This window comes from Acipenser ruthenus, chromosome 53 (genome assembly GCF_902713425.1).
Source record: "Acipenser ruthenus chromosome 53, fAciRut3.2 maternal haplotype, whole genome shotgun sequence".
Classification (NCBI taxonomy): Eukaryota; Metazoa; Chordata; class Actinopteri; order Acipenseriformes; family Acipenseridae; genus Acipenser; species Acipenser ruthenus.
The window spans coordinates 3,370,602-3,514,780 of record NC_081241.1 but is presented as its reverse complement, the minus strand read 5'-3'; the positions used below and the strand labels follow the sequence as shown (position 1 = coordinate 3,514,780).

Sequence of the window (144,179 nt, the reverse complement as noted above, 5' to 3'; positions counted from 1 at the left end):
AGGGGTGAGATGTGTGATAGAGAGAGAAAGGATCAATGTTGCAAATCTCCCTCCCAACCAGAAAGGGCGCTGTGTAAGGGTGATCGTATGCTGCCTCCTAGATGGGCCACCTTGACGGTAGGTGGAAACCGGAAGGTGACCATTTTAGGGGGAGCATGTAGCTGCAAGTACTCAGGACGACTCCATTGCAATCAGCTGCAGGGGCGGCCCTCTATTGGAGAAACCATGGCGACGAGTTGATTGCAGGGAGGAGTTTTGTGGGTACAAAGGGGAAGCAGCTACGTCAGTGCCTCCCCTTGCGCTGAGAGAATGAGTGACCAGCTGGAACTGTTCTTGTTGTCTTGTTTTGTATTACGTGCTGTTTGTTTTGTGTTTTGTGTAGAGGAGGAGTAGGAGCAGGAGGCTGTAGCCGCAGAGCCAGCACAAACCCCGGAGAACATCCCTCACAGAACAACACAGCACAGCACACTCACCACGATCCCTGGACGAAAGGAGCACAGTTTTGTGCACATGGAGGATTGTGGTCAAGGAGTGTTTTTCATTTGTTTATTCAGAGACTGAAACCTGTCATTTTTTACCCCGATATCATAGTTGGTAGAGGGGTGGATTATTATTATTATTATTATTATTATTATTATTATTATTATTATTATTATTATTATTATTATTTGTTTTCAAAATAAACCACTGACTTTGTTGGGAGAATCCTGTTTGGACATTATACTTCATTTCACTGCACTACTCGTATCCTGTCACAAAGGCTCAAAGGAAGAGAGCTATAACAACACAATGTATTGACTGCTTAATTTTATAGAATTAATCCACATGGGCAATGTCAAATTGAACAATTCCTTCACTAATCACCTTTAAGTCCACTTCAGACAGACAGAGCTCTGTATGTGCTGTGTGGGGGTCCAGTGTGAGCTGACAGGAATCTGATTGAAGAGAAGAGGATGGTTAGAGGAGAGACGGTTATAAGTCAAATTCCTTAACACTAGAACTTCCACCTGCAGTCATTATGAAGGTTACATTTTAAACAACCTCAGAAGTAAAATGAAAGACAAACTATTGGATACAACTCAAAAGTTTTATTCAAGCACATCGTATCAGACATCTGCACAGCCAAAACGCTGTATTTAAATGAGCAGTTAAACATATAAGGATTTATTTTCTAACTTGACACATATAAAGCACTACTTCAAAAAATGAAAAAACTATAATAAAATAAACATTTCAAAAGAAACTAGTGTGTAAACAGATGTATACAGGTACATAAACTGCAAAAACTAAATTATTTTAAAAAGTAACATAAAAAAAGAAAATAACGAAATTCCCATTATGTAACGTGAATGCGCTTTCAAAGTAACACCCTAAGTAACACAATCCACACAGATGTAGCATTTGTCAACTTTTCCTGTGCATTTACCACAAACTGCTCTTTCACATTGGGCACAGATATCAGAAGTTTTATTTTTATTGTATTTAGCTACCTGGCATTGTTTTCTCTTGCATGTGTCACTCTGTGCAGCACTGAATCCAGTTTGATCAGCAGCAGCCTGCTGCTTTGCAGTTTTCTGATTGAAATGTTTCTGCCAAAGCGCTGTTGCTAGCTTCAAGATGAAATCTCTCCTACTGATATTTTTCCCCGGTGCATTCCTTGTGCAAAACGAAGGAATTGATGGCTGCCAGGTCCAGTACATTGTAAAACACAGCAACTGTCCACCAGTGAGAACGGCTTTCACAGAGTACTGACGTGCCATCTGGTCTAAAATGTCCACTCCGTACTTTGTGTCATTGTAGAAATGTATGCCAATTGCAGTTGTAGCTACAGTACAGTGTAAATGAAAAGCCCAGAGAGTGCTACTGTATGTGTTTTGCAAACTCTTCTGTGCCTGGGGAGCCCTCTCTGTGGTCATGGCACTTCAGTGGCATCATCCTGGCTTTCACTGGAGGAACTGTATGTTTCATAAATCCGTGATTCATCGCTGTCGTGATCACTCACATTCCCTGCATCAGAATTATTTGTGGACGAAGGGGTAGGCATATCAATCGCTTTTTCAGTGGTAAAAGGTCTTTGAGACATTTTGTGTTTCAGCCTAGTCTCTGGCAGTGTACCTGTGAGTAAAATAACAGCTTGATACTATAGGGAGGGTGTGCGGTCCAGTGGTTAAAGAAAAGGACTAGTAACCAGGAGGTTTAAATCCCGGGTTCAAATCCCGGCTCAGCCACTGACTCATTGTGTGACCCTGAGCAAGTCACTTAACCACCTTGTGCTCCGTCTTTCAGGTGGGACCTAATTAAGTGACTCTGCAGTTGATGCATAGTTCACAAACCCTATTCTCTGCAAGTCACCTTGGATAAAGGCTTCTGCTAAATAAACAAATAATAATAAGACAGCAGACTATATGTAAGGGATACTCATGTAGCCAGCCAGATGCCAGTTCTCAAAATAATTGATAGTATTACAATAGATCTTTAGATAACACATGTCTAGACTTCAAGAGCCATATTCAAAGAAGAAGACTACTGCTGTAAGCTCAGTGGAGGTAGACTTGTTTTTAACCTTGTTTATTTTGTGTTAACTCAACCTTTTGTTATGTAAGTTTTGGAAAATAAATGTGCTCTAGTTTGTGCTGCGGCTGTGTACTGTATGCAGTTGTTTGTGTCACCCAAACCTCTCCTCCTTAGAATTCTATCCATTCTCAAATCACTACACAGAGAAATCTGTTTCACACCAACCTGTTGTGGTTATTTTGACTAATTTCTGCTTGCAGTCCTCAATATGGCCTTTAAGTTCAGTTACAGCTTTCCTCACTGCCACAAAAGAGATGTCTGTATTGACAGTAAAGCTGGGTAAGTCTCCAGCTTCAGGAGGGGCACAGAGAGACTGGATATTCTACAGCAGGAAAGTGGAGAAAAGGAGTTTTCAGTGAAACAGAATGGGGTCCAAAACATTCCTGGGGATTAATTCAATTGGAGAGGTCTGTCTGAAACCGTCCCAGTTATGTACTTGAGATTTTCTAACAAGCAGTGATGTTACCTGTAGAAAGTGGATGTGATCCTCTGTCTCTGAAAGCTGTTTCAGCTCAGTGTTTCTCCTCCTTAGCTCAACAGTCTCCTGCTCCAGTTTCTTCATGAGTGCTTTAGCCTGATTCAGCCCAGTAACCTCAGTCTGGATATTGCCAATGGATTGGATCAGCTCATTAGAGATCTTCTCACTTTTCTCCATTTCTTTCTGTGCAGAGCTCTGCGTGAAAAAAACACAGTCACTAAGTCATGTTTAGAATCTATAACAAAATATGTTTAGATAGTGTCCTTCTGATGAGTCAAAGGGTTTTGGTCTGTAATTCAGCCTCCCGACAGTAGAAGGCAGCAAACCAACTCAGGACTTCCCTTACCAAGGTCTCGTGACCGTGGCGAAAGTCATCTTTATGAGGGGCGTCACCTTGGTGAGGGGCAGAAGTGCGAGTATGTAAATTCTGGGTGGAAACTTTACTAATATTTTCTTTTCTGTTTTATCCCCTTTTTTATGTCCGGGGACACTGTGAAGAAGACTAAGGACGTTTCCTCTTCCCTTCTTTTGACCATTACTCCAGCACCCCCTCCCTGATGCCATTCTTTCTTTTTGTTGTTTTGTTTACTTGTGTTGTGTAGCGAATAATAGTAATAAAACTTTTTATTTTGTTACATGCAAATTACTGTCCATTGTTCCATTGTTACTCACGTGCCTCACAGTCCTATTGTAACAAGCAGCCTTTAACACCTGTGGACAAGTGGGTAAGTGAGTGCAGGTGACCCGTCCGGGTCACTGGGCTTGGGTACCGTAGCTCCTCCCTTTTCTAGATGGCTGACTTCCACCTAACTCAAGGAATAAATTGTCATGCCATTTAGTTCAGGGTACTCTGCTTCTTTTACACAGCGCCCTCACAGGTCGGGAGGGAGGTCTAACACCAAGACTCATTTTGATCTCTGTCACATATCCCACTGCTCAGAGTGGAGCCGAAGGAACACTCGGCTAAATCTACCTTTCCCATTACTCCCCCCTCCCGTGAAAAATAATCCACATTTTGGTGGTCTTTCTGGTGTGTCAACTAAGGGATTAACCAATTACAGTCCAATATCAGACCTGGTCTGACACTGCAATTTTCCGACATCATCAAAAAGAACAGGTCTCTAGTCGTTTTTTGTCCAGAAAAAGCCGAGAAAGCCATTTAATGGCCGAGTGAGACCGATAGGAGCCAAGAGAAGCTGAAAAAAAGGGGCGTATCTCATGAATACAGATTGCCCCGGCACCACATAGATAACACGGACATAAACAAACAAGATAGCTGCTTCTGCATCCAATGCTCAAAGAATATCACCGACATTTGCAGAGCTTCTTTTAGATGTTATAGTATTAAAAAAATGACTTGGATCACATTATTGAGGAGTTTGGTGATAAAACGAGTGATCAGGAGATGATTTACGGTATGCACTACTATAAAGAGGTATGTGAAAAATACAGCGAACTAGGGGTGGGGCGGGGCTGGAGATGCAGTACTGAGTGTCCTGCTGATATGCAGTGCCTTTTAAACCTGTTTTACTGTGAAAAAATACTTTGTGTCTAAAATAAACTGCACGTGTGAAAATAAATTGGACCTGATGCGCCTGAGACACGCTGAATAAATGGACCGCTAAGGATTAACCACTGTGGCATACTCTGGGATAAAGTGGCGGTAATAACAGGCTAACCCCAGTAGAGACCTCACCTGAGCCTCACCTCACCTGACCACACCAAAACCTGGACCTTGGTGACAACAGGTTTCACCCTGTCATCCCCCCATTATGAATCCCAAATATTATGTCTCTTTCTTGGCAACTGCAAGTTAGCTGTCAGCCAGGCTGCCGTTAGAGACTGAAGGATGGCTGTGATCCTAGCCAAATGCTCTCACCACATCAACGATATACACTGCCACATATTCACGATGTGGATGTAAAACCTGGTCCATCAGTCTCTGAAAGGCAGCGGGCACACCATGAAGCCCAAACAGAATGGTTGTGAAATGAAACAGCCCCTCTCGTGTTGAAAATATGTTTTTCTCTCTGGAACTGCAGGTTAACGGGATCTGCCAATATCCCTTCGTCAGGTCCAAAGTGAAAATAAACCTTGCGGTCCCCAGTCTATCTAGAAGCTTATCGACCCGAGGCATAGGAAATGCATCAAACTTGGCAATAGTGTTTACCTTACGGAAATCAACACAGAAGCGGTTGGTGTCGTCCTTTTTGGTCACTATCACAATTGGACGGCACCACTCACTCCTGGAAGGCTCAATCACCCCAAGTTCAAGCATCGCCCATACCTCTTTGTGAACGCCACTTCGTTGAATTTCTGGGAACCGATAAGGTCTCTCTCGCACTGGGGGAGAGACAATGGCATAATTAACAAGGTTAGTTCTACCAGGCACTTCAGAAAAACATTGTTGAACTCCTCAATTAACATAGGCAGCTCATGTTGCTGATCAGGAAGTAACTGTGCCCCCATCAAAATGTCTTTTGTGCTAGAGATCCTAAATCATCCTTTACATTGTCTGGGGCTATAAATAAGGCCTCCCTTGCCTGCAAGGGCTTTAATAAATTTATATGATAAATTTATTTTTCATTACAGCGATCGGGCTATCTAATTTCGTAATTCACTTTTCCTATAGCCTGAATCACTATGGCCCCTGCCATTTGGCACATAGTTTTAATTCAGAGGAGGGAAGCAGCAGCATTACCTTATCTCTAGGTCAAAAGTTTCAAATTAATGCATTTTGATTGTAATGTTGCTGTTGCTGGTGATGAGCCAATTTGAGATTGTCCTGGGCCAAACGACCGACCACATCTAGTCGATCTCCAAGTAGGAGCACATGCTGCACTACATTTCTGGACGAACCTTTGTGCTCCTCCCACCCCTCTCTCAACAGATCAAGAATTCCTGCGAGGCTGTTGGCCGTACAAGAGCTTGAACGGGGGGAAACCTGTCGAACTCTGCGGCACCTCTCTCACTGCAAAAAGGAGGTAGGGAAGAAGTGATGCTCAATGTTTTTGCTCCTGATTTACAAATCGTCTCAGCATCTGCTTCAAAGTCTGACTAAATCGTTCCACCAAACCATCCGTCTGTGTATAATAAACAGATGTCATTTTTTTGTATACTTGCTGTAACGTATAAGACAAGAAGAAGAAGTTCCGTGATCAGTCACGATCTCCTTGGGGATCCCTACTCTAGCCACAATCTGCACTAGCTCTTTGGCTATCGCAGCGGCACAAACGGACCTCAAAGGAACTGAGGTATCGTGTTGTGTAATCTACCACCACTAATATATGCGTATACTCTGAGTCAGAAGGTAGCAAAGGGCCCACTATGTCCATTGCAATGCGTTCAAAGGGGGTGGAAATAATCAGCAGTGGAACCAAAGGGGCGGGGCGCACTCAACCCTGCGCTACTCGCTGGCAGTCTGGGCATGTGGCTACATATTTCAGCACATTATTATGAAGTCCTCACCAATAAAATTGAGCCAATATTTACTCCCTTGTCTTGTCAGCTCCGAGGTGCCCCGCAAAAGGGATATCATGCGCCAGCCTCATGACCTCCAGCCGACAAGACAGGGAACCAATAATTTTGTTACATGCTGTCCTGTGCCCGTGGCAAGGTTTGCCCTATACAGAAATTGCCCCTTGTTAATGAAATGTGGAAATACTAGCGCCCCAGCGCCTTCAACATCCTTACCTTCAATAGACTGGACCTGTCCCCAAGTGTGCACTAGTGAGGGGTGGTTATTCTGATAACCCAAATTCACATATATAGAAATTCTACAACAACAAAACTGCTTGACAGTGTAGTAAGCATAGGTAGGTTTGGTTCTGATACCTTCCAAAAATGCATTCACTTTAGTACTTTGTGAGTATTATATTTACCTTCAGCAATTTTATTATCAAACTCATTACATGTACCAAAAGAACCATAAAAATCATAAAGGACTTTGAAACATTGTTTTATATTTATAGTTTCCACCTCAATACCAAACACCACCCCAGTGGGCACACGATATTATAGTGACGTTGTGTATTGGTTGTATTTGAGATGGAACGTCGGGCAACCAAAATATAACCAATGCGTCTTTTTGACGACATCGAGGCAGCAGCTACACAGACAGACAGATGCAAAACACATACTGACAGTGAACACAGCATACAACTATTTACAAGCAATCACACCCCCCCCCCCCCCCCAGCAGTTCAATGCAGCACCAAAACGTCCCATTCATAAGTCCTGCAGGACCTGATGCTACATTATATTAAACCAAAACAATAACAATAATAACGATACGGTTCACTTGCCTTTTTCAATGAATATAATATAATTAATAGAGAATAAATACATACTAAGTTAACAACTACCTAGCCTAAGTTTAATTAATCATTATTGTAATCTACCAGCGGCTTCTGTTGCATACACATCGCTGATAATAGTGCAAACCGTGGGTCAAACCAATGTTCGTGCTGGGGTTTTTCATCTATGTCTTCCTTCTGGAGTGCCCCTGAATGCTTTTTAATTTGTTTGTTTTTTAAACCATTTAAATGCAAAACCATAACAAAACATGTATACAGGCTTTTTTCAATTTTTAATTATTTGTCCTGCGGTTGCCTTTAATTAATTTCTCTGCACGCGCTACTACTTTGTATATATGTAATATGTGATTGTAAACATCAAACACTAGTACGTACAATACTCTTTCAAATAAATGTGTTATGCTTTTGAATGTGCACTTCTTTGGGTCGGTACCAGGGTTGCCAGATCTCTGTGAGAAAAAAAGCCAACTGGACTTGAAAAAGAAGCCCAAAAGAAGCCCAACCACCCCTGTGCATCATTTCCAGTCACATGAACATTAAATTGTCTTTATCATGTTATTCAACTTGTCTATGGCTTTAAAAAAATACTGGGGTCAGCGTGGCATGCAGGATGCGCACTCTAGCCTGGAGATCTCAGGTTTGAATTCAGGCTATGTCACAGCCGACTGTGACCGGGGGTTCCTAGGGGGGCGGCGCACAATTGGCCGAGGGCCGCCCGGGTAGGGAGGGTGTACGTTGGCAGGGGAATCCACGCGTACTAAGTTAGCCTTATACTTCATAGTACTAAGTTAGTCCACCTGAACAGGATCATCTGACGTCCGATTTGGTATGATGCTGCAATCAGGATCTTGTTTAGTCTGATGTAGAGGATGCTCCATCTGTGGTGGATTAACAAGTGTACTAACTTTAGTCCAAGTAAGTGGACTAAACCTGCTTGATGCACTAGTTAGACGCGTCAAGTGGACTAACTTTGGTACGCTGCAATCGACCCCCTATGTCTTACAGAGAAAACAAAAACCTGGTAGATAATGTGTTTTGCTTTTGTATACAAAAATGATATTTAATTGAACAGACTTTTGCAGTGTTAACCATTTTCAACATAAACGACCAAGCATGAAAAGAAGCCTAAAATATAGTAAAAAGCTGCAAGGTAAAATTGTAAGCGACTCTGTGGAAATAGAAGACTAATTCCATGTTTTTAAAGCGGAACTGGCAACCCTGGTCGGTATTATTGTCATTGCTTGCGCCCCGGCACCTCTTTCTTTACAAATTAGGCGCTGCGTGCATGTGTTAGGTCTTGTTTCAGATTGCACGAGAACAGTCTGTTGTTGCCATGAAAACAATCTGTTGATTGACAGGTTTGAAAGTTGCACTCGCGCAATCTCTTTGGCTGTGTGAAAGGGTTATGACGGTATTACACCGTGCAATTGCATGCTGTGTGACGGGGTATTTTACACACTCGTTAAAACGTTTCAGAGATGACACAGTAGGTGCATTTCTGTGTGAAAATGGTGTTAGACGTCATTTTAAGGTTATTTTAGGTTGCGGTATGTCTGTTTAAAAAAATGTCCTGTTAGGCCAGTTTTATTGTAACCTTTTTGTGTTAAGAAGGAGCACGATTTTCTTTATCTATACGTCATTATTATTAATAATAATAATAATAATAATAATAATAATAATAATAATAATAATAATAATAATAATAATAATAATCATCATCATCTTCAATCCATGGTTGTATTTAACATGACGTGAATTCAATTAAATTATATATTTTTTAAAACATATGCTTCCGATTATAAAATACAAAATATGCACGAGAGCAGGAGTCAACAAGATGCGGCTTGGTGAGAGACTGAGCCGTGTTGCATTCGTGTTAAATCCACAAACAACGACAGTTATGCAGAAACAGACTCTTCCACATTTCAAGGTAAGGATCAGTATGAACATAAGAACATAAGAAAGTTTACAAACAAGAGGAGGCCATTCGGCCCATCTTGCTCGTTTGGTTGTTAGTAGCTTATTGATCCCAGAATCTCATCAAGCAGCTTCTTGAAGGATCCCAGGGTGTCAGCTTAAACAACATTACTGGGGAGTTGGTTCCAGACCCTCACAATTCTCTGTGTAAAAAAGTGCCTCCTATTTTCTGTTCTGAAAACCTTTTATTTGTTATTATTTAATAAAAGTACTGCTACGGCAGTTTAGCCCTGTACCTTTTGTTTTTGCTTCCTGGTCCGTGACGTCACCACACCTGCACACTGCTACCACTTTGCCACAGTGTTTATGAAACTTTAGGAACAAAACTGCATTATACAGTGTTGGAATGAACCAGGGCACATAAAATGTGTCTAATTTGATTTCTACATGGCGATGATTACATATATAATTATTATTATTATTATTTGTTTACTTAGCAGACACCTTTATCCAAGGCGTCTTACAGAGACTGGGGTGTGTGAACTGTGCATTAGCTGCAGAGTCACTTACAACAACGTCTCACCCAAAAGACAGAGCACAAGGAGTTTAAGTGACTTGCTCAGGGTCACACAATGAGTCAGTGGCTGAGGTGGGATTTGAACCGGGGACCTCCTGGTTACAAGCCCCTTTCTTTAACCACTGGACCACACAGCCTCCTCTATATAATAGTAGAAGTGCCGGATTTATTATAATAATAATAAAAGAAAGAAAAGAAAAGAAAAATGGAGCAGAAGGAAAGCTCGGATGAGCAGCAATGCTGGTTGGAGGCAGAAGAGGCTCCTATGTGAGGGTCATTGGGGACTTTGGGCATGGCTTCAGTGAATGCCCATGGTGAGACCACCTCCTCTCCTTCAAGGAGGCCTTCTTTCAGGATGAGGTGGAGACGTGTGGGGAATGGCTCTGCTTGAAGGCTCTCCAAATGCAGGCTTGAGTGCCGAAGAAAGGGAGGTGAGTGAAGAGGCCGGAGACAGTTCCAGAGCCACAGAGGGAGGAGCCACCGCAACCACTGCGGGAAGATCCCACACCCCTGCCAGCTACGTGGGAGGAGGACAGCAGGGACACTTACAGTAGCGCTCTCAAGGCCTCAAGCTGGTGCCTCATCTGCAGGCAGTAGGGGCACTTTGTGCTCAACTACCCCCTCCCAGAGGAGGTGGAGGAGGAACAGCTGCCGTCCCCAAAGAGGAAGAAGGGGAGGAGCTGCCGCCCCTGAGGCTAGCCAAGGAGCCGGTACCATCTCCATCCCCAAAAAGGGAGAGCAGCTGGGACACCTATCGCAGCGCTGTTAGTGTCTCCTGTTTATGTCCCGCGCTGAGGTCAGCATTGCCAAAGCCAGCACCACTGCCACGTCAGGGACTGCTACTGCTGGAGTGTCCTGCGCTGAGGCCAGCATTGCCATGGCTGCAGTACACAGCACCGCTGTCAGCATTTCTGCCATCAACATTGTCGTTGCCAGTAGTGCTATAGGTCCAGAGGAGCCACTGTTGACGTTGCTGTTGCCGGAGTGCCCCGTACAGCTGCCAGCCATGCCACTAGCAACATTTTCGCCCTCCTGTCAGTGGTGGGAACACCCCCGCAGAAGAAGGAGGAGGTGAGGAGACCTCCACCACAGCCCGATCACCAACCCACCCACAAGGATCCACATGGTGAAAGACAGACATGAGGGGAGGGGGGTTGTGTTTTAGAGGGGAGGTGACCGATGGCGGCCATGTGTGCTGTGCACATAGGGGGGTGGTATGTGGCAGAGTGGCAGGGCGAAAGCCATGTGTGTATGTGTTGGTGTGGGGAATAATGGGTTGACAGGGAGGGGATTAAATTTCTCTCTGTCAAAACACATGGGAATGTGGCTGGAGCTGTGAATTGAATACATGATTAATCACTCGCACATTAAAACAGCTGAAACTGCAACTTCTGTGTCTGAGTCTCCCTTCCTGGTGGAAACAGCTTTCCAGTGATGCTGTCCTGTCACATGTTCACATAGTTTTGTTTTTTAATTATGTCTCCACCTAACATTCTAAGTGATGCAAAATCTTTGGCCATATGTGGCGGGGCAGAAGGAAAGCCCTGCACAAGATGAGAGGGGGCAGAGCAAAGCCCTGCATGTAAATTAAATATGTTGCATTTAATGTATGATGATTTCAAACTTATTGTGTTGTGCAGTATTATTATTTAAAATGAAATATATTGTTTGGGAACTGGTGGTGCTGTAGTGTTATGATTTAAATATATTTAGTGTTTATTTAAAATGCAAGGTTTTGTTTGTTATTATTGATTTGAATGTGGTCTGGAGAGGTAGTGTTAGCAGCTCGTCTCTGCCAGACAGCTCGTGTGAATGCATGGTCTGTGATTATTGACTGTCGACCATGCAAACTAAAACCCTGTGCAAAACGTGACCGTCTCCAGATTAATTAATTGATTTATTGCTAGTCTGGAGATGGTCACCAGTATAAAAACCAGCAGCTTTTGTTGTTCAGGGTGGGTGTTTAAAGAGGATGAACGTGTGTGTATAGAGACGGGAAAAAAGAAACCAAAAGTAAAAAGTAAGAAAGCAAGCAATTGCTACTCATGCTGGGCTGACCAGCACAGTACTTGTTTGTGGGATTAGTGTGCAAGATTTGTTTTTGTTTTGTGTGTCACAGCATTAATGCGCTGTGTGCTTCTAAATACTCCCTCAATAACCAGGAGCTGCTACTTAAATAGTCCATATATTAATATTGGCTTGTCTTGTCAATACCTACTTTCAGTGACTCCATATCCCCCTTCAGCTCCTCCAGCTTGTGTAGTCCCTCATGGATTTTCTGTTGTATTTCTGTATGTGTCTCTCCCAGCTGCTTCTGTGTAGAAAAACAGTGACACATGGATATTGAAAACTGACAATGTAAAACTGTGAGATAGCGGGTTGTGAGAGACAGCAGGGAGGGGGTTAAAACCTCCCTGCGAGAGAAACATGTGCGGAATGTACCTTTTTGTTTGATTGTTTCTGCTTTTTCAGTTAATCAGTTTTGTTAATTGTCTTATTGTTTAGTTTAACTGTTTTATTATTTAATTATCCCCTGCACCTGGGCAGTAATTGAGAATTGGGACCAGGTGCAGGGTATTTAAGAGGAGCAGTTAGACTGCTAATGGCTGCTGAGTAGAAGGAGGCAGATGAGGTGCTCTGCTTCCGAGCAATCAGAGAGTGTAAGTGCTGTGAAACCTGTGTGTTTAAGTTTGTGGTTTGTGGCAGGTAAGCCGTCCTGCAAGTTAGTCAGGTAAATAACTGTTCAGTAAGTGCTCCAAACGGAGTTAGGTGTTTGTTTGTATTTTGTTTTATTTTTGTGTTTATTAAAATATAGCGCGTCAGCGCTTGAAAACGCCATTTCTGTGTGCTGGGTCGTATTTTAAAGGGGCACGAACCCGAGTGAGTGCAGCTGGTTCACAAAAACCTTTGCATTTTGGATGGTCAGAAATAACACAGATACAGTGGGCTCCCGAGTGGTGCATCCAGAAAAAGGCACTCTGCCCGGAGTGCAGGATGCGCCCTATAGCTTGGAGATCGCAGGTTCGAGTCCAATCCAGTTTGACTGTGGCCGGGAGTTCCCAGGGGGCGGCACACGATTGGCGAAACACTGCTCAGGCAGGGGAGGATTTAGGTTGGCCGAGGAGTCCTTGGCTCACCACACACCAGTGACCCCTGTGGCTGGCCTGGTGCCTGCAGACCTGCCTGTGTGGAATTCAAAACTGCGTGGTCTTCCGACACTGTAGTTCTGTAATGGCTGCAGGGCGAAAAAAAGCGGAGCGAGTGCTCGTCTTCGTCTCTCCCGAGTTAGTGTAGTGCAGCGGTGAGTCGGGTTGAATAATTGGGCATTCCAAATTGGGAGAAAATCGGGGGTAAAATAATTGATAATTCCAGATTAAATAAATAACACAGATACAGTTGCCTGAGGACCTCATTCAATTTCCTATTAGCATTTTTCAAATTAAAAATGATCATTTCATAGAACACACCATGACAAATTCATCAGTGAGACCCCTGCTGAAAAACCTTGAGAATGATAAAAAAAAACCTTAACCTAGACCACTAGATTATGCTTTGGGGGTGGGGGGGGTGCTGGTGACTGATCAAAATTTTTGCACATGGCTGACAGCTACGCCATTTACCTAGACTTAAAGGGCTATGCACACCGGGGAACAAAGCAAACAACACGAATACAGCATGAGTACATAAAAAAAAACACAACTGTAGCTTGTCATGAAAATACTGTTTTTGTCTGTTAATAGTCTGTTTTTGCTCCTTTTGTGGAGACGAAATAAAATAAATAAAACAAATAGTCTGGGTACACCACACACTCAGAAAAATGACTTAAATGTAAATTATTCCAAAAGAATACATCTACACATTTCTTTGTAAATACTGAGAACATGAGTTTCATAAAATACACTTTTATTGATTTTCAGTTTTAATGCAATCTTCTCAGTTAGTGTGTGAATGTGATTATTATTAATGGTCAACATTATTAAAACAAAGAAGCATCATTTTACAGAAATTCGAAACTACTGTGTGGCGCCCCCATCACTTTGACTACAATTAAGGTGAAATAAAGAGAGATAGACATACCATCAATTTCCAATTGTTCTGTTATTTCTTACCATATGGCGTCTTTCTTTGTATTGTCTTTATAACCACTGACACTGACATCATAAAGAACATTATATTTTTCGACTTTAATAATTAAATTGTCATCGATTTCTCTTTTATTTCTGTGGTAATTTCTGCATGAACGAGACAGAGTCTGACAACCTCTCCTTCGACTCTCTCCGAGTAAAGACGTGTTGTGTACAGAAACACAGAAGGCTCGCGCAGACAAAACGTCAGTTTAAGACAACAAGGCAATTCTATTTTTGGAGTAAGGGGGGAGTTTGCGTAGCAGCTACAGGAATATGTAAGAAATAACCCACGACAGGGTGTGCGGTAAGACTATTCCTACCGCACGCCCTGGGTGCGTTGTGAGGCACGGCGGTAGGCCGAGTCCCTTCAACCATCCAAGAAGTCCTGTAAGAATTGTCTTACTGCACCCCCTGGAATGGGTTATTTCGCATATAAAAGGGCAACACTTTTTTTAAAAAATAATTACACAAATTAGCTTTTTTAAGGAAAAAAATTAGAAATATATTAGTATCCTTCCACTGAGAAAAACTAGTCCCTGAAGACTGTTTGATTATAACATATATTTTGTACTTTTTTATTTGCCATAAACATTACATTGAACATTGCCATTTATAGTAACATTTTGGAGATTAAATGCCATTTGTGAATTGTAAGCAGACTGATTTCCCACATCTGAGGGAGGATTCATGGAACAGCCAAACATGGGAGGGGCTCTCGAGTGTTTTTTTTTTTTTCTTAAATAAGAAAATAAGAACATAAGAAAGCTTACAAACAAGAGGAGGCCATTCAGCCCATCTTGCTCGTTTGGTTGTTAGTAGCTTATTGATCCCAGAATCTCATCAAGCAGCTTCTTGAAGGATCCCAGGGTGTCAGCTTCAACAACATTACTGGGGAGTTGGTTCCAGACCCTCACAATTCTCTGTGTAAAAAAGTGCCTCCTATTTTCTGTTCTGAATGCCCCTTTATCTAATCTCCATTTGTGACCCCTGGTCCTTGTTTCTTTTTTCAGGTCAAAGAAGTCCCCTGGGTCGACATTGTCTATACCTTTTAGGATTTTGAATGTTTGAATCAGATCGCCGTGTAGTCTTCTTTGTTCAAGACTGAATAGATTCAATTCTTTTAGCCTGTCTGCATACAACATGCCTTTTAAACCCGGGATAATTCTGGTTGCTCTAATTTGCACTCTTTCTAGAGCAGCAATATCCTTTTTGTAACAAGATGACCAGAACTGTACACAATATTCTAGGTGAGGTCTTACTAATGCATTGTAAGGTTTTAACATTACTTCCCTTGATTTAAATTCAACACTTCTCACAATATATCTGAGCATCTTGTTGGCCTTTTTTATAGCTTCCCCACATTGTCTAGATGAAGACATTTCTGAGTCAACATAAACTCCTAGGTCTTTTTCATAGTTCCCTTCTTCTTCAATTTCAGTATCTCCCATGTGATATTTATAATGCACATTTTTATTGCCTGCATGCAATACTACACTTTTCTCGATTAAATTTCATTTGCCATGTGTCTGCCCAGTTCTGAATGCTATAGTTTCCATAAGTTTACATATAATAAAAGTCAGGCTTATTGGTCTGTAGGTTTGTTGGTTTTGTCTCCCTTTTTGTGGATCGGTATTACGTTTGCTATTTTCCAGTCTGTTGGTACAACCCGTGCCAAGAGACTGTTGCATGATCTTGGTTAGCGGTTTGTAAATAACTTCTTTCATTTCACTGATTACTATTGGGAGGATCTCATCTGGCCCAGGGGATTTGTTTATTTTAAGAGCTCCTAGTCCTTTTAACACGTCTGCCTCTGTTATGCTAAAGTTATTTAAAATTGGATAGGAACAGGTCGACATGTGGGGCATGTTGTCCGTGTCCTCCTTTGTAAAAACCTGTGAAAAGTAATCATTTAATATATTTGCTATTTTTTTTCTTCATCTATGATTTTGCCTTTTGTGTTTCTTAGGCATTTAACCTCCTGTTCTCTTGCTGTTATAATATTGGAAAAACATTTTGGAATTGGTTTTAGCCCCCTTAGCAATATTGATTTCTATCTTCTCTTGGCCTCTCTAACTTCCTTTTTGACTTGTGTTTGCAGTTCCAAGTACTCTTTCTGCGTACTTTGTTTTTGGTCCCTTTGTTTAGTGCCTTTTTCGCTGAGTATTTTTTTTGAATTGATCTATTAAACCATTTTGGCCATTTTGTTTTAGATTTAGATTTGTCTACTTTTGGGATGTAATTGTTTTGTGCCTCTAGTACTACATTTTTAAAAAACAGCCATCCTTTTTCTGTGGATGTTTTCTCCATTTTACTCCAATCTGTTAGTCTCTGTTTCATTCCTTCCTAGTTTGCTTTTCTAAAATTGTAAACCTTAGCTTTAGTCATTACTTTTGGGGTTTTAAAAAACACTTCAAATGAGACCATGTTGTGGTCTGAGTTTGCCAATGGCGCTCTGACCTCTGTTTTAGTTATTCTCTCTTCATTATTTGAAAAGATTAAATCAAGGCATGCCTCCCCTCTAGTCGGTGCCTTGACAAATTGCGTTAGGAAGCAGTCATTTGTCATTTCCACCATTTCAATTTCGTCCATCGTGATCCCCAACGGGTTCTCCTATTTTATACAGGGGAAGTTGAAATCCCCCATTAGTATGGCTTCTCCTTTTCTACATGCATTTCGAATGTCATTGTATAACAGATTATTTTGCTCAGCGTCTGAATTTGGTGGTCTATAGCATTATTATTATTATTTATTTCTTAGCAGACGCCCTTATCCAGGGCGACTTACAATTGTTACAAGAAATCACATTATTTTTACACACAATTACCCATTTATACAGTTGGGTTTTTACTGGAGCAATCTTGGTAAAGTACCTTGCTCAAGGGTACAGGAGCAGTGTCCCCCACCTGGGATTGAACCCACGACCCTCCGGTCAAGAGTCCAGAGTCCACAGCCCTAACCACTATGCCAATACTTCAAACTTTTGTCCATTATTCTGACCCATATTGATTCTGCATTGTTTTCTTTGTCCTGATTTAACACCTGGGCTTCAAGGCTATTTCTTATGTATAGTGCTATCCCTCCGCCTCTTCTGTCCTGCCTGTCTTTCCTATATAGTGTGTACCCACTAATATTATATTCGTCTCCATCACTCTCAGACCACCAAGTTTCTGTAACACCTATCACATCGTAGTTACTTTTAGTGCAGTAGCTTCAAGTTCTAACATTTGTTTCTGAGACTTCTAGCATTAAGATAAATACATTTAATAGTTGTCTTACTTGAGTTGTTGCTCTTGTTTTGATGTGGTCTCCCTTCTGTTTTTTTGTTTCTTCCCCCTTTCCTTTCTAGTTTAAATGCTTCTGGACCTCCTCAAGAATCCTTTCTTCTTCTTCTTCTTATTTATTTCTTAGCAGACACCCTTATCCAGGGCGACTTACAATTGTTACCAGATATCACATTATACATTATTTCACATTATACAGATATCACATTATTTTTACATACAATTACCCATTTACAGCTTGTTTCCTTATGACCGCCCCTATGTGATGCCAGGGGCAAGTATGACTATTCATGAGATACGCCTTTTTATTTATTTTTTTATCAGCTTGTCTCGGCTCCTGTCGCTCCCACTCGGCCATTGAATGGTTTTCTCGGCTTTTTCCAGAGAAAAAATGACTAGAAACCCATTTTTTGCGTTTTTTTGATGATGTCGGACAGGGTCCGACAATGGACCGGATAGGAATAATTTCTTTCCTAGCTCTCTGAATTTGTTTTGCAGGGATCTTGGTCTGTCTCTTCCAATGTTGTTTATACCGATGTGGACAACTACTGACGGGTCGTCTCCTGTTCGTTCTTGGAGCCTGTCCACGTTCTCAGTGATGTGCTTGACAGAGGCTCCTGGAAGGCAGCACACTGTTGTAGTAAGGGGGTCCAAACTGCGAACTGAACTTGCTGTGTTTCTCAATATGGAGTCCCCAACAATCATAACCTCCCTTCTTTTTGCTGCCTGGTCAGCACTGTTCATAGGGTCTAAAGGGACTAGGAGCTCTTAAAATAAACAAATCCCCTGGGCTGGATGAGATCCTCCCAATAGTACTCAAAGAAATGAAAACCACTAACCAAGATCATGCAACAGTCTCTTGACACAGGGGTTGTACCGACAAACTGGAGAATTGAAAACGTAATACCGATCCACAAAAAGGGAGACAAAACCGAACCACATAACTACAGACCAATCAGCCTGACTTCTGTTATATGTAAACTTATGGAAACTATAACAAGATCCAAAATGGAAAATTGCCTATATGGTAACAGTGTGGGACATATTCCCTGAATATGATAATAATACATGAATGTGTATTAGAAATGTAACTGGATTAATTAATGAAACTGTGTGTCTTGAGAAACAGGGCAAACTGCTGTGTCTTGAGAAGGGGACCCAAGAAGAGGAAGCAAGCTGCAAGCGAGTCACTACCACAAGCAACGAGACTGAGGCCCGGCTGGAAGACTGCCGTAAAACTTACAGAGACTGTTATCAGACAAACTAGTCTAGGCCTGCTGTACACCTAAAACCACAGTATCCAAAAGAAACGGTGCCCTGCTGCCTGCATAGCTAAAAGATTCAACGAAGAGGTCAGAGCAGACGTGCACTGTTTTGGATCCTATACTGAGGACTGAAGACGTGGTTGCAGCTGTTGTTGATTCTGTCGAGAATTGAAAGCTTTTTGTTGCCGAGTTTGATGCAATGTAGGATTGAAGACTTCGTTGCTGAGAGGAGAGTTTTTGTACTGGACACTTCAACAGATTGAGTTTCTAAGCCAGCAGACCAAAAGTCTTAGCTTCAACGAACTGGTGAGTATAATTCCAGTTGCATTTTCCTTTCATGGAACTAAATTAATTCATTGTAACACAGTCACATAGAATTGAACTGTTAATTATTTAGTTTGAACACTTTGCGTGTGAAATAACTTTTAGTGAAACTTGGTGAAGTAACTATAAGTAATCTACCTCATATTGTTGTATGAAGAATTTCTTAAAAAGTAAACTTGCCATATCCTTAATCTATATACCATTAATAAGCTTAATGTGATATATTCTAAGATTGTCTGCATCGTCTCAGTTGAGGCTGTGCTCGTATGTGGGCATGTGTGACCCTGTGAGCGAGTGTCTAGCTATGAGGGTGTGTGTGTGTGTGTGAGCAAAGTACTAGCTATGAGGGTGTGTGTGTGTGTGTGAGCAAAGTACTAGCTACGTCACAGCCTGCTTGCTGTTGAAGCTGATGTTTGTATGTGTGGATACAGGTGGTGTCATATTTCAATTGCCTGCTTGCCAGCATGAGAGGTTTGAATTGTGTTTTGTGCTTAGAGACTAAGAGATTTACTTTCTGACTGACTTCCTGATTTCTGTTTATTATTTGTGTACTTAATAAAATACTACTATTGATGAACCATTTCCTTGTGTCTGTGCGTGTATGTGTGTTCTTAATAAATCCTCGATCTTAGTAACACATCAATTAAATATTATTAATAAGAGAACTAATCAACCCAGATAAACATTAAATTATCAATTATTGACTTGTTCCTACAACAGTATCCTGGGAGACAGTCAACATGGTTTTAGAAAAGGGAGATCGTGTCTAACTAACCTGCTTGACTTTTTTGAGGATGCAACATTGACAATGGATAATTGCAAAGCATACGACATTGTTTATTTAGATTTCCAGAAAGCTTTTGACAAAGTCCCGCATAAAAGATTAATTCTCCAACTGAATGCAGTACAGATTCAAAGAAATTCATGCACATGGATCAGGGACTGGTTAACATGTAGAAAACAGAAAGTACTGATTAGAGGAGAAACCTCAAAATGGAGCGAGGTAGCCAGTGGTGTACCACAGGGATCAGTATTAGGTCCTCTGCTATTCCTAATCTACATTAATGACTTAGATTCTGGTAAAGTAAGCAAACTTGTTAAACTTGCAGATGACACAAAAATAGGAGTGGCAAACACTGATGCAGCAGCAAAGATCATCCAAAATGATCTAGACAGCATTCAGAACTGGGCAGACACATGGCAAATTACATTTAATAGAGAAAAGTGTAAGGTACTGCATGCAGGCAATAAAAATGAGTATTATAAATACCATATGGGAGACACTGAAATTGAAGAAGGAATCTATGAAAAAGACTAGGAGTTTATGTTGACTCAGAAATGTCTTCATCTAGACAATGTGGGGAAGCTATAAAAAGGCCAACAAGATGCTCGGATATATTGTGAAAAGTGTTGAATTTAAATCAAGGGAAGTAATGTTAAAACTTTACAATACATTAGTAAGACCTCACCTAGAATATTGTGTTCAGTTCTGGTCACCTCGTTACAAAAAGGATATTGCTGCTCTAGAAAGAGTGCAAAGAAGAGCAACCAGAATTATCCCGGGTTTAAAAGGCATGTTGTATGCAGACAGGCTAAAAGAATTGAATCTATTCAGTCTTGAACAAAGAAGACTCGTTTGTAAACTTCCTTATGTTCTTATCGAAAAATTGTATTACTTTGTAATAGCTACACACCCTTACCTGTTGAATAGTCCTTTCTGTCTCAACTGAGACTGCATCATGGCTCTTGTGTTTCTTGACAGTACATAATACACAAATACACTTCTGATCGGTTCTACAGAAGAGCTCCACAACCTTTTGATGTTCAGTACAAAGCTTCTGCTCCAGATTTCCAATTGCATTGATCAGTTTGTGCCACTTGAAAGCAGCCCCCTCATAGTGTGGCTTGACGTGTATTCCACAGTAAGAGGCCAGGCACGTCAAACAGGATTTCACAGCTTTGAACTTTGAACTCCCACTGCAGACATCACACGGCACATCTCCAAGTCCAGCATAACTTTGAGCAGGAGGAGGACTGAGCCTTCTCTTCTTGGATTCTCTAAATCTAGCCTGCATGGTGTTTCTGCACTGATCAATCCTTGGAAAGGTTGCTCTGCACTGGGGGCAGCTGTATACGCCTCTATGATGTCTGATCCCAGCAGTTCTTAATACAGCTCATACAGTAAATGTGTCCACATGGAATAGTGACTGGGTCCTTCATTCTGTCCCGAAAAATTGGACTACCAGAATATTCGTTTCTGCCTTTCTTGCTGCAGTCAGAGAGAGAATGTGACCATTCCACAACAAACAATACGTACCTGTTAATAAGCTCTAAGAGGTGGGGTTTTGGAATGAGGCCAGGTTTCGATAAGCAGGCTGAGCAGAATAGTAAGTGTAGGTACTGCTAAAAGATTCTAATGGGGCAGAATTTATAATGGGATGTCAGTGTCTAGGATGTACAGTAATTCAAACTATTGAAATAGTCAATACCCAAGATTCCCCATGAAGTTTCATCCTGGGCTGGAATCAGAATATGTGCTTTTGCTATTTCTGTTGAGATGATACCGAGACAGGGATGGGTTTCACAAGAAACGAAACTTACCTGTGTTTCTGAATTCCAGGTGTTGTGTAAAGCTCAAAGAGGTGGGGTTATGGACTGAAGCCAGGTTTAGACAAGCAGGCTGAGCAAAAACTGCTGAAACAGTGTGAGAGGGCTGGGGGAGGAGGAGAAAGTGGGACAGGAGTTTGAGAATGGCACCCTCTGTCACAGCGCTCTTTCAAGACTGAAGCTTATACTTTAAAAAGATTTTCTATAATTGACATGATCTGGTGCTTATTGTGTAGTGAATTAATTGCTTAAATCCTCAATTTAACTGAGTAACATATACACAAATGTTCGATATTGTTTTACACATAGCTTTATTTTACAGCTTTTTTCAGCCATTTTGACTCATCTGCTGTCACTCTTCCATCCCACAATGCAACACTCAGTGCCAAGAGGATGTAAGTGTGCTAGTTACACCCTCCTGGCACGAAGTTTACCTAGATTTTGCAGTTGTGTCTTTATTACTTTCTCGCTTTATTCAATGCAGTTTGTGATATAAGTTTGGTCCTTTTGGCACTAGATAGATCTCATCAAGAGCTTTAATTTGGAGGCTGTGTGGTCCAGTGGTTAAAGAAACGGCCTTATAACCACGAGGTCCCCGGTTCAAATCTCACCTCAACCACTGACTCATTGTGTGACCCTGAGCAAGTCACTTAACCTCCTTGTGCTCCATCTTTCGGGTGAGACGTAGTTGTAAGTGACTCTGCAGCTGATGCATAGTTCACACACCCTAGTCTCTGTAAGTCGCCTTGGATAAAGGTGTCTGCTAAATAAACTAATAATAATAATTTGATATATAATATGCCATTTTGACAAAAATGTCACTTACTACACCCCTCTGGTTCTGAGTCCTTGAAATTCGATGCTACTGATATTACAAAAGGTAGCCACGCCCATGAAATAAAAGAAAAAACGTCAATGATTATTATTTATAGACATTGGAGTATTTATACTTCTAAAAATTGAGAAAGATTGTGCTTCACTGATACAAGTTGAAAGCAGCAAAGTTCATGAGCAGTAGAGCGTGCTCTGCATTAGTAGAATCGCCAGACGTCTGCTTCACCCACCAATAATATATATATATATATATATATATATATATATATATATATATATATATATATATATATATATATCAGATTGTCCACTCAATCAAATCATGCATTCGTACAAGTGGAAAGTGCAGACATGATAGATTCTACTTTTTTTTCAACTGCGGTTCACTTTGAGTTGCTAGACAAAAATGAAATATTTATTCACAGTGGTTTAGAGATAACATATACTACTGTTAAAAAAATAAATTCAAAATCATTATTTATTTTACTTACATTTTTATTTGTGCATTTCTGAGTCATCCTGCATACCCTCTATGACCCTTAGAAGTACCACCATGGTACGCGTCCCCCAGTTGAAAACCCCTGTGTTAGAATATTTTGTTATTGAGATCTACACCCTCTGTGAAATAATAAGTGTAGATAGTGCTAAAAGGATCTAATGAGGGCAGGATTTATAATGGGATGTTTGAGTGTCTAGTTATGTACATGAATTCAAACTATTGGAATAGTCAATACCCAGAATTCCCCATGAAGTTTGGTCCTGGGCCGGAATCAGAATATTGTGTTGCTGTGCTGTGCTGTGCTGTGCTGTGCTGTGGCTGTGTGGACCAGTGGTTAAAGAAAAGGTCTTGTAACCAGGAGGTCCCCGGTTCAAATCCCACCTCAGCCACTGAGTCATTGTGTGACCCTGAGCAAGTCACTTAACCTCCTTGTGCTCCATCTTTCAGGTGAGACGTAATTAAGTGACTCTGCAGCTGATGCATAGTTCACACACCCTAGACTATGTAAGTCACCTTGGAAAAAGGCGTCTGCTAAATAAACTAATAATAATAATAATAAAAGAATATGTGCTTCTGCTATTTCTGTTGAAATGATACAGAGACAGGGATGGGTTTCACATGAAACGAAACTTACCTGTGTTTCTGAATTCCAGGAGTTATATAAAGCTCTTAGAGGTGGGGTTTTGGAGTGAAGCCATGGTTAGACAAGCAGGCTGAGCAGAGACTGCTGAAACGGAATGGGAGGGGCAGGGAAGGAGGAGAGTTGGACAGGAGTTTGTGAATGGCACCCTCTGATGTCACAGCGCTCCTTCAGGACTAAAACTTTCTCCCAATGGGACAGGCCCATTCCCAGTTAAGACTTGTTTGAGTCATTTAAATAATTCCACCCCACTTTCCCAATCTAATTTCTACATAAATATCAGGATAGACAATGGATATGAATATCTGACTATATACGTCTACAGTGAGGCAAAGCTGGATGTCATTTTAGGCTATTGGATGTTTTACTTGTGATGAAACTGTAGATTAAGCCTTTGCAGTCCTGTGGTCAGGTGCAGTGAGTAAATCAGGTCCAAACAATGTTTTCTCCCAAAACAGTCTGCGTGTTTTAATAATAAAACAATAATAACAATAACAAAAATAAGTCCTCCCCTTTACCAGCGATGGTATTGGAGTGTACACGGCAGTTCTCTTAATTAAACACAAAATAAACAAAAACGGGACTTTGTCCATCCCCCACGTTCTCTGTGCACGCAGTGCGCTCTGTCCTGAGAAGGGTGGTGCCGTGAGTGGTGCGGTGTGGTGCTGTGCTGTGCTGTGCAGGGACGTGCTATATATATTTTGCCGGTCCGCGGCTCAATCCTCCTCTGCTGACTCTGTAGTTACAGCTCTGCGGTGCTCACTCCTCCTCTGCTGGCTCTGTAGTTACAGCTCTGCGGTGCTCACTCCTCCTCTGCAACACAAAACACACGTAATAAAACGTTTGTCAGCGCAAGGCAGAGTATTGACATAGCTGCTTCCCCTTTGTACCCACAAAGCCCTCCCAGCAATCAATCCGTTGCCATGGTTTCTCCAATAGAGGGCCGTCCTGCAGCTGATTGCAACGGAGTCTTTCGGGTACATGTAACTACGTGCTCCCCCTAATATGGTAACCTTCCGGTTTCCGCCTACCGTCCAGGCAATCCATCTAGGATGCAGCGTACCACCGTCCTTACACAGCATCCTTTCCGATCGGGAGTGAGATTTACAATATCGACTCTTTCTCCCTTTATCACAGGTCCCTAGTCATTTTTTCTCCAGGAAAAGCTGAGAATAGCTTTCAATGGCCAAGAGAGGCCGATAGAAGCCGAGAGGAGCCGAATAAAAAGCAGTACTGATCTGAGCAATACGCATATCTCTTCACCACAGACGTAACACGGACATAAACAAACAAGATAGCTGCTTCCGCATCCAGCGCTAAAAGAAAATTGCGGACATTTGCCAAGCTTTTTGAGATGTTATAGTAATAAAATAATGACTTGGATTATTGAGGAGTTTGGTGATAAAACGAGTGATAAGGAGATGATTTGTCAGTATGCACTACTATGAAGAGATATGTGGTAAATACAGCGAACAAAGAGTGGGGCAGGGCTGGAGAGGCAGTACTGAGTGTCCTGTTGATATGCAGTGCCCTTTAAACCTATTTTACTGTGAATAACATTACTTTTAAACAGCGCACGTAAAATAAACAGCTCTTGTGAAAATAAATTGGACCTGACGTGCCTGACAGGCGCTGAATAATGGACCGCAAAGGGTTCAACGAGATTTCGATGTCGATGTTTGATCGGAATTAAGTTATCCAAACCGTGTTTGGGGCGTGTTGAATTGTGACGTTGATGCAAACTTAGTGTAAAGTGGATGGCGATTAGCTTTCTATTGCCCTCTAACTAGGGGGCGTGTGTGTGAGACTTGTGGTGACCTGCATACATGTCCGTCTTTACAAAGGAGGACACGGACAACATGCCCCAGATGTCGACCTCCTATCCACTTTTAAATAACTTTAGCATAACAGAGGCAGATGTGTTAAAGGGACTAGGAGCTCTTAAAATAAACAAATCCCCTGGGTCAGATGAGATCCTCCCAATAGTACTCAAAGAAATGAGAGCAGTTATTTACAAACCGTTAACCAAGATCATTCAACAGTCTCTTGACACAGGGGTTGTACTGACAGACGGGAAAATTGCAAACGTAATACCAATACACAAAAAGGGAGACAAAACCGAACCAAGTAACTACAGACCAATAAGCCTGACTTCTATGATATGTAAACTTATGGAAACTATAATAAGATCTAAAATGGAAAATTACCTATATGGTAACAATATCCTGGGAGACAGTCAGCATGGTTTTAGGAAAGGGAGATTGTGTCTAACTAACCTGCTTTGATATTTTTGAGGATGCAACATCGACAATGGATAATTGCAAAGCATACGACATGGTTTATTTAGATTTTCAGAAAGCTTTTTACGAAGTCCCGCATAAAAGATTAATTCTCAAACTGAACACAGTAGGGATTCAAGGAAATGCATGCACATGGATTAGGGAGTGGTTAACATGTAGAAAACATAAAGTACTGATTAGAGGAGAAACCTCAAAGTGGAGCATTCAAAATCCTAAAAGGTATAGACAATGTCGACCTAGGGGACTTTTTTGACCTGAAAAAAGAAACAAGGACCAGGGGTCACAAATGGAGATTAGATAAAGGGGCATTCAGAACAGAAAATAGGAGGCACTTTTTTTACACAGAGAATTGTGAGGGGCTGGAACCAACTCCCCAGTAATGTTGTTGAAGCCGACACCCTGGGATCCTTCAAGAAGCTGCTTGATGAGATTCTGGGATCAATAAGCTACTAACAACCAAACGAGCAAGATGGGCCGAATGGTCTCCTCTCATTTGTAAACTTTCTTATATTGAGAGCTATAGCCCTGCAATTCTTTTTTTGAGAGCATAATCTGCAAACACATGTGGTATCTGCTTCTTCCTCTGGCTGGAATTCGCATTGCTGTTTGAATCTGCATTGAAATAGGTAAGTGGATTGTAGTTTATTTGTTAGAATCTTTGCTTGCTTAGGTAAGCAGCCTGCACTTAAATAAAAAAATAAAAAAAGGAATTAAGTTATCCAAACTATGTTTAGGGCGTGTTGAATTGTGAGGCTGATGCAAATTTAGTATTAAGTATACGGCTCCTGGCCGACAGGATAGTACAAATTGGCAATCAGTGTCTTAGAACGTTAGCCATTCTAAGCACCAGCCAGTCTAAGGGCCACAAGTCCAAGGGCAGTCTGAGCTGTGGCAGTCAGAGCGAGGACAATGGCTACTAGAGGCCTCATTCCAACCTTGACACCTAACGTCTGGATCCCCTGGACAAAGCGGGCTCACTAGTTCTCCACTCTCAGAATGAACACTGGTAAGTACCTGCTGCACATACCCGTATTAACTGCTTCTCCCCCTATGCTGCCTGCTACAAACTTGAAAATCTCCTTTTTCAATTGTTGATCTCTGACTAACAAATCTCTGCTTCTCAGCAAATTTATAACCGATACCAATCTTCTCTGTCTAGCTGAAACCTTGCACTCTGTAAACGACATGCACTCACTGCATCTAGCCACTCCAAAGGGCTATTCCCTCTTTGACAAACCTCGCCTCACTGGTCGAGGTGGGGGCACTATTGTTATTGCAAATTCTATGCTCGCTTCCTCAGTTCTTTCTTTGTCTGCCTTTTCTTCATTTGAGCATCTCACCATCAATCTCCCCTCTCCCATGTCCGTCACCCTTGCTGTTATCTACTGTCCACCTAAGAACAACTCTGCTTTAATTGCCGAGTTCTCAGAATTCCTCTCCCTCATCTGTACTACTGACAAAATCCTACTCCTATGTGACTTCAACATTCACGTTGACTTGCCTTCCTCCCCCTTAGTGACCGACTTCAACACGCTTCTGGACTGTCTTGGACTTTCTCAATCTGTCAACGTCCCCACTCACAACCGAGGACACACCCTGGATCTGCTCATCATCAAGCGCCTTGATGTCTCCAATCTCTCCTTCTCAGATGTCTCTCTTTCTGACCATTTCTTAATCCCTGCTAATATTAATCTCCCTGCTCCTTCCTCTGCTACTGATACTGTTGTCTCCTTCCATCCCAAGAATTTGCTGAATCCTCTGAAACTCTCAGAATGTGTCTCTCCATCCCCTCTAACTGGTACTCTCCCGTCCTCAGTTGATGATGCGGTGACCCTCTACAACGCCACCCTTACTAATATCATTGACTCTGTTGCTTCGACTAATTAAATCTGCCTGCCGCAAGCTCGAGCGCAAGTGGAGGTCGTCTGGACTAACGGTTCACAGAGAGACCTGGACCGTCCATCTCATGAGCTACAGGCGTGCCCTGGTCCTGGCCAGGGTGAAATACTTCTCTGAAATCATAACTATAGGACATGGCAAATCCAATGTTCTCTTTAACCCTTTCTGGTCCTATGTCGGATCAGGTCCAACATTACAATTTTCCCTTTCCGGTCTGATGTCGGACTCTGTCCAACATCATCAAAAAGACGTCAATCACAGGTCACTAGTCGTTTTTTCTCCGGAAAAAGCTGAAAAAAACTTTCAATGGCCGATAAGAGATCGATAGGAGCCGAGAGAAGCCGAAAAAAGGGGCTGGATTTGAGCAATACACTGAGTGTCCTGTTGATATGCAGTGCCTTTTAAACCTGCTTTACTGTGAAAAAAAACACTTTTAAACAGCGTGTGTAAAATAAACAGTGTGTGTGAAAATAAATTGGACCTGACGCGCCTGAGACGCGCTGAATAAATGGACCGCAAAGGGTTAATGATTTAGCTTCTGGTATAGTAAGGCTCTGAATAAATAGACCGTAAAGACCATTGACCAAATCCTACATCCAGCCACCGACAGATCCAACTCCTGTCCATCCTCCTCTCTTACCTGTCATGATTTCTCCTCTTTCTTTTGGAACAAAATTAACAACATCTATTTACGCTCGCCCACCACAAACCCAGTTTACTACTTGACCACCTTGATGCTCCTCCGGTTGCCCCTCCAGCCCTCTCCTCCTTCTCTCCTCTCTTCATTGCTGATGTTTCCAGCTTACTGTTGAAATCAACTACTGCCATGTTCCCCCTGGGCCCCTGGCCGACTAACCTTATTCATCTTTGTGCTTCTGATCTTGCTCCTTCCATTATGCACATTCTCAACCTGTCCCTAGACTCTGGCTCGGTTCCTGCTGCCCTTAAGCTTGCCTGAGTTATGCCGATACGCAAAAAACCCTCCCTTGACTTATCTAATTTCCATCCCATCTCCAATCTCCCTTCTCTCAAAAACTCTAGAAAGGGCTGTAGCCAGTCAGCTGATGAAACATCTCACGGACAACAATCTGCTTGAATCTCAGTACTTTCACAGTACTGAAACTGCTCTGCTCCGGATTGTGAATGATCTCCTGCTCAATTCTGATGCTGGTGCTCCCTCTGTGTTTGTCCTCCTTGACCTAACAGCTGCTTTTGACACCATAGATCATGACATTCTTCTTGACCGCCTTCAGAAGTATGCTGGGATCTCTAGAACCTGTCTCTCCTGAATGTCCTCTTACCTATCCGGACGCATGCAGTCTGTTTTCCATGACACAAACCTGTCTAATTGTGAACTTAATCTTGAGGCAAAAATGTCAATATGTGGGGTTTGAGAAATGTTCTGAAATACATATTTAGCTAGCATTCATTATGTCCTGTCATTGAATTCTCTAGATTTTCTATCAGCTATAGGGTTTAATACACAGGTAAGTGTGTGTCAGATAACCATATACAGTGCCGTGAAAAAGTATTTGCCCCTTCTGATTTTCTGCATTTTTGCACATTTTTTGCATTGTATTTGGTCAGATTTTTTGTGGGTTGTAGTAGTACATAGCGGGAGTCTGAGAAAAAAAAATTACACCAAAGTTTGGTGCTTCTTTCATTTGTTTGGTGTGGAAGGTAATCAAACATGCAATCTTCAGGTGTGAAAAAGTTATTGCCCCCCAGTTAACTCAACCCAATTAAAGGGATAATTAGGATCTGCTGTTTGAGTACTTTGGTTAACAACTAGGCCTGATTTGGGCCAGCCCTGCCCAATATAAATCTGACTAACTTTGGCCCTTACCATCAGAGTGAAGTTGTCAGCACACAGGTTCTAGAGGCACATCATACCACGAACAAAAGAAATTCCTGAAGACCTCCGGAAAAATTTGTTGATGCCTATCAGTCTGGAAAGGGTTACAAAGACATTTCTAAGGCTCTGGGGATCCACCGAACCACAGTCAGAGCCATATGGTCCAAATGGAGAAAGTTTGGGACAGTAGTGAATCTTCCTGGAGTGGCCGTCCTGCCAAAATCTTTCCAAGAGCAAGGTGTAAAATCGTCCAGGAAGTCACAAAGAACCCTAGAACAACATCCAGGGATCTGCAGGCCTCTCTCGCCTCGCCTAAGGTCAGTGTTCATGACTCCACCATCAGAAAGAAAATGGGCAAAAATGGGCAAGGCGGAAACCATTGCTCACTAAGATGAACATGAATGCTCGTCTCAAGTTTACCAAAAAGCACCTGGATGATCCTCAAGAGTTCTGGAACAATGTTCTATGGACAGATGAGTCAAAAGTGGAACTTTTTGGCCGACATGGGCCCCGTTATCTCTGATGAAAACCAAACACTGCATTCCACAGTAAGAACCTCATACCAACGGTCAAGCATGGTGGTGGTAGTGTCAAGGTTTGGGAATGCTTTGCTACATCAGGACCTGGACGCCTCACCATCATTGAAGGAACCATGAATTCTGCTCTGTATCAGAGAATTCTACAGGAAGCAGTAGAAAAAAGAAACAAGGACCAGGGGTCACAAATGGAGATTAGATAAAGAGGCATTCAGAACAGAAAATAGGAGGCACTTTTTTACACAGAGAGTTGTGAGGGTCTGGAACCAACTCCCCAGTAATGTTTTTGAAGCTGAGACCCTGGGATCCTTCAAGAAGCTGATTGATGAGATTCTGGGATCAATAAGCTACTAACAACCAAAATGAGCAAGATGGGCCGAATGGCCTCCTCTCGTTTGTAAACTTTCTTATGTTCTTATGTTCTTCTTTAAAGGATTCTGCATAGACAATGTTTAATACATTGTACTAAGATTGCAATCAGCTTTTTAACCTTGGGTAATTATCCATTATTAGATGGGCAGTATCAGGCCAGTCCTGGTAGATTGGCAGTACTGTAGTGTTTTGTTTTTTGTCCAGACCTTACATATATAAGTTCCACCTCTGGGAAAGAAATAAAGAATGGGGAGAGATACAGAAATAGGGATTGGGGAGATAACAACATACTTTATTGATCTTCCAGATTGACTGCTTGAATTTACACAATGAATCCACATGGACAATGTCAGATTGAACATTTCCCTTCACCTGAGGAGTGGAGAGGGCAAAAAAGTGCAATTCTGTTAGCAGAATGTTACAGTGGAATTTAGACAAACATAAAACCCAGGATATAGCGGCTCAGTGAATGTGGTTTGGAATCTGTGCAGGAGGGTCATTGTGTCAGAGACGCTATAAAATGACAGAGTACCAGCATTAAAGTCAAGATACACTCCTATTTTGGAGGAGTGGGGGGCAGTTATTTCAGTTCCAATTTCATTGTGCCAGGCAGAGTATCTAGAACCAGAGCTTTCCAAACTCCAGGACTTGTCATTGGATCCAAGGATACAGGAACAACTCTCTCCTTTCCTGCTGATTCCTTTATATGTGACACCTATATCAGCCCCATCCCCACTCCACTCAATCTCCCAGTAACGGCGAGTCCCAGACAAACCCTCTTTGCAAAGCACTTGGGAATAGGTGTCAAATCTCTCTGGGCGATCAGGATATGGCTGGATCTCACCCACCCGTGTCACCTTTCTGTTCCCTTCAGACAGACAGAGCACTGTATATGCTGTGTTGGGGTCCAGTGTGGGCTGACAGTAAACTGATTGAGGAGATAAAGGTGGTTAGAGGAGAGATGGGTATAAAAGTCAATTTATTGAGAAAATGCCAAGGAACAAAAACACAAAGATAGTTAACCCTTTGAGTAGTGAGTTCTAAAAAGCACTGCTGGTCCTACAGGAGTGAGCTTTTTTAAAGTCTACTGCATGCGCTTGATTATTACGAGTACAGCTTACAAACAAGCAATAAATATAATGTTTTCTTTTGTCATAGGGAAAGGTTTTGACTAATAAAATAATAGGTAGACAATAAACAATAAACAATAGGGTGGAACAGCCACAACTACACGTCCTAACAAAAAAATAAATAGACATGAATAAATCATATCTGGGTAAACAGGTTGTGGGGGCAGAGGGAGTGAGAGTGTCTAATGCTTCAGTGTATAATACTCCTTGTAGCATGGATCAACGCACAAAGCTTGGTGTCACCTCTTAGCTGTCACTTCATGTTGATGGTAAATATTCTTCACTTACATCTTCACTGACACACTCGCTGACATCCGATTCAGAGGAAGAATTGTATATATTTGAATTGAACTCTGAATCTGAATTCAGTATTATTTCTAATACTTATTTCTCAATGAGGAATCTTCACCAATTTACAGATTTTGCTGTCATTTCTGTGATGGTTTATTGCATGTAATTCAGTCAATATCTAGCAGAGGGCGCAAGAGACCAATAAAAGGTGTTACAGAAACCTAGTGTTACAATATTATGTGATCAGGGGTTTTGTAGGCTCAGTAATTCAAGTTTAAAGTTGCAGAACGTACCGCTACGTTCATACTTCCTGGGGACCAGAGAGCAGTGAACATACCGGTACGTTCGTACTACTCAAAGGGTTAAATGACTTTCAGTATTGAATGTCTATGAGGTACAATGGTACTTACGAGAGAAATTGTTTTAATTAGGGGGTCAATTTGTGGGAACTTATTTTGCCGCTGGACCAGCAAAGTGATAATGCTATTCAATTAAATAAATGATAAATGCAGAATAAATGCAGAACGGTTGGGGATTACCTACTCAGGGATACCAAGATATTTAAGGGTTATTTTCAAAACCCTGTAAAGAAAGTTATACCATCTAAAGTGATTTTAACTAACAAAATAATTCCATACATGTTCCTTAATTCTAGAACTACTAAAAGAAACTTAAAAGACATAGAAAAAAACTTACAGTATAATCGAAATGTTTTTAGTTGAATTTAGTACGTCTCTTTTAGTATTTCTAATTTAGCACTATTGAGTGTTTAATAGTTAAGGATAAGCGGATAATTTCCAAGATACATTTTTATTAGTAAAGCTATGTGACAATATGTAAATTGAATGACAAACTATGTTTAAATCAGCCCCTTAAATGCAACAGATAACAACTAAAATTGTATTTTCATATAACCTTAACAAGCACCTATTCTGTGGTCTTAGCTGTTCTCAAAAAAGAGATGACATGTTTCAAACAAATGTTCAAGTGAAAACAGACTTACATTTTAAAAACTCAGCTCTGTTCCTTGGCTCTGGAGCCTGCAGACTGTAAACTGCAACTTCATTCACTGGGTAGAAAAAAAGAGAGCAAAATATAATTTAAACATGTGGATTAATACACAACACACACATGACTCCAAACAGCAATCTGCCATGCTCTTAATCTTTAAAGACAAAGTGTGGTGGGCAATTCACTGACACACACACACACAGAAGGTTTATTTGCAACACCGCACTGGTGGCCAGTTTTATTATTTTCTTTTGGCTTTATTTTCTCTTTAGCCCACAGAGGGTGGTGTTGTCTGTGGCCTGAATACCTACAACGGTAGTCAGGTCCACAGTAATACTGATACAGGTACAGTCAAATGTTTTGCACACAGGTGCGAAAGAAAAAGGAAAAATAAAATTGTGACAGAGATTGAATGGTGCTTGGTGTTAGATCTCCCTCTCGACCTGTGAGGGCACTGTGTAATGGGAACAGAGTACCCTTAACTAAATGGCACGACAATTTATTCCATAGGGTAGGTGGAGGTCATTTAGGAAAGGGGAGGAGCTACGGTATACAAACTCAATGACCCAGACGGTAAACGGCGTGGCATCTGAAGATTGGAGGAGAGGATTTGCTCGTTAACCTAAGGGTCATGAGCGAGGATATAAATAGGGGTCATAGCTGACGTGATCGGTCCCTTGGTAAATGGTTAGTGTTGAAAACCTACAAGGAGTCTGTGCTAGTTTCGTGAACCGTGAGATTTGCCTTGTTTGTTAGTGTTTTGTTAACTGTCGTCTGTTTTTAATAGACTACCAGTTGCACGATCTGGAGCTGTAGCGAAAGCCAGCATGAACCCGGACATCACTTTCACCCCTGCATTCACAGAGAACTGTATTACACCACTTGCACGTATTCACTATCACTGAGAACTGTGTTTGTGTTTTGTGTTTTGTGTTGGCGTGTAAAACTGGACTTTTTGGTTACGGGTCAAACCTGGGGAATTACAAATACTGAGTTTCATCTTAGAGGGGCAGGCTGAGGGAACAACAGAGCTTTATTTTATAGGTCCAGCAATCCCCCAAGGCCCGCCTCTCAGCCACTCAGAGAGAGGGAAAGCCAACACACCCTCTTCTTACCAGGTCCATTATCGGACCCTGTCCGACCTCATCAAAAAAACGCAAAAAACGTGGTTCTAGTCGAGAAAACCATTCAATGGCCGAGTGGGAGCGACAGGAGCCGAGACAAGCCGATAAATAAGTCGATAAATAAAAAAAGATGTATCTCATGAATAGTCATACATGCCCCTGGCATCAGATAGGGGTGGTCATAAGGAAACAAGCTGACTGTTATTGAATCAGTGCACAGAGACTATGGCGGACATTTGCAGAGCTTTTTTGAGATGTTATAGTAATAAAATAATGACTTGGATCGCATTATTGAGGAGTTTGGTGATAAAACGAGTGATCAGGAGATGATCGATCGGTATGTACCACTATTATTATTATTATTATTATTTATTTCTTAGCATATGTGAAAGCTATAGCAAACGGCAGGGTGCGGCAGAGCTGGAGATGCCTAGTGAGTGCTTTGTCGATATGCAGGGCCTTTTAAACCTGTTTGACTGTGGAAAAAAATACTTTTAAACAGCGCGTCTAAAATTAACTGCGTGTGTGAAAATAAATTGGACCTGACGCGCCTGACGCACACTTAATAAATGAACTGCAAAGGGTTAAATATCAGCAAAATGTACCTGACACTGAAATGAATGTGATGGAAGATGTTTCCATGTTATCATGTTTATTTGAGAAGCTGGTCCAGTAACTTCAATTCTTCTTACCAGTCAGATAAGATGACTTCCATTTTCCTCTGAAAAGGTGTTATTATAAATACCGTATAACAGGAAATTTTGGTGGGAATTTATTTTGGCTTTATTGGCGGTTTTGATTGGATCGCCAATAATTCTTCCATCAGTCAGAGTTTGACATACAGTGAGTGATCCCCGCCTTTGACAGACTGGTATGCAGCAAGTTAAGCATTGGGCAAGGGGAAGAATGTGTCGGATGTCAATGTGAATATGAGAATATGAGAACGGCAGTGTGATGACGCACAACGGTGGAACCCGGACATGTTTATGACACCTCGATTGCCGAAGCGTCGATACCGCACGCTGAAGTGTTGAGCACCGAGCGTCGAAGCGCCGCGCACCGAGCGCTGAAGCGTCGAGGGTGTGCAGCGAGCGCCGAGGAGCTGAGCGTCGAGCACCGAGCGCTGAGGATGCGTGCACCGAGTGCTGAGGGTATGTGCACCAAGTGACAAGCACCAAGCATTGAGGGTGCATGCACCGAGCGCCGAGGTTGCGTGCACCGAGTGCCGAGCACCGAGCCCAAAGCGCCGAAGTGCTGCACCAAAGCACCGAAGTGCTGACACCAAGAGCGCCGAAGCGCGAGTACCAAGCGAGACGCTATGCACGAGACGCAGGGGTGTCAGCTGACCCGCAGAGCAGAGTCACTAAGTGCTAGAACAGTGTCTTTGTCTTAAAAGACAATGGTGCTTTGCTATACTTACCTATGGTGCTTAATGGGGCAACTCCCTGTATAGGTGCACTTGGTGGTCGTCTTCCTATATATGTATGGGGATTTTTTTTTTTAGTGGCGCTGCAGCAGCACTGTGACTAGTGCGAAACAATCGCTGTAAAAGTGGGCTACAGCCCTTGAGCTACCACGCGGCAGTGATGTTTACAAGCCAGGGGTGGTATTTATTGGAGTGACTGCAGCAGCAGACTCCACACTGGGTCTAGCTGCAGGCGAGACTGAAGCTGCAAAAAAATTACGTGGCCTAAGGGCAAGCGCACAACGCGTCCTCTAAACTCTATTTTACTACCTAAGGGAGAGAACAGACAAATACAAAAAACCCTATATAAATATATATATATATATATATATATATATATATATATATATAGATATGTATACACAACAATATTAATAACAATATTAATATGTAAGGTAGACGGGCGGCAAGAGGCCAACGCGGATAGAACGCAATGCCGAAGCAAAGCGTGAGAGTGAAAATGTAATATATATATATAAAATATATATATTAAATGCTCCGAAGAGCGTACACTGAAATCAACTCAGAGAAGGGGCGATAGCCAGCTTCTCAAGCTTAAAAGCTAACGAGTACAATCAGTGAGTGAGTATTCTCAAAGAGAAAATCCATCTATTATCATAACCGCTTAATCCTTAGAGGGTTGGAAGGGTTCATAAAACTATTTCGTGATTTTATGTAATATAATTATAATCTGTGCAAGCCGAAACTGGCTTACCCCAGTTGATGGCTTAACGGCAATATTAGGCCTACTGACAGATCAGATCAGCAGCAGTTTTTGAGCCCTCCTCCAGTTGGGGTTAGATGAGTGCCTGGGAGTGGACACTGCCGTGAGTGGCCTGCGGTGTCCAAAATACTAAACCGGTTCATATTTGAGACAATGAAAGTGGTGTTTAGCTCATTTCCATATATTATCGCTAATAATTTTATTGTTAAACTCTCGGTATTAATTATGTGTATATTAGGCCTATTATTGTTGCCATTCTTGCATTTATGAATATTATTAATAATTATGTATAGGCCTGGAATTATTTGGCATGGTATTACGTGATTGTTAATATATGAGTGCAGAAACTGTACTCTGCTGGAACACTGCCGTGAGTGTCCTGCATTTATATTGTACACTGTGAGTGTCCTGCATATCATTTATATTGTACACCGTGAGTGTCCAGCAGCATTTATATTGTACACTGTGAGTGTCCTGCATAGCATTTATATTGTACACCGTGAGTGTCCTGCATAGCATTTATATTGTACACCGTGAGTGTCCTGCATAGCATTTATATTGTACACCGTGAGTGTCCTGCATAGCATTTATATTGTACACCGTGTCCCGTACGGGTCGGTAGCATTACATTGTACACCGTGTAGGATTGCTAGACCGTGAGTGTCCTGCATTGGATTCTATTAGTAGGATAGATGGCCTGCATAAGATGATAGGGTATGCGATGCTACTAAATTGCCTCTTATTTAGTCTGGTTGCATAAAACACCTTTAGTTTAAGGGGAACACTTAAGGATGCATTTTCCCTTAACTAGTGCACTTCAATGTGTTGCACTGCTTTCTGCAACCCCCTGTACAGTTTAAAGAACGCTTAATGGTAAAACTAACTTTTAATTTACTTAAGGTGTTTTATGCAAGTGGTTATATTGTTAGTTTACTGGATGATCTACACAAGGAAAGTCTGTTTTAAAAAAGTATTTTCAAAATACATATTTCTATAGTATTTCCACACTTTTTATTATCCAAGACAAAGTAAAAAAAAAACAGACTGTGACAGGCTAGCCAGGGTATGGAGACTCAAGAGTCAGAAAGTGCAGTGAAAATGAAACAATAAAACAAAAGGGCACGATGGCCAAATAAAAAGACAAACACAAAACAGGTTTTTAAACAAACAATCCATTATTTGAAAGCTAAATATTATTTTTCAATTTATTTCACAGTGTAATGAAATACAATGAGTAACGAAATCATATCATTTCTATGTTCACGTGAAGTGCCGGAGTCTGTCCTGGACAAATTGAGAGAAGATAAGGTATTGTCTATAGTTTAATGCCATTTGATTGTCATGATTATTCAGAGACCTTTGTTATTTTTTGTAAAAGATGGAAATAGGCCTAACTAATAATAAATACAAGGAAGTTGATGAGTTTCATTAGAAAAAAGGAACTGTTTTCATGAATGTATTAAAATCAAATGACAGGAAAATAATAATAATAATTGACCTTCATTTTAAACCTTCATTGTCACATTATTTTATTGGCCATGTATATTTCTATTCCTTATTTGACAAAACATTGTCAGACTCTCGTTGTTATATATTGCAAAAACATTCATGTTTAGGGGTGTGAATAATTTTGTACCGTTTTTGAAATAACATACAAATATGTTAGACAAATATATACTGAATGTCTGAAAATATTAATGTTTTCATTCATTTATGCAACAAATACTGAATGTAGACTTACATTTATTCTAGTCTATGAAGGGTGTGAATAATACTGGAGGCAGCTGTATATTCTAATATTAATATGTATGACCTTTTATGAATGATTATTCAGTTATATATTGTTTTAATATTTGTGCCTTTGTTGTTCTTGAAGGTTGATGAAGAAACTATCCTGGGAATTGATAATCCAACACTGGTTAAATACATTGAAAAGTTAGGTGACAGAGTTGCACTGAGGAATTTCTGTGCTTCATCTCAGCAGTCTTTTAAGAAGAAAAGCACCAGACATACACAGCTTTTTGAAGTCTTAAAGAGCAAATTAGCCAGAACTGACATCAGAAAACGAAGCATCTACCAGTACAGATGAACGATTTGAATGCAATGCACTGACATGTGATGTATCGGACATACAACTGAATTATATACATCTGACAATTCATTGAGAGTACATTTTTTTCTTGATTACTGCTGTAATAATTTTGAAATATAAAAGCTCTGATTTTGTCTTAGAGATGGCTGTTACAATAGGTTATTAAAAACATTATTGTTAAATGGATTTTAGTTTGTTTTGAATGTAGTTGTTTAAGTAATGGGTCGTTCTCCAGTTCATTTTGAAATATTCATTTTGAAATACAGCCCAGTCGCATGATGTGTAGCAGCAATGATGTTCCTTGCATGGGCATTAAATAAAATGCATTCAGGATAATCCCTCAAGGATTTTGTCCCGAAGAAAATGATACAACAGAGCAGCTTCCCCTGCACAATGTGGCTTCTGCCAATCTTCTGCAGAAGCTTATGCCATAGGGCTTAAGCTTGTCATAACTGTCTAAGTGCCAGAGAAAATTTGGTCCCAAATTGTGATACATTCTTCTTCAAAGACGGTGTCATCTGCATTGATCAATACCTTCAGGGTCTATTACGTGCATGAGTTGATGAACCGTTTCCTGAGTCACCACATATCCATTTTGAATACATTTAAGATGCATCATTTTGTATCCGTGAAGTTTTGCTGGAGTTTTGCATCTCATCAAGCTAAAATAAAGCAACTTCTATAATATCAGTGTAGTATGCATGACGAAACAGTCTTAAACGTTTTAAGATCCGTATTAAAGTTCGCATACTTATCACTATTCTATTTAATCCAGCTAGAGAGGAAAGGATTTCTGTGTAACTCATCCCAAATTCAAAATAGAGACGCACGGCTTCCTCCATTGTTTTTTGAATTCTCCATCGGGGTACGGTGAACGTATAAAGTCATAGCTAGGAGATAAAAAGTCCTAAGTAGGATTTTTTTCTCCTAGCTATGAGATAAAAAAAAGTCATAGCTAGGAGATAAAAAGTCCTATGTAGGATTTTTTTTCTCCTAGCTAGGAGATTTTTTTTCATTTTTTTTTCATTGGCAGTAGGACGCTTCTGTAAATTTCTGTGTGTGAAAAAAAGATGGAGAATTGTTTATTATTATTATTATTATTATTATTATTATTATTATTATTATTATTATTAATTGTTATTTTAATGTTTTGTGTAGGTGTGTGTAAGCCAGAAGATGGATGGAGGAGGGCCCTGACTGAGTCTTGATTTATTATTTATTGTAGTTTTCAAAATAAACATCTTCAATCTTAATTTGGTCTAAGTTTATTTTACTTTGTAATTTGCATATATTTAAATAAATAAATAAAATCGTGTGTGTTGTTTCTTCATTTTTATACTTAAATATAGTTGTATCTCAAACAGGGTAATAATGTTCCCAAAAAGTTTTTGGCAAGTCTTAGGGTTGACTGGCATTTGCCATTTCACAGGTTGATATATATATATATATATATATATATATATATATATATATATATATATATATATATATATATATTTCTAAAATTCCATACATTATAAAACGGTATCTAGCTCTGCAACTTTTCAAGATATTTCAATTCTGATTTTAGATTTGAAATCCTTGAGAAATTGTGCAGCTACCATATGCTCTATGTTTTTTATGGAATACTTGGAAAAAGGTTGAAATTTGCATTTTTTAAAATATTTGTATATATTTTTTTTATTTTTCAAAGAAAAATAATGATGAGTAGCTCATATGGAAAAATAAAAATCACCCCACAGCAAAATAAATCACATTATTGAAAATATCTACTTAATGCCTTTCTGTAGGTGTATTGGGTTTTAATTTCTGATTTACAGTTTAAAAGCTACAAGCAATTAAACACAGTGTTCATATTCATAACCAAATATGGACATTTTCCATAGGCAGCATAGGGTTAAGGGGGAGGTGGCCATTGGGGCCAGGTGTGCTGTGCACAAGAGGGGGGATATGTGGCAGGGAGAAAGAAGCCCTGCCCATAAAAAGGGGGCAGGGCAAAGCCCTGCTGTAAAATGTATTGTTTATTTATTTTAGAATGGGGTACTCCCCAGTCACCTGTGCATATTTTGTATTGTAATTATGAGTTATTTATGTATAAATACGACAGTGGAAAGATGTATTTGTTATTGTTTGGCAGCTAGATGGGGAAGCCCCATCCCACAAAACCTGGTGCAGAAGGTGACCATCTCCCAATTTAACCCTTTGCGGTCTTATGTCGGACCTGGTCCGACATTATCAAAAAGACGTAAAAAACAGGTCTCTATTCGTTTTTTCTTCAGAAAAAGCTGAGAAAACCATTCAATGGCTGAGTGAGACCGATAGGAGCTGAGAGAAGCCGAAAAGAAAAAAAAATGGGTGTATTTCATGAATACAGATAGCCCCGACACCACATAGATAGCACAGACATAAACAAACAAGATAGCTGCTTCTGCATCCAGCGCTCAAATGGATCGCAAAGGGTTAATTGTTAGATTAATTTGTTGCTAATCGGGAGATGGTCACCAGTATAAAACCCTATAGTTTTCCTTGTTTTCAGTGAGAGACGGGAGTGGAAAAGAAATGAAAGAGAAACAAAAGTAAAACTAAAAACAGTTGCCACGTGTGCAGGAAGCTGATGTTTGTTTAGTTTTTTGTGTTTCAGACTTTGTTTTGGTTAAAACATTTACTTTGCTCTGTGAACGTTGTTTTTGTTTAAATATTTAATTTATTTTTGTGTTAATAAAAATAGTGCTGCAGTGCACTTTTGCACCCGAGTACCTACCTGTGTGTTGTGCTGCCCTGCCAGACTGGATCAGCTTAGTTTTCTTTATTTCCCTCTGTGCAGATTTCAAAGTGAAAGAACACATGTTTAGAATGTATCTCAAAAACACATCAGGCATATACAGTAAACTTCTGTAGATGTGTTCTAGTGAATTTGTCAATAATAATAATAATAATAATAATAATAATAATAATAATAATAATAATAATAATAATAATAATAATTCTTGTCAATACCCACTTTCTGTGACTCCACAGCCTGTTTCAGCTCCTCCACTTCTTTTAGTCTCTCCTGGATTCTCTGTTTTATTTTTATCTGTGTCTTGCAGCTGCTTCTGTGTAGAAACACAGTGACATAGTGACATTTCTGATGGGGCATTGAGTGATATCTTGTCACACCCAACAAAGTACACTTTACAAAATTAAATACAATTGCTTTTAGGAATTAATGCTTTTTATAAGATCATGGGGAAGCTTTTACCAACTCATGTTGTATATGTAACCCTGCTGCTGTATTTAAACAAGCTCTGAGAAGCAGCTTGTGATAGGGTTGTGTTGTGTTCAGTATAATTGGTTCAGAGTGGACCCGGCTTCAGTGGGATTTGGCTAAACGATTGTGATCTCTCTTAATATCTTATTATATGGTGTATTTATTTCAGTTTTATACAATATTAGCCTAAATTATTAAGATTGTGTCAAAAATAATAGTTTCTATACTTTTATTTGTTTAAAAAGCCACATTTATTGAGTGGTGCATTCTGTGCTTAAAATATGAAAAGATGATTGAATGGCAATCAGTGACCCTGGAATGCTTATATAAGCAAACCTCAGTGTGGGGCAGGTTAGTTCTGTTGCCTTCAGTGCGTTTGTGCAGGCTCAGACATTTCACAGAGGTAGTTAAAAAAAAGAAAAAAATGTCAGGAGAGAATCAGTCCTATTAGTGAATTCAGTCAAATTCAATAACATTAATAACATGATCTTTAGTTGAAATATTTAACCAGACATGTCATTGTGAAAATAAAACACAAGAGATCTGTGAGATACAATACCAACATACTGTATTAGATATTTAATAGCAAAAAAATTCAGTATCATCTAGTAGGCTTCTCTGTCTCAACAAGCATTTGTTTATTAGATTTATTAACAAAGCTAATTAAATAAGTTAAAACGCACATGTGTGTTATTGATGGATCAAGGCACAGCATTGCTAGATGTGCAGTAGTATGACATTTACGGGATCTTGCCATCTACAGTTGAGGTGCGCTACCCGACATCGACCAGTCAGCCAAGGTCATGTGCTGGAGGACCAGCTGCAAAGGAGGAGGAGGGGAGACTTGCAGAGTATTTACTGAAAGGTGGGCCTGGTCTGTACAGCATTTAGAAGAACATAAGAACATAAAAAGGTTTACAAACGAGAAGAGGCCATCCGGCCCATCTTGCTTGTTTGGTTGTTAGTAGATTATTGATCCCAGAATCTCATCAAGCAGCTTCTTGAAGGATCCCAGGGTGTCAGCTTCAACAATATTATTGGAGAGTCGGTTCCAGACCCTCACAATTCTCTGTGTTGGCCTGGTCTGTACAGTATTGGCCTGGTCTGTACAGTATTGGCCTGGTCTATACAGTATTGCCCTGGTCTGTACATTATTGGCTTGCCTGGTCTGTACAGTATTGTCTTGCCAATAAAGTTAGTATAGTGGGCTGATCCTCATCCCTAGAATCCTCAACCCAAGCCTCAAACTAACGTGATGCAAAGGAAAGTACTGTATTTGCATTCCTTGTTAAAGGAAACAGTTAACCCGGAGTTGTCCACAATTTTCTGTTTTGAATGCCCCTTTATCTAATCTCCATTTGTGACCCCTGGTCCTTGTTTCCTTTTTCAGGTCTAAAAAGTCCTCTGGGTCGACATTGTCTATACCTTTTGGAATTTTGAATGCTTGAATCAGATCACCGCATAGTCTTCTTTGCTCAGGACTGAACAGATTCAATTCTTTTAGCCTGTCTGCCCCTCCCCCGTGTCTCAGAACGGCGGTGAATTTGAATCAGCTGCTCTGAGCTTCAGCTTGTTATCAGAAAAAGACACGGAGCTGTTAGACTTTAAGCTGCAGTGTTTTCTGATTAAAACAATTAAAGATGTAATTTCTCCTTACTGTTTCTATGCTCTGTACTTTTCCATAACTGTACATCTCCCACGCTGTCGCTTCCACACGCCTGTATAGTTTTACTCATAGTATGTTACTTAAAATGTACTAGCAAATGTGTTCCAAACTACACTGAAATAAACATTTCCTTAAAGTATGTCATAAATTTGTTGCTGTGAGGTCAGGTCACAGGGAAGCTTTGAGTATCTTGAAGAGTTTGGTGAACCCTGTTAATCATTAATTGATTGATTGTGTTCACTGTTAAATAAAACCAAAATCCTACAAGTTATATTCAACTTGAAGAAGGACAAGTAGATTTTTAAGAAGGATAAGTAGATTTTTCTAGCATTTTGTCCCTTGAACAACACGTTTTTTTTAGAAATTGGCCACCCCTGAACTCCTTTTGAAAATCGGGCCCAATGTGTTATTCAGTCAATCAATCAATCTTTATTTATTATAGCACCCTTAAAATCATTCCTGACCTGAAGTGGAAGCCAGTGTAGGGATGCTAAGATAAGGGTGATATGGTCATATTTTTTTGTTTTTGTAAGACGCTAGCAGCTGCATTTTGCACAAGCTGCAATCGGGTAAGACATCACTTGAAACAGCAGTAACCAAAACTAAATGACCAAAACCAACATCAAGAGAACGAAAGGAACGACATCCAGGATCCTATAAACAGTGCTGGCCAGGCAGCAAAAAGAAGGGAGGTCATGATTGTTGGGAACTCCATACTGAGAAACACAGCAAGTTCAGTTCACAGTTTGGATCCCCTTACTACAACAGTGTGCTGCCTTCCAGGAGCCTCAGTCAAGCACATCACTGAGAATGTGGACAGGCTCCTAGAATGAACAGGAGACGACCTGGTAGTAGTCATCCACAACAACTCAGGTAAGACAGTGTGACAGAGATCGATTGGTGCTTGGTGCTTGGTGTTAATCTCCCTCACGACCTGTGAGGGCACTGCGTAACGGGAACAGAGTACCCTTAACTAAATGGCACGACAATTTATTCCGTAGGGTAGGTGGAAGTTGGTCATTTAGGAAAGGGGCGCAGCTACAGTATCCAATGACCCAGACGGTAAATGGTGTGGCATCCGACTATTGGACTATTGGAGGAGCGGTGCGCTCGTTAACCTAGGGGTCATGAGCGAGGATATAAATAGGGGACTTAGCATACGTGATCTGTTCCTTGGTAAATGGTTAGTGTTGAAAACCTACAAGGAGTCTGTGTGCTGTATCGTGAACCGTGAGTTTTGTCTTGTGTTTGTTAGTGTTTTGTTAACTGTCATCTGTTTTTTAATAGACCACCAGTTGCACGATCCGGAGCTGTAGCGAAAGCCAGCATAAACCCGGACATCACTTTCACCCCTGCATTTCACGGACACCACTTGCACGTATTCACTATCACTAAGAACTGTGTTTTTTGTTTTGTGTTTTGTGTTGGTGTGTAAAACTGGACTTTTGGTTACGGGTCAAACCCAGGGAATTACAAATACAGAGTGATACACGCTGCTGTATCACTCCAACATTATTATTATCACAGTACCACAGCCAGTCCTCCTCTCACAGCTGGGTAAAACCTGTCCCATTTATAGGGCTCACAATTATCAAACTACCAGTAGGTGTCAACAATAATTCAATCCAATAAGCATTACCTCATCATATGATGTTGAGAGCACCCTCTAGTGGCTCTGATAATACAGGGAAACAGGGAAAAACACAGGGAAACACAGGGAAAAGATACTTTGACAGGCGCTGGCTCACATAATGACCCTGTATGACCTTATTACATACCCCTCCCCTCAGCTCAAACCCCTGGGTTGCAGCGTAAGCATTTTCAAAACAGTGAATGCAGGACAGACCATTCTCGTTACCATTCTCTTTACCTTTACGGTGTTCTATAACAAGCTTATATGGTTGCAGTGACAAGAACCACCTAGTTATTCTGGCATTCTTTTCTTTATTTGTTTTCATCCACCTTAGCAGTGCATGGTCGGTGATTAAGGTAAATTCTCTCCCCAGGAGGTATTACCTCAATGACTCTACAGCCCACTTTATTGCCAAGCATTCTTTTTCCACAATAGCATAATTACGCTTTTTAGGAAGCAGCTTCCTACTTAAATACAGGAGAGGATGTTCTTCCCCGTCTACCTTTTGCGAAAGAACTGCCCCGAGACCCACATCAGAGGCATCGGTTTGTAGCACAAACCGATGTTTGAAATCTGGGACTGCTAAGACCGGGTCCTTGCAGAGGATGTTGGCAAGAGCTTTGAATGCCCCCTCTGCCTAATTGGTCCACCTGACCATGTTGGGGATTTTGCTGCGGGTTAATTCTGTTAAAGGTGTGGCTAAGGTGGCAAAATTGGGAATAAAACGTCTGTAGTACCCGACAATCCCGAGAAAAGTACGCACCTGTTTCTTATTGACGGGACGAGGCCAATTCTTAATGGCCTCTACCTTATTTAGCCAGTCTGATTTCATAGTTAACTTGTCCAACTGCCTCAATAACCTCATACGGCCCTTGCCACTGGGCAAACAGCTTGCACTAGGATGAGGGAACCAAAACTAACACTCTATCCCCAGGCTGAAACACTCTCACCTTTGCTGTTCGGTTATAGTTTCTTGATTGTGCTGCTTGCGCTTTCTCTAAATGTTCCTTGACAATCGGCGTGAGCTTCTGTATTCTATTTCTCCTCCCATATAATAACTCAAAGGGAGAAAAGCCTGTGGAGGACTGAGGAACCTCTCTTATGGCAAACATCAAGTAAGGCAACAACAAATCCCAATCTTTCCCATCTCTAGCTATTACTTTCCTAAGCATAGTTTTTAGGGTCTTATTGAACCGCTCCACGAGGCCATCATTTTCTGGGTGGTACACTGAGGTCCTGATGAGGGTAATTTTTAATAGGGCACACAGCTCCTTCATAAAGTTTGACACAAATGGGGTACCATGGTCTGTCAAGATTTCTTTCGGTATGCTGACACTAGTGAATAGGTGTAGTAGTTCTTTTGCAATAATTTTAGAGGCAGTACCTCTCAGCGGTATTGCTTCGGTGTACCGGGTGGCATAATCTAAAATTACTAGTACATATTCATGGCCCCGAGCTGACCGTGGCAATGGACCAACCAGGTCCATGGCTATGCGCTCAAAAGGTACATCTATTACCAATAATGGCACCAAAGGGGGTCTAAAATTACCACGGGGACTGGTTTTTTGGCATTCAGGACAACTACTACAAAAGCGCTTCACTTCCTCATATATGCCGGCCCAGAAAAATCTCCTCAAAATATGCTGTGTAGTTTTCTCTACAACCAGGTGTGCACCAAATAAATAGCTATGGGCTAAACGCAACGTCACACTTCTAAAGGTAACTGGAACAAGTAGCTGTTCCACTTTCTCCAGCTCCATATGTGTCACCCTGTAGAGCAAATAGTTTTTAACAAAAAAGTAATCAGTACCTTCCTTGGTTTTGCCTTCTATCGGTACCCCATCTATCTCTACTATGGCCTTCCAGGCATTTACTATAGCGGGGTGTCACAAAGACGGCCGGAGTGGGTGGCGTCAGACCAGAAACAGGAACACAAACGACAGAGAGATGGGGTTTTGGTGAGGCTGAACGCGTGATCGCGTTCAGCATTTAATAAACAGAACAGAAAATAAAAGGTTGGAACAGACAAAAACACTGGACACGGCACTTGCGCCAAAATAAACAGACATACAAAACGGACTAACACTAAACAAACGGTGCACGGAGAGACAAACAAACACGGTGAGTACAAACACTTTTAGATTTCACTTTACTTTCCTTTACTTTCCTCCTTCTCCTCACCCGTTCTCCACTCTCGAACACCCAACCCCCGAGTGACTAAACGTGCATCTATATATACTGTTGTGCTGGGATTCAATTACTAATTAATTATTCACTTGAATCCCAGCACGTGAATTAATTCTGTGCAACCCCGTGCTCGCATATTATATTTTAAATGCACGTGCGTGATGTGCAATCCCGTGCCTAAATACAAATATACGATTTAAATACACGTGAAACACAGACCCGTTTATATCCCGTGTACCAATCTATACACCAACATTAACATACGCACGCATCATACATACACAGAACACACAAATGCACACAGGGGCGGGGCACTTTGCCACACGGGGTCATTTGCTTGTTCCTTGCCAAACTTTGAGTCGGGCACACACTATCCTTTCATCAGAGCCTGGTCTTGTTGATCAATGGTAATGTGGGGGTCCCCCATTTCCACCAGTATCTCCTGCTAGCTACATTGAGTACTAGCCCCCTTGCTCACCCTTTTAGTACCTTTGGCTAGTAGTACAACCTCTTTGTCTACAACTTGTTCAGCTCAGACATGCTCAAGTGCTTTTTTTTCTTTGCAGGTTTTCCTAACACTGTTCACAAATAGTTTGTGGTCCGTGATTGGAAACATTTTCTCCAAGCTCTTGGTTGGCTCACTTTCACCAACATTTGTACCAGTAGGGGGCACCATTTTCCACTTTATTTGAACCAAATTATTAAAACCTGGATAGTCCCGTCCCAGGATCACCTCGTAAGGTAGCCTTTGTACTACACCTATGAGGACACCCCTTTCCACCCCATCAAACACCATTACAACCTGACAGGTTGGGTAGTAATTAATGTCCCCGTGTATGCAGGTGACACCAGTCTTGCGGCTCTGATCCAATTGACCACACTTGACAAATTTCGGTGTGATAAGCGAAATGGCACTTCCCGAATCTGTGAGAACTTGAGCTGGTTTTCCATTTACAGTAACTGGCACAATAAATTGATGACCCCCTAACACTGCACCCTTACACTGGTTACCCCACACCATTCATACTCATTCACATTGCAGTCCATTGATTTGGGTATATTAGGACACTGTACCGCAATATGACCGTATTCCTGGCACCTATAACACTGGAAGTGCTGTAACCGGTCTACATTTTGCCCCCAGTGGAAACCACTGGTACACCCCTTTCCCCCAGTCCCTTCACCATCTTTGACTGCCCTTCAGTGACTCAACCTCTCAGTTCGATCTTACCGGTATTCAGGCCAGGGCGTTGTTTCAGAGGGGGCGGGGGCTGAAGCTTGCATAAGAGCTCTTACAAGATCTTCCATTTTTTAAAACTATTTATTTATTTTCTTTACTTCCAGATCTGTAGGGGCGATAAAACATCCCACCGCTGCCACCGGATATAACGTGGTGAATCTGTGGTGCAGTATATTGGTGCAGTAAACACAGACTTGAAACTTCAGATGTGGTGTAACGACACTCACGATGGCCTTTATTTTGAAGGCAGGTTGCAACATAAAGAAAACACAAACAGAAGAAAACAAACAAATCTTCATAAGAAGATGCTAGCTATACTTTATAGGCCGGAGGCCCTACCTACCACCTGGGACGGCTAAGCTGTTAAACAAGCAACAAAAAAACACCCAACTTCACAGAGTTCCCTTCTCTTTTGATTTCCAATAATCTCACTCCTCACAGTACCACAGCCAGTCTTCCTCTCGCAGCTGGCTAAAATCTGTCCTATTTATAGGGCTCACAATTATCAAACTACCAGCAGGTGTCAACAATAATTCAATCCAATAAGCATTACCTCATCCTATAATGTTGAGAGCACCCTCTAGTGACTCTGATAATGCTACACAGGGAAAAGATACTTTGACAAGCGCTGGCTCACATAATGACCCTGTATGACCTTATTACAGTACATACCCGTTCCTTTTGAAATGTACATTTTTTCACTGTTTGTAGTCATGCTGTATATGCGCTCAGTTTAAAAATAAAGCCTTTTATGTTTCAATTTCTATTTAAATATGGTGTTTCTGCGATGCAAATGTTAGATATGATGTTCATGAATAAAACTTTTCAGTTGAATCCGATAGTATGTCTTTCATTTTCATGACGAAGCAGTTTAAAAATGTATGGGTCAAAGTAACCCTGTGGCGGTTCTAGGTAGTTCGAAAATCTGGCGGTTCTAGTGTTAAAATACATACATAGTAATAGGGACAAACTGTCAGGGGGGACGAACTGTCATGGGGACGAATTGTAGAGGGGATAAACGATCGTTGGGAGGAACGATTGTGGGGATGAATTGTTGCGGGGACGAATTGTCTGTGAAGTGCAATGGTACTTAAGAGAAAAATAATTTTAATTAGGGGGTTGATTTGTGGGCATTCATTTTGTCGCTGGATAAGCAAAGTAATAACACCATTCAATTAAATAAATGATAAATGCCAAATACAGGCAGAATGGCTAGGGATTACCTGTTCAGAGATACCAAGATTTTTTAGGGTTATTTTCAAAACCCTGTAAAGAACTTTATACTGTCTAAAGTGATTTTAGCTAAATAATAACAATATAATTCCATACATGTTCCTTAACTTTAGAAATACTAAAAGAAACTTAAAAGACATAGAAAAAGATTTTATTCAAAATGTTTGTAGTTGAATTTATTACGTCTCTTTTAGTATTTCTTAATTTAGCACTATTGAGTGTTTAATAGTTAAGGATAAGAGAATAATTTCCAAGATACATTTTTATTAGTAAAGCTATGTGATAAAATTATGTAAAATGGAATGAAAAATTATGTTTAAATCAGCCCCTTAAATTCAACAGATAACACCTAAAATAGTATATTCATATAACCTTAACAAGCCCATATTCTTTGGTCTTAGCTTGCAGAAGTCCTCAATATGGTCTTTAAGTTCAGATACAGCTTTCTTCACAGCCCCAAAATTGACAGTAATGCTGGGTAAGTCTCCAGCTTCAGGAGGGGCACAGAGAGACTGGAAATTCTACAATAGGAAAGAAGAGAAAAGGAGTTTCAGTGAAACAGAATGGGGTTCAAATCATTCCTGAGGAAAAGCAAGGATTCATTCAATTGGAGAGGTGTGTCTGAAACCGTGCCCCATTCATGTACTTGAGATTTTCTAATAAGCAGTGAAGTTACCTGTAGATAGATGCGATCCTCTGACTCTGAAAGCTGTTGCAGCTCAGTGTTTATTTTTATTAGCTCAGCAATCTCCTGCTCCAGTTTCTTCATGAGCCCTTCAGCCTGATTCACTGCAGCCTTCTCGATAGCTCCAATCAGCTCAATAACCTCAGTGTGGGTCTTCTCAATGGATTGTATCAGCTCAGTAAAGAGCTTCTCACTTTTCTTTTGTTCCATCTTTTCAGATTTCTGAGTGAAAGAACTCATGTTTAGAATGTATCTCAAAAACACATCAGGCATATACAGCAAACTTATGTAGATGTGTTCCAGTCCATTTGTCATTACTACTACCATGACTACTACGACTACTAATACTAATAATAATCATACTATTACTACTACTATTACTACTGGGCAGCAGTGTGGAGTAATGATTAGGGCTCTGGTCTCTTGAACGGAGGGTTGTGGGTTCAATCCCAGGTGGGGACACTGCTGCTGTACCCTTGAGCAAGGTACTTTACCTAGATTGCTCCAGTAAAAACCCAACTGTATAAATGGGCAATTGTATGTAAACATAATGTGATATCTTGTAATAATTGTAAGACGCCCTGGATAAGGGCGTCTGCTAAGAAATAAATACTACTACTACGACTACTACTACTACGACTACTACTAATAATAACACCCTCTGTCAATACCCACTTTCAGTGACTCCACAGCCTGTTTCAGCTCCTCCACTTCTTTCAGTCTCTTCTGGATTCCCTGTTGTATTTTTGTCTGTGTCTCCCAGCTGCTTCTGTGTAGAAACACAATGACACAGTGTAACAGGGGAGATCTGGACTGACTATCTGGCACATGCGTGGTACTGCAGGAAGAGGGCAGCAGCATCGTAGATCTGCTTGTCAGTCATGGCGATGAAACGGAGAGGTAGGGAAGAGGGTGTGTTGGCTTTCCCTCCCTCTGAGTGGCGGAGATTGCTCGGCCCATAAGAAATACGCTTGGTTGTGCATTTGGGTGGATGTGTTTGGGAATATACAGTGATGCTGACAGAAGACGTCAGTGTAAAACAAGGACCAGTCAAGCCTGGCTGAGGGAGACAGCCTGCCTTAAAATAATTTAAAAAATAAAAGAAATAATTACGTACCCATGGGACATGTGTAGGTATATGGGGAACTGTGGCCACCCCAGTGTATAAGTAACATAGCAATACCAAGCAGTACCATAAGAACATAAGAAAGTTTACAAACAAGAGGAGGCCATTTGGCCTATCTTGGTCGTTTGGTTGTTAGTAGCTTATTGATCCCAGAATCTCATCAAGCAGCTTCTTGAAGCATCCCAGGGTGTCAGCTTCAACAACATTACTGGGTAGTTGGTTCCAGACCCTCACAATTCTCTTGTAAAAAAGTACCTCCTATTTTCTGTTCTGAATGCCCCTTTATCTAATCTCCATTTGTGACCCCTTGCTTGAATCAGATCACCGCATAGTCTTCTTTGTTCAAGACTGAATAGATTCAATTATTTTAGCCTGTCTGCATATGACATGCCTTTCTAGAGCAGCAATATCCTTTTTGTAACAAGTATATATTAATGATTCTGCACTTTTACAAAGACTGTCCAAAACCGTAGTCCAAACACAGGTGCGTTAAGCTCAATATATATATATATATATATATATATATATATATATATATATATATATATATATATATATATATATATATATACAGTGCCTTGCAAAAGTATTCAGACCCCTGACCAATGATCTTTTCCTTTGTGAATGGTTATATTAAATGACCAGAAGGAGAACTTGTGCTGTGAAACGCAAGTGTTTTGTTTGTTTTTGTTTGTCGTTAATAATACTCTTTGTAATTATTTGGAAGGCCAGCACTGAACCTGGATCAACAACACTGCACTTTGTTTTCACTAAAGAATGGTATTCACCACGAGCACTAGAGCACGCAGTGTGGGCTGGTGTTTGTGTTTGTGTATGTGTTACGTGTGGGTGAACTAAAACGGGACTGTTATTATTTTGGGGCCAACCCACGGATTACAAATAAGCAAAACACGCCGCTGTATTGCTTCATTACCATTGTTATTATTTACTGTTGTTTTGCCATCAGGCCATTGAATTTAAAAAACCCATTCAAAAACAGTGCACCTGGATTATAATTGTCTGTCTATTCACTGATCACCTGCACCTGCACACTGTTAACCACTTTGCCACAAGCCATATTATTAGTTTTAGATCTTTGTATCAAAAAAATATTTATCAATTGATGGACAATGGACCCAATTGTTAACTGGGCAAACAGCAGCAGTCAGATCATTAAGGCAAGTCAATTACATTTCAAAACACAATACAGATTAGCATTTTATTTTTAAAGTAAAAAGACATTTATTAGCAGCAGTCCATCTTTTACATAGACCCAAGTATATGTTGGATGCTGAAAAATATATGTATGGCAAAAACACATATAAATGAGCCTCAGATTACATATTCCAAATAAGTTAAGTTATAGAAAATAGTTTAAATATATATTTGTTTTTATGTACAAAATAAAGCTGGCCTTTGTGTGATTCAACACCAAAAAAGGTGTATTCTAAAAGATGACCTGCTTTACTGTTTTAGAATTCACCAATAGAATACCTTGGCAATGATGATGGTAGTGTTTCAAACATTTCATAAATACGTTGTCTATGTTCTTCTGGTACTTCAAACCATTCAGTTCCTCCTCCCTTCTTAACGTGGTAGTCCTCCATCTTTTCCTGTAAATATTTCTCCCATTTTTGTTCAGGAACATATTTGATAAAATTGTAACTTAACTGACGGGGATTCCCACTGTTGAGGTCACTTAGGCGTTTTCTGAGATTTGTTGTACGACCCACTTTATAAAAATCTGTGCAGTTTTCACGAATTAAATATATGTAACACCCAGAGGCATCTTCCTGACTTGAAGGGGACATGGGGTTTTCCTGTAAACAATAAAATAAGGGTTACTATTGATATACAGTCACATTAGCCTGGCTGAATTCTCCTTGACATGGTATAATAATAATAATAATAATAATAATAATAATAATAATAATAATAATAATAATATTTATTGTATACAGTGCCTTTCATGTACAAGCATCACAAAGCACTGTACATTTCAATAAAAGAGACATAACATACATTACAATTTAAAAATGTAAAAATTAGGACATGCAAGTGTATAAAAATAAGTTTTAAGACATGATTAAAAACTACCCAGAGTCTCAGAGTCCTTGATCACCCCAGGAAGAGCATTCAACAATATTGGTGCAGAACTACAGAATGCCCTGTCACCCATTGAATGTAGCCTTGTTTTTGGAATAATTAAAAGACCAGAGTCCACTGACCGCACATTTTTCTCTAAATAAACAATACAATTTAGAAACAAACAATAAATAAACAAATAAATGTGGTTCAAAGCAGGTTACAAAACAGACATGGTGAAGAAAATGAAACAAACACGAGGGAGTGGGGGCTCCCAAATTAACAATCATATCTCTAATACTGCCAACCAAGCGGCCACCGTGACTGCACTGGCCTGGTGCAATATCACAGTGGATCTTTCCATAAGGTAATGCCTAAAAAAGTGTGTAACCAAAAACGATTGAGTGATAACCCAGGCTCCACCCAACCCTGGTTAGAGGAGAAACCTCAAAAGGGAGCGAGGTAACCAGTGGTGTACCACAGGGATCAGTACTTTAAATTAACTACATTAAGTAACATTGTAAGGTGGTGTTTGAATTAGGTGAGGTAGTGTGTGATTAGTACCAGATGAGTGTGGTTAAATTGAATAGAGGTTTTGATTTGCTATTTGATTGGTTTCCACACAGTTTAGTTTTTTTTCCACCCAGTTGTTATATTAGTCAGGCAGGCTATTTTGTGTGCCAGCCAACTGAAGAGCCTCACAATAAAAGAGCCGGGAGTCTAGCTGTGGGAGTCCAGCAAGGGGAGGCCTGCGCCAAGACGCTGTTGGAATAGATCCAAACCTAGCAGCGCTCTGGAAGACACCATCTACTAGACAGGTCTGTACCTCCCTTCCCCCACTGCTCCCACTCCCACTGTGCCTATTTGTCTCACCTGTCCTGCTATGACAGTCTCTCACATCCCTGTTCTGTCCTCTCGCTCTTGTCCTCTGCCCTCTCTCCGCTGCTGCTCCTGCAACCCCTCTAACATCATCCCTCTGCCTCTCCCCCATCTCACCCTCTCCCCCCTTGCACTCTCTCTGCTGCACTCTGGAACTGTCACTGTCTGCACTGGCATCACCTCAGACTCAACCTCTCTAAATCTGACCTCCTTTTCTATCCCTCCTCATCCTCCTCCTCCCTCTCCTCTTATCTCATTATCTCCCTTCCTCTGGAATCTACCACACTCTCTCCCTCTTCCTCTGCTAAGAACCTCGGAGTCACCCTGGACCCCCTGCCTCTCTTATTCCCAGCACATCTCCACTCTGGCACTTGTCGATTCTTCCTGAGCAACATACGAAGAATCTGTTCCTTCCTCACCAACTACGCCACACAGCTCCTGGTCCAGGCCCTGGTACTCTCCCGCCTAGACTACTGCAACTCCCTCCTGGCTGGCCTCCCTGCATCTGCCACCCATCTGCTCCAGCTCATCCAGAACTCCGCTGTTCGCCTGGTGTTCTCTCTGCCTCACTTCTCCCACACAAATCAACATGCTCTGCTCACTCCACTAGCTCCTGATCACCGCTCGCATCCAGTTGAAGACTCTTGTATTCGCCTACAGATGCCTTGACCAGACTGCACCCAGCTACCTCCAGACCCTCATCTCTCCCTACACCCCCACTCAACCTCTCCGCTCCTCCTGCACTAGAAGACTGGCTCTACCTCCTCTACGCTCCCCTGCCTCAAGAGCCTGCTCCTTTTCCACCCTCGCCCCGCAGTCGTGGAATAACCTTCTGTGGCCAAGTCCACCAGTAATGTTGTTGAAGCTGACACCCTGGGATCCTTCAAGAAGCTGCTTGATGAGATTCTGGGATCAATAAGCTACTAACAACCAAACGAGCAAGATGGGCTGAATGGCCTCCTCTCGTTTGTAAACTTTCTTATGTTCTTATGTTCTTATATTCTACGTAACATTGTTGCTAGGTAATTCACTCCCATTGACTGTAACAGTGCAAGTGTTTAAGATGCTTTGTTGGGATGAAGATTATTAAGTAATCAATTTAAAGTCAAACTGTATTTTTTTTTAAAAGCCACTCATTAAGCATTTATTAGCCCAATTTGTGTGCTATTAATTTCATTTCGAGTTTTTTGTATCTGTAAAGAGTGAGTGCGCGGTAGTAAGGAGAAGAGAGAGTGAAGAGAGGTGAGAGTCAGATGGTTAAGACATTGTGTGTAGTACTGTAAATACTGTCAAAAAATATTAAAATATCCACAGTTAAAAATGAATATGGTAAGTTTCTAAAAATGACGGCTGATACCAACTAAAAGTAGTAAAATAAAACAGAATATCTGACAACTGGATCCGACCGAAGTTACAGAAAATGACTGGTATGTAGGCTTACTACAAATAAAATACCAAAACAGCGTGGTGTTTAAAATAGCAAACTGGTTCACTGTGCAAATTAATAAACTGGAAGATATGACAAGACACCTTGATGTCTTCAGTATCTTCCGTGACAGCAGGTATTTTGACAGGTGTTTTCTTTGATTTTGGTGGCGCAGTGATACGTGGTTAGCACAGGTGCAGTGATTTGCCTTTGTTCCTAAGTAGTTCCTAAACGTGACATTGTGCTGGATATTGTAACGGCTTGGAACACTGATGGATCAAGCATTCTGACAATCTGTTTTATAATGATAAGTATAGTACTATTAAGTAAAATACACATATCATAGAAATAAACAAAAGAAAAAAAACATATTTTATGTCTGCAGTATTTGATGGAGCCTACTGTAAATATTGCGTGCATTTTGGTAGAAAAACACACGTTCTTTACAAATCTGGGGTTCAGCAGTTACAAAACTGAAAGAACGTCAAGAAAATCAGAATTCCACAAAGCAGCAGTAATAGCTGCCAATGAATGAGGAGGCAAGTATTTTTAATAAGGATAAGTAGATTTTTAAGAAGGACAAGTAGATTTTTCTAGCATTTTGTCCCTTGGACAACATTTTTTTTTTTTTAGAAATTGGCCACCCCTGACCTCCTTTTGAAAATCAGGCCCAATGTGTTGTTCAATCAATCAATCAATCAATCTTTATTTATTATAGCACCCTTAAAATCATTCCTGACCTGAAGTGGAAGCCAGTGTAGGGATGCTAAGATAGGGGTGATATGGTCATATTTTTTTGTTTTTGTTAAGACGCTAGCAGCTGCATTTTGCACAAGCTGTAATCGGGTAATACATCACTTGAAACAGCAGTAAACAGGGCATTGCAGTAATCAATTCTGAATGATACAAATGCATGAATCAGTCTCTTAGCGTCATGTTGCAAAAGCAAGTTTCTTAGTTTAGCAATATTCTTTAGATGGATAAATTACACTTTGGTTACATTCCTAATGTGAGGGTCGAATGAAAGATCTGGGTCAAGAATTTAACCCAGATTTCTCATTGCAGTCTTTGGCTCAAAAGGGACAGCATCAGGGACAAACTTACTGAACAAACAAGATTGTTAAAAGTTGTCTAAAGTTAATTGGGATTAAGTTTTTGCTTAAAAAACAACAGAACAGAAGGCTTTTTTTCTATTTATGAGAAACTTTGCTTTCTTTTTTAAAACTAAACACTCAATCAATCAATCAATATTTATTTTATATAGCGTCTTTCATAGTGGATCACCATCACAAAGCGCTTTACAAGATGAGCTTCAGCTTGCATGCAGGGACATAGCACGTCAGCAGGTTGGAAACACTGAGCAAACACTACAATCGCAATGACGCGCCTCAGGGTGGGGTTGTGCTCTGATAACATCCCTCTCTAAGTGATTTTATCAACTGAGAGTGTTCTTTACCATCATGAACACGTCACATGTCCCAGCCAAAAAAATACATATACATCTTGCTCTGACAAGCCAACTACCATTCTAGGATATTTATAAAAACAAAACGTGTCATAGTTTCAATTCTGCTATATATAGACCTTTAAATTAAAGGATTATCCTTTCACACCCAACACATTTTATGGAAGGTTTTGTTATTCACATCTCACCCCTGAATTTGTTTAAATATAAACATGGATTTATAAATGACTGTGTTTAATCAAATGTCTTTATTATCTCTTAAGGTGTTAATACAGAATGTCTGTTATATTTTTAAACATAAATTAATGAAGAAGAATGAACAGGAAGTTTGTACTAGCTAAACGTTCCATATCACAATAAACCAGAAACTACCCAAATGAATAAATGACACATTAAATCCTTGGGAAGTCTTATCTTCTAGGCTAGCTACAAAAAAATGGTTCAAATCCTTACCTGATTCCCAGTCCTTTCAGCCTCAGATGAGACTGTATCATGGCTCCTGTGTTCCATGTCGAAACAAAACACACATATACACGTCTGATTGGTTCTGCAGAAGACCTTCAAAACTCGTTGGTGTTCAGCACAAAACTTCTGCTCCAGATTTCCAATTGCATTGATCAGTTTGTGCCTCTTAAATTTCCTTATGACCGCCCCTATGTGATGCCAGGGGCAAGTATGACTATTCATGAGATACGCCCTTTTTTTGTTTTTTGTTTTTTATCGGCTTGTCTCGGCTCCTGTCACTCCCATTCGGCCATTAAATGGTTTTCTCGGATTTTTCCGGAGAAAAAACGGCTAGAAACACCTTTTTTGCGTTTTTTTGATGATGTCAGACAGGGTCTGACAATGGACCTGATAGGAATAATTGCAATGTCGGACCAGGTCCGACATAGGACGGCAAAGTGTTAATTTGATTCCTAGCTCTCTGAATTTGTTTTGCAGGGATCTTGGTCTGTCTCTTTGAATGTTGTTTATACCGATGTGGACGACTACTACCGGGTCGTCTCCTGTGCGTTCTTGGAGCCTGTCCAGGTTCTCAGTGATGTGCTTGACAGAGGCTCCTGGAAGGCAGCACACTGTTGTAGTAAGGGGGTCCAAACTGCGAACTGAACTTGGTGTGTTTCTCAATATGGAGTCCCCAACAATCATGACATCCCTTCTATTTGCTGCCTGGTCAGCACTGTTCATAGGGTCTAAAGGGACTAGGAGCTCTTAAACTAAACAAATCCCCTGGGCCGGATGAGATCCTCCCAATAGTACTCAAAGAAATGAAAGAAGTTATTTAGAAACCGCTAACAGCAGGGGTTGTACCGACAGACTGGAGAATTGCAAACGTAATGCCGATCCACAAAAAGGGAGACAAAACCGAGCCAGATAACTACAGACCAATAAGCCTGACTTCTATTATATGTAAACTTATGGAAACTATAACAAGATCCAAAATGGAAAATTACCTATATGGTAACAGTGTGGGACATATTCCCTGAATGTGATAATAATACATGAACGTGTATTAGAAATGTAACTGGATTAATTAATGAAACAGTGTGTCTTGAGAAACAGGGCAAACTGCTGTGTCTTGAGAAAGGGGGCTCTGGTTTGCACACATACTGAACTATGTGACCTACTGATTAGAGGACCGGCGCCTGGACTGGATTAGCTGAGCGGACAGTTGAATTAGGTACAGATAATTCACACGAGCAACAACAATCGTTTTGATGCAAGGAGGACACAAACTAGTGATGTCCCAGTGGAAAAGGACATTAAAACATCAAAGGACTGTGAGTTTAAAAAAGGCAAGATACACAAATGATCTCGCGAACGTGGCTATTTAGCAGAGTGAAAAGACTATAAATGTCCAAGCAAAACTAAACATTTTGCGTTCCACATCGAATGGTAAACAAGGTGCTGTCACAAAGCGAAACTGCAACTCCTGGACTCTGCCTAAAAACGGACCCAAGACGGAACTCCGGCTAAAAACGGACTCAAGGAGAGGAAGCAAGCTGCAAGCGAGTCACTACCACAAGCAACGAAACTGAGGCCCGGCTAGAGGACTGTCGTAAAACTTACAAGCAACTGTTATCAGACAAACTAGTCTAGGTCTGCTGTACACCTAAAACCACAGTATCCAAAAGAAACGGTGCCCTGCTACCTGCATAGCTAAAAGATTCAGCGAAGAGGTCAGAGCAGACGTGCACTGTTTTGGATCCTATACTGAGGACTGAAGACTTTGTTGCAGCTGTTGTTGATTCTGTCAAGAATTGAAAGCTTTGTTGCCGATTTTGATGCAATGTAGGATTGAAGACTTCATTTCTGAGAGGAGAGTTTTTGTACTGGACACCAGTGAGTATAATTCCAGTTGCATTTTCCTTTCATGGAACTAAATTAATTCATTGTAACACAATCACATAGAATTGAACTGTTAATTATTTAGTTTGAACACTTTGCGTGTGAAATAACTTTTGTTCTGTCCTCCCGTCCTCGTCCTCTGCCCTCCCTCCGCTGCTGCTCCTCCAACCCCTCTAACCTCATTTCTCTGCCTCTCCCCCCCTCCCGCACACTCTCTGGTGCACTCTGGAACTGTCACTCTTCTGCTAACAAAGCTGATTTCTATCTGCTTTTGCCTCCCACCTCTCGCTCGATTTCCTTGCTCTCACTGAAACCTGGCTGTCCCCTGATAACACTGTTACTCCTGCTGCCCTATCCTCTCTCTACGTCCTGTCCCATACCCCGCGTCTCACTGGACGGGGAGGTGGGACTGGTCTTCTGCTCTCTCCCTCCTTACTCGTTTCTGTCCCCTCCGATCTCTCCTCACTCTCTGTCAATACCTTTGAATTTCATGCAGTCCAACTAACCTCTCCCTGTCAACTCCTGCTCATTCTTCTGTATCGCCCCACTGGGCCTCTCACTCACTTTCTGGATGAACTCGACTATCTACTCTCCTCCCTCCCCTTTCTGTCTACCCCGACTGTCCTGTTGGGTGACTTCAACATCCATCTCTCCAACCCAAGCCACTCTGCTGGATTTCTCCCTCTCCTCCACTGCTTCGACTTCTGTCTCTCTCCGTCCCCTCCTACCCACAAAGCTGGCCGTCAACTGGACCTCACCTTCTCCAGGGCCTGCTGCCCCTCCACCCTCTCTGTCACCCCCCTGGACCTCTCTGATCACTATTTCATCTCTTTTTCTCTCTCTCTCCCCCCTCTCCCTGCTCCTCCTACCCCCACTGTCACCTCTCGCCGTAACCTCCGATCTCTCTCCCCCTCTGTCCTTGCCTCCACTGCTCTCTCTCACCTCCCTCCTATTGACTCCTTTTCACAACTCTCCGTACACTCTGCTACCTCCACCCTCTTCTCCTCCCTCACCTCCTCCCTTAACTCCCTCTGTCCCCTCACATCCCAACCTGCTCGCCTCTCCCCTCCCCATCCCTGGCTCTCCTCGGTGCTCCGCTCGGCAAGAATCGCACTGCAATCTGCTGAAAAGAAATGGAAGAGAACCAAACTCCCTGCTGCCCTAGACCTTTACCGCACCCTCCTCTCCTCCTTCTCCTCTACTCTCTCCTCTGCTAAATGTGCTTATTTCCAATCTGTAATCCAAGCCTCCACTAACAACCCACGTAAACTATTCTCTACCTTCTCCTCCCTCCTAACCCCCCCTCCTCCTCCCTCCTCTATCTCCCCTGATGACTTTGCCTCCTTCTTCTCTTCTAAAATCTCAGATATCCGCAAACACTTTAACACCTCTCCCTCCCCCGCACCCCCTCCTGCTCCAACCTCTACACCCACTATATCCCCTACTAACTCGCCCTCCTTCTCCACCTTCTTGCCCCTCTCAGACTCTGACCTCTCCTCCCTGCTCCAGGGTCACAAACCTTGGACCCCCTCCCCACTCACCTCTTTCAAGCTGCTGCTCCTGCTCTACTCCCCTTCATCTCCATCCCTCCTCAACACCTCTCTACTTTCTGGTATCTTTCCCTCTGCCTTAAAAAAAGCCTCCATCACTCCCCTCCTCAAAAAACCTACCCTCGACCCCACCTCCCTCCAGAGCTACCGTCCTGTCTCCCTCCTACCCTTCCTCTCCAAAACCCTCAAACGGACTGTACACCGCCAGCTCTCTGCTTTCCTGTCCAACCACTCTCTGCTTGACCCTCTCCAATCTGGCTTCCGCTCTGCTCACTTCACTGAAACCACCCTCCTGTCTGTCACCAACTCACTAAAGTGTGCCCGAGCTGCCTCTCTCTCCTCTGTCCTAATTCTCCTCGACCTCTCTGCTGCCTTTGACACTGTTGATCACTCTATTCTACTATCATCTCTCGCTGACCTGGGGATCTCTGGCACTGCTCTGGCCTGGTTCTCCTCCTACCTCTCCAACCGCACTTACCAGGTAACCTGGCGTGGAGCAACCTCCACACGTCACCCTCTCTTAACTGGAGTCCCCCAAGGGTCAGTCTTGGATTCTCTCCTATTCTCTCTCTACACCCGCTCCCTGGGCCCCCTCATTGCATCCTATGGTTTCTCATACCATTTCTATGCTGATGATGCTCAGATTTTCCTCTCCTTCCCCACCTCTGACTCCACCATCTCCTCCCGTATCTCTACCTGTCTGTCTGCTATCTCCTCCTGGATGCACTCGCATCACCTCAAACTCAACCTCTTTAAATCTGACCTCCTGTTCTTTCCCTCCTCCTCCTCCCCCTCCTCTGATCTCTCTATCTCTGTTCCTCTGGAATCTACCACACTCTCTCCCTCTTCCTCCGCTAAGAACCTCTGAGTCACCCTGGACCCCTGCCTCTCTTATTCCCAGCACATCTCCACACTGGCACGCACTTGCCGATTCTTCCTGAGCAACATCCGAAGAATCCGACCCTTCCTCACCAACTACGCTACCCAGCTCCTGGTCCAGGCCCTGGTACTCTCCCGCCTAGACTACTGCAACTCCCTCCTGGCTGGCCTCCCTGCGTCTGCCACCCGTCCACTCCAGCTCATCCAGAACTCTGCTGCCCGCCTGGTGTTCTCTCTGCCTCGCTTCGCCCACGCTACTCCACTACTCCGCTCACTCCACTGGCTCCCGATCACCGCTCGCATCCAGTTCAAGACTCTTGTACTAGCCTACAGATGCCTTGACCAGACTGCACCCAGCTACCTCCAGACTCTCATCTCTCCCTACACCCCCACTCGACCTCTCCACTCCGCCTCCACTAGAAGACTGGCTCTACCTCCACTACGCTCCCCTGCCTCCAGAGCCTGCTCCTTCTCCACCCTTGCTCCGCAGTGGTGGAATGACCTTCCTACAGATGTCAGGACTGCCCAGTCCCTGACCACATTCCGGTGCCTCCTTAAGACTCACCTCTTCAAACAGCACCTGTAGAACTCCTCTGTTTGTATCCTGGGACACTATCACCCTTCATTTAAATGTGCTTTATTTTGCTCTTATCTGCCCCCTATTTTATTGCATTTAAACCTGTACTTCAGAATACTGTAATCTGCCAAGTGTTTAACCTGTAGTATTTTGTATTTAATCATATCCTGATGTAACTATCACTATTATCTGCTGTATTATTGAATTGTGGTTTGTCACACTTGTACTTTGCTTGAACAATAGTTATTGTATTTCTTGCTCTTATTGTATTACTTGTATTGTAACACTTAATGTATTTGCTTACGATTGTAAGTCGCCCTGGATAAGGGCGTCTGCTAAGAAATAATAATAATAATAATAATAATAATAATAATAATAATAATAATAATAATAGCAAAACTTGATGAAGTAACTATAAGTAATCTACCTCATATTGTTGTATGAAGAATTTCTTAAAAAGTAAACTTGCCATATCCTTAATCTATATACCATTAAAAAGCTTAATGTGATATATTCTAAGATTGTCTGCATCATCTCAGTTGAGGCTGTGCTCGTATGTGGGTGTGTGTGACCCTGTGAGCGAGTGTATAGCTATGAGGGTGTGTGTGTGTGTGTGAGCAAAGTACTAGCTATGAGGGGGGGTGTGTGTGTGTGAGCAAAGTACTAGCTATGAGGGTGTGTGTGTGTGTGAACAAAGTACTAGCTACGTCACAGCCTGCTTGCTGTTGAAGCTGGTGGTTGTGTGTGTGGATACAGGTTGTGTCATATTTCAATTGCCTGCTTGCCAGCATGAGAGGTTTGAATTGTGTTTTGTGCTTAGAGACTAAGAGATTTACTTTCTGACTGACTTCCTGATTTCTGTTTATTATTTGTGCACTTAATAAAATACTGCTGTTGATGAACCATTTCGTTGTGTCTGTGCATGTATGTGTGTTCTTAATAAATCCTCGATCTTAGTAACACATGGCATGAATTTTTATTTTGGGGGGAAAAAAATATTTCACCCCATTTTTTGGGAGCTTGGGGGTCCCTGATAATATATCCATCATAAAATTTGTCCCCCCCCCCCCCCCCAACCAGATATTGGTTTGTTGCCTCAGGGCAACAATGTGCTACGAGGGTACTGAAACACCAAGGTTTTCTATAGTACATATGATAAGTGGAATAAGGAAAATAAGCAATATATGCATTAGAAAAAGTTTTATTTTGACAAACATCAACCACAAATGGTTCCAACCAATCACAATTAGAATCTTTAAAGTCAAAACATCAAACAATCAAATAAACAAACTACTGCTAATTACAACTAACACCTCATGTATAAATGTTTCTCACATTTCATATAAACATATAAACCAACATCCAAATGACTGTCTGTGTGTGTGTGAGTGTGTGTGTGTGTGTGTGTGTGTGTGTGTGTGTGTGTGTGTGTGTGTGGAGGGGTTAGCCTGTGTGTGCGGGTATATGTGCGAGTGTGTGTGTGTTTCAGTGTGTCTGAATGTGTGTTTGTGTGGGTTATTGTTTGAATCAGTGTTTCTCTTTTTGACAAAGCACACTCTGATTTCCTATTCTGTGTGGAACCTCAGGAAGCAGTTGCTGGTCAATGTGAAACAGAGGTGGACATCACATTTCCGGCACTTGGCTTTTGGTGTACCTGTGCACCCTGGTACCTTGCATCACCCCTTCTTTTCAGCCATAAATATTCAGTGGGCTGTGGCATCCAGGTGCATATCAGGGACTGGAAATGGAGCAGCGGGTCCTTTTCTCCTCTTCTCCTCATACTCACCAGCAATTGTGGAACAGGGACGACCTTTCTTGCGCTCCAGACTCTTTCCACTTTTGCATAGGCCTTCAGCGATGTATGACTTGAAGGTATACATCTTCATTTGTTCCTTCTTTCTCATGCCAGTGCCTTCACAATCTCTTCGGTAGAGCAGCCAGGTGGTCCAGGAAGTGGAACACCAGCCGGTGGTACCACTTCTTTGATTTGATTTTGTTCCGGTACAGTGCAATCAGTGAGTCAAGCAGATCCACCCCACCCATATTCTTGTTGTATTCTTTCACCACAGCAGGGCAGGAGACTTTGGTGATCATCTTTCGCTTGCGATCCCACCTGTCAACCTCGGTGACTGGGTGGGCTCCAGTGTAATCACTCAGAAGGGTCACTGAGCGGTTATCGTACCACTTCACAACGTGCAAGGTGGTTTCTCCAACCATGGCCATCTTCTGTTCAAAAGATCCACGTCCTGCTCTCTTCAACTCAGCATCGCACATCAAGTTGACGCCTGGTAGTCTATTGCCACGAACAGTACCAGTGCAGTGAATTCCCTGCTGAGCCAGTGTGAGCACAAGAGGGACACTCGTAAACCAGTTGTCGAAGAAGAGCTTGTAGTTCTCTTGCTTGGGTATAGGCTGGGCCAGGAGGAGGACAACGTTGCCACTTGCTCCCACATCTGCTAGCTCAGGGGGTTGTACAACTCTCCCTGTGTAGATTTCTAAGTTGTGCGGGACACCATCAGAGCCAGCCAAGACGAGTATCTTGTAGCCCCATTTCTTTGGTTTTGATGGCAGGTATTACTTCAATCTATTTCTTCCCTTGAATGGGACCATCTGCTCATCAATAGCCAGCTTCTCACCCATTGGGATTGATGTCAGTTTTGAGGTTAGATGAGTGACCAGTGGTCGGATCTTGTGGAGTGGATCATCATTTTCCTCCTGTCTCTCTTCATTGTTACTGAAGTGCAGGGATTTTTTGATGGCCTCCCATTTATTCAGTATCATGGTGTCAGCTACTTGGGACACTCGGCAGGCTTTGTTCCAAAACATGCGGGTGCATGGTAAACCAAACAATGACATGTACACCACAATACCCAGGAACTGCTCCAATTCTTTTGTAGTGAGGTTAAGGGGCTTGTTTGCATTACATTGTATCACATATAGATTTGACTACCCTATAATAACTTCCAGAATGTCTTCAGAGAAAAACTGCTTGAAGTACTGGAGGGGGGACATGATATCATCAGATCTTGAAAGCAGGCCCTGCCATTCTGGGTAAGCATTGAAGTATGCATTGTGGGGTGTTCTCCACCGGGGTAGGCGTGGAACATCAACCTCTGCTACATCTTCTTCCTCAGACTCAGTCTCACTGTCCTCATTGTCACTCTCCTCAAGCTCACTGTCCTTACTGTCAGAGGGAATGACCCTAACTGCTCGATCATGTTCCTTCCGCCCATAAAATGTTCTTGTGTCCATTTCCTGTAAGTATCAGTAGATAGAAAAGTAAAAACATTGACTATGGTCATAATTATGCATCCGAGCACATCTCCACACTTTAGCATGATATTGCCCGAACAAAAGTGGTCCAACTGCACAATGTTGCCCTGAGGCAACGAAAAAAAAAACACAGTTTTAGTATATAAATACAAAAAAAAATAAGTCTTTAAACAATCAAACATACTTCTTTACATACTCATGCACATGCATATATTTTTTTTTATATAAAGTTATTTCAATTTAAACATGTTAAAAAGTGATTTTATCTTACCAATTGGTGGCACTGTGTCTCATGCGGCTTTGCTTCCTGAAAGGACTGCTCCACCCCCAGACAAAAGGCCACACCCACTTCAGCCCCTCAATTCATTGGACACAGACATGTCAGGTGATATTATATATATTTTTTTTATTTAAAAAAATTAAAGGGGCGGTGTGAGGTCCAAAAAGGTAGTTTGTTGCCTGAGGGCAACGCCATGCCATAGAGGGTTAATAAGAGAACTAATCAACCCAGATAAACATTAAATTATTTATTATTGACTTGTTCCTACAACAGTATCCTGGGAGACAGTCAGCATGGTTTTAATTTTATTTTATTTGCACTCTTTCTAGAGCAGCAATATCCTTTTTGTAACGAGATGACCAGAACTGAACACAATATTCTAGGTGAGGTCTTACTAATGCATTGTAAAGTTTTAACATTACTTCCCTTGATTTAAATTCAACACTTCTCACAATATATCCGAGCATCTTGTTGGCCTTTTTTTTTTATAGCTTCCCCACATTATCTATCAGGTGGAGCCGGGTTTAGAAAAGCAGGCTGAACAGGAACTGCTGAAACAGTGAGAGGGGGCGGAGACCTGTGTAGCCATCTACATCGGAGTAAGAGGGTGACGTGTGTCCAGTGTAATCAAGAGGAATTCCTTCTGAATTATATACCAGTGCTGTGTGCTGGGAGACGTGTGTCCAGTGTAATCAAGAGGAATTCTTTATGAATTATATACCAGTGTTGTGTGCTGGGAGACGTGTGTCCAGTGTAATCAAGAGGAATTCTTTATGAATTATATACCAGTGCTCACGTAAACAGTTGTAGCAACACATGGGAACATGTAACACAATAAAATAAAAAGGCCCTTATGTACCCTTTAACGTTGAATTCTCTGATTGTGAAGGATTCTGAGCTTTTTGCTATAGCACATCTAGTGAATTGAAATTGTGTGGCTTTGAACTTTCTCCCAGTGCAGAAATCACATGGCACAGCTCCAGGTCCAGCATAACTTTGAGCAGGTGAAGGATTGAGTCCTGACATCTTTAATTTCTCTACAACTTCAGCCAGCGTGGTGTTTCTGCGCAGAACAGGCCTCGGGGTAAAGGTCTCTCTGCACTGGGGGCAGCTGTAGACACCTGTATGATCAGTCTGATCCCAGCAGTTGTTAATACACCCCATACAGTAACTGTGTCCTCATGGAATAGCGACTGCGTCCTTCAATATCTCCAGACACACTGGACAGTTCAAGTGCTCCTCTGACCTGAAATCTGTCTTCAGTATTGTTATAGTGAGACAAAGAGACAATTTCATAAGAAACAAAACCATTCATTGTGTTATGAAAACATTAAGAGGTGGGGTTTTGGACCAAGGCCAGGTTTTTATAAACCGGCTGAGCAGAAACTGAATTATATGTAAGAATGTGTCCTTTACTGAGATTATACCTGTTTTAACCGCGTATGAAAACCAAATGCTTAGAGAAGTATTCTATTTTTATAGGCCACACCTCACCTACGTCACAAGTGGCCTTAGTCTAAAGACAGTTTGAAATGTCCTACTGGACTCAGCTGTGAGGTGTTCTGATAGGAACTAAATGGACGATAGATTAGAAAACCCTTATGTAGCACTGTGACAGAGAGAGAAAGAATTCGAACTGTAAATCTCCCTCCCGACCAAAAAAGGCGCTGGGTAAGGTTGATCGTATGCTTCCTCCTAGATGGACTTCCTTGACGGTAGGAGGAAACTGGAAGGTGACCATATTAGGGGGAGCGCGTAGTTGCATGTACCTGGAAGGATTCCATTGCAATCAGCTGTGGGGCGGGCCCCTATTGGAGAAACCATGGCAACGGGTTGCTTGCAAGGAGGAGGTTCTGGGTACAAAGGGGAAGCAGCTACGTTAGTACGGCCCCCTTGCGCTGATGACGGTATCCAGCCGGAGCCTGTGTTTCTGTTATTGTTTTGTTTTGTCTCTGACAGAGGAGGAGTGAGAGTTGGGAGCTGCAGCCGCGGAGCCAGCATTAGACCCGGAGCACGTCCCTCACAGCACAACACAGCACAGCACAGCAAAGCACCAGCACTCACCACGACCCCAGAGAAAGAGCACAGTTTCGTGCACGGAGGATTGTGGTCACAGGAGTGTTATTATTATTTGTTTTCAGGACTGTAAACCTGCCGTGTTCCCCCCGATGCCATCGCTGGCAGAGGGGTGGTTTATTATTATTATTATTATTATTATTATTATTATTATTATTATTATTATTATTATTTGTGTTTTCTAAAATAAACACAGACTTTTTGGGAGAACTCTGGTCTGGACTTTCACTTGTGTTTTACACCACTCACATCCTGTTCACAAGCACACAGTGGGTAATGGGCTGCCCCAGTATGAATGTAAATGTGTGAAATGATGGGCTTAGCACAGAACTATTTTAACAAATCGCACAACACTGCCCGTTATATTAAATTAAAACTTTTTTTTTATAAAATGAGAATAAAACTTCTCTCTAAAACAATTTTTGTGAACAGTAAACCTAATTAATTAATCAAAATGGGCTTGTGACAGGGCGAGGTCTGTGCTGGCTGTCAGACATATGCATGATTCTGTAGGAAGAGGGCAGCAACCCCGTAGGATCTGCCTGTCAATCATGGCAGTGACATGAGGAGGCTGGGAGAGGCTGTGTTGTCTCTCCCTCTCTCTGAGTGGTTGGGAGGCGGGTCTTGGGGGGGGGGGGGGGGGAGGGTCGGTTGGCCTATAAAAATAACGCTCTGTTGTTCCCTTGCCCCACAGGAGCTGTGTTCGAAAACTTGGACGGCAGACCATAGCAAGTACACCAGTGGCGGGAGCGAGAGAGAGAAAGACAGCTAAAGAAAACTGTCTAAGGCAGCACCTTTTCTTTAGCAGTGTTTTATTTTCCTTTTTTTCTTTCTGCATTTCGGTTTTATCGTTGGTATCAGGGGCAGCAGTGTGGAGTAGTGGTTAGGGCTCTGGACTCTTGACCAGAGGGTCGTGGGTTCAATCCCCAGTGGGGGACACTGCTGTTGTACCCTTGAGCAAGGTACTTTACCTAGATTGCTCCAGTAAAAACCCAACTGTATAAATGGGTAATTGTATGTAAAAATAATGTGATATCTGTATAATGTGAAATAATGTATAATGTGATATCTTGTAACAATTGTAAGTCGCTCTGGATAAGGGCGTCTGCTAAGAAATAAATAATAATAATAATAATAATCAGGTTGGGCTGTGCAGCAGTGCCCTCGTGTGGGAAAAATAAAGCAGTGCACCTGAGTGGTGTTTCAAAAATAACTTCCTATCTCCTGTGTCAGTGAATTCCCCCACCCTTCCATAGGGCTTTTAAAAAAAGGTTTAAAAAAGGATGCTGGTACGAAATGTTACCGATATTATTCTATAACTATCCACACTACCTACATAATGTGCGTTTGGACCACATGATTGCCATTCACAATCCTGCTTTCAGATTGTGATGATCACATGGATAGGGTATTAGTAGCTTTACATACCAGCCTTTGCATGTCTTTTCTTTACATACCAGCCTTTGCATGTCTTTTCTTTACATACCAGCCTTTGCATGTCTTTTCTTTACATACCAGCCTTTGCATGTCTTTTCTTTACATACCAGCCTTTGCATGTCTTTTCTTTACTGGAGCAGGAAAACGACCAAGTCTCAAAAACATACTCAACATACATATGAAATATGAGCTCCAATGGCAGTCTAATGATAGATATTATTAGTCATTTAGCAGACGCTTTTATTCAAAGAGACTTGCAGAGACTAGAGGGTGAACTATGCATCACAACTGCTGCTGCAGAGTCACTTACAATAGGACCTCGGTTTTACGTCTCATACGCACGGCATAGCTAGTGACTGTTCAACATGTAACTAAACTTCAGCACATGTTTTATTGTATATTAATGAAATGAAATACTTATGCATGACACTCAAAATAAAGCATTACTGAGTGATCACTTCAGCCTAATCACATTAAAGCCCTTTTGTTTGCCTCTTTTCTTGTAATTGAAGCTCTTTTGGTTCTTTTCCTGGCTTTATGTCTGTATGTGCAGATGTTCCAAGTCCAACGCTACAGACCCATTGCTGCTTTTTGACACCCACAACTTCCTGTGCTGTACAGGAGGTAACACAGTGGCATTGCTGCTAAACTGTTATTCTGACAAGGAAATTGAAATGAAGCAGCACTTGACCTGAGTTCCTAACATCAAAGCAATAAAGGTATTGTGAGAGTCAGTGGAAGAAAGGGGAGGAAACAGAGTTTAAATTAACCAAAGCTATTTTTATTAAATGAAACACGCAGATTGCTCCAACCTGGCCACTGCTCTATCTAAATACAGTGCAGGCAGACATAAAATAAAAAACATTGTGATACATTTATTCAAATTAAGACATTGGAAGGAAACCAATAGAAACACAGACAGAAAACAGCCAATCAGCACATAACAACACACACACACACACACACACACACACACACACACACACACACACACACACACACACACACACACACACACACACACACAGTCCAGAGGCCACACTCCCCCTCCCCCTCTTGCTGCAGCTCTGTCTCTGCTCAGCGTTGTCCTGCTGCCACTCTGTTACACAGCTCCCCTCCAAGTCTTTTTCATCCTGAAAAGAGGGGGGACTGTGCTTTAAGTCAACGGAGTGACGGTTGTCTCTGTCACTGAGACTGGTGTGCAGGCCATGCAGTGGAGCCCCCCTGGTCCGAGGGAGCCACTGAATAGGTCCTGGGGCCACAACAGCAGAGCCAGGCTGCTCAACGCCCCGGTTGTTGATCAGTGGGTCTAGGTCACCTCTCCCATCCCCCGGTAGGGGGCAAGGTGGTCACAATGAAGCACCACTCTGCAGCATGGGGGTGGTCGCTGGACTCAGTACACCACCTCCCCAAACCACTCCAGTACCCAGCAGAGCTGCAGTTGTTCACTCAGCGGTGGCGCTGCTCCCCCTGGCGTCTCCCTGGCTGCACTGCTCTATCTAAATACAGTGCAGAGGGACCTGGCTGCACCGCTCTATCTAAATACAGTGCAGAGGGACCTGGTTGCACCGCTCTATCTAAATACAGTGCAGAGGGACCTGGCTGCACCGCTCTATCTAAATACAGTGCAGAGGGACCTGCCTGCACCGCTCTATCTAAATACAGTGCAGAGGGACCTGGCTGCACCGCTCTATCTAAATACAGTGCAGAGGGACCTGGTTGCACCGCTCTATCTAAATACAGTGCAGAGGGACCTGGCTGCGCCGCTCTATCTAAATACAGTGCAGAGGGACCTGCCTGCACCGCTCAATCTAAATACAGTGCAGAGGGACCTGGCTGCACCGCTCTATCTAAATACAGTGCAGAGGGACCTGGTTGCACCGCTCTATCTAAATACAGTGCAGAGGGACCAGGCTGCACCGCTCTATCTAAATACAGTGCAGAGGGACCTGGCTGCACCGCTCTATCTAAATACAGTGCAGAGGGACCTGGCTGCACCGCTCTATCTAAATAAAGTGCAGAGGGACCTGGCTGCACCGCTCTATCTAAATACAGTGCAGAGGGTCCTGTCTGCACCGCTCTATCTAAATACAGTGCAGAGGGTCCTGTCTGCACTGCTCTATCTAAATACAGTGCAGAGGGACCTGGCTGCACCGCTCTATCTAAATAAAGTGCATGGTTCGTTTTTTTTCCAATTTAAGTCTATTGTTATTTTCTATTTTCACGGTAGGCATTTTTACAAAAAGTACAGGACGGTATATCACTAACTATTTTTCAATCACAAGATGGCCGCACATTTTCCTCAAAACCACTTTATCAAATGAATACACTTTTGTAATTTTGTCCGAGTCTAATGCACTCCACAGTGACATCTCAACCGGCACTTCTGCCTCTGCACATCTCTATGGAAACAATGACAGATCATACACCCGCCCTTACTCCGCCCACCAGCCTTGACTTCGTTCTCTTATTGGCGAGTCCTGCGGTCCTGAATGAAATTCCCTCTCCAGTGATTGGCGATGAGATCCCCGATTCCGGCTTGGTTGACGAGTAATGCTGCACCGCGCAATAAACTGGATCAAAAGTCAGTCAGGCGATCGGAGATTTGTTTAAGAGGATTATTCATAATAATATTACTTGCATCTGCGCACGAGTGTTGAGTACGGTTTAGGATTAATGACGTACAGCACCAAAGGTAAAGGATCATTTATTGAATGCTAAGAATGATTAATGCGTGACGTGTTTCACGGTATATGAGTTATATTCTGCGATCAGCTTCTTGTTTTGAATGATGTTTTTAAACAAGAAGATGGTCGTATTTTGAGAACAATATTTTATATTTCTTTGGTTTTAAAGTTTGCAAAGTGCAGTGTCACACAGGCCACTCATCACAGGACCGCACAGTCCCGACCGTGCTGTCTGTGTTAGATTATCCACGGGTCAGCGCACCGGCCTCTCTTCACTTTCTTTGGCGTTTACTGTTATGGTATATAACTAATGTTACAAATGTGTTTATATAAGGTAGTATTGTGTTTTTATATTTTTTGCACTACTTGTTGTGTGAATGTATTTAACGGTTATTAGCGTTTATTTAAGTTTAATTTCATGCATATTACATGTAACCCAACCCTTCCTGTTTTATTCATTGTATTGCTCTAGCCCTAACACTAGTTAAGAACAGATTTAAATCTTTATTGGAATTCTCTCAGCTGGCTAGTCAAGAAAAGCCAGTGTAGACCACTGTGATTTGGATACAGTGGAGGACATACATTTTTAAAATTTGTTTTTAACTTGTTGTTTTAGAAAGAAACACATGTTATAGCACCCATTGTGAAAACATGATATCTGGTACATATACAGTATGTAGTTTGGCAAGTCCTGCCATCTAGCCAACCAATTGCTTCCCCAATGGACTGACATTTGTAAGGCAGTTATATTATGTTTGCATTCCTGTGTCAAGGAGCACACACAAGGGTTAGCAGAATTTAACCTTTATTGATTCTAATAATCAATAGTCACACTTTTACAGTTTAATCCTGATCATTAGACACAATGTGTTATTAGCAGTAATTAGTTGCCTAAACTCTGGGGGGCATCGGGCACGGTGCTATTGTGTGTTTATGGTGGATCTTCAGTGCTTCTCAAATGCCTGTCTTGTATGTCTTTCCTAAACATGTGTGGCTCTAAATCTTGTTTTTTGCTAGTTTAGTTTCTCTTTGTGTCAGCAGTGTTCCAGCCGTCAGTCAGGTCCCCACACGCCACTCAGTTCCTTGTTTGTCTATCCTGTGAACAGCTTACCTGGTAGCCGTGCTGCACGCAATGTACTCATAACATCTGTTTAACCCTTCAATCTCTTTACATATTCTTTACAGCCAGTAACATGCTTGACCCAGAGGTCACTGCTCCAGTAAAATAGAAAAATGAAACAGTAAGGGAAGCAGTGTGGAGTAGTGGTTAGGGCTCTGGACACTTGACCGGAGGGTCGTGGGTTCAATCCCCGGTGGAGGACGCTGCTGCTGTACCCTTGAGCAAGGTACTTTACCTAGATTGCTCCAGTAAAAAAACTGTATAAATGGGTAATTGTATGTAAAAATAATGTGATATCTTGTAACAATTGTAAGTCGCCCTGGATAAGGGCGTCTGCTAAGAAATAAATAATAGGAAGAGACTTTGTGAAAGTCAAGTAAAACAGAACACAACAGAGAACTTTCTTGACCTGGTGGCTGACCATAGATCATGATTTAAAATGGAAATACATACATGCCACATGTGCATCTTTCAAAACTGCACATGTGAGACCTATATAGTGAATGGAAATCCACTGCAGGTAAGATTTCTGGCTCTTTTTTGTTCATTAATTAATTAGGTCTCTGTCTCCCCAGGGCCCTGTCTTGACGATGCAGTTTTTCGGCCGGCTGGTGAACAACACCCTGTCATCGGTGTCTAATCTCTTCACAAACCCGTACCGGGTGAGGGAGGTACTACTTTCGGACTATGCAGGGGGAACCTGTTCCCGGCTAGAGGAGGAGGGCAGGGTGGTGCTGTACAGAAACCCCTCGGCGCAGTCATGGGACTGTCTGCTCCTGAATCAGGACAGAACACAGACTATTGCACTACGGTAAGATAACAAAACAAATTCAACACCTGCCATAGCACTGTCAATAGGGTGCACACCATGGGGCTGATTCACCTGCCATAGCACTGTCAATAGCACAGCATGGGACTGATTCACCTGCTATAGCACTGTCAATAGCACAGCATGGGACTGATTCACCTGCTATAGCACTGTCAATAGGGTGCACACCATGGGACTGATTCACCTGCTATAGCACTTTCAATAGGGTGCACACCATGGGACTGATTCACCTACCATAGCACTGTCAATAGGGTGCACACCATGGGACTGATTCACCTGCCATAGCACTGTCAATAGGGTGCACAACATGGGACTGATTCACCTGCCACAGCACTGTAAATTGGGCGTGGGGTTTGTCTTTCTGAAATCTGGGCAGATCACAGTCCAAGAAGAATGACATCCTGGGCCTGAGGTATTGATCGGCACATGTTTTTCATCCAGGTTATTCCAGGTTGGTTCGGAAGTCGACGCCAGGAATTGGTTCCCCCAGTACTCCCTGAAACTCCGCCCCTTTTACGAGAGCTCCCAACTACCTCTGCGCATCGAGATTCTGCAGCAAATCACAGACTGCCTGAGGAACCACCCTGATTGGTCAGCAGCTCACATCGCCGTGGAAACCGGCTTGAGGGACTGCCTCAAACACAACTATGTCCTGAGGTGGGTGTGACTCTCGTACATTTGCAAAGCATTCTGGTATAACAGAAAGTGCCCATATATCACACGCATATCTAGCGAACCACTTATTCCATAATGTGGAAACTTGTTTAAGACTAATATTTATTAGAATCGCTAACGTGATAATATTTGGTTGACATTTTTTACCATATATTTTGGGGATTTGAGGAATCTGTCCATCTCATTATGTGGTATTTCCTGCTCATGTGTTTTTACATCGACTAGCGGTGTTGCAGGGGGACAGGTTAAAGGTTGCACTCTAGTGTACCAGCTGTACTTGTAGAGAAGACATGTTTGAGAGCTCTATTGATGCCACAGGAGTGATTTAAATTTCAGAGTCCCTTGTATTTGACAGCTGAAACAGATCCAGTCTAATCAAGATGAAGCATGCATTACTTCAGATACATTTCTGACCCGTAGCAATCTGCTTTTTAAACCAGGGCAGTTAGAATTCTGTTTCATTCTGATCTTAATATTAAACACATTTAAATGTTTTAACTTTATTTGTTATGACGGTGACCACAGAGATGACCTGTTATAACCAGAAGCACTGCAGTAGAGTTTAAAATAACTGAGTATGACATGAATGTGTTTGAGACTACATGTGTACAACACTAATGTGTGTGTGGAATACACTATGAATAAATAGTGAAGAAGCACAAATGCACTGAAGCAAAGTGCAATTAAATATGCTGTATTTCCCTGTGTTATTTGTAGTGTTTTCTTTCTCGTGGCTCTTGAAGAACTCTGTGGTCATCACTATGGCTCTTTCAGTTGATTTCCTGTCCCTGGTAAAGCCTGCTTCTCTCCCCCTGCCCCTCTCAGCCAGATTAACAGTCGGGATGGGGTGGAGGGCTGCACCCCTCTTCACCTGGCCTGCAGGAAGGAGGACCCCCAGTGTGTGCGGGAGCTGCTGGAAGACTGCCAGGCCAAGCTGGACGTAGTGGACAAGAACGCGGAGACACCCTTCCACTACGCAGCACGGCAGGACAGCTTCCAGCTCATGGAGGTACTGCACCTGCCTCGGCGCTTCCATTGCATCAGAGCCACCGGGGGCTGCGTCAACACACGTACTGGCCGGATTCACCGCGCAAGGATGGAAATAAGACTCCCATTGCATAGCAGTCTGATCCATTCCTGGTTTTATAATGAGTTTAATAAGGAACACCTGAGCTTGTTACTCATACACTGGGGCTAATCAAGTTTGTAGTAAAACCTGGAATGGTGGAAACTGCTGTGCAATAGGAGTCTTATTTCCATCCCTGATGTCAGGATTTGAGCTGATTTCACGTTAAAGAGCATGTAAATTAATTTGTCATTTTGATAGAATTTTAATTTTTTTGATGTTTGCAATCATTCTGAGCGGTTCTAGGTTGCTCGTATGTTGATGCTCATTTGCTCATGTAAGTCTCCCGCTCTCTTGCTTTGAGTTTGGCTGAAAATCCGAAGTGCCTGGACTGAACAGCCCCCCTCATTCCATTCCAATCCAGTAGACAGTATTCTTGAGAGGATTTAAGACCGTACTCCGGTTGTGTTTACCCAGTTTTTGGGACTTCAGGCACAGTTTGTCCAGGCTACAGATACAGTAAACCCTGCCTAATCCAGCATCGATTGGGACCAGAACATTGTGCTGGACTACAGAGGTACAGTAACATCTAATACTGTACCCCCAAGGTATCAATGAGAAACTGTTTGAACACTTTGAAAAACAGACACAGGCCGTAGAAGTGCTGTGCAGGTACAGTGTACATGTATCTGTGTAGCTGACCCCCCTGTGTCTCTCCTGGGTGATGCTGGATTGGACAGGTTTGTATCTGTGTAGCTGACCCTGCTGCCTGTGTCTCTCCTGGGTGATGCTGGATTGGACAGGTTGGTATCTGTGTAGCTGACCCTGCTGCCTGTGTCTCTCCTGGGTGATGCTGGATTGGACAGGTTTGTATCTGTGTAGCTGACCCTGCTGCCTGTGTCTCTCCTGGGTGATGCTGGATTGGACAGGTTTGTATCTGTGTAGCTGACCCCCCTGTGTCTCTCCTGGGTGATGCTGGATTGGACAGGTTTGTATCTGTGTAGCTGACCCCCCTGTGTCTCTCCTGGGTGATGCTGGATTGGACAGGTTTGTATCTGTGTAGCTGACCCCCCTGTGTCTCTCCTGGGTGATGCTGGATTGGACAGGTTTGTATCTGTGTAGCTGACCCCCCTGTGTCTCTCCTGGGTGTTGCAGCTCCTGTGTAAGCACTCCTCTGGGGGAGGGGTGAACAAGCTGAGCAGCAGTGGAGAGACAGCCCTGCACATTGCCTGCCGTCTGGGAAAGACAGAGACCGTCCGGGCTGTCCTTCAGAGCGGGGCGCGCTGCGACATCATCGGAGGGCAGGGCTACCCCATCCACACCGCCCTCAAGTACTCTGAGAAGAGGTGTGCACACTGTTCCCAAAGCTGCTATTAGGATAGCTTAACTGTGAAACCCTCAATAGTGATCATGTGAGAAATACTTGGAGATTTCTTTTAGTACTAAAGTGTTACAGAACACCCTGCAAAGATCATAAGATGGGCATCCCGTTGCCTTTGCTGTGCCCCGTTTTGTCCATGTCAGTGTTCTATTTATTTATTTTTTTTAACTTCTTGATGACTTTTTAAAAATTAATTCACATCATGCGTCATGAATCAACTGGGCAATATATTTATTGACGTTTACTTGGGAACGTTTGCCAGGAGAAAAAAATGTCTTAAGGATCGCAGTGTGTCCAGATCGTGCCCCCTCCTGCAACAATGGTGGTTTTCTGTTCCACTGATTACAATCAGCACCATCACTGTTGCAGGAGGGAGCATGAACTGGATACACTGCAATGTTTAGAAGAAGAAAAAAATTCTAGCAAATATTCCTGAGTAAAAGTTGGAAAAAGTAATTCCCTAGTTTATTTAGCCTTGATGTGTGAATACAAAAATATCAAACCCATGTTTTTCAGGCACAGTAAGTAGCGTTTCAGGTACAGTAAGTAGTGTTTCAGGCACAGTAAGTAGTGTTTCAGGCACAGTAAGCAGCGTTTCAGGCACAGTAAGCAGCGTTTCAGGTACAGTAAGCAGCGTTTCAGGTACAGTAAGTAGTGTTTCAGGCACAGTAAGTAGTGTTTCAGGCACAGTAAGTCGTGTTTCAGGCACAGTAAGTCGTGTTTCAGGCACAGTAAGTAGTGTTTCAGGCACAGTAAGTAGTGTTTCAGGCACAGTAAGTAGCGTTTCAGGCACAGTAAGCAGTGTTTCAGGCACAGTAAGCAGCGTTTCAGGCACAGTAAGTAGCGTTTCAGGCACAGTAAGTAGCGTTTCAGGTACAGTAAGCAGCGTTTCAGGCACAGTAAGTAGTGTTTCAGGCACAGTAAGTAGCGTTTCAGGCACAGTAAGTAGCGTTTCAGGCACAGTAAGTAGTGTTTCAGGCACAGTAAGTAGCGTTTCAGGCACAGTAAGTAGCGTTTCAGGCACAGTAAGTAGTGTTTCAGGCACAGTAAGCAGTGTTTCAGGCACAGTAAGTAGCGTTTCAGGCACAGTAAGTAGTGTTTCAGGCACAGTAAGCAGTGTTTCAGGCACAGTAAGTAGTGTTTCAGGCACAGTAAGTAGCGTTTCAGGCAAAAAAGTAGGACTTTTAAGAACATGTCTTTACGTAAGATGTTTTTTTAACCTGAAAACTTTTTACAGTTTGCTCTACTTTTGATTCCACATCGAAACGTTGTCTGCTTTTATAACTGTGTTTCTGTTTAGTACAATTGTATATCTTTAGATTGTGTGTTTAAGGCGAATGTTTGTATAGATCTTTGAGAAGAGCAAAAATATGGGGTCACCATTCGTTTTTGCCCAATCATGTACCACTGTAACTGTGGCAACAGTGAGTCGGAAACTGGGAAACAGTTTGAGAAGAGGACAGACAACCTGACTTCAGAAATACGTTTATTTGTCATTAGTCTGTAAGACACATCTAAGGAGTGTGATAAGCACCCTGCTCACTGATCTCTCTCTCTCTCTCTCTCTCTCTCTCTCTCTCTCTCTCTCTCTCTCTCTCTCTCTCTCTCTCTCTCTCTCTCTCTCTCTCTCTCTCTCTCTCTCTCTCTCTCTCTCTCTCTCTCTCTCTCTCTCTAGCTGTGTGGAGGCAATACTGGATTCTGACCCTAACCAGCTTTGCTCTGAAGATCCCCGCTACGGAGGGACCCCCTTGCACTGGACAAAGACCCCAGAGGTAAGAACAGAGCAGAGCAATCCAACCATTATAAACACTGTCTTAACATATCCATCCACACCATTATAAACCCTGTCCTAAACATAGCAGCCACACCATTAATAACCCTGTCCTAAACATAGCAGCCACACCATTATAAACCCTGTCCTAAACCTAGCATCCACACCATTATAAACCCTGTCCTAAACATAGCAACCACACCATTAATAACCCTGTCCTAAACCTAGCAACCACACCATTATAAACCCTGTCTTAAAAGCTACCTGCTTATGTCGTATTAACACCAGCAACCTTTCAGTATGTTAGTAACATGCACTGCCTTGCTGCTTCAGTTGGACCTGTACTTTAATGTGGGGTTGGGCCACCGTTTACCCTGATCACTGTCTTGACACGGCACAGACTCCATAAGGTGCTGGAAGGTGTCTCGAGGGATCATAATTCATTTAGTTATTAATATTTCAAACCTAAAGAGGCAGGCAGAGGATTGTTCCAGTTCATCCCAGACATGCTCATTTGGATTATGATCCAGGGATGTTCGTGGAAGATGTCTGATTTTCTGTCGTGCTCCTCAGTTCTGGCACAGTGGATTGGTGCATTATCGTCTGGATAGTAACCATCGTTGTCAGAATACACAAAGATCCCATAGTAAAAGCAAATCAAAGTGTGATAGCACGGTGGAAGCATGGTAAAGCATAGGGAAGCATTGTAAAGCACAGAGAGGTGTGGTAAAGCATAGGGAAGCATTGTAAAGCACAGAGAGGTCTGGTAAAGCATAGGGAAGCATTATAAAGCACAGAGAGGTCTGGTAAAGCATAGGGAAGCATTGTAAAGCACAGAGAGGTCTGGTAACGCATAGGGAAGCATTGTAAAGCACAGAGAGGTCTGGTAAAGCATAGGGAAGCATTGTAAAGCACATAGAGGTCTGGTAAAGCATAGGGAAGCATTGTAAAGCACAGAGAGGTCTGGTAAAGCATAGGGAAGCACTGTAAAGCACAGACAGACATGGTAAAGCATATTAATAAACATGGCAAACCAGAGTAAACTATAATAAATGCATGGAAAAAACATGAGAACACTGCATGAATACTGTGGTAAACTATACAGGCTATAGCAGTCCTTTGACTTTCCTGAGTAATGGAGGGACCCAGGGCATACCAGGAGAACATGCTCCACACCAGGGCAATGCTGAATGCAATGTGGGTAGACAGACAGACAGACAGACAGACAGGAGTGCTGGGTGCTGTGTGACCGCTGCCTGCTCTTCTCTCCTCAGCTGTGCCGCTTGCTGATTGCGAGGGGATGCAATGTGAACTACCTGAGCCAGAGTGGAGAGACGCCGCTGCACATCATGGTGAGGAGGAAGAGGTTTGGCGCCGCCATGGTCCTGCTGACCCACGGAGCGCAGAGCAACGCCAAGGGACAGAACGGAGACACCCCCCTGCACCTCGCCATGAAGGTAGAGGACAGAGATATGAGAACCCACGAGAGAGTACACCCACACAGAGTGACCCCACGAGAGAGTACACCCACACAGAGTGACCCCACGAGAGAGTACACCCACACAGAGTGACCCCACGAGAGAGTACACCCACACGGAGTGACCCCACGAGAGAGTACACCCACACAGAGTGACCCCACGAGAGAGTACGCCCACACAGTGACCCCACGAGAGAGTACGCCCACACAGTGACCCCACGAGAGAGTACGCCCACACAGAGTGACCCCACGAGAGAGTACGCCCACAGAGTGACCCCACGAGAGAGTACACCCACACAGAGTGACCCCACGAGAGAGTACGCCCACACAGAGTGACCCCACGAGAGAGTACGCCCACACAGAGTGACCCCCACGAGAGAGTACGCCTACACACAGTGACCCCACGAGAGAGTACGCCCACACAGTGACCCCACGAGAGAGTACGCCCACACAGTGTGACCCCCACGAGAGAGTACGCCCACACAGAGTGACCCCACGAGAGAGCACACCCACACAGTGACCCCACGAGAGAGCACTCTCTCACAGAGTGACCCCACGAGAGAGTACGCCCACACAGTGACCCCACGAGAGAGTACGCCCACACAGTGTGACCCCCACGAGAGAGTACACCCACACAGAGTGACCCCACGAGAGAGCACGCCCTCACAGAGTGACCCCACGAGAGAGCACTCTCTCACAGAGTGACCCCACGAGAGAGCACTCTCTCACAGAGTGACCCCATGAGAGAGTACGCCCACACAGTGACCCCACGAGAGAGTACGCCCACACAGTGTGACCCCCACGAGAGAGTACACCCACACAGAGTGACCCCACGAGAGAGCACACCCACACAGTGACCCCACGAGAGAGCACGCCCTCACACAGTGACCCCACGAGAGAGTACACCCACAGAGGGATGTGATGTTGATAAAATGTATTAGAGTACAAAGTATCTGTGGGAGTGGAGTGCAGTCATCAGATACCCGTCATAAATTGATCCAGAGTTCTGGGCACCTGCCTCTTTTATACCGTGAACGTTGTTTGTATCTCGTCTCCAGCTGCTGCCTGACACGATCACACTTCCTCTTCATCAGTTCTCTCCCTGCAGCCACAGAGCTGGCCTAGACTAGCTCTTACCTGCCGTCTTGCACGTACTTACATTTATTTGTATATTTTAGAACTTCCTGTGTTGACCGCATCCTTAAGTTCAAACAAAGTAGACAGACAGAAGTATGCTAACATAGCAACATAGAACATGTCAATCAATATTTCATCTCATGACGTTGCTATTAAAAAATCAGATGTTTAACTTTTCTCTCCTGTAAATTGAAATGAGTGTCTCTGATTAACTGGGTTTTTAATAAGAGTTGGTATCTTCAAATATCATTTCCTCTTAATGTCCCCTTACCTTTTTATGAAGCTTGCAGTCATTGAGTTTTTTTTTTTTACTGCAATTATTAAAATGTAGCGTGTTTTTAATTCATAAGTCTGTGCTGAGGTTAGTGGACTATGAGCTGCTCTTCAGTTCTGGTTGTCTGTCATAGACATATTAACTGTAGGGTTTTATTGTACAGTACAACCTCGCTAGAATGAACCTGTCTGGGTCCAAGCCTTTTGTTCGTTATGTCAAGGGGTTTGTTATAGTGAAAGGACAATCAGAATGAATGATAAACTGTTGGAGTAAGTTAATGAGATGATATTGTGAATACAAGTAGAATTTCATGTACCTGTTCGTCTCGTGTATGCAGTATTCTGCCTTTGCTTTATCCAATTCGTTAAAGAATTAAAACGCGGTACAAAAAGCAAAAATCCCAAATTGGAGCTGAACTTTTATTCAAAATCAATCTGACATGAATCAGCAGTGTGCAGCAGTGTGGGGTAGTGGTTAGGGCTCTGGACTCTTGACCGGAGGGTTGTGGGTTCAATCCCCAGTGGGGGACATTGCTGTTGTACCCTTGAGCAAGGTACTTTACCTAGATTGCTCCAGTAAAAACCCAACTGTATAAATGGGTAATTGTATGTAAAAATAATGTGATATCTGTATAATGTGAAATAATGTATAATGTGATATCTTGTAACAATTGTAAGTCGCCCTGGATAAGGGCGTCTGCTAAGAAATAAATAATAATAATAATAATAATCAAAGTGCACCAAATCTTAATCCAACATGCAAGAATCCCAAACTGAGTTTTTATTCATAATAGGTCAGCAGTGTGGAGTAGTGGTTAGGGCTCTGGACTCTTGACCGGAGGGTCGTGGGTTCAATCCCAAGTGGGGGACACTGCTGTTGTACCCTTGAGCAAGGTACTTTTCCTAGATTGCTCCAGTAAAAAAAACAAAAAAACAACTGTATAAATGGGTAATTGTATGTAAAAATAATGTGTAAAAAACAATGTAATTTTATGTTAAAATAATGTGATATCTTATAACAATTGTAAGTCGCCCTGGATAAGTGCGTCTGCTAAGAAATAAATAATAATAATAATAATAATAATAATAATAATAATAATAATAATAATAATAGTAATAATGATAATAATAATAATCAACCCGACATGAAAAGTTCATCAGATCCTCAAGTTTTGTTTTGTTGTTTTTGTTCCTTTCTTTAATCCGTTTTGCTTTGCCGCATGGTTGCTGAACAATCCAGAAAACAGAGTGCTTTTGACAACCTCTATTCACGACAATGACATGCCTACGTTACTACCTTTTTCAAATGATCAATATAGTTTCCAGATTTTTGCAACATAAAATGATTTTATTGCTTTTTATTAAGAAAAGAGTTGACTTCACTGCGGTGATGGCATCCCGTGCATACAGACCGGGATGTTGGCAGTGTGTGTTTATATTATCTTTTTTAAATTTGGGGTTCAGGGGCCAGGTTTGTTATAGCCGAAGGGTCGTTATAATTCGGCTTGCTACTTTTTGATTTTAATCGGTAAAGCTCGTTAAACGTCGAATTCCCCAAAATAATTGACTGAAATAAATTTATATAGGGTAAACGTCGGTAAAATCACTTGCTTTTTTTTCTTTTTCTTACCAAAAATAATAATTTAGAAATCATCTTGTCTGTGTAGTTTTTATACTTGCTGCCTGTCCCGTCTCCTTTCCGCTCTGAATGGCTAGGGGTCGCTGTCAGTCAAATGCATGCTATAAACATGTGTGTAATACACTTTATATGCTGTGTTTTCTATGGTTTATTTGAGACAATTTTTTAATTTGTGTAGGAACGTTAGCTTTACAAGGTATAGCTTCACTGTGACCAAACGTTATTTCAATTAGAATGTTAGTAACCATGGTTTTGTTGCATGTTGAATATGATTAAGGGGTTTCTCTAAATGAGATATTTTAAGCGTAAAGGTCGATTTCACCCATGCTCTGCTTTAACTGAAAAATAGAGATTGAAAAAAATGGTAAATTCTTTCAAAAATAAACGTCAATATTAATCATCGATTTGTCCAGAAAAATTAAAATCGAATAGTAGCAAACCTAGTTATAATGAAGGGCGTTATAGCGAGGGTGTACTAAGCATATAACGTGTGTGTATATATAATATATATATATATATAATATATATATGTGTGTATATATATATATATATATATATATATATATATATATATATATAAGCAACAGCGCCATCTAGTGATCAGCCACTATGGTCACTTTTCCTTTTGTTTTGCTGGCAGTACGCAAATTTGCCCTGGGTAGTGCACTGAGGTCTGTTTCCAGAAAAAAAAAGCATGATCCAATACTAGGGATGTGCTGATACTCTTAATTGCCTTGAAGATGTATTTACCGGCAGGTATTAATGTGTTTCAAAACAAGAAAAGCTGTCCTTCCTTACCTTTACAATTGAGTACCAATCAATGGTAATTAAGTTCTGCACTGAGTGTTTTAAAAGTGGATTGGAAGCGGATTTCTCTCATCAGGGGCGCTGACGTTTGTACTGCTGTAGCGAGGCTGTAAACTGAACGAATACTTCTGAAGGCAATTACAAGTGTGAGTATCAGCACACTCGTACCTAAAACCACCGCCGGCAGTCATGATGACGGTTACATTTTAAACAACATCAATATTAAAATGAAAGACAAACTATCGGAATAAACGCAAACGTTTTATTCAAGCACATCATATCAAACATCTGCACAGCCAAAACACTGTATTTAAATGAACAATTAAACATAAAAGGGTTTATTTTCTAACTTACCACATATAAAGCACTACTTCAAAAAAATGAAAAACTATAATAAAATAAACATTTCAAAAGAATCTAGGTAGATGTACGTACAAAACTGTAAAAACAAATGTATTTAATTTAAAACAAAAGTAACATATGTTTCTCTTGCGTGTCACTCGGTGCAGCACTGAATCCAGTTTGATCAGCAGCAGCCTGCTGCTTTGCAGTTTTCTGATCGAAATATTTCTGCCGAAGCGCTGTTGCTAGCTTCAAGATGAAATCTCTCCTACTGATGTTTTCCTCGGTGCATTCCTTGTACAAAACACTCGAAAGAATTGATGGCTGCCAGGTCCAGTAGAGATAACAACAGACTTGTATATAAAATATAATAGAATATTGTAGGTTATATTCAAAACATGTATTGTAAAAGGCAGTCAAAATGACTGCTCTTGCGGTTCTAGGGGGGATTATAACCTTTTATTTATTTTTGCGATCCTGCCTTTCAAATGCCGTCAGGGTATTACTATTTAATACATGTATTTAGGAAGTCAAGAACAGACAACCGCGATCTTCACATACGCAGAGTAGTTTACATTTTGGTGGTTCTAGTGTTAAGGAGAGTAAAAGCTGCGCATCTTTAGAAGTGATTTCATGTATCTTCCCTGCCGTGCTCCTCCATTCACCATGCGAGTCTCAGAGGTGCAGTTAGAAAGAAGAAAATGTACATTTCAGCCGTTTTCAAAAGTGTGTTGATGTGAAGATGGAGAGAAATAAATTGAACATTACATTAAGCTAATCATCAATAATGCTAAAGAAACTAGTTCTTAAATATTAGAAAGGGGAAAAGGGGGCACATTTCTCGGAGTGGAAACATCTTATGCTTCACAATCTCTTAAATATTTTGAACCGTGGCAATGTAAAGACCGGTGTGTATGTCTGGTACCTCGTCAGTCTCTCTTATGCCCAGTGCATCTCTCTCCCAGTTGGATCACATGGAGCTGATCAAGGCTCTCATCGTGTTCGGAGCAGACGTGGAGATCCCCAATGACTTCGGGGAGACCCCCGGCCTGATCGCAGCTCGAACCAGCAAAGGTATGTCCACCTCTTCAAGGCCTGTCGCCAGTCAGAAACAGCCTTTAACCACTGAGCTCCTCAAACCCACTGCCTTCCACACTTCAGCTCAGCGCTTTCTTTATCTAACCACTGAGCTCCTCAAACCCACTGCCTTCCACACTTCAGCTCAGCACTTTCTTTATCTAACCACTGAGCTCCTCAAACCCACTGTCTTCCACATTGCAGCCCAGCGCTTTCTTTATCTAACCACTGAGCTACTCAAACCCACTGCCTTCCACACTGCAGCCCAGCGCTTTCTTTATCTAACCACTGAGCTCCTCAAACCCACTGCCTTCCACATTGCAGCCCAGCGCTTTCTTTATCTAACCACTGAGCTACTCAAACCCACTGCCTTCCACACTGCAGCCCAGCGCTTTCTTTATCTAACCACTGAGCTCCTCAAACCCACTGCCTTCCACACTGCAGAAACACTCCATTTTGTATTGGTGATTTGTAATGTTTCAATTTCAAACTATAAATGGTTACATAGACGGTTAACTATTAGACCCCACTCGCTGAGTTTATTCACTTTGTGCCCGCAGGGCCAGCCATCTGTAATCACATTCAGTGAATGGGAAATGAATGTGATTTATTGACAATATAAATCTAACAAAAGTTTTACGTTCTGATTGTTTTCATTCATGTCATTACCACCATCACATGTTATGATACATATTTTCCCTTCACCTGTGTCTTTTTTATATGTATCGTGACTTTAATATGTTGTAAAGTCCTTACAATATACAATACAAAGTATCAATATTATTTCAGGCTTCAGAAAGTCAATATCTATAGTTTTTAAATATTATAATTCAGTTGTGTAAAATAAAACAGTTGCCTCTAATCTTCCTTCTCTCTTCAGTAAGAAGTGATTTGTATTGCCCACATCTAATACACTAATGAAACTGTCCTCCAACAGCTTGACTGAGTCTCAATTAACACAAATTCATTTAATCACACAGTGAAAGTGTCAAAGCATATGTAAACTGTATTTTAATAACTATCTTGTTCAATATTGGTCGAAAGTGTTTTTGGAATATAATTGCTTTGCTTTTGACACCACTGATACTAACTAATATATATATATATATATATATATATATATATATATATATATATATATATATATATATATAAAGTACTATGGATATTTACAGTGACTTGTGTACTGAATCATAGCAGCTGATCAGTTAATAATACTGACAGCAGCATCAGACCTGTACGTCCCTCTCCGCTACAGAGCTTGCTCTTCAGTTGAATGGTAAGTCTTTGAGCTGTGTGGTTTTGCAGTTCGCATCCAGCCCTTGCCTTCCCATTCAGTTTAATGGGCTGAGATGCCGATTCGTGACACTGCTAACTGCATGTTGTTTGGGAGTGCATGCTGTGTGTGTGTTTTAACATGCTTGTTTTGTGGGGTTTGAGGTTCGAACAGGAAGGTGTTGCTGAGCCTGCTGTATAGCGTAGGTGCTGAGCGCTGTCACCCTCCTGCCCCCGACACCCCCACACGACTCCCCTCTCCTCCGCAGAGACCGCCGCCTCCACATCTAGGTAACGACTACCCTCCCTCCCTCCCTCCCTCCCTCCCTCTCCTCTGGGAGTCTGCTCTGCTCCTCTCCTCTGACAGCTCTCTGTGCTCCTCTCCTCCTGATTCTCTGTTTCTGTTTTGTGATTTTCACAAGCAGCACTTCATGTCTCATTAGTCCAGAGCAGCGACGGAAATAAGACTCCTATTGCATAGCAGTTTCACCTGTTCCAGGTTTTATTATAAGCTTGGTTAGCCACAGTGTGTATGGCTCAGGCATGTCTAATTAAACTTGTAGTAAAACCAGGAATGGATCAAACTACTATGCAATGGGAGTCTTATTTCCATCCCAGCAGAATGTGCAGTAAAAAAAAAAAATTTGCTTACTACTGTATTTGACGGCGCATTATTTAATGATGAGACAGTTTTGACGAAAAGCATTGCAGCATTTCCCCGCTTGACCGAAATATAACCGCTCCTGAAAGCACACTGTTATCCCCTTTCAAAACAAAGGAGCATCTCAAAACGATTCATTTTTTTCATTAAAGTACAACATGTTCCCAGTGGTATCTTGTAATTTATTGGTTATTATTTATTTATTTATTTATTTATTTATTTATTTATTTATTTATTAGCAGATGCCCTTATCCAAGTGTTACAGTACAAGTAATACAATAAGAGCAAGATAAATACAATGACTTTGGTTTTTATTTTAGTGTACTAACCTAGCATTGGATGTTTTTGCATGGAAATGTTCATTGGCATGAGTTTAATCAGTCAATTAATCAAAGCTTTGTTTAATATCGTGCCCTTTGCAACAAGTTGCCACAGAGCTCGTCACGTGGACAAAACATGTGTTTACATTTTCTTGAAATCTATGAATGGAATTGTGAGTCTGCATGTGGAGGTAGCGTTGTATGAAGTATATAAATACATACCGAACTGGGGGTGAGGCATTTTTTGCTAATTTTACTGCAATACCTAAACCCCTTGTGATGCCAGTTTTATAGTATAGCACATTTCCGCTAGTTCTAGTAGTATTTTTTTATTTTTTATTTCTTAGCAGATGCCCTTATCCAGGCGACTTACAGCTGTTACAAGATATCACATTATTTTTACATACAATTACATTATTTGAAGAGGAGATGGTAATCTGTTCAGCTGTACAGATATTTAGTGAACACTGGATTTGGTTTGGTTTAATAGCAGTTGTTTGTCTTTCCTCGTGGATAACATTTTGGTAGCACTGCTCTTGAGTGACGGTTTAAACCCTTTTCCATATATCGTACTATGCTCTTCTTCCTATCCTTACTAAACAATGAAATGTTCTTGTATACAAGGTTTGCTGTGTCTGATGAATCACTCAGTAATAAATAACAGATATGTTTTGAGCTGATGTGACTTCATCTTTAAAACGTCATGGAACCTCACTTGGTTAAAGCCAATATGAATAACTCCTACGGGACTAGATTACTACACATGTTTGTGATTGGCTGCAGCTGCCTCCGGTAAGGCGGGTGTAAGATTGACATTGTATATCTGCGCTCTGACCCCTCTTGGTCATGCGGTTCACGAGAGTATATTAAAAGTGATCAGAGTAAATAGTTCAGAAGAATATATCAAAAGTGATCATACTTCGCAAAGCCTATGAAAGCTGGTGTACACTTGACAGGTTTTGTTGTTTCAGTGAGTCGCCTCAAAACGAATATGTTCCTCCTAAAAGCTGAATGAGTTCTAATGATATTTCTGCTCGCTTCTGAAACATTAACGCAGTAAGACTGGGAGTCTTAAGAAATACTAAAATAAACTAAAGTTCAGTGACAAATGATTCGGCTTGATGTTTTTTTCAGTCTTTTTAAAAAGAAGACCAGCTTGAAAAAGACATCTGTTTTGAAGCCTTTGCCATTTAATTAGTTTTTCTTAATTCAGCGCTAGTGAGTGTTTCAATAGTTTTGGATGAATATAAAGTCTTCGCTTTCTTGCTATGGGCAGAGGGAAGCTCTTCTATGCATTCACAGTCTTCCTAGCTCAGGAATGTAAAGGTAATGCCTGCTGCCCCAGCCCCTGTGTTTCTCATTTCCTCTCAGGGTTCGATGACCTCATCCATGTTGCTGCGGCCCTGGGCGCCCTGACGAAAGGGGTGGTGGAAGTGGACGGCGTCCAAGCAGCCAACAGGAAGTAAGATTGCTAATTAAGAGAGAGTTTGTATTTAAGTGTAGTGTACGAGGAGCAGGGGTGGAAATAAGTTTCAGTTTGTGATCAGAAAAAGACACGCAGCTGTTAGAATTTAAGCTGCATTCATTTCCCAATCAATGTATTTTCTGATGAAAGCAATTCCAGGTTTAATTTCTCCTTACTGCTTCTAACTGCTCTGCACTTTTAAATCGATGCACTTCTCACACAATGTCGCTCCCACACTGTCCTCGCTCCCACTCTCCCTGAATAAATCTAGACAATTTTGCTTTTTACTTTGCTCTAATCATGCAGTGAGCTCATGCAACTCTTCCCATGGTTATATATCTGTTAATTAAATGTACAAAATAGTTCAGCGAGTTCACATCTCACACATGGTTCAGTGAGTTCAGATATCACACACATGGTTCAGCGAGTTCAGATCTCACACACGGTTCTCCATTAATGGTTCCACGTTGCTGTGTCTGCAGTGACTGACTTGTGGCTCCTGTGTTGCAGGTTTGACCGCTTGCTGTGTCTGGACGGAGGGGGAATCAAGGGCCTCGTTCTCATCCAGCTGCTTATTGCCCTCGAGAAGGCGGCTGGGCGGCCAATCAGAGATCTCTTTGACTGGGTCTCGGGCACCAGCACTGGCGGGATCCTGGCCCTGGCTGTTGTACATGGTGAGGGTGTGGGGTGACTCTGTGTGTCTGGCCCTGTCGTACATGGGGAGGGTGTGGGGTGACTCTGTGTGTCTGGCCCTGTCGTACATGGGGAGGGTGTGGGGTGACTCTGTGTGTCTGGCCCTGTCGTACATGGTGAGGGTGTGGGGTGACTCTGTGTGTCTGGCCCTGTCGTACATGGGGAGGGTGTGGGGTGACTCTGTGTGTCTGGCCCTGTCGTACATGGGGAGGGTGTGGGGTGACTCTGTGTGTCTGGCCCTGTCGTACATGGTGAGGGTGTGGGGTGACTCTGTGTGTCTAGCCCTGTCGTACATGGGGACGATGTGGGGTGACTCTGTGTTTCTAAGGCAAGTCGATGGAGTATTAACTATGTAACACTCTATTGGGTCCTGACAGAAACACTCACTCTGGTTTCTGTGTTCCCAAGGCAAGTCGATGGAGTACCTGCGCTGCCTGTATTTCCGGATGAAAGACGAGGTGTTTAAAGGGTCCCGTCCGTACGAGTCGGCCCCCCTGGAAGAGTTCCTCAAGAGAGAGTTCGGGGAGAACACCAAGATGACCGACGTCCGATACCCAAAGTGAGCCTCGCTAACACCTCGGGACAGTTCGACCCCTTCACCCCTCCCACCCTTCTTACCACATCCAGCTCATGTTAAAGGATTGCTAACCAAGGCTTTAAAATGCATGTTCTTATTTGGTTGAATCGTGTTATCACTGGTCCATTCATTGTGATTGTATCCGTACTGTGGTACTTTGCACCGGCTTCTTTTGCATTTTAGAATTGATTATAAGATGTTGCTTTTAACTTATAAACCAAGTTATTTGCAGGAATTGTTGACCTCTTACAATCCAAGTCGTACTCTAAGATCACAGCATGTGGGGCTGTTGGTTTTTCCGAGAGTGGTGAATAAAGATGGTGCGGGAAGGAGGCAGGGCCTTCTCTTGAAAAGCCCCAGTATTGTGGAATGCTCTACCATCTTCAGTCAAACAAGCAGGGAATCTTTATATTTTTAAAATATAACCCATTTAAAACCCATTTGATAAAATGGCGCCTTTACCATCATTTTATCACTGACTATATATCATTTTAGACTGACTTTTGAACAGTTTTCTTGGAATTATCTTTGCCTTGTAAATGTTGTATTATATTGTAAAGTGTTGTAAAGTTCCTTGTGATGAAAGGCTCTATATAAATGTAAATAAATAAATACAAATATGGTGCAGCTACACCTTTTGGACAGGAAGTGATGAGGTACCAGGAAGCAATGGAAATCTCCATATCCAGAATTCGACTAGACCAGTGGTAGTCAATTCAGGCCCTCGTGATCCATCTCAGTCCTGGTTTTTACTCCAAGCAGGTTCTAGTAGTTCGTTGAAGCTGTTAAGAGGCAGTTAACTAATTTAGGACCTGGCTGGAATAAAGACAAGGTCTGGAATAGATCTTGAGGGCCTGAGTTGAGTACCACTGGACTAGACTGTGTCTGTGGCTTCCAATGACATTGTGTTTTACAGTCCCCAATCATTCTCAGTGGTTCTTATTACAGTTATTTACACGCAGTGTTTTTATTTGTAGTTTTGTATCAGTCTGTGTTGCTTTGACTGAGTTCAGGAGCTGCTCTTCAGTTCCAGTTGCCTGCCATTGATATCTGTCACCTAGGCTAGACTAGAGTCTTTTTTATAGAAGTAAGCCAGTGTAATAAAAATACACTGGCTGATCTAGCCTATATTACAGCTGTCTGTGGCAGGCAACTAGTTAATAAATTAATAATGATGAAAAAAAAAAAAAATATGCGAGTAGTTTCAATAAAAATGATTGGAAACATCATAGTTGGGGACAGTAGAACACCCCTATGAATATGAATATGATATGAATGGGTTTGCTCTATCTGTTGTTGTTCCGGCTGTGTTTCAGGGTGATGGTGACGGGTACACTGGCAGACAGGCACCCCGCAGAGCTGCACCTCTTCAGGAACTACGACCCCCCTGAGACCGGCCAGGACCCCCCCTACAAGAGGAGCGCCGACTTCCAGCCCCTCACCAAACCTCAGGGTATCTTCCCCCCCCTCCCCTTTTCCCGTCCCCTACACGACACATGTCTAGCTAGGTCCCCTTTCTGCAGCAACTATGGCAGGTGAATCAGTCACATGATGTACACCCTATTGCCGTAGTGTGCTATTGACAGTGCTATAGCAGGTAAATTGATTCCATGGTGTGCTATTGACAGTGCTATAGCAGGTGAATCAGTGCCATGGTGTGCTATTGACAGTGCTATAGCAGCTGAATCAGTCCCATGCTGTCCTATTGACAGTGCTATAGCAGGTGAATCAGTCCCATGGTGTGCTATAGCAGGTGAATCAGTCCCATGGTGGCCTTACTCCCTATTGACAGTGTTATGACCAGTGTTTGGTGCTGATTTATTTTGTGTTCAGTAATGTTTTGTATGTGAGGACGTGTCTGAGGCCTGCGGGGTGGTGTTGTGTTTGTATTGATTGGTTTGGTGTGTGAGGACGTGTCTGAGGCCTGCAGGGGGGTGATGTTGTGTTGGTATTGATTGGTTTGGTGTGTGAGGACGTGTCTGAGGCCTGCAGTGGGGGGGGGTGTTGTGTTTGTATTGATTGGTTTGGTGTGTGAGGACGTGTCTGAGGCCTGCAGGGGGGGGTGATGTTGTGTTTGTATTGATTGGTTTGGTGGGGTGATGTTGTGTTTGTATTGATTGGTTTGGTGTGTGAGGACATGTCTGAGGCCTGCGGGGTGATGTTGTGTTTGTATTGATTGGTTTGGTGTGTGAGGACGTGTCTGAGGCCTGCGGGGTGGTGATGTTGTGTTTGTATTGATTGGTTTGTTGTGTGAGGACGTGTCTGAGGCCTGCGGGGTGGTGATGTTGTGTTTGTATTGATTGGTTTGGTGTGTGAGGACGTGTCTGAGGCCTGCGGGGTGGTGTTGTGTTTGTATTGATTGGTTTGGTGTGTGAGGACGTGTCTGAGGCCTGCAGGGTGGTGGTGTTGTGTTTGTATTGATTGGTTTGGTGTGTGAGGACGTGTCTGAGGCCTGCAGGGTGGTGGTGTTGTGGTTGTATTGATTGGTTTGGTGTGTGAGGACGTGTCTGAGGCCTGCAGGGGGGGGTGATGTTGTGTTTGTATTGATTGGTTTGGTGTGTGAGGACGTGTCTGAGGCCTGCAGGGGGGTGTTGTGTTTGTATTGATTGGTTTGGTGTTTGGTGTGTGAGGACATGTCTGAGGCTTGCAGTGGGGTGATGTTGTGTTGTTATTGATTGGTTTGGTGTGTGAGGACGTGTCTGAGGCCTGCAGGGGGGGGTGATGTTGTGTTTGTATTGATTGGTTTGGTGTGTGAGGACGTGTCTGAGGCCTGCAGGGTGGTGATGTTGTGTTTGTATTGATTGGTTTGGTGTGTGAGGACGTGTCTGAGGCCTGCAGTGGGGGGTGATGTTGTGTTTGTATTGATTGGTTTGGTGTGTGAGGACGTGTCTGAGGCCTGCAGGGGGGGGTGATGTTGTGTTTGTATTGATTGGTTTGGTGTGTGAGGACGTGTCTGAGGCCTGCGGGGTGGTGTTGTGTTTGTATTGATTGTTTGGTGTGTGAGGACGTGTCTGAGGCTTGCAGTGGGGTGATGTTGTGTTTGTATTGATTGGTTTGGTGTGTGAGGATGTGTCTGAGGCCTGCAGGGGGGGGTGATGTTGTGTTTGTATTGATTGGTTTGGTGTGTGAGGACGTGTCTGAGGCCTGCAGTGGGGGGGTGTGTTCTGTTGTTATTGATTGGTTTGGTGTGTGAGGACGTGTCTGTTGTATTGTTTCAGAGAACGAGGAGGTTATCTTTATGAGGTACACGCACAGAGCTACCCAAGCGTAGGAAAGTGAGCGATGAAGGTTTGTTTCAGGTCCAGTCTGTCACTACAGCTCACCGCTGTCCACTCCTAACCAAAAGAGCACGTCCATTAACACATTTGTGGTATCTGGAATGTTAATCAAGAAGCACACCTTTATTGAGACTAGAAAACAACATTTATGTCAAATATAGAAATTACTTGAATGAAGTAAATGTGTACTGGAATCCCTTAAGGCTATGTAGAAATACTAAATGAAAATTAAAACATATAAACCATTAATTAACCTAGATAAACTTCAAACTTGATTACAAATAACAACCCTGTACAGGATAGATAGATAGATATTTTTGTGTGTTTTAATAAACTTTAAAATAAGTGAACATGCACAAAGTAGAACATCAAATTATTTAAGACGAACACGAAAATGCTACACCACTGTGCAGCGCCTGTATGCAGGTCTAGGACACTGTGCAACGCCTGTATGCAGGTCTAGTACATTGTGCAGCGCCTGTATGCAGGTCTAGTACATTGTGCAACGCCTGTATGCAGGTCTAGGACACTGTGCAACGCCTGTATGCAGGTCTAGGACACTGTGCAGCACCTGTATGCAGGTCTAGGACACTGTGCAGCGCCTGTATGCAGGTCTAGTACATTGTGCAGCGCCTGTATGCAGGTCTAGGACAGACTTTTATGTCAAGCATCCTAAATGCATTTTATTTATTTTTCTACCTAGTGGACGTTCCTCAGTTGTCTTCTTTTAAAGTTCATGTTTGTGGTGGAAACTTTTAAAAACCAGAGCTAGCACAAATGTGTTGCTGAATTGTTCACGACGGCATCAGGGTGTGAGGAAACACCAGCGGTGTCTGCATGTTCCACACACCAGCACTGGTGCAGCACAGTGGTGTTGGAAAGCAAAGGGCATACTGGGGGGGGCCTTAAAGGCAGGGGTGGAGAAGGGTGATGGTCACAGAGACTGGAATTGAGAGAGCACTGGACAGAAATAACTTGTGTTGCCAAAAGTTTAAGAACAAGTTTTCAGTTCATGTTTAAGTGAAGCTTATACATGTACTCTCAATTTTCAAAGCATTATTTAAGTTGCGGGAATGTTTTTAAATTCCTATGTATGGCTGAGAGTTAATAGTGTTTATTAGATCAGGGGTTCCCAAACTGGGGGCCGCGGGGTGGTTTCAGGGGGCCGCAGCACATACACATATTCTCTCCCACATGACCCTGACGAAGCAGGGCTCCCCAGACCGGCGATCAGTTCATTTACACAAGCGCTGCTGTGAGGTGCTTGGGGTTATTTCAAATGTAATATTGACATCAGCTAGTGCCTGCACTGACAGTATGTACCATTAGACAACAAGAGGGAGTGATTGCAAGGAGATCACAAAAGGCAATTGTATTAATGCACTTTATAATTATAACTTCACATTTTTTATTTAAATTAATAAAGGTAGTATTTCGGTCAATGTGTGTTTGTTTTTTTTTGGTAGAAGTTCATGATATATTATCTTCATAACCCCTACATAAATGAATTCAACCATACTGTTCCCGCTTACCCTTACATGCAGGTTTATGTTGCATTTACAGCCAGGCAATGTACAGCTTAGCACAAAAATTATTTCTCAAACGCTGAGAAATGACACTTAACACAGTGAAATCAACAAACAGCCCCTCTCACTAAAGAGATCCCAACCTAAATGAACAGCCTCTCTCACTAAAGAGATCCCAATCTAAATGAACAGCCTCTCTCACTAAAGAGATCCCAATCTAAATGAGCAGCCTCTCTCACTAAAGAGATCCCAATCTAAATGAACAGCCTCTCTCACTAAAGAGATCCCAATCTAAATGAACAGCCTCTCTCACTAAAGAGATCCCAATCTAAATGAACAGCCTCTCTCACTAAAGAGATCCCAATCTAAATGAGCAGCCTCTCTCACTAAAGAGATCCCAACCTAAATGAACAGCCTCTCTCACTAAAGAGATCCCAATCTAAATGAACAGCCTCTCTCACTAAAGAGATCCCAATCTAAATGAACAGCCCCTCTCACTAAAGAGATCCCAATCTAAATGAGCAGCCTCTCTCACTAAAGAGATCCCAACCTAAATGAACAGCCTCTCTCACTAAAGAGATCCCAATCTAAATGAACAGCCTCTCTCACTAAAGAGATCCCAATCTAAATGAGCAGCCTCTCTCACTAAAGAGATCCCAATCTAAATGAACAGCCTCTCTCACTAAAGAGATCCCAATCTAAATGAACAGCCCCTCTCACTAAAGAGATCCCAATCTAAATGAACACCGATTTTGATTCCATTATTCCAATATTTTAGGCAAAGTTTTCAGGTCTTGAAAGCTAGTGTTTGTATATCGTAGTTGGTCTAATAAACGGTATCAAGTCTTCAAATCTGTTTTACTGCGTTATTTTATAAGTCTGTACCTGAGCTGGGATTGCGTATGGGACCAGCGCAGTGCAGGAGTTATATTGTGTAACTCAGCTGGGATTGTGTATGGGACCAGTGCAGTGCAGTAGTTATATTGTGTAACTGAGCTGGGATTGCGTATGGGACCAGCGCAGTGCAGTAGTGTTCTGCGATACCTGATTTAGGCTACCTCGATACGATACCCTGCATAAGATCACGATATTCGATATTATCACGATTCTTTGAATTTTATGTCCATTATATGTTAAATGGCTGTCAAATAAAAATGTTCGCAAGTACAAAGTGTGGTAGAGGCTAAAACTCACTTAATGCTACAGCATGGTGGAATGCTTGCTTTTTAATTTTATTTTCTGTTGAAACAAGTTCTCTTTTTATATAAGAAATACAGAAAATAGTGTAATCAAAGTCATTGCCACCGACTATTAAATACAACTGTAAAGAGAGCTTAGTATAAGAGACATTATTTTCTGTATATATTGTGTTTCAATATATATATATATATATGAGAGAGAGAATCATTACTTCAAATTAATTTTATAAAATAAGTTGAGCTGATGAAAAAAGCATTTCTGGCAAAGAACTTCTGATACTGTAGTACTGAAAACACTGATAACTATTAGAACATAATATTATGTTTCATCTTATTCAAGCCAAACGTCTCCTTCAAAACAACGTTGCAGTGCACTATAAACATAGGAAATGTTACGCAATTTTATTCAGACCATCATGCGAGCGTGGATGTTAATTTTGCTAAGAAAATAAATTAGACAAAAGACTTTTACAACTATAGATTAGAGCACATCGTTTACCTGCTGAATCGCGTATGCACGCCTTGAACTATATATGGGGGGGGGGACGGGGGGGGGGGGACTATGCAGCCTATGTACTGTGTACTGTATGTTTTTGTGCTGAACTTGCAACAATCAGACGTCCGTTTCCAGCATGAAAGCTAATTGTTTTACACACACAAAAAAATGTTTTACGACAAAATCCAAGGAATATATAAAGTGTTAACAATTTTTAACATGGAGTCGTTTTAATGACACGTCTGCAAAATATATTTTTGCATCTTGGTGAACTAACGAACGGCATTTTGATCCGCTTTTAGAGCGTTCCTATGTTCTCTTTACACAGTGCTTTTTTTATATAGTATTGTAGTATTTCAACTTCTTACACACACACACACACACACACACACACATATATAAATACTAATTGGGTGCATTATTTACATTTTTAAGGCGAGATGTAATTCACAGAATCTCAATAATATGTAAAACAAAATAACTACAGTAAAAGTAGAACTATTTTCACTGTAACTAACTTACATGCTGTCGCTTCACTTCAACAAAGAGATTGGGGTGGCGATCTGATAGCTTAAATAAATTGGTGGTGTTTCCTCCCTTGTTTTTTACTTCTTTCAAACACCTCCTACATTTTGGATGTCCACCTTCAACTGGATTGCCGCTTTCATTTAATGGATAACCAAAATAGTTCCACACTACAGTGGAATTGGCTTTAGAAACCAGCTGTTCTCCCGCGTCCGCCATGTTGATACTTGGGCAGTACTGTAATTAAATTTTCCGAGAACGCGCAGCGCAGGAAAGTTAGTTTCTTCCGGTATATGCAAAAAAGTTCATATCGTTTTTAAAGCACACAATTAAAGTGTTGTTTTGAAGTCTCAAAAAAAAAATAGCCAGACAAAAAACACGATATATCACCAAAAAAAAGACGGGATCGAAAAAAAACGATATATCGATTTTTTTTTTTTAACCCGATATTAGGTATCATATAATTTTTGTATCATGATATTTCGATATACCGAAATACCGCAGAACACTACAGTGCAGGAGTTAGATTGTGTAACTGAGTTGGGATTGTGTATGGGACCAGCGCAGTGCAGGAGTTATATTGTATAACTGAGCTGGGATTGCGTATGGGACCAGTGCAGTGCAGGAGTTATATTGTGTTCCATTCTGAAGTGTCTGTGCGTCTCATTTCCAGACCAGCTGGTGTGGAGAGCAGCTCGCTGTAGTGGGGCTGCGCCTTCTTATTTTCGACCAATGGGACGCTTCCTGGACGGGGGTCTGCTGGCCAACAACCCCACGTTGGACGCCATGACAGAAATCCACGAGTACAACAGGGCTCTGAAACACAAGGTTGGTGTTACAGCCAGTCTAGCATTAAATACACGAGCAAGGCTCTGAAACACAAGGTTGGTACTGCAGCCAGTCTAGCATTAAATACACGAGTAAGGCTCTGAAACACAAGGTTGGTACTGCAGCCAGTCTAGCATTAAATCCTTATACTGGGCACTACATTAAATAAAGCCTTATGAATATGTTCATAAAGTGTTTAATACTCTCTGAAACCTGATTCCCCATGTTGACTGCCTCAAATTATTTCCTTATAATAATTCAATTATAAGTGTGCTGCTTCTGCAGTTTTTTGGCTAATATGTCAAAGCTATTAAGTTAAGGTCTTTTTTGCCACATTTTTTTTTTTTAAATGGACAAACGCACCTGGAAAAGTTACTAAGCTTCTACGTAGTCTTAATTTGCTTCTAACTTTTCCTTTAAAAAAAGAAAAGTATGAGAATGTATCCCAGTGTGCGAGAAGCCACTGTGGACTTGTGGAGAAGTCAGGGGAAGGAAAATACAATGTAGGGGGACTTTAAGAGCTTTAAATGATATCAAATGTAATGTTTGTACCAGAAGGAACAGTACCAGTATTTGATATCTATTTGTTTAATGTGTGTTCATTTTCACACTACAGAACGCTACCTACTCTGTTTTAATTCAGATCAGGCTGCAGGAGAAATGAGATGTCTTTGAAACAGGCTACAATAGGAAAGTTAATTATAAAGCTAAAGCCCATAATCTGTAATGATATTGTTCTTTAAATACAGCCCAATTAGATATTTTTTTTATTATTTATGTATTTATGCTTTGATCTTTTCTGTGGAACACAACAGTCCATATACAGCATGGTTATACAAGACTACGTTCTTTGTATTGTTTGTTTAAATTGGTTCAGATTAGTTTACTGCAGTTGTTTCTCTTGCTAACCTGCTTGGGTTAAATGAAACTGGGTCTCAAATGAATCAGCTCAGTAACACCCCCCCCTCCCCCCAGGGTCGGGGGTCCGAGGCTCCTCGTCTGGGGGTGGTGGTCTCTCTGGGCACGGGGAAGCCCCCTCAGGTGGCTGTGAACTCCGTCGATGTCTTCCGGCCCTCCAACCCCTTCGAACTCGCCAAGACCTTCGTGGGAGCCAAGGAACTGGGCCGCATGCTGGTGGACTGTGTGAGTATTGGACCGGGTCAGCAGACACATTGCAGGAGGGGAAGCTATTTTATTACGAGGTCCTTTAAACAACCCTCATAATGATAATCCCCCGTCTTTACAATTGATCTAATGGTGATACCTCCATTGAATCTGAATCATTGCAAGAAGACATTCTGAAGATTCTGTGTAAAGGGCTGCCTTATCAAGGGGCAGCCCTGCAACAGGTTTGCTCTTAATATTTAAACAGTGTTTCAGATCTGCCACTGGTTGAGATGAATTGAGCAGACTCCACAGCAGGTGTGCGGACACTTTACAGTTTTATATAGGTATTTAGAGAGCCGCTTATCCGAGTGTGATGAAACTTGCCAAGGACGTTCTCTGATACCTTGGTCTCAGTCTGTCTGCTGCCAGTGGAAACCCGTATGAAACACCTCTGAAACCCGTCCCGGTGGTAGTGCTGTGGGAACAGATTTCTCCTGCATCTGTTAGAGGATGTTCTGTATGGCTGTGTGGTGTTCTGGGATCTAACTTCTCTCTCGCTCTCTGCAGTGCACAGACTCGGATGGGAGAGCAGTTGATCGAGCGAGGGCCTGGTGTGAAATGACAGATATCTCCTACTTCAGGTAAAAAGACAGACCAGTCGGTAGCGAGTGAAAGACACACAGACTGCAAATATAATTTCCTTCAAGTAGTGGAACGTCTGGCCCACGCAGACTGAGCTATTTTTCCACTTTAGAAACTTGCGCATATCCTGGCAAGGTGGTAAATCAGTGCAGGCAAAACATGTTTTGATACGTGTTTCTCATTTCTATCAAGTGTGTAATTTCAAGAGGACACAGGCATGTTTTCTTTTGCCTTCAAATACATGTAAAGAAAAATTTGGATATTTGTCCCAGCGCTAATATTTAATAATTGCACATTCTACTAAGGCACTGCTGTACTTTCTATTTCATGACTTAGTGGCTCTAGTGTGTAACTGCACAGATAGCTCTGGTTTAGTCTGCAGCCATCTGGTTGCTTGTTCCTGACGCCCTGTTGCTTGTTCCTGACGCTCTGTTGCTTGTTCCTGATGCTCTGATGCTTGTTCCTGACGCTCTGTTGCTTGTTCCTGACGCTCTGATGCTTGTTCCTGACGCTCTGTTGCTTGTTCCTGACGCTCTGATGCTTGTTCCTGACGCTCTGTTGCTTGTTCCTGACGCTCTGTTGCTTGTTCCTGACGCTCTGATGCTTGTTCCTGACGCTCTGATGCTTGTTCCTGACGCTCTGATGCTTGTTCCTGACGCTCTGATGCTTGTTCCTGACGCTCTGATGCTTGTTCCTGACGCTCTGTTGCTTGTTCCTGACGCTCTGTTGCTTGTTCCTGACGCCCTGTTGCTTGTTCCTGACGCTCTGATGCTTGTTCCTGACGCTCTGTTGCTTGTTCCTGACGCTCTGTTGCTTGTTCCTGACGCTCTGTTGCTTGTTCCTGACGCTCTGTTGCTTGTTCCTGACGCTCTGTTGCTTGTTCCTGACGCTCTGTTGCTTGTTCCTGACGCTCTGTTGCTTGTTCCTGACGCTCTGATGCTTGTTCCTGACGCTCTGATGCTTGTTCCTGACGCTCTGTTGCTTGTTCCTGACGCTCTGATGCTTGTTCCTGACGCTCTGATGCTTGTTCCTGACGCTCTGTTGCTTGTTCCTGACGCTCTGATGCTTGTTCCTGACGCTCTGTTGCTTGTTCCTGACGCTCTGTTGCTTGTTCCTGACGCTCTGTTGCTTGTTCCTGACGCTCTGTTGCTTGTTCCCAGGCTGAGCCCCCAGTTCTCGTCTGAGGTGCTGCTGGATGAAATTGAAGACGCTATCCTCGTGAACATGCTCTGGGAGACGCAGATCTACGTGTATGAGCAGCGGGAGCAGATTCAGCACCTGGCTCGCTGGCTTCTCGACGCAAACTGCAGTGGATCAGCTCCTCTGTAACATGCTTCTGGAACCAGAGAGTTGTTCAAGACCACCCAGCACTGCTGTGCAGGGTGCTGGGGTCCGATCATAAAGCTTGCTTTACGAGGCTGTTTCAAATAGAATACGTTACAAAAAGTCAAATGCAGTTCTGGTGGTTTTAAAGTATTTCGCCTTTTAAATTAACCTAGGAAGTGCAAGTGTAACAGACTACCTGAAAGTATAGCCTGTGAACCGATTCTTTAACCCCAGTGCGTTGCCGGGTCCTGAAAATACATGATTGCTAGAATGTGTATTTCTTTCAAAACTGCACAAAACTGTATAGCAAAGTGCGTGAGCGGAGCTTGAACACCTTTACAAAATGCTAATGTTGTATTCAAACCAAAACTGACTATTGTGGCTGCTGCATTATAAGGAGAGATGAGACAATAAACGTGCACCCACGCCTGTAAAGGTTTACCCTAGACAAACTCAGAACACAGTGTAATTCCTGTACTGGGAGTTCCAGCAGTTGCTGGTAACCTGCTGACCAGCAGCATGAGAATTGCTCCACACATTAAACAGTTTCTTAATGGTTACTTAGGATGTCGGAAACCCCAGGATGCAGCAATATTCTATGAAGTGTTGACATCACTTCCTCCTCCTCAGACCTGTTGACATCACTTCCTCCTCCTCAGACCTGTTGCCAAGGACGACGGTTCTAAACCAGATGGGCCTTGAGTAGATGTGCCCAGCCTTTTCCTGTCTCTCATGTGAAGGTTAAATAAAGCTTCACTCGCAGGTTGTTGTGATAAACACTCAACAGTGCTGACATTGGCAATACTAGAAGACACGTAATAAATTCAGTGCCAAACGTTTCGATCAGAAGTCTTTCTCAGTGTCTTTGAGACAGTGTTACAGTAAAGTGACCTACATTTCTTTCTTGAAGCAGCATTCCCACTTCTTGGACCAGCCTGGCCAGTTAAACAGCCCAACTCCCAGCTCTATCTAGTATTGACCAGAGCATGTTGTTGCTGGAGCTTCCAGTGCAGTTCTGTACATGCGTGTTCACTCTGTGGCTGTCCAGGAAAGGGTGTGACTGATACATGCTTCCCAGGGATTCATTTATAGGAAGGGTGCCTTTTATCCATTTCGTTGCTATGGCGAGAGGTCTTGTCATTTTACCTAATACGTCAAGATGACGAGGGAGGGAGCAGTTCAGTCTCCATGCCCCAGCCTGCCCTGGACTGGAGGGAGCACCCTTTCTCTTAGGGGACTGAGGGAGGGAGGGAGCAGTTCATTCTCCATGCCTCAGCCTGCCCTGGACTGGAGGGAGCCCCCTTTCTCTTAGATGGGGTAACAGGGTAGTTCCACTGTGCCCAGTCTAAAATTAGGTGAATATTGTGTTTTTTGTTTGGGATTGCTGTCTTTAATCGACTAAAAACCTGACTTGAAGATTTTTTTTCTTTTTACTGGTTCTGTTTCTATGAAGATAATGGAAGATTTGCACTGTTTAAAACTGCCTTCATTTAGCATAGCAAAGAGCAGGTCCTTGTCTATACCGGCCTTTAACCACAAGATGGCGCTGTTTCTTCATAACAAATACATAAAATAAACACAGTGCAATACAGTGCTATATTGTTTGCTCTTGTTTTCAGTTTGTACAGGTTTTTATTGGAAAATTCACAGGTTTATCAGAAGTTATGATTTCAGTTTTCACAATTTCTTTTCACCCAAAATCTGGCAGAAGCATTAGAAAATACCTGTTTATACCAAGAAAATGACGCTTAAAAGTTTAAGCAGAATGTTTGCATTAGGGGTTAATGTGTATTAATAAATCCCCAGCAGCTGACTATTTAGAAACTGTACAAAAACTGCAAAAAATAACATTTACAAACTTTCCTGTTGGATGGATGGATATCTGTGTGTGTGTGTGTGTGTGTGTGTGTGTGTGTGTATCTCAAATATGATCTATTAAATTACTAAATTCTTACATTGATATCGATTATATATATATATATATATATATATATATATATATATATATATATATATATATATATATATATATATATATATATATATATGCACTGTATTATTATTTACAAATCAAACATAATGAAGTTATTGTACTTACATGCTGAAGTTTATGTTGTTGCTGTTTTGAAGTGAAGTCAATTAAAAGTATTGTTTAGAAAAGCAGCGTGTTGTGTTTCAGTGTTTTTATTCTTGCCCAGGGTGATGTTTCCTGCTCTCTGGGTTACGCTTCTTTGTCACTCCTCTGTTAATCCTCCAGCATCTTGTCTGTAATGATCTGTAATGGTAATAGAGACTGACACTGTTTATACTGGCTAAAGGGAAAAGGGAGCTACAAAGGGATTGGACTGATCAATACACATTGCTGCTAATCCTTATCAGCACAGCACAGAGCAGCGTCATCACCAGATCTATCCAGAGCCCCGTCTGTACTGGTATTCGGGTTGTGTGGATACTGGTGTTTTCAGAGTAATTGCCCTTCATTAATTTGAAGTTGTTTGATGTTAATGAAATGGAATAAAACGTGTTCATTACTCAACACAAAACAATGCAGCGCCCTGATCTATACCAATCTGACATTTAATTATTTAATATAGAACCTGCTGTGATCAAACTAACTACAATCCATTTCGATTTGCCAAGTGATTATTTGTCTTACCTTTCTTTTATACTTTGGATATGAAATCATTTTTATTTAACTTTCTTAGAAATGCGTAATTTCTGAAGAGAGTTGTGGGATTGTAGTCCTGTGCAAGGTGTAATCTCTGATTAAACTCGACAAAGAACTACAAATCCCAGTTTCCACTGTGGTAGCTTGAGATAGGTTTAAGGAAAGGTAAGGTTTACATGATTAATCGGTTGAAGTTGCTAGTTTTGCAGCATGTTTTCACATAGTCTGCAGTACAGCAGTAACAACAGCGCCCCGCTGTGTTATTTCATAGCGAGCATGCAATGTGTTATTTCATAGTGAGCATGCAATGTGTTATTTCATAGCGAGCATGCAATGTGTTATTTCATAGCGAGCGTGCAATGTGTTATTTCATAATGAGCATGCAATGTGTTATTTCATAGTGAGCATGCAATGGGTTATATCATAGTGAGCATGCAATGTGTTATTTCATAGTGAGCATGCAATGTGTTATTTCATAGTGAACGTGCAATGTGTTATTTCATAGCGAGCGTGCAATGTGTTATTTCATAATGAGCATGCAATGTGTTATTTCATAGTGAGCATGCAATGGGTTATATCATAGTGAGCATGCAATGTGTTATTTCATAGTGAGCATGCAATGTGTTATTTCATAGTGAGCATGCAATGTGTTATTTCATAGTGAATTTCATAGTGAACGTGCAATGTGTTATTTCATAGCGAGCATGCAATGTGTTATTTCATAGTGAATTTCATAGTGAACGTGCAATGTGTTATTTCATAGCGAGCATGCAATGTGTTATTTCATAGCGAGCATGCAATGTGTTATTTCATAGCGAGCATGCAATGTGTTATTTCATAGCGAGCATGCAATGTGTTATTTCATAGCGAGCATGCAATGTGTTATTTCATAGCGAGCATGCAATGTGTTATTTCATAGCGAGCATGCAATGTGTTATTTCATAGTGGACATGCAATGTGTTATTTCATAGCGAGCATGCAATGTGTTATTTCATAGCGAGCGTGCAATGTGTTATTTCATAGCGAGCGTGCAATGTGTTATTTCATAGCGAGCGTGCAATGTGTTATTTCATAGTGAGCGTGCAATGTGTTATTTCATAGCGAGCGTGCAATGTGTTATTTCATAGTGAGCGTGCAATGTGTTATTTCATAGTGAACGTGCAATGTGTTATTTCATAGTGAGCGTGCAATGTGTTATTTCATAGTGAGCGTGCAATGTGTTATTTCATAGTGAGCATGCAATGTGTTATTTCATAGCGAGCATGCAATGTGTTATTTCATGGCGAGCATGCAATGTGTTATTTCATAGTGAGCATGCAATGTGTTATTTCATAGTGAGCATGCAATGTGTTATTTCATAGTGAGCATGCAATGTGTTATTTCATAGTGAGCATGCAATGTGTTATTTCATAGTGAGCATGCAATGTGTTATTTCATAGTGAGCATGCAATGTGTTATTTCATAGCGAGCATGCAATGTGTTATTTCATAGCGAGCATGCAATGTGTTATTTCATGGTGAGCATGCAATGTGTTATTTCATGGTGAGCATGCAATGTGTTATTTCATAGTGAGCATGCAATGTGTTATTTCATAGTGAGCATGCAATGTGTTATTTCATGGTGAGCATGCAATGTGTTATTTCATGGTGAGCATGCAATGTGTTATTTCATAGTGAGCATGCAATGTGTTATTTCATAGTGAGCATGCAATGTGTTATTTCATAATGAACATGCAATGTGTTATTTCATAGTGAGCATGCAATGTGTTATTTCATAGCGAGCATGCAATGTGTTATTTCATAATGAACATGCAATGTGTTATTTCATAGTGAGCATGCAATGTGTTATTTCATAATGAACATGCAATGTGTTATTTCATAATGAACATGCAATGTGTTATTTTTCCACCTGCCTTCCAGTTTATGACCTTCTCTTTTCATTTGGCAAAGATTTTCCCAAGGTGAGGAATGCTTTAAGGAGATTTTTCTAGTTTTAACTGGGGCAACTTTGTCAAAGACCCTTGACAGAAGGTTATTATTATTATTATTATTTATTTCTTAGCAGACGCCCTTATCCAGGGCGTTATTATAAGTGTCTACTACCTCATCAGTTCACTATGCGTTTGTAGCAGTAGGCAGTATTAATCTTAGCATATGAGACAGCTCTTAGCTCTGGTACAGCTGAAGAATGTATTACTTGTTTTTTAACAGTACGCAGCAGAGCAATTTGGGTGGATAGAGGTAGATTGGTCTCAAAAAGGATAGCAAGATGATCGGAGATGAACGGCTAAGCCACAAGTGATGACTAGGTCTAAAATATGGCCATGATAGTGAGAAGGTCCTTTAACATGCTGAACAAAATCTAGGGAATCTAGGAGCCTTACAAATTCAACTGACTTTGGACCAGAGTCACTATATATATATGTAGATGAAAATCTCCAAGTATAATAACTCATATTTAGCAGAGAGCATAGCGAGGAAATCAGCAAATTCTGTCATAAAAGGTAGGTTGGATTTGGGTGGACAGTAAATAATTACAGTAATCATAAGAACATAAGAACATTAGAAAGTTTACAAACGAGAGGAGGCCATTCAGCCCATCTTGCTCATTTGGTTGTTAGTAGCTTATTGATCCCAGAATCTCATTAAGCAGCTTCTTGAAGGATCCCAGGGTGTCAGCTTCAACAACATTACTGGGGAGGTGGTTCCAGACCCTCACAATTCTCGGTGTAAAAAAGTTCCTCCTATTTTCTGTTCTGAATGCCCCTTTATCTAATCTCCATTTGTGACCCCTGGTCCTTGTTTCTTTTTTCAGGTCAAAGAAGTCCCCTGGGTTGACATTGTCTATACCTTTTAGGATTTTGAATGTTTGAATCAGATCACTGCGTAGTCTTCTTTGTTCAGGACTGAATAGATTCAATTCTTTTAGCCTGTCTGCGTACGACATGCCTTTTAAACCCGGGATAATTCTGGTTGCTCTTCTTTGCACTCTTTCTAGAGCAGCAATATCCTTTTTGTAACGAGGTGACCAGAACTGAACACAATATCCTAGGTGAGGTCTTACTAGTGCATTGTAGAGTTTTAACATTACTTCCCTTGATTTAAATTCAACACTTCTCACAACATATCCGAGCATCTTGTTGGCCTTTTTTATAGCTTCCCCACATTCTCTAGATGAAGACATTTCTGAGCCCTGTTGAATTGATCAGCAGTGTGTTCAGTGTTTCTGAGCCTTGTTGAATTGATCAGCAGTGTGTTCAGTGTTTCTGAGCTCTGTTGAATTGATCAGCAGTGTGTTCAGTGTTTCTGAGCTCTGTTGAATTGATCAGCAGTGTATTCAATGTTTATGGGAGTGGGGTAGCCTTGGGCTGAAAGCCAGGTGTTTGTTCTCAGCGTACAGATCAGGTTTATGGCCCTGCTGAATTATTTATACCACTTTATCTGGAACTAGCAGAGCAACAAGGAAGTCTGTCAGTTTATAAGAGGAGAGGCTTGCAAGCAAAAGGAATGCAGTAACGCACAGCAACCAAGCCATTGCTATTCCTTAAACTTGCGACTGGATCCACAATGGCACTGACTGGGGACAGACTGCACCGCTCCACCTTAAAGGTTTATGGGGTAAGTACGGAACAAACAGACCAGTTAATTCTGGAGGATTACGAAACACGATAAAATGCAACGCAACCAAACTAGTGGCTGGGTTCAGTTCTATTGATTAGCACTAATCTTACTGCCTTACCTGCATCATGTATTCCAAAACTAGGGCTTCATGGTGTCTGTGAAACCAGCCCTAATAGAATAGAACTGAAACCAGCCATTAGTTTGGTTGCGTTGTATTTTCTCGTGTTTCATAATACTCTTTTTAAGAGTTTTTAAGAGTTTATTGCTAGTAAAAGTATTACGGAATGGCACCTGTAAGTGATTCTGCCCTGCTGAAGTATTTTTAAACTTTTTCAGCAGTGGCTGACCAATACAGCAGAGGGCTCTCCAGCAGTGTCTGGGTGTAAACATGGCAGATTATTAAAACTAGTATAACATGTAGAAACCTCAATTCACTACATTGAGCTTGTAGGTTGTAATGTTAATAAGGTGGTCAATATTTCTCTCCTGGGGGAATCCCAGTTAGATGAATATACAGTGAAAGAGTCATGACATTTATTATTATTATTATTATTTGTTTATTTAGCAGACGCCTTTATCCAAGGTGACTTACAGAGACTAGGGTGTGTGAACTATGCATCAGATGCAGAGTCACTTACAACTACGTCTCACCCGAAAGACGGAGCACAAGGAGGTTAAGTGACTTGCTCAGGGTCACACAGTGAGTCAGTGGCTGAGGTGGGATTTGAACCAGGGACCTTCTGGTTACAAGCCCTTTTCTTTAACCACTGGACCACACAGCCTCCTCCCTTTAGATCATTAAAGTACATTCCAAACAGCCCCTTCCTTTAATTAGCGTTTCCTTTCCAACTTCCTTTAAAGGAAGGTGCCCATTTGAGGGCTACACCGTGACACTACCGGAAATCTCATGTTTACAGTAAAAATCTCTTGCTTTAACGCTAATTGAGATTGTGTACAGGACTGGATTTTATGACAGATCGCTAGAGCATTCCCTAATGGTGTAATTCTATATTCCTATGTTCCTCTATTCTGATATTCTGACATACTTAAACAGATCTGGATAAAAGTCATCATACAGACCCTGGCTATATTGTCAAAGAGTTTTTTCCATTCTTATATTAATGAACTCCCATGCTAATGTTACAAAATGAGATGCAAAACACATCAAGAGTGCTTGAGAGAACTTGAAGTATATCACTTAGTTGTTTGGTTCTAGTTTTGTAAAATTAACAGGTGTTTTACCTGATTAAAAAATAGGAGTTAATTAAAGACTGGAGTAAACTCTTTGAAAATGTGGCCCCTTGTCATTTCATAGATTATGTGGGCTACATCGATCGATCACTGTGCATAGTTAACCAAATGCTAACATGCTGTTACCAGTAGCTGCAGCTCTTGCATGATACAATTGTATCTAGCATGTGTAATTGTATGGCCATGTCCTGAGCCATGGTGTTACCATGTAGTCAAATCAAGTCATTTCTGTGTAATTACATACAGTGCAGTCCATTTATAAGAATCACTGATATAAGAATCAACTTCATATAGTGATCAAAAACACTGGGACCAAATCATTCCTATACCAACCAATGTAAAATAATCTGCTTGTAAGAATCATTTTGGGGCAAACTGACTACATGTAATATGATACTTGATCAAGTGCAAAGATGTGTACAGCCAATAAAAACTGTTTTTGAATTTGAATTTGATCATACCTCGCATGATTAGGCATGTTCGCAGTGTGGATAGTGCAGTAATGCAGGAGACACTGCATTGTTTGTAATCAAACGTGACTGCGCCACTGCACTGTGCAGGTATGTTCTTTTGTGTTCTCTGTTAGTGAAAATGTGTTTCAATGAAGTGAATACACATTCATTGAATACATACTGAGTACAGCAGTGTTATTGTGTGATATGCATGTAGAGGGAGTGGGACTGCAGCGCGTTGAGGAGGGGGGAGGGGATTGCAGAGCTTTGCATCTCCGCTTAATGAAAAACTGTGAGATTTGCATCACAACAGAAAATAAGTAAGCCACAGATGCTTAAATGCAGTGGTAGACCTCACAGTAATACTGTACTGTAATGTCATTTTAATTCAAAGGCCATTGCACGTAACACCACACAGCAGTTAAACTAGCACCATTGATTGAGCACCATTGACATCTCTATATTGGATTTAAACTGCTGCTGGCACGCTTTTGCTAGTTGTAATGCGACAGAGTGGCCAAGGACAGTGCAAATTATCAGGCTGGAGTCTTGATTTACAGTTTTAAACCAGTGCTGGTTTTATTTTTCTTACACTGCGGTGGTGAAACAACCACTCATAAAACAAACAAAATAAATCTAGCTCTTAGCTGGAGCGCTAACTACAGTACTTCATGTGGAACAAACACTAGATCTCTTACTCGAGTTTTGGGTTCTTTTTGTTACTTCTACTTCCTTCCTCTACACCTCCATCACAAAGCTATCGGCTAAGACATTTCTATCGAGGTGTCATTTACTTTAATAAGCAGTTAACCAATTGACTATTAGCCATAATTCGTTAAGGAAAGCAGCTGTGGATTTTTCGTGGGCGTGCATACATGCGGGAACTCGCGACATCTAGTGGTCAACCCATTACACTGCAGCCAGGGAACAAGCTTGTATCATTCTCATACTAAATTTGATTCATATCGGTCCGCTTTTAAGAATCATCCGCTTATAAGAACACCGGGACGTGTGTGATTCTTGTAAGCGGACTGCACTGTAGTAAGAGCAGGACGCTGTGGTAATTGGCACGTTATTACGAGGTTTTTCTTTCGATGTCTTTAACCCGTTAAGGTGCACAAGGAATTGAGTGGTAGTTCAAACGGTTTCTTCTTAAAACACATTTCAGAGTGACTCAGATATCACAAGGAAACTGATCATTTTGATGAACAGATCCAGCCTGTCAGTACATTTTAAACCCTTTTTTCCTGCACCACATTGCAAAAACAAGAAAGTTAGCATCATTTTTATTTGTGGGGCATGTATAACCCTTTAAGGTCAAAGGGACAAAGTGTTGCTCCTTTTCTTCGAACTGGCTTGCAAACAGCCGATGGGGGTGACTCAGCTTAATCCCATTACGTAACGCAATGCAACCTGTTTCATTAGCTGTAATGAAGTATCCGTATCTCAAATGACCGAATGCCGTTTTTATGATGTTGTCTGTAATATTTAACCAGCTGTTTTGCTTTGATGTTTAACAGAATATAATGGAGCAGCTCAACCCCAGTTTACAGAAGCTTGTCACACTGGGGAATAACTACATTCAAGCTTTTCAAGGTAAATCATTAAAGATTTTTTAAAAGGTGTGCTAAAGCAGGGGTTAATTAAACAGGTACCGGATCTTATCATTAAGGAGGAGATAGCATTTCTGTTTATAGAGTAATGTACTGCCCTTGATTTACACTAGCTTCCTTATTGCTTCAAGCTCTCATCTGCTTGTGGGTTTGCTGCCTTAGTGTTGGTGTTGGTAGCTGCACAGCTGTTTTAACATAATCTTCAGGTTGGAACAATACCAGCGGAGGGCTGACTGATCTGATGAACAGGAGTGAGAATTGTTAAGAATCAATTTTTTGTAGTTGTAATAAAAATAGTAATTTTCTTACTTATGATCTTACATCTTAAAAAAATACAACCCTATACTCTTAACCCTAACCCCCTAAACCCTAACCCCTAAGGTCTTAACCCTAACCCCTACATTCTAACCCCTAACCCCCTAACCCTAACCCCAACCCTAACCCCTACCCTTTTGTCATGCAGTTCATGGAACAGGAAAGCATTATTTGTGTTGTATATGCTATACATAGTGTTGTCTGGTGCAATCTGGCTCAAATGAACCCTGCGCTGACCACGAGTGCTGACCACGGCTTTAAAATCTTACCTCGTGTCATTCTCCCACATTAGTCATTATTATTTATAAATCTGCCTTTATCAGGATTTGAATTAGCTTGAGCTGTAGTGCCCTGAACATTGCATTCAAATCACATGGCAGACTTTCAATTTTGTTTTCCTGCTGTGTACTGTACAGTGCTTTGCAATACTTTTGTATAAAAAGCGCTGTATAAACACAATAAATAAATAAATAAATAAATAAATAAATAAATACAAAGCTCTGAAAGGTTGTCACATGATTTGAATGGACAGGGAAGGCTGTGTTCAGTGCCTGGCACTTAGGATCCTCCAGACAGCTAATAGGAATTTGAACGCGGTGTATAGTGCTGAATTAGAGGATCATAATAATAAGTGATAACTCAACAGAACCCAGAATCACTCAGGCTGATTGCAAGCAGGAATGTAAACAGGAATGTGAAAATTGAAGTGACATAATTCTCAAGGCGTTTCTTTTAGCGTTCCTGATGAAAGTACAGAGCGATCCTGGGTTTAAAAGGCATGTCGTATGCAGACAGGCTAAAATAATTGAATCTATTCAGTCTTGAACAATGAAGACAAAAAAAATATGACTATATCACCCCTATCTTAGCATCCCTACACTGGCTTCCATTTCAGGTCAGGATTGATTTTAAGGGTGCTATAATAAATAAAGATTGGTTGATTGACTGAATAACACATTGGGCCCGATTTTCAAAAGGAGTTCAGGGGTGGCCAATTTCTAAAAAAAACGTGTTGTTCAAGGGACAAAATGCTAGAAAAATCTACTTATCCTTCTTAAAAATCTACTTGTCCTTCTTCAAGTTGAATATAACTTGTAGGATTTTGGTTTTATTTAACAGTGAACACAATCAATCAATTAATGATTAACAGGGGCGGGTCTAGCCTTGTAGCTTGACGGGTTCACCAAATTCTTCAAGATACACAAAGCTTCCCTGTGACCTGACCTCACAGCAACAAATTTATGACATACTTTAAGGAAATGTTTATTTCAGTGTAGTTTGGAACACATTTGCTAGTACATTTTAAGTAACATACTATGAATAAAACTATACAGGCGTGTGGAAGCGACAGCGTGGGAGATGTACAGTCATGGAAAAGTACAGAGCATAGAAACAGTAAGGAGAAATTACATATGTAATTGTTTTAATCAGAAAACACTGCAGCTTAAAGTCTAACAGCTGCATGTCTTTTTCTGATAACAAGCTGAAACTCAGAGCAGCTGATTCAAATTCACCGCCGTTCTGAGACACGGGGGAGGGGCAGACAGGCTAAAAGAATTGAATCTGTTCAGTCTTGAGCAAAGAAGACTATGCGGTGATCTGATTCAAGTATTCAAAATAATAAAACGTATAGACAATGTCGACCCAGGGGACTTCTTTGACCTGAAAAAAGAAACAAGGACCAGGGGTCACAAAATGGAGATTAGATAAAGGGGCATTCAGAACAGGAAATAGGAGGCACTTTTTTACACAGAGAATTGTGAGGGTCTGGAACCAACTCCCCAGTAATGTTGTTGAAGCTGACACCCTGGTATCCTTCAAGAAGCTGCTTGATGAGATTCTGGGATCAATAAGCTACTAACAACCAAACGAGCAAGATGAGCTGAATGGCCTCCTCTCGTTTGTAAACTTTCTTAAGTTCTTATGTTCTTATGTTCTAAATGCTGAACAGAATAATTCAGGGGTGTCCAAAAAATCCTGGTCCTGGAGGGCCATTCCACTGCAGGTTTAACAGGTGAAATGAGATAATGAGCCACTTCAGGGCTTGGGTGGAGGTTTCATTGGTTCAATTAACCATTAAGAACAGGGCTGGAACAAACACCAGTACTGGAAGTGCCAACTGTGTCCACTCCTGATATTATTGAATCAGTAATATGGAATTATTCCTTCACCTTTCTTGTCTCCAACTCAGACAGAACAATAAAAGGAAACATCAAATATTTCCAGAAAAATTGCTCATTCATATCCCAACACATTGAATGGTAAGACTTTAAAATAATGGGAACACTTTAACATCACATTATTTTAAAGTGTGACCCATTTATAAGCAGCTCCTGTTGGCTTCTTCATGGTGATTTAAACGGCTTTGTGTTTCCAGCTCTGGCGATGGCCAGTGATGCTTATTTTGGAGCCCTGGGGATGATCGGGGAGCAGGCACTGCAGACCATGGCCTCCAGAGAACTGGGTAAGGAAGCAGCTCCACACATTCAAGCATCCATTAATTAAGCGACAGTGCCCGTCGATTGAAAGCTCTACCGTGTGGCCGTTGACCGCGTCTTGGGTCGAAGGTGAGGACACTAAGGAAAGTCAAGGTCAACCACACAGTAGAGCCTTCATTGAGAGGGCACTATCGCAATTAGAAAATTATTTTAATCGTTATTTTCTTTAAAAAAAAACCCAAAACTTTAACACCTAGGATCATACACACAATTGAGAGAGAAAAAAAGTAATTTTATTAAATAAATACATTTTTACCTGTCAGAACTGCTTATAGCTTATCTGGACAGGTCCAGATATCTGAATGGTGCAATATTCCTGAGCTGTCCGTGTCTTGTGTGCTGTCATTGAGAGATGCTGTGTCTGAGCTCCAGTCGAGCTGCTCGGCTGTGATTGGCTGCCTCGGCATTTGCAGGTATAGGACTGTCACAAAGACGGCCGGAGTGGGTGGCGTCAGACCAGAAACAGGAACACAAACGACAGAGAGATGGGGTTTTGGTGAGGCTGAACGCGTGATCGCCTCACCAAACACTAAACAGAACAGAAAATAAAAGGTTGGAACAGACAAAAACACTGGACACGGCACTATAGCCAAAATAAATAGACATACAAAACGACTAAACACTAAACAGACGGTGCAGGACAGACAGACGAACAAACACGGTGAGTGAAAACACTTAACTATTCTTCTTCTTATTATTATTACCTCCGTCTCCAATCCCGTTCTCCACTCACTGAACACCAACCCTGACTGAGTGCTACGTGTCTCTATATATACTGTTGTGCTGGGATTCAATTACTAATTAATTATTCACTTGAATCCCAGCACGTGAATTAATTCTGTGCAACCCCGTGCTCACATATTACATTTTAAATGCACGTGCGTGATGTGCAATCCCGTGCCTAAATACAAATATACACTTTTTAAATACACGTGAAACACAGACCCGTTTATATCCCGTGTACCAATCTATACACCAACATTAACACACGCAACATACAACACAAAACACACAAATGCACACAGGGGCGGGGCGCATTGCCACAAGGACTGAATGCTTTCGTCAGTGCAAAGTATTGATTGGTCCAATTGTGTCTTTATTTAGTATTTGCTGTCCAATAGATGTGAACAGAGCTTTCAATACGCCAAGTCAAAATGATAAAGCCGGCACTTGTTGCGGATTGATTTTAAGTTTGATTCACAGGTGATGCTGTGATGTTCCAGTGGGCATCTACTGTCTCATAGAAGCTCGCTAGAGCTGGAAGCTGATTGGCTGATGATACTGAATCATTTTCTAACAGTGTATGTGTTATAACATGCATGTCATCCCTGCATGGGGATGTAGGCCGTACTTGTGTGTCTTTATCAGCCCCATGGGTTTGTATCCCTGCCATTGGGATATAGTGGATGCCTGTATATCACAATGTACAGCTTTGGTTATATCTAGAGAAACATTTGTCCAATTATCCCAACATTAGCTAAGGGACTTCTTTTTCACATAATGTAGAGAATATACCAACTGTTTGTTGGTCTGCCAGACTGACTTCTGTATGTAGTTTTAGAGTTGTGCTTCTATCAAGAGTACCAGACAGACGGACACATACACAGACAGACAGAGAGGCTAGTGAAGCAGCCAGCTGTATGTGTGCACCTCATAGTCTTTGAATTTATCAGGCCATAACGCAGTTATTTAAGTAGCCAATCATCTTTTACAGTGTTTATTTATAGCACAAGCCCCTAGCTAATGTTTAATCACAGATAACATGTATTGCTCTGTGCAAAAGTGAACTATTGGAAAAAACATGAGCATGTCTGCTGTTCTTTTTAAATCCATTAATCATGGAAAAAAATAATCCTTTTCTAACCTGATTAATATTGTTGTGTGCTCTTAAATGCGTTCTCGGTTACTCTTCCTCTTCATTGTTGTTTCTGTTCACATCACTAGTTACCAGACTTACTGTGTTCCTGCAAAATGTTCTTTTTCAACCCCCTTTTTCAAGTCTTAAAACCTGAATTTCTGACACAGGCAGGCTGTAATCTCTGCCACTCTGGGGCAGTAACTGATTATGTGTAGAAATGTTAACCCTAGAGCTGCACAAACCGATTATTCAATTATTACTATACTCTCCACAGGTGAGGATCACTGGTGTGACTGGGCTCATTTTAAATGACCATTTCGAGTGAAACATTGAAGAAACAGCTGCTTGGATTTGTGTGGATCGCTGTTCTCCACAGAGTCTAATAATAGCAGCGATCTTCGTTTCACTCTGAGCAATTGAATAATTGGTTTGTGCAGCTCTAGTTAACACAGTAAATAAATATCTAAGTAGAAACATCAATATAGAATCATACAAAAATACATAATAGGGCACTGAAACACATAAGAAACTAAACATCAGAAAACTATAGATGGTATAAGCATTCCTGTAACGTTGACCTTTACTTTCAACTTATTTTTCTTTCCTAATGACGTTTCTCATAAAGATAAGGACATAGCATAAAGTTACAAAGAAGAGGCTGTTGAGCTTATCAGTGCGTATCCGATTCCTAGCAGCTGATTGATCCCAAAGCTTTGTCAAGTCAGGTATAATTAAAGAGTTTCGTATGAAAAAGTTATTCAAGGCTAGAACTCTCAATACTTGTAAATTTATCCTAACCCTTTGTCAAAATCATGTTATCACAGTTTATGTACGTGTTTAAGAGGTATAACCTGAAAATGTCCAGATTCAGAAACCACGATTAAAGGGCATGTTGTATAAAATAAGAGATCAGATAACGCAGGGTATTGCTGTAATGAATCAGAGTCACTGTATAACTGGCTCATCCTCGTTTTCAAAACGTCACACAATAGGACTGAACCGATCGGCTATGGGTTTCATTGAAGTTTGAGTTCAAAACAGGTTTCTGTAGTTTTTGAGTAAATCCGAGGAACAGGAAAAAAAAATAGCCTCTGAATTCCATGTCGTATAATTACTGTTAAAAACCAAACCGTCTTCTTTAGGTTCTGATTTAGCTTTATTATCTGCAGAAACAGCTTTCGTCAGCATTTCCTGTGACTTTGAAACCAGATGAATCCACTGCTGAGATCAGCCTGGGAACAACAGCCCTTTGTTGTAGCTGAGCGCTAATAAAAGCAGTTCATAGCATTCTAGTCACAATAAACAGGCCTGGCTGCAATCTTCAGAAAACAAGCCAGGACGCTCATTTCAGTTTTGAGGGGTTACTTCAACAACAGCAGCCTGATGAAAAGTCCTTGCAGAGTGGCAGGCGAGTGAATTAGCCCACTGTCTGTCTGTCTGTCTGCACCACCTAGCCCCCCAGATTGGAATCCAGGCCTCCAGAAGAAGGTGAAAGGCAGGAATGAGAGGCTAGTGAACCTGACTGTGACATATATGCTAGAGAACGGAACTGTGGCACTAGGCTATGTGTGGTCTGAAGCATTTGACTACTAAATCTCTACTCTCTCTCTCTCCCTCTCTCTCTCGTTGGTATTACTTTGTAACAATTGTTTAATTGAGAAAGACATCAACACAACTGAGTGCGCTGTGTGTTTTTAATGTGCTCTCCTCTTTAATTTCAGGGGACGTTTTGATTCAGATCTCAGACAGCCAGAGACTACTGACCTCTGACCTGGGGGGAGTTGTAAGTTCTGCTGTTTTTGCTAAAATAACTAAAAGACAAAGAGCCATATTTTCACAGCACTTACTTCCGTCTTTAATTAATTCCTATTTTTTGAAAGAGGTCAAACTCCTGTCAAGTCCTCTTAAGCACTGTCAGTGTCTTTAGTTTTTTCTCCTTTTAAAAAATAGGAATAGAAAAGATAAAATTACATATGAAAATATTATTATCATACAATAAAGTTAGTTTTGGGCAGTAATGCATAAGTGGCCCAAAACCAACGCAAGACCTGTTTATTGTAAATATAATGTTTTCTGACCCTTATTGTATTTTATATATTCCATGTTTCGTAAAGCACACAAAAGTGAATACGATTTAAAAACAAACCGCAGCCATTATCACTCAATGGAGAAGAAATAATATTCTTCAGCTCGACAAATATAATTCAGGACTAAAAGGGTTGATGAGCAAGCCACCACACAAGAGCAAGGACCCCAAAGTGTCCATGAATGATGAACCATAAGGAGTGGAGTACTTGTGGCTTTTCAACCCCAATCAGTCCCCTGTTTACACTGGGGACCCAATGATCATAACAGAACCCCTCGTACAGTCTTATAGTACTATACTGCGGCATATATATATATATATATATATATATATATATAGATAGATAGATAGATAGATAGATAGATAGATAATTATATATATATACACACACACACACACACACACATTAGGGCTGCCAAGCAATAAAAAAATGAATTGCGATTAATCTTGAAATTTAAAAAATGTATCATAGTTAATCTTGGTTTTAATCACATATTTAATTGATACAGTTATTATTATTATTATTATTATTATTATTATTATTATTATCCAAAAAACAACCCATCATAAAAGCCAAGTTTTCCTATTTGTGGATTATCTTTATAGTTTTATATTTATTTACAATCCAGCACTTGTTGTTAAATTGTTTGAACCAACTGCTAGATCCCAATGGAGTCAGTTTATTACTCCCCTAACTGCATTTACAATTATCGGGGTCCTTTACAGTTTCCTTTACTCATAAAGTGATGATTTTCATTGCTGTTTAAATAATAAAAAATAAAAAAATAATAATAATAATAATAATAATAATCATCATCATCATTTTAAATGATCTTTTAAAAAATAAACAAATAAATAAATAAGAGGGACAACACAGGAGTGCGATTAACGTGCGCTAAAAAAATGAATCTCACAAAAAATGTATGTGTTAATCGCAGAAGTTAACTGTGATTCATTGACCATATATATATATATATATATATATATATATATATATATATATATAGTGACAAAGCACAACTCACTCGGTTCGTGCCCCTTTAAAAATACGACCCAGAACAATGAAATGGAGTTTTAAGCGCTAGTGCGCTATTTTTAATAAACACAAAAGTAAACAAAACACACAAAATACAAAAGCAAAATAAACACCTAGCTCCTCTTGGAGCACTAACTCAACTTCCAGGAACACCCTTCCTAACACGGGACAGCTAAGCTGTTTTCCCGTCCTTACAAAAACACACTGGTGTCACACCGCACTTACTTCTTCTCTGGCTACTCGGAGACAGAGCACCTCTCCTGCCTCCTTCTACTCAGCAGCCTAGAACAGACTGGCTGCTCTCTTTAAATACCCTGCACCTGGCTCTGATTTACAATGATCACCAGGTGCAGGGGATAATTAAATAATAAAACAAAACAATTAAATCAACCAATGTGCATTTGCACATGTTTTCTGCAGGGAGGATTTAACCCCCTCCCTGCTGTCTCACACATCCCCCCCCCATGTCTTTTCAAGACACCGGCCATACCACGGCCACCTCCCTCCACCCTTAAAAGACCACCCAGCCTCAAGTCCAGCAATGTCCATTGCCGCCCTCTTCCACGGGCGGGCTTGAGGATGGGTCGGTCCTTCCGGCGCTGCCAGGAAGGGACCGCAAACCGGCGACACGGGACCCCACCGGGCTAACAGGGCCGACCGAAGTGTAGGCCGGGGCACTGGAGGATGCCGCAGTGGACTCAGGTCTTCCCCTGGGAACTGGCGCAGTGATGTCCGATCACCCAGGGGGAGCGAAGCAGCTAACAGAGGGAGCAACAGCGACGTCTGGCAGCAGCCCAGCGACGTCTGGGTGCTCGGGGAGAGCGGAGCAGGTAACCAGGGGCAGAGCTGTGGCCAGTGCTGCAGACTCTTGGGCTCCAGGTCCAGCACAGGGAGGTCCAGGAAGACCGGCAGGGTGTCCAGGAGCAAGGGGTGAGGGACTGGACGCAGTGGCGCCGAACTGGACTGTAGGGGTGGTGGTCGGGGCTGTGGTGGAGGTATGCTTTTCACCTCCTCCCCTCTGGGCTCCTCCCCTCTGGGCTCCGGAAGCGGCGGCTCCTCCCCTCTGGGCTCCGGAAGCGGCGGCTCCTCCCCTCTGGGCTCTGGAAGCGACGGCTCCTCCCCTCTGGGCTCTGGAAGCGACGGCTCCTCCCCTCTGGGCTCTGGAAGCGGCGGCTCCTCCCCTCTGGGCTCCGGAAGCGGCGGCTCCTCCCCTCTGGGCTCTGAAAGCGGCGGCTCCTCCCCTCTGGGCTCCGGAAGCGCAGGCTCCTCCCCTCTGGGCTCCGGAAGCGCAGGCTCCTCCCCTCTGGGCTCTGGAAGCGACGGCTCCTCCCCTCTGGGCTCTGGAGCTGGAGTCAGCGGGGTACCTCTTGCTTGCTCCCACTTTTGGAGTAGCAGGTCTAGCTCTGTCGGCTCCGGATCCGGTAGCCCCCACTCCTGTCTCCACTTCTTTGTCTGCTCTTTCTGAGCAGCGGTGTTACGATTGATCATTGCGATCAATTCTTTAAAATCCATTTTCTGGGTCGTAGGGGTGCCCACACACTCTGCCCGCATTCTCCACCATATGTGACAAAGCACAACTCACTCGGGTTCGTGCCCCTTTAAAAATACGACCCAGAACAATGAAATGGAGTTTTAAGCGCTAGTGCGCTATTTTTAATAAACACAAAAGTAAACAAAACACACAAAATACAAAAGCAAAATAAACACCTAGCTCCTCTTGGAGCACTAACTCAACTTCCAGGAACACCCTTCCTAACACGGGACAGCTAAGCTGTTTTCCCGTCCTTACAAAAACACACTGGTGTCACACCGCACTTACTTCTTCTCTGGCTACTCGGAGACAGAGCACCTCTCCTGCCTCCTTCTACTCAGCAGCCTAGAACAGACTGGCTGCTCTCTTTAAATACCCTGCACCTGGCTCTGATTTACAATGATCACCAGGTGCAGGGGATAATTAAATAATAAAACAAAACAATTAAATCAACCAATGTGCATTTGCACATGTTTTCTGCAGGGAGGATTTAACCCCCTCCCTGCTGTCTCACAATATATATATATATATATATTCATTTATTTTCAGTTTCGCTGGTTTCACGCTGAAGTGCTGCAGGAAATGGACAATAATGTCAAACTGGACAAGGATTATATTGCTGTGAGTATCGGCTTCTCTAATTTTGTATTTGACATCCAGAGAACAGTACAATATCAATCTGATCTTAAATAAAAAGCAGGGTTAGTGGAGAGTTTTGTCTGTTCTGCTTCTTGACTTTTAGAAAGAGTGATATTAAATCTCAGTCACTTACACAGTGTATAAGGTAACTGGAAAGCAATAACACTCAACAGGGTGTTCAATTATTGTCTGATATACGCACACCTAAGGGTGCCGTTAAACACCCCAGGGGTGTGGAGTGTGTTATTGTGCTTATAAAACAGCACCACCCACACTACCCACCCCTGCCTAAGTGAATGGGTTGTCCCGTGAATCAGAGTGGTTCTGAAAGTTCCAAGCTGTGCTGGTGTGGAGACATATCTGCACAGACTGGAACACTCGTTAGCCAATGGGATTGCTCCCTCGGTTTTGCCATTGTTATATATGCTAGTGTATGGATTAGAGCTGGCACAATGACATCACAGTGAGGACGCCATATGGTTATAAATAGGCTATAAGTAAATCACTATGACCTCATTCTACCAGGTAACACGTTACAAGAACACGTTACCCCTGTGCCTGCATCTTTGCATTGACTTCCTGTTGGTTTAAGATCGATTTTAAGGTGCTGCTTTTAACTTATAAAGCTTTAAATGGCATCGCTCCATTTTATTGAAATGATCTTTTAACCCCATATGTTCCTAGGCACTCACTGATCACAGGATGGTTACTTACTATTCCCAAAATTCAGAATGAGAACACAGGTGGAAGGCATTCAGCTATAAAGCCCCTATGGAATGACCTGCCGAGATCTATAAGGGAAGAAGAAACTGTTGTTGTTTTTAAAACTAGATTTAAAACACATTTTTATAATCTACTTTATATATCTTAAAATGATATGTATTGTGTTATTTTATATTTTTTTATTGTATTCATTTTTATTGCTTATTGTTACTTCTTTAATATTTGTCAATGTTTTTGTCTATGTAAAGTGCTTTGGCTTGATTTATCGGGAAAGGCACTGCTGTATAAAAATGAAGATTGCTTGATGTGTGGCATACTGACCGGCCAATACCCCTACTTTCTGACGCTCATAATAACATGTGCTAAAGAATGTCCTTATCGAGCTTCATCCCAATTGGACAACATCTTCTCTGTGTGCTGTGTTCCTGGTTTGTTCAGGTTCAGAGGTGAAGGGTGTCTGTATCTCTGCAGGGCAGCAGGAGGCGCTATGAGCTAGAGTTCAGGAATCGAGTGGCATGGCTGGAGAAGCAGCAGACCCAGCTGTGGGCATCAGAGAAACGCAGGGGCAGGAACCAGAGAGACCTGCAGGTAATAAGGGGCAGGAGAGGGGGAGAGGAGGAAGAATTCAAACTATGGTAAATGCATAGTATAGCCATGGAAAAACAGGTGGCTCTCTCCCTCCCTCCATGTTCAGGAGCAAACAGAGAATCTGCAGGGGGAGGTCCAGGGCTTCCTGAGAGACAGCGTGCAGGAGGCTGAGAGGGAGGAGCAGAGACGCTACCGATTCCTGGCAGAGAAACACTGCGGGCTGAGCCAGTCTCTGCTGTACCTGCTGAGCAAGGTAACTAACCCGGACACTGTCCTGAGCAAGGTAACTAACCCTGACCCAGACACACTGTCCTGAGCAAGGAAACTAACCCTGACCCAGATACACTGTCCTGAGCAAGGAAACTAACCCTGACACAGAAACACTGTCCTGAGCAAGGAAACTAACCCTGACCCAGATACACTGTCCTGAGCAAGGTAACTAACCCAGACACTGTCCTGAGCAAGGTAACTAACCCAGACACTGTCCTGAGCAAGGAAACTAACCCTGACCCAGACACACTGTCCTGAGCAAGGAAACTAACCCTGACCCAGACACACTGTCCTGAGCAAGGAAACTAACCCTGACCCAGATACACTGTCCTGAGCAAGGAAACTAACCCTGACCCAGACACACTGTCCTGAGCAAGGAAACTAACCCTGACCCAGATACACTGTCCTGAGCAAGGTAACTAACCCTGACCCAGACACACTGTCCTGAGCAAGGAAACTAACCCTGACCCAGACACACTGTCCTGAGCAAGGAAACTAACCCTGACCCAGACACACTGTCCTGAGCAAGGAAACTAACCCTGACCCAGATACACTGTCCTGAGCAAGGTAACTAACCCTGACCCAGACACACTGTCCTGAGCAAGGAAACTAACCCTGACCCAGACACACTGTCCTGAGCAAGGAAACTAACCCTGACCCAGATACACTGTCCTGAGCAAGGTAACTAACCCTGACCCAGATACACTGTCCTGAGCAAGGAAACTAACCCTGACCCAGATACACTGTCCTGAGCAAGGAAACTAACCCTGACCCAGATACACTGTCCTGAGCAAGGAAACTAACCCTGACCCAGATACACTGTCCTGAACAAGGAAACTAACACTGACCCAGATACACTGTCCTGAGCAAGGAAACTAACACTGACCCAGACACACTGTCCTGAAAACTAACACTGACCCAGACACACTGTCCTGAGCAAGGAAACTAACCCTGACCCAGATACACTGTCCTGAGCAAGGAAACTAACCCTGACACAGAAACACTGTCCTGAGCAAGGAAACTAACACTGACCCAGATACACTGTCCTGAGCAAGGTAACTAACCCAGACACTGTCCTGAGCAAGGTAACTAACCCAGACACTGTCCTGAGCAAGGAAACTAACACTGACCCAGACACACTGTCCTGAGCAAGGAAACTAACCCTGACCCAGATACACTGTCCTGAGCAAGGAAACTAACCCTGACACAGAAACACTGTCCTGAGCAAGGAAACTAACCCTGACCCAGATACACTGTCCTGAGCAAGGAAACTAACCCTGACCCAGATACACTGTCCTGAGCAAGGAAACTAACCCTGACCCAGACACACTGTCCTGAGCAAGGAAACTAACCCAGACACTGTCCTGAGCAAGGTAACTAACCCAGACACTGTCCTGAGCAAGGTAACTAACCCAGACACTGTCCTGAGCAAGGTAACTAACCCGGACACTGTCCTGAGCAAGGTAACTAACCCTGACCCAGACACACTGTCCTGAGCAAGGAAACTAACCCTGACCCAGATACACTGTCCTGAGCAAGGAAACTAACCCTGACACAGAAACACTGTCCTGAGCAAGGAAACTAACCCTGACCCAGATACACTGTCCTGAGCAAGGTAACTAACCCAGACACTGTCCTGAGCAAGGAAACTAACCCAGACACTGTCCTGAGCAAGGTAACTAACCCGGACACTGTCCTGAGCAAGGTAACTAACCCTGACCCAGACACACTGTCCTGAGCAAGGAAACTAACCCTGACCCAGACACACTGTCCTGAGCAAGGAAACTAACCCTGACCCAGACACACTGTCCTGAGCAAGGAAACTAACCCTGACCCAGATACACTGTCCTGAGCAAGGTAACTAACCCTGACCCAGACACACTGTCCTGAGCAAGGAAACTAACCCTGACCCAGATACACTGTCCTGAGCAAGGAAACTAACCCTGACACAGAAACACTGTCCTGAGCAAGGAAACTAACCCTGACCCAGATACACTGTCCTGAGCAAGGAAACTAACCCTGACCCAGATACACTGTCCTGAGCAAGGAAACTAACCCTGACCCAGACACACTGTCCTGAGCAAGGAAACTAACACTGACCCAGATACACTGTCCTGAGCAAGGAAACTAACCCTGACCCAGATACACTGTCCTGAGCAAGGAAACTAACCCTGACCCAGACACACTGTCCTGAGCAAGGAAACTAACCCTGACCCAGACACACTGTCCTGAGCAAGGAAACTAACACTGACCCAGATACACTGTCCTGAGCAAGGAAACTAACCCTGACCCAGACACACTGTCCTGAGCAAGGAAACTAACACTGACCCGGACACACTGTCCTGAGCAAGGAAACTAACCCTGACACAGAAACACTGTCCTGAGCAAGGAAACTAACCCTGACCCAGATACACTGTCCTGAGCAAGGTAACTAACCCAGACACTGTCCTGAGCAAGGTAACTAACCCAGACACTGTCCTGAGCAAGGAAACTAACCCTGACACAGAAACACTGTCCTGAGCAAGGAAACTAACCCTGACCCGGACACACTGTCCTGAGCAAGGTAACTAACCCAGACACTGTCCTGAGCAAGGTAACTAACCCGGACACTGTCCTGAGCAAGGTAACTAACCCTGACCCAGACACACTGTCCTGAGCAAGGAAACTAACCCTGACCCAGATACACTGTCCTGAGCAAGGAAACTAACCCTGACACAGAAACACTGTCCTGAGCAAGGAAACTAACCCTGACCCAGATACACTGTCCTGAGCAAGGTAACTAACCCAGACACTGTCCTGAGCAAGGAAACTAACCCTGACCCAGACACACTGTCCTGAGCAAGGAAACTAACCCTGACCCAGACACACTGTCCTGAGCAAGGAAACTAACCCTGACCCAGATACACTGTCCTGAGCAAGGTAACTAACCCTGACCCAGACACACTGTCCTGAGCAAGGAAACTAACCCTGACCCAGATACACTGTCCTGAGCAAGGAAACTAACCCTGACACAGAAACACTGTCCTGAGCAAGGAAACTAACCCTGACCCAGATACACTGTCCTGAGCAAGGAAACTAACCCTGACCCAGATACACTGTCCTGAGCAAGGAAACTAACCCTGACCCAGACACACTGTCCTGAGCAAGGAAACTAACACTGACCCAGATACACTGTCCTGAGCAAGGAAACTAACCCTGACCCAGATACACTGTCCTGAGCAAGGAAACTATCCCTGACCCAGATACACTGTCCTGAGCAAGGAAACTAACACTGACCCGGACACACTGTCCTGAGCAAGGAAACTAACCCTGACACAGAAACACTGTCCTGAGCAAGGAAACTAACCCTGACCCAGACACACTGTCCTGAGCAAGGAAACTAACCCTGACCCAGACACACTGTCCTGAGCAAGGAAACTAACCCTGACCCAGACACACTGTCCTGAGCAAGGAAACTAACACTGACCCAGACACACTGTCCTGAGCAAGGTAACTAACCCTGACCCAGACAGACTGTCCTGAGCAAGGTAACTAACCCAGACACTGTCCTGAGCAAGGTAACTAACCCAGACACTGTCCTGAGCAAGGAAACTTACCCTGACCCAGAAACACTGTCCTGAGCAAGGTAACTAACCCTGACCCAGACACACTGTCCTGAGCACGGAAACTAACCCTGACCCAGACACACTGTCTTGAGCAAGGAAACTAACCCTGACCCAGACACACTGTCCTGAACAAGGAAACTATCCCTGACCCAGAATGTCTTGTCTGCTTGACTCTGTTTCTTCTAGTTTCAATAACACTGATGAAGGCACTATAGCCCAAACGCTTGTCAACTAGATCTGGGTTCCTCTAGTGTTACTGCAGCACTCTCGTGTTTCAGACTGCGGGAGCGCTGCAGCAGCAGGCGGAGGTGTGGAGAGAGAGGGTGAACGAGAGCCGATCTGGTTCGAAAGTGAAAGCGGGAGCCCGCGGGCCAGCTCAGAGCAGACCCCGCACCCCCTCGGGGAGACACACCCCCACCCCTGCCTTCCAGGACAACATGGTGAGAATCCATCCAAACAGAAGCCTGGGACCAGCCTGACATACAACACTGTTCCTATTCTTGTTGAGATCCCCTTTGTAAATCATTTTCTGTTTCCGTTATCACATCCTGGTGACTGTTTTTCAAACCCGGAGGTAACCATTTAACCTGTCCCCCTGCAACACATATATTTGGTCTACAGTATGTGGAATTTCATGCTGATGTACAGTATTGCTGGGGAAAAGGTTCATACTTACACTCTGTACCAGCTTAGCTTTTAGCTTTCAGAGCTCTATTGAGGCCACAGGGGTCCCTTAAGTTTACCACAGTATTTTTTTCACTTTTAGCATTCTTTTCCAATGGTTATACTATGCATTAACCATAGTTTCACCCTGGTTTGTCATGTTTATTTTGAATATGCTTTACCAGACCTCTCTGTGCTTTACAATGCGTCCCTATGCTTGATCATACCTCTCTGTGCTTTACAATGCTTTTCTATGCTTTATCATACCTCTTTGTGCTTTACAATGCTTTTCTATGCTTTATCATACCTCTCTGTGCTTTACAATTCTTCCATATGCTTTACTATATCTCTCCGTGCTTTACCATGCGTTCACCGTGCTTTATTATACTTTGCTGTGCTTTTACTATGGGAAACATTTACTATAAGGAGGGCTTAAACTTTAAACTGAAGAAAAATGAAAGTGATTGTCAGGAACAAGAACGAGAGCACATGTGTTTAGAGGACTGCTCTTCCAGCCCCTATCCAGCTGCTCTCTAGTTTCATGTATATGCCATGTGTCTGGTGATTGGGCTCCATGCTGAATCAGCTGTTTGTCTCTCAGTCCCGGAGTTCCACAGACGGCTTCCGTCCCATCCCCCATTCTGGAGAGAGAGAGCTGGAGAGACAGCACCAGGGGAGAGAGAGCACTCACAGCTCGAGACCGCCCTCTAGAGGTACAGCAGAAGAAGTTACCTCAACAGACCCATGCAAAACCAAAAATACCACTCTGACAAGTAAATCCTACACAAGTGATTGTCAGTGATCTAAATTATCCCGCACAAAGAAAAAGCTACATTGGCATGATGAAACCTGCAAGAGATTAATTGCAGGCAGGAGCATGGCTGTTTTGGTCTGATTCTTGTTTCTAATTTCATGGGATTTCAATTTTTTTTTACAGCAAACGTTTTACTCGTTTTAAAATATTGCCCTATTGATTTGAGTTTCCATGCTTTGTTTTCTAAATGTTACTATCTATTTCTATAAAACAATGGTAACATGATTATCAGTAGTAATTTCTATGAAATTTCACTAGAATTTGAAACATATAGTCCTGCCAAAAATGTACTAAAATCACAATCAAGGTGAATAAAGCTATGACATCGTTCAACTAAACCCCCTCCATAAAATAAACACAGATCCATTCTGAAAAATATAATACTGCATTCCTGTCTGCAGCTGTATTTTTTTATAGTTTCAAAACCAAAGGTACCTTAAATTTGCTCTAACCTTGTCATCATCATCATCATCATCATCATCATCATCATAATAATAATATAGTATATACCTGTTTTCATCTGTCAAATGTTGGAGGGTATGCAATATGACATTAAGCAGGTGTTAAATGCATTTTGACACTATAAAGAATACATGGGGATGTACAATATCGTGGTAATATTTGTAATGTTCTCTTTTTTCTTTTTGAAATTCTCTCTCTGTTTATTTGTTCTCCTTTCCCTATTTATAATCACTGCTGTTACACTGAGAGGTGCAGGGGTCTCTTGATCCAGTATTGACCTGCTATCATTTCTCAAAGCTTAATGCAAGCTCAAAGCCAGGCCCAGCCAGATGCGACTTGATAATAATTCAATCTTAGAGCAAAGGAACCCTGATGATTGCCAACACCATAAAAAGACAAGGGACAGATGAACAGATAACCAATTTAACCTGTTCATCTACAGGACTTTATTACTGTCCAGTAGAACCTGTCATATCCGGTTTCACTGGTTCCAGGGGTCCATCGGATATGTAAAAATATGGTCTCTCAGAGGGGAGTTATACCAGACTGTAGTTGCTTTATTAACGCCAGGGCATTCTAAATGAACAATGCCAGGTACAGCAGCGTGCTTAAAACACCAAGGCACGGTACTGCACATATTACTATCAAGGCCGTGGCCAGCTATGAGGCATCCGAGGCACGGGCCTCGGTTAAAATCATACTAATAACTATTTATTTAGGCCCCTTTGCATGTTGCTTTGCCACAAAGCAAAACGCATTTCATCCCTCGTTGTGTGCTTGCATCCATTTCCAAGTCCCGCTGATATCTATAGCCTCTGTGCGTGCTCTTCAAACTCTTCACTGTCTATTTACTCATGTCGAGTGATTGATGTGTTTAGTAGGCTACTGTCTGTATTTCAGTTTAATATCACTATTTAAAATATATCTAGTTTTTTTTCTGATGACTGTACCTGCCTTTAAATATGAACATGTTTTATGTGGACGAGACGAATGAACTGAGACTTCTTTCTACTCCAGCAAATAACGTGCAGAATGAAGGCGTTGGAATAAAATGTATTGTGTTTGGATAATGACATCACTGTTAAAATCCAAGTTTAATAAATTAGGATTTAAAACTAAGTATAGTGTCTACAACAAATATTCTGGCATTGCTACATTTCTTTTATATTGACTTTTAATGTTGCAAAGAAAACGTATTTGCACTGTACAAAACCACACAGGCTCTGCATAGGCAAGTGCCTCTGTGATTTTTCATTGTTGGCTTTGGCCCTGACTATACAAACAGAACCAGTGCATTATTTTCCCATGCTTTCTCAGTCTCAGTAATCTGACAGGTTTTTTTCACCTTGCGTGTTAACCAGAGACACAAACAACAACAAGAAAGCGATCGCAAACACAAACTGGCTTGGGAGAGTGGTGACACAATCTTGTTTCAGTTTTTTAACCGTTCAGTAATTATATGAATCCCTTGCTTTCTTGTTTTCTTTTATTTAACATGGTTAAACTGGTCAGTTACGTGAAGTGACCACATGTAAAGTGAAACTGAATCCATTCTGTCCTGCTGAGAGCTGAGTTTACTGTTTTAGACCCATAATAAAATGTGCATTGATCAGTTTCCATCAGTGCCATTCAGTTGGTAGCAGCCTGTGTAAATGACACATGCCACAGGTCCATCGGATTAATAGAGCAGATCGGATTGTACAGGATCTGGTATGACAGGTTCTGCTGTAGTTGAATTATTAAGTGATTGGGCTGCAGTGGCTGAGTGTGCTTGTTCTGCAGTGGCTGAGTGTGCTTGTTCTGCTGTAGTTGAATTGTTAGGTGATTGAGCTGCAGTGGCTGACTGTGCTTGTTCTGCAGTGGCTGAGTGTGCTTGTTCTGCTGTAGTTGAATTGTTGGGTGATTGAGCTGCAGTGGCTGAGTGTGCTTGTTCTGCTGTAGTTGAATTGTTAGGTGATTGAGCTGCAGTGGCTGAGTGTGCTTGTTCTGCTGTAGTTGAATTGTTAGGTGATTGAGCTGCAGTGGCTGAGTGTGCTTGTTCTGCTGTAGTTGAATTTTTAGGTGATGGAGCTGCAGTGGCTGAGTGTGCTTGTTCTGCAGTGGCTGAGTGTCCTTGTTCTGCAGTGGCTGAGTGTGCTTGTTCTGCTGTAGTTGAATTGTTAGGTGATTGAGCTGCAGTGGCTGACTGTGCTTGTTCTGCAGTGGCTGAGTGTGCTTGTTCTGCAGTGGCTGAGTGTGCTTGTTCTGCTGTAGTTGAATTGTTAGGTGATTGAGCTCCAGTGGCTGACTGTGCTTGTTCTGCAGTGGCTGAGTGTGCTTGTTCTGCAGTGGCTGAGTGTGCTTGTTCTGCTGTAGTTGAATTGTTAGGTGATTGAGCTCCAGTGGCTGACTGTGCTTGTTCTGCAGTGGCTGAGTGTGCTTGTTCTGCTGTAGTTGAATTGTTAGGTGATTGAGCTGCAGTGGCTGACTGTGCTTGTTCTGCAGTGGCTGAGTGTGCTTGTTCTGCTGTAGTTGAATTGTTGGGTGATTGAGCTGCAGTGGCTGAGTGTGCTTGTTCTGCTGTAGTTGAATTGTTAGGTGATTGAGCTGCAGTGGCTGACTGTGCTTGTTCTGCAGTGGCTGAGTGTGCTTGTTCTGCTGTAGTTGAATTGTTAGGTGATTGTTCTGCAGTGGCTGAGTGTGCTTGTTCTGCTGTAGTTGAATTGTTAGGTGATTGAGCTGCAGTGGCTGACTGTGCTTATTTGTTTCCCTGTGCTTGCCTGCAGGGCCCTCTCCTCACCACTCCGGTTCCCGCTCTCGCTCCAGCTCTCTGGGGGAGGCTCTGGGTGTGAATGGTGGTCAGCGCTTTCAGGCCGTAGCCTCCCACTCTGCTGGCTTGAATCCTACCCTGCTGAACTTCCACAGCGGAGCCCTGATCACCGTGCTGGTGCCCGTGCCTCGGAACGGCTGGCTGTACGGCAGAGAGGAGGGCAGCGCAGGGTGAGCCTGAGCAAGACTGCAAAATGCTTATTACAAGACAGAAATACCCATAGCAGATCCAAAACTAACAAGATGCAACCCTGAAGACGGAATGTGACTAACACTGTGCTCTGAATCACAGGCAACCCTCCCTGTGAAATTGCTTTTCTTGCACAGGGCCCCTTGGTGGGGGGTTAATCCAGTGCGAACAGGGCGTGTCAGCCTCACAGGAGACATTTGTTAAAAATCACTTCCAGAGTTGCTGTGGAAAGCACTTCACTTAGACAACAACAATAACATGTAAAGAAACTGCAGCGAACAAAACCGTTCATATACTATCCCTGCCTGGCACATTCATTATTATTATTATTATTATTATTTATTTCTTAGCAGATGCCCTTATCCAGGGCGACTTACAATTGTTACAAGATATCACATTATACATTATTTTACATTATACAGATATCACATTATTTTACATACAATTACCCATATATACAGTTGGGTTTTTACTGGAGCAATCTAGGTAAAGTACCTTGCTCAAGGGTACAGCAGCAGTGTCCTCTACCAGGGATTTAACCCACGACCCTCCGGTCAAGAGTCCAGAGCCCTAACCACTACTCCACACTGCTGCCCATTCACTGCACAGGTCTCAGATTTGCAGTTTTAGCAAGCATGTATTTTCAATTTAAAACCTGTTATCTGGTACCACAATGGGTTACAGTAATAGCTGTCATTTCCCCACCCCTTCACTGTGATGCTCTCAGCCAGTAACATGCTTTGACCCAGAAGACACTGCTGGGGTGAAGTGACCCAGGGAGTACAAGTGCAAACAGATAACCCGAGAACAAGGCATAGAAACTGAGAGCTTCCTTTAGCCTGAAGTAGCATCAGGTATCATGTTAATATGAGAATACATGTGTGTTATAACATGTGTTTTTTTTTTAAACTGCACACTGGAGACGTATTTAGCTAATGGAAGTGCAAAACATATTTATGATTTTGTTAGGTGCAATTACTTTAGATCTAATATTTCTACGTATGAGAGCAGCTTTCCTGCAGAAGAATAATTAAAAGACATGAGTGGTCAACCAACCATCTTTATCTATTTGAGCTTTAAGACCAAGTAGCAATGCTGTTGCACAAAATGCTTTCATTAAAAACACTTTTTGGGAATCAGCACTGTAAATATAACAGACACGTTCCTCACGCTGGCTTCAGTATTAGACTACTTTACACACTGCTGGAACATTTCATCATAGCAAGTCAAGGTTTCTTGTCATTTCATTGTAGCAAGTCAAGGTTTCTTGTCATTTCATTGTAGCAAGTCAAGGTTTCTTGTCATTTTGGTGCATCATGGAGGGAGGTGACAAGGCACAGAATGGAAGTGGATTTTCTTACATGTTAGATTTCTCTCTCCCTGTTTCTGCAGGCAAGGCTGGTTCCCTGCTGCCTATGTAGAACCCATAGGGCCAGAGCAAGAGACAGCACAGAGCAGGTGAGTCATGGGAACCTTCCAATTTATTATGTGTTCCAGCCAACAGGTATTGTTACAACAAGTTGTTCCCCCAAAGCATATAAACACCCACCAGCTAGACACTGACTGCTGCCCAATACAAGCACCAGGAGTACATTCATTAGCTTTTAAACTTAGAACACTTTACTGCAGTCTTTTTTTCAAGGTGTTTTTGCTGTTTTACCATGCTTATCCTATGCATTTACCATAGTTTACCCTGTTTTGCCATGTTTATTAATATGCTTTACCATCCCTCGCTATTCTTCACAGTGCTTTGCCATGCTTTCACTATGCTTTATTACACTTTGAGGTGCTTTTATGATGGGACACTTTTGAATGGGCTGCGTTTGGCAAACTTGCTTCTAGTTTATCATAATCCTGCTATAAAATTAGAGCATTAGAAAAGAGATATTCAAAGAAAATATGTACAATTACATTAAGAAACTACATCCTACGAAATGTTTAGTAATTAAACTTTACTATGTTATGTTTATAAAACATACTCCCACATTTAACAGAACTTGCATTCTTTATTTCCACATTTCTTTCCTAGGTCTCATTTCATGCATTCTTTCTTTCTTACTTATTTACTTTACTTTACTTACTTTACTTCCAGGCTTACTTACTTACTTTACTATATTTACTTTTACTATACTTACTTACTGTGACAGGACGTGAGTGGTGTCTCGAATAAAGTGAATGGCCAGAGAAAGCTCCCAGTGTAAAACATCTGTATTTATTAATACAAATAAAATAATAAACAGTCGCCCTGATACCAGCAATGGTATAGGGGAAGCCAATATGGCGGGTTTTCAGTTCCAAACAAAAATGACACTCCAAAACCACAATCCTCCGTGCACGAAATTGTGCTCTGTAGTTCCCGGGGAAAGAGGTGTTCGTGCCTGTGCTGTGCTTGTGCAGACTAGGCGAGTGCTCAGGGTTTTTGTGCTGGCTCCGTGGCTGCAGCTTCTGGGTCTCTCACTCCTCCTCTGTAATACAAAAAATCAATAACAAACACAGCACTCTGGCGCGTTTATATCGTCACCGTAAGGGTCTGTACTCCTGTAACTGCATCCCCATTGTACCACCAAACTCCTCCCTGCAATCAGCCCGTTGCCATGGTTTAACCAATCGTTGCCTGACCCATATCTGATCGCCATGGAGTTGTTTAGAGTACTTGCAGCTATGCATACTTGCAGCTATGCATCTTCCCCAAGATGGCTGACTTCCGTTTTCCATCTACCATTGAGTCTGCCAGTCGAGAGGAAAACCTACAACCAACCTTACGCAGCACCTTTTCTGGTTGGGAGGGAGATTTACAGCTCAGATACCTTCGCTCTCTGTAACACTTACCTACTTACTTACTTACTTACTTTACATTACTTTACATAAATGTGATATCTTGTAACAATTGTAAGTCGCCCTGGATAAGGGCGTCTACTAAGAAATTAATAATAATAATAATAATAATAATAATAATAATAATAACTTACTTTACTTACATAGTTAATTAATTTACTTACTTTACCTATGTACTTACTTTTCTTACTTACTTTATTCACCTTACTTAATTACTTTACTTAATTAATTCAAGATCGTGGACTCTCAGAAGCAGCCAGAGCACCGGAGATCTCCTCAACGAAGCCGCTCCTCGACTCCAGGATTCACGCAATGGGGCCCCGCCTCCTGCCCCTCCCCTTCCCAGCAATCCTTCGATGAAATTGGTTGATCAGCGCTCTGCCATGCCCTCTTCTAGAAGCAGACTGCAGAGTGATGCAGATGACAAGGTGAACAGACCGCAGTGTGGGATAGGGAGAGGGTATAATAGGGAGTGCTTACTCCTATTTGCTTTAAGTGAAAGCAGATACTATTCTTCATAATAAGTGTGATACAACATACTAAATGCAATTGCATTTGACAGCACGCTGCAGCCATTGATATGATCTCCAAGGGGTTTGAAGTATACCATTTGATTCCCTACGGTACATTTTTGATAGCACTAGTTTGCTTGGCTTCTGTATGAACGACAATGTCTTGTGTTCCTCCCCCCAGCAGGGGGTGTTTGCCTCCATCCTCTTCTCGATGACGCCTCAGCCATCATTTTGGTGGCTGCACGGAGGAAGCTCTATGTGTTAGGAGCAGGGTGAGAGACAGGCTGTGGTGGTGTTTGTTGAATTATTGGCTTTGTTTGCAGTGTACATGGGGGTTCAAATCTGAGGGTTTTATTCGACTCATTTCTACCTCTCAATTTTTAAAAGGATTTAAAGCTGAAATGTAATTAGAGATTTTTCAGAGATGGCAACATAGCTGCTATGCCGGATCAAAGTTCTTGTCATTTTGCAACAACCCACACATGATACCCCTGACTGTCCACTACAATCCCAATGATACCCCTGACTGTCCACTACAATCCCAATGATACCCCTGACTGTCCACTACAATCCCCATGATACCCCTGACTGTCCACTACAATCCCAATGATACCCCTGACTGTCCACTACAATCCCAATGATACCCCTGACTGTCCACTACAATCCCAATGATACCCCTGACTGTCCACTACAATCCCAATGATACCCCTGACTGTCCACTACAATCCCAATGATACCCCTGACTGTCCACTACAATCCCAATGATACCCCTGTCTGTCCACTACAATCCCAATGATACCCCTGTCTGTCCACTACAATCCCAATGATACCCCTGACTGTCCACTACAATCCCCATGATACCCCTGACTGTCCACTACAATCCCAATGATACCCCTGTCTGTCCACTACAATCCCAATGATACCCCTGACTGTCCACTACAATCCCCATGATACCCCTGTCTGTCCACTACAATCCCAGTGATACCCCTGACTGTCCACTACAATCCCAATGATACCCTGATAGCTGGATGATCAAAGAATATTTCGAGCTGCAGCCTGACCAAACAGGAAAAAAAAATATCTGGGAAATGTAAACTGTATCTGAGAAGTAACTATTTGTAACTGTAACTAGTTACAATTTTGTTCAAGTAACTGCAACAAATTACTTTTTAAAAGTAACTCCCCCATCACTGTCTGCAAGTTCACATTAACATGATTTGGTATTTTAGAGAAACACCAGTCAAATATTTTTTTTTTTTTTAAATGTAGTCATTGCCAATTTTTTTACCCCTTTTTTATCTCCCCAATTTTGTAATGCCCAACTATTATTATTATTTGAATCCCGGTTCAAACCCCCTGCCGACTCTGGAAACGGAGGCTGGAACACGCGTCCTCCGAAATGTTCTCCTGCCAATCTGTCATTTTTTTCTCACTGCGGATCCACAGCGAGGCCACCAGACCTACAGTGCCGTGAAAAAGTATTTGCCCCCTGTCTGATTTTCTGCATTTTTGCACATTTTTCACATTGTATTTGGTCAGATTTTTTTGTGGGTTGTAGTAGTATATAGAGGGAGTCTGAGAGAAAAAATGACACCAAAGTTTGGTGCTTCTTTCATTTGTTTGGTGTGCAAGGTAACCAAAAACATGCAATCTTCAGGTGTGAAAAAGTTATTGCCCCCCCCCTAGTTAACTCAACCCAATTAAAGGGATAATTAGGGTCAGCTGTTTGCGTACTTTGGTGAACAACCAGGACTGATTTGGGCCAGCCCTGCCCAAAATAAATCTGACTAACTTTGGCCCTTACCATCAGAGTGAAGTTGTCAGCACACAGGTGGCACATCATGCCACGAACAAAAGAAATTCCTAAAGACAGCTCGAAAAAAGTTGAGTCTAAGGGGGCGATTACTTTTTCACACGGGGGCATTGGGTGTTGCATAACTTTCTTTAATAAATAAATGAAATATGTATAAAATGTTTGTGTTATTTGTTCACTCAGGGTCCCTTTTATCTAATATTAGATTTTGGTTGAAGATCTGATGACATTCAGTGTCAAAAATATGCAAAAATGCAGTAAATCAGACAGGCGGCAAATACTTTTTCACAACACTGTATACTGCCGGAGGACAACACAGATCTGGTGACTCCACTGCAGAGCCGCAGGCGCCCTATCTGGCCACAGGGGTCACTGGTGCGCGTTGAACTGTGGATTCCCCTGCCAACCTAAGCCCTCCCTACCCGGGCAGCACTCGGCCAATTGTGTGCCGCCCCCTAGGAACCCCCTTGTCACATAAAAAGTCATTTTTAATCTGACTTAATTTCCCCCAAAAATCAGCTGAAACAGTATCAAGCAAAATCATGACGGGAATTTTGGGGTTGAATCCAAATTTTAAAAATTCTATTTGGGGGAGCCACATCTTGTAAAACCCTTAAAATAGAACCCCTAAGCGTGGTTTATTTCCGTAGTCGAGTTGTGTGATGATTACATTGTTTATTCCTTCAACAACCTGAGAAGAAATGTTCTGTCTGTGTCTGTCTGTCTTTCTCCCTGCCACCAGAGACCTTTGAGTGTGTTTGAATACTATATGACAATGTCCTCCTATTAGTGCGACGATTCTGTGTGGATGTACTGAAACCATTGCACGTGTTGAAAGCCTTGTGAGCCAATCATAGCTCTTGGATTGTCCAGGCTCTATTATTTAGGATAATGTCCAGACAGTGTCACAGTGTACCATACTTGTTTTTTGCTCCCCCTTTATAACGGTATAGTCTGGAGCTGAAGGTAAGAGACCATTTGTGTTCCACCTTATACCAAGAATGAAGGTGCTGGTGGAATGACATTATGGGGCAAATGGATATGTACATCATGACATGTTCATCTAGCTTGTTATTTAAGAATATGCAGTGCATGCATACTTGCAAAAGTTTTGTGTTTCAAACCAGGGGAAGAAGTACAGAGGTGTCTGGGGGAAGAGGTTTAAAGAATAATATTGCTGGGTTTTCAGGCAGTTTTTATTTTTTCTTTTGAAGTTCATTAAAATTATTTTTTAATTTGAAAATAGCTGAAGTAAACCTTGCCCTCTGATTGGCGGACTGCTATATTTTTCAAAGTGATTGATGATCTGAGATTACCTTCACAAGCGAGCCACACAACAGATAAAGATTGATGATCTGAGATTACCCTCGCAAGTGAGCCACACAACAGATAAAGATTGATGATCTGAGATTACCCTCACAAGCGAGCCATACAACAGATAAAGATTGATGATCTGAGATTACCCTTGCAAGTGAGCCACACAACAGATAAAGATTGATGATCTGAGATTACCCTCACAAGTGAGCCACTCAACAGATAAAGATTGCTGTGAAGTTCATTTCAGTTTATCATAAAAGCAAAGCAGTGGTAATTCCCCCCAGGCATGTGTTGTGTTGTGTTATTTATGATGGGTGAGAACATGCCCAGCCCTGTTTCAGACTGTACTGAGATGCTGTTCAGATGTAACCCCACATCATTACTACAGAGTATTTCTTGTTGCAGAGATCATCTGACCTTGGGAGCCGGCCGGAGTTATTTCCACGGTAAGAAACGGAACACAAAGCAAAGAGATGGTGTTTTAGAGCCGAGAGTCTGACAGTGAGGGTGGATAGGATAGCACCCTTATATTACATTATATTATATTTGTACATGGGTAGTACCTATTATTGTGCAACACAACGTTCTCTGTGTTCGAGCCTTGACTAGCATAAGGTCCTGAAAAAAATAAAATAAATAAATAAATAAAACAGTTTATGATGTCACAGAACCCGTCAGTGCAATTTATTTGATTGTAATTTATGATTTATATTTATAAACATATTTGGGCATTATACCACCTCCTATGTCTATATATATTTAGTATATGTATTTGCTGCATGATACAAACTGATATCCACCCCACAGAGTGTAGGCATCTAATATAAGCTATTGGATATCTGCAATAAAGACATTCCAGATATCTGTATCGCTGCTATGCATTTAAGGGGTAATGGCATGGCTGTGGTGTGTTATGAGGTAATAATGGAACGCTCTAGTCAATAAAGCCTGAGACGGGAGACCGCAGGTCATTGTAATCCACTGAAAGAGCTACGTTTTTGAGAGCAGATTTTGAGCACTGGTTTAAAATGTTTCATCAGTAAGCAGTTTCAGAACAGGCCGTTAGTGTCATATTCTCAGCCATTCTTTATTTGCCATTCCGTTACTGACTAAAAACAGAACGGTTGGCCTCCATTGAAAACAATGGGGGAGCAGTGTCCGGTTGTTGCATAATGTAATATATAGCAGAACCTGATATATAATATAATATCATATCGTATCATATGTTAAAGTCTTAAGATGAGTGCATTTTTTCTTTTGTAGTGGCACGAATCCATTTGCTACAGTAAAACTGAAACCCACAACAACCAATGACCGATCATCACCTCGGACAAAATAACCTGGAGAGACGCAATGAGGAACCACACAGAGACCCCTGTCCCACAGGCAGCGCCACAGAGAAGAGCTCCATGTTCAGGTTGATTACAAACTAAGCATGCCATTCCATCATGGCACAGCATCCAGTGTATTTATCAGATGAACTGGAGAAAGTGAAACCCCTGCCAACTAAGAAGGTCATAAAAAGGTGTGGAGGGGGAAGGGGGGGGGGGGGGGGGGGGTAAACTGGCTTGGGGAAATTCCTACATCTTGATTGGCTGCTGACATTCCAATCACATATGGTCACAGGTCAAAAATCATTACCATCAGAAAAATGACTGTTCCCTGCCTGTTCACTAAGACCAGAGTTATGTGTACAAAATGGCGTAATAAACTACTCACTTTTTGGAGTGTGTGTATTTGTGTTATTTGACCCACCACCAAATAATATAGTGTGTGATAACAGGCAGATACTGTGCCCAGGTAAACTACAGAGAAGTGAAGGGGCTGGAAAATCTAAAACATCAAACTCAAACACAGAAAACTTGTGCTATTATTCATATTCAAGGCTGTATTTTATTCACGGTTATCAAAGATTTCACAATTATGGTGAAAACAGAATGTCTTTAAAAGGTGGACATAGAAGACGAAATATTTGTAAATTTAGCATTTACAGGCAAGTATTTGAATATTTAGGAACATTTGTTGTATTATAACTAGGCTTGCTAATTATCGATTTTAATTGGTAAAGCTTGTTAAATGTCTAATTCCCCAAAAATATTAGTTAGATAGACTGAAATCAATTTACATGGGATAAACGTAGGTAAAGCCTTGCTATTTCATATTTTGTTACCAAAAATAATGATTTAGAAATCATCTGTAGTTTGTGTAGTTTTTATATTTGCTGTCTGTCCCGTCTCCATTCCGCTCTGAATGGCTAGGGGTCGCTGTCAATCATCTCAGTGGTCCCTTAATAGGCTAGTGTAGTTTCACCGTCAGTCATTTCACCTGTCCTGACAGATCTCGTTGACTGAAGCAGCGCTAGAAAGAGCTCATTTGTGAAATGACTGTCAATCATCAAGACCTGCACTGACTGTGCACTTTCATTTGCCAGCTGCAGCGCCTGTCATTCAAAGTGCCTACTTTGAAATTAGCGGGTTAAGGTGTAGGTAAGCTTTTGCAATAAGTATACGGTGACAGGTACTAGATCTGAAAAGGAGGCGCAAGACGAAAACACTTAATGAGTGAGTATTGTGCACAATACCCTGACTGCCTTGCCTTCCAGTGACTCTTACCCCTTCTCCACTGGCACATCTGACCCGTGAGGGCTCGGTACGGTACGGGTACAGACGGTTCTCCACTGGCTATTTGTCGAGCTGAGCGAGAACCAAACCGTGAAACTCCAGCTTTTTTCCCTAGAACAGAACTAATTGAACTTTAGTAAGTCGATTTAATCAGTAAAATTAGTGGATTATAAAGACATTCCTAAATATATTTACAAAATACAGCAATGCAAGACACAGCTGTACTGTTGGTCTAATAATTTTTGAACACGATTTGTTTGCGCATCCTTTGGCAAACTGAGTTAATTAATAACAACTGTCTTTCGCTGCGTGTCACCTCAGTAGCGCAGCTCGGCTCTGCAGTGGTAAAACAACCCAGGCTCCTCTTAACCGCACTGTGAGGGCTCGGTACAACCCTGGAGCTGTGCTGAAGAAGCAGGAGAGGGGTGGAGCTCAGACTCGACTAATAAGTGCAAGTTAGTTCTGCTCAACTGTCTAATGTTTTGTTCTGTGAATATTAATTTTACTAGTAAATGTGTGCTATAAAAGTCTGTGTAATACACTTTTATATGCTGCATTTTCTATGGTTTATTTGAGACAATTTTTTAAAATTTGTGTACGATCGTTATCTTTACAGGGTATAGCACCACTGTGACCAAACATTGTTTCAATTAGTAACCATGGTTTTGTTGCATGCTGAATTTGATAAAGGGGTTTTGCTAAATGAAGCGTTTCTCAATAGCATAACAATTCAGTTTTTTTAAAGCATAAACGTCGATTTCACCCATTCTCTGCTTGAATTGAAAAATAAAGATCGAAACAAAAAAGTAAGTTCTTTCTAAAATAAATGTCGATATTAGTCGTCGACTTGATAAAATAAAATAAAAAATTGAATAGTAGCAAACCTAATTAAAAAATTATCATTTTTTTTCTACATTAATAAATATTATGTTTAATCGTGAAATATCTATTTTTAGACTGTGATGTGCAGTAAAATAAGCATTATTTTTTTTACTGTGAAAAAAGTACAGCCCGGCTCCTATAATGCAAGAGCTGAGCTATGCATGCTTTACAAACACAAAACCAGCAGGTATGAACCTCTTGTATCCTACAGACCCGGATTAAAACCTCACACAATTTAAAATATATGTTTCATTGGGACCAGTTCATATACTTTCAGATAATCCATGGTGTGCTGTAGACTACATTGAAATGTGGTGCAGTGAAGGAGACTAATACACTGTGCAGTGACACTTGGTGTGCAAAAACTCATTCTGTTCCTGATCTCATGTTTAACTGTGATGATGCTGGATGAGTTGGGTTGTTCTTCTCATGTTTCTCGTGACTGTGATCGAATTTTTAATTTGAAGCAATATTTCCTGTGAGTCAATAAGCAAATTGGTCTGAAAATGAGTGACGTAGCCTGTTAAAAAAATATATAAATAAATAGTCTAGAGCAGGAGTTCCCTGTTAAGGGGTTAAGGGGAGCCTGGGTTGTTTTTCCACTGCAGAGCTGAGCTGCGCTACTGAGGTGACATGGCCAAACAAGACATTTTGAGAGGCTGCTCATTTAGATTGGGATCTCTTTACTGAGACAGGCTGTTCATTTAGATTGGGATCTCTTTAGTGAGAGAAGCTGTTCATTTAGATTGGGATCTCCAGTGAAAGAGGCTATTCATTTAGATTGGGATCTCTTTAGTGAGAGATGCTGTTCATTTAGATTGGGATCCCTTTAGTGAGAGAGGCTGCTCATTTAGATTGGGATCTCTTTAGTGAGAGAGGCTGCTCATTTAGATTGGGATCTCTTTAGTGAGAGAGGCTGTTCATTTAGATTGGGATCCCTTTAGTGAGAGAGGCTGTTCATTTAGATTGGGATCTCTTTAGTGAGAGAGGCTGTTCATTTAGATTGGTATCCCTGTAGTGAGAGAGGCTGTTCATTTAGATTGGGATCTCTTTAGGGAGAGGGGCTGTTCATTTAGATTGGGATCTCTTTAGTGAGAGAGGCTGTTCATTTAGATTGGGATCTCTTTAGTGAGAGAGGCTGTTCATTTAGATTGGGATCTCTTTAGGGAGAGGGGCTGTTAGTGAGAGAGGCTGTTCATTTAGATTGGGATCTCTTTAGTGAGGGAGGCTGCTCATTTAGATTGGGATCTCTTTAGTGAGGGAGGCTGCTCATTTAGATTGGGATCTCTTTAGTGAGAGAGGTTGTTCATTTAGATTGGGATCTCTTTAGTGAGAGGGGCTGCTCATTTAGATTGGGATCTCTTTAGTGAGAGAGGCTGCTCATTTAGATTGGGATCTATTTAGTGAGAGAGGCTGTTCATTTAGATTGGGATCCCTTTAGTGAGAGAGGCTGTTCATTTAGATTGGGATCCCTTTAGTGAGAGAGGCTGTTCATTTAGATTGGGATCCCTTTAGTGAGAGAGGCTGTTCATTTAGATTGGGATCCCTTTAGTGAGAGAGGCTGTTCATTTAGATTGGGATCCCTTTAGTGAGAGAGGCTGCTCATTTAGATTGGGATCTCTTTAGTGAGAGAGGCTGTTCATTTAGATTGGGATCTCTTTAGTGAGAGAGGCTGTTCATTTAGATTGGGATCTCCAGTGAGAGAGGCTGCTCATTTAGATTGGGATCTCTTTAGTGAGAGAAGCTGTTCATTTAGATTGGGATCTCCAGTGAGAGAGGCTATTCATTTAGATTGGGATCTCTTTAGTGAGAGAGGCTGTTCATTTAGATTGGGATCTCTTTAGTGAGAGAGGCTGTTCATTTAGATTGGGATCTCTTTAGTGAGAGAGGCTGCTCATTTAGATTGGGATCTCTTTAGTGAGAGAGGCTGTTCATTTAGATTGGGATCTCTTTAGTGAGACAGGCTGTTCATTTAGATTGGGATCTCTTTAGTGAGAGAGGCTGTTCATTTAGATTGGGATCTCTTTAGTGAGAGAGGCTGTTCATTTAGATTGGGATCTCTTTAGTGAGACAGGCTGTTCATTTAGATTGGGATCTCTTTAGTGAGACAGGCTGTTCATTTAGATTGGGATCTCTTTAGTGAGAGAGGCTGCTCATTTAGATTGGGATCTCTTTAGTGAGAGAGGCTGCTCATTTAGATTGGGATCTCTTTAGTGAGAGAGGCTGTTCATTTAGATTGGGATCTCTTTAGTGAGACAGGCTGTTCATTTAGATTGGGATCTCTTTAGTGAGAGAGGCTGTTCATTTAGATTGGGATCTCTTTAGTGAGAGAGGCTGTTCATTTAGATTGGGATCTCTTTAGTGAGAGAGGCTGTTCATTTAGATTGGGATCTCTTTAGTGAGAGAGGCTGTTCATTTAGATTGGGATCTCTTTAGTGAGAGAGGCTGTTCATTTAGATTGGGATCTCTTTAGTGAGACAGGCTGTTCATTTAGATTGGGATCTCTTTAGTGAGAGAGGCTGTTCATTTAGATTGGGATCTCTTTAGTGAGAGAGGCTGTTCATTTAGATTGGGATCTCTTTAGTGAGAGAGGCTGTTCATTTAGATTGGGATCTCCAGTGAGAGAGGCTGTTCATTTAGATTGGGATCTCTTTAGTGAGAGAGGCTGCTCATTTAGATTGGGATCTCTTTAGTGAGAGAGGTTGTTTGTTTCTACCATTAGAAGTACTGCTGCTTTCATTGTCTTCAGTATCATTTCTCAGAGTTGAGAAACCGC

The 144,179-nt window shown here is 42.0% G+C and overlaps 4 protein-coding genes across 5 annotated transcripts; 2 read left to right on the top strand and 2 right to left on the bottom strand.

Annotated features, from left to right (window-relative positions):
* Positions 1 to 1,091: 1,091 nt before the first annotated feature.
* LOC131723093 (tripartite motif-containing protein 29-like) lies at positions 1,092 to 21,141 on the bottom strand. Its single transcript, XM_059016445.1, has 5 exons — positions 20,560 to 21,141; positions 12,081 to 12,176; positions 3,041 to 3,247; positions 2,740 to 2,896; positions 1,092 to 2,115 (listed from the first exon to the last, which is right to left on the bottom strand). The coding sequence occupies exons 1-5, from the start codon at positions 20,932 to 20,934 to the stop codon at positions 1,913 to 1,915; spliced, it is 1,038 nt and encodes a 345-aa protein (XP_058872428.1). The 5' UTR covers positions 20,935 to 21,141; the 3' UTR covers positions 1,092 to 1,912.
* A 9,667-nt stretch (positions 21,142 to 30,808) lies between these two features.
* Positions 30,809 to 64,348, bottom strand: LOC117971140 (tripartite motif-containing protein 16-like). The gene is made up of 3 exons (XM_059016412.1): positions 64,255 to 64,348; positions 32,826 to 32,891; positions 30,809 to 31,329 (listed from the first exon to the last, which is right to left on the bottom strand). Exons 1-3 carry the CDS (start codon positions 64,346 to 64,348, stop codon positions 30,809 to 30,811), a joined length of 681 nt encoding a protein of 226 aa, XP_058872395.1.
* Positions 64,349 to 72,033: 7,685 nt separating this feature from the next.
* On the top strand, positions 72,034 to 103,896 carry LOC117965683 (85/88 kDa calcium-independent phospholipase A2-like). Of its 2 annotated transcripts, XM_059016440.1 has the most exons (17): positions 72,035 to 72,229; positions 73,917 to 74,152; positions 74,612 to 74,827; positions 75,671 to 75,854; positions 77,067 to 77,257; positions 78,968 to 79,064; positions 80,338 to 80,520; positions 85,704 to 85,812; positions 87,256 to 87,381; positions 89,443 to 89,533; positions 90,047 to 90,210; positions 90,638 to 90,788; positions 92,123 to 92,259; positions 98,504 to 98,658; positions 99,634 to 99,801; positions 100,333 to 100,406; positions 101,568 to 103,896. In XM_059016440.1, exons 2-17 carry the CDS (start codon positions 73,932 to 73,934, stop codon positions 101,734 to 101,736), a joined length of 2,436 nt encoding a protein of 811 aa, XP_058872423.1. In that variant the 5' UTR covers positions 72,035 to 72,229; positions 73,917 to 73,931; the 3' UTR covers positions 101,737 to 103,896. The 2 variants fall into 2 exon arrangements, with proteins under 2 accessions (XP_058872424.1, XP_058872423.1); XM_059016441.1 differs by lacking the exon at positions 87,256 to 87,381 and having other exon boundaries at positions 72,034 to 72,229.
* Positions 103,897 to 107,819: 3,923 nt separating this feature from the next.
* Positions 107,820 to 139,407, top strand: LOC131723076 (brain-specific angiogenesis inhibitor 1-associated protein 2-like protein 2). Its single transcript, XM_059016411.1, has 14 exons — positions 107,820 to 108,018; positions 111,245 to 111,320; positions 114,030 to 114,116; positions 117,730 to 117,791; positions 121,211 to 121,282; positions 122,495 to 122,611; positions 122,718 to 122,894; positions 126,765 to 126,926; positions 127,751 to 127,862; positions 131,191 to 131,404; positions 132,816 to 132,881; positions 134,494 to 134,686; positions 138,306 to 138,346; positions 139,164 to 139,407. Exons 1-14 carry the CDS (start codon positions 107,968 to 107,970, stop codon positions 139,237 to 139,239), a joined length of 1,506 nt encoding a protein of 501 aa, XP_058872394.1. The 5' UTR covers positions 107,820 to 107,967; the 3' UTR covers positions 139,240 to 139,407.
* Positions 139,408 to 144,179: the final 4,772 nt, after the last annotated feature.

Bases quoted from the DNA above. Each gene is read 5' to 3' on its own strand.
- LOC131723093 (XM_059016445.1), bottom strand. From the start codon at position 20,934: ATGCAGGCTAGATTTAGAGAATCCAAGAAGAGAAGGCTCAGTCCTCCT. The intron at 12,177-20,559 runs GTAAGGGTGTGT...TTTTCTACACAG, and splicing joins CAGAAAGGACTATTCAACAG to AAGCAGCTGGGAGAGACACA. The intron at 3,248-12,080 runs GTAGGTATTGAC...TTTTTCACGCAG, and splicing joins GGGATATGGAGTCACTGAAA to AGCTCTGCACAGAAAGAAAT.
- LOC117971140 (XM_059016412.1), bottom strand. From the start codon at position 64,348: ATGTATACCTTCAAGTCATACATCGCTGAAGGCCTATGCAAAAGTGGA. The intron at 32,892-64,254 runs GTGAGTATGAGG...TTTTCTACCCAG, and splicing joins TCCCTGTTCCACAATTGCTG to TGAATGAAGTTGCAGTTTAC. The intron at 31,330-32,825 runs GTAAGTCTGTTT...CTCCTCAATCAG, and splicing joins CAGAGCTGAGTTTTTAAAAT to TTTACTGTCAGCCCACACTG.
- LOC117965683 (XM_059016440.1), top strand. From the start codon at position 73,932: ATGCAGTTTTTCGGCCGGCTGGTGAACAACACCCTGTCATCGGTGTCT. The intron at 79,065-80,337 runs GTAAGAACAGAG...TTCTCTCCTCAG, and splicing joins ACTGGACAAAGACCCCAGAG to CTGTGCCGCTTGCTGATTGC. The intron at 98,659-99,633 runs GTTGGTGTTACA...CCCTCCCCCCAG, and splicing joins ACAGGGCTCTGAAACACAAG to GGTCGGGGGTCCGAGGCTCC.
- LOC131723076 (XM_059016411.1), top strand. From the start codon at position 107,968: ATGGCACTGACTGGGGACAGACTGCACCGCTCCACCTTAAAGGTTTAT. The intron at 122,612-122,717 runs GTAATAAGGGGC...CTCCATGTTCAG, and splicing joins GGAACCAGAGAGACCTGCAG to GAGCAAACAGAGAATCTGCA. The intron at 132,882-134,493 runs GTGAGTCATGGG...AATTAATTCAAG, and splicing joins CAAGAGACAGCACAGAGCAG to ATCGTGGACTCTCAGAAGCA.